The sequence below is a fragment of the Jatropha curcas genome, chromosome 9 (assembly GCF_041381405.1).
Source record: "Jatropha curcas cultivar XTBG-Jc1 chromosome 9, XTBG_Jcur_1.0, whole genome shotgun sequence".
NCBI classification, from domain to species: domain Eukaryota; kingdom Viridiplantae; phylum Streptophyta; class Magnoliopsida; order Malpighiales; family Euphorbiaceae; genus Jatropha; species Jatropha curcas.
This window is the reverse complement of record NC_143159.1, coordinates 5,407,801-5,547,313: the sequence shown is the minus strand read 5'-3', so window position 1 is coordinate 5,547,313 and position 139,513 is coordinate 5,407,801. Positions and strand designations below refer to the sequence as shown.

At 32.0% G+C, this 139,513-nt stretch overlaps 20 protein-coding genes across 27 annotated transcripts; 11 read left to right on the top strand and 9 right to left on the bottom strand.

Annotated features, from left to right (window-relative positions):
* The first annotated feature begins 390 nt into the window (after positions 1–390).
* LOC105630593 (nucleolar GTP-binding protein) lies at positions 391–1,989 on the top strand. The gene has a single exon (XM_012212454.4). It carries the CDS (start codon positions 649–651, stop codon positions 1,687–1,689), a length of 1,041 nt encoding a protein of 346 aa, XP_012067844.1. The 5' UTR covers positions 391–648; the 3' UTR covers positions 1,690–1,989.
* Positions 1,990–4,544: 2,555 nt separating this feature from the next.
* On the bottom strand, positions 4,545–8,131 carry TPR12 (Tetratricopeptide repeat (TPR)-like superfamily protein). Its single transcript, XM_012212458.4, has 7 exons — positions 7,066–8,131; positions 6,782–6,977; positions 6,454–6,626; positions 5,967–6,300; positions 5,694–5,898; positions 5,464–5,564; positions 4,545–5,017 (listed from the first exon to the last, which is right to left on the bottom strand). Exons 1-7 carry the CDS (start codon positions 7,860–7,862, stop codon positions 4,865–4,867), a joined length of 1,959 nt encoding a protein of 652 aa, XP_012067848.1. The 5' UTR covers positions 7,863–8,131; the 3' UTR covers positions 4,545–4,864.
* A 10,125-nt stretch (positions 8,132–18,256) lies between these two features.
* On the top strand, positions 18,257–20,663 carry LOC105630596 (uncharacterized). The gene has a single exon (XM_012212459.4). It carries the CDS (start codon positions 19,079–19,081, stop codon positions 20,300–20,302), a length of 1,224 nt encoding a protein of 407 aa, XP_012067849.1. The 5' UTR covers positions 18,257–19,078; the 3' UTR covers positions 20,303–20,663.
* An 11,181-nt stretch (positions 20,664–31,844) lies between these two features.
* UNE2 (Major facilitator superfamily protein) lies at positions 31,845–34,738 on the top strand. Of its 2 annotated transcripts, XM_089726057.1 has the most exons (4): positions 31,845–32,361; positions 33,110–33,431; positions 33,549–33,861; positions 33,961–34,738. In XM_089726057.1, exons 1-4 carry the CDS (start codon positions 32,074–32,076, stop codon positions 34,490–34,492), a joined length of 1,455 nt encoding a protein of 484 aa, XP_089582183.1. In that variant the 5' UTR covers positions 31,845–32,073; the 3' UTR covers positions 34,493–34,738. The 2 variants fall into 2 exon arrangements, with proteins under 2 accessions (XP_089582183.1, XP_012067851.1); XM_012212461.4 differs by having other exon boundaries at positions 31,846–32,361; positions 33,110–33,861.
* A 316-nt stretch (positions 34,739–35,054) lies between these two features.
* Positions 35,055–38,788, bottom strand: LOC105630597 (S-adenosyl-L-methionine-dependent methyltransferases superfamily protein). Its single transcript, XM_012212460.3, has 8 exons — positions 38,545–38,788; positions 38,345–38,448; positions 38,114–38,251; positions 37,206–37,287; positions 36,393–36,586; positions 36,107–36,218; positions 35,790–35,897; positions 35,055–35,432 (listed from the first exon to the last, which is right to left on the bottom strand). The coding sequence occupies exons 1-8, from the start codon at positions 38,716–38,718 to the stop codon at positions 35,292–35,294; spliced, it is 1,053 nt and encodes a 350-aa protein (XP_012067850.1). The 5' UTR covers positions 38,719–38,788; the 3' UTR covers positions 35,055–35,291.
* Positions 38,789–52,474: 13,686 nt separating this feature from the next.
* Positions 52,475–56,073, top strand: LOC105630599 (N-lysine methyltransferase). Of its 4 annotated transcripts, XM_012212465.4 has the most exons (7): positions 52,475–52,602; positions 52,712–52,736; positions 52,842–52,991; positions 53,068–53,141; positions 54,393–54,528; positions 54,655–54,966; positions 55,557–56,073. In XM_012212465.4, exons 3-7 carry the CDS (start codon positions 52,863–52,865, stop codon positions 55,818–55,820), a joined length of 915 nt encoding a protein of 304 aa, XP_012067855.1. In that variant the 5' UTR covers positions 52,475–52,602; positions 52,712–52,736; positions 52,842–52,862; the 3' UTR covers positions 55,821–56,073. The 4 variants fall into 4 exon arrangements, with proteins under 4 accessions (XP_012067855.1, XP_012067853.1, XP_012067856.1 ...); XM_012212463.4 differs by having other exon boundaries at positions 52,477–52,736; XM_012212466.4 differs by having other exon boundaries at positions 52,506–52,991; positions 54,655–54,939.
* Positions 56,074–57,245: 1,172 nt separating this feature from the next.
* Positions 57,246–62,738, top strand: PUM7 (pumilio 7). The gene is made up of 5 exons (XM_012212467.4): positions 57,246–59,518; positions 59,615–59,777; positions 60,874–61,037; positions 61,952–62,207; positions 62,283–62,738. The coding sequence occupies exons 1-5, from the start codon at positions 57,753–57,755 to the stop codon at positions 62,385–62,387; spliced, it is 2,454 nt and encodes an 817-aa protein (XP_012067857.1). The 5' UTR covers positions 57,246–57,752; the 3' UTR covers positions 62,388–62,738.
* Positions 62,739–63,156: 418 nt separating this feature from the next.
* LOC105630602 (annexin Gh1) lies at positions 63,157–65,419 on the bottom strand. Its single transcript, XM_012212468.4, has 5 exons — positions 65,262–65,419; positions 64,367–64,512; positions 64,053–64,271; positions 63,691–63,903; positions 63,157–63,609 (listed from the first exon to the last, which is right to left on the bottom strand). Exons 1-5 carry the CDS (start codon positions 65,335–65,337, stop codon positions 63,313–63,315), a joined length of 951 nt encoding a protein of 316 aa, XP_012067858.1. The 5' UTR covers positions 65,338–65,419; the 3' UTR covers positions 63,157–63,312.
* A 1,027-nt stretch (positions 65,420–66,446) lies between these two features.
* Positions 66,447–70,693, bottom strand: LOC149493513 (uncharacterized). The gene is made up of 2 exons (XM_089726191.1): positions 67,701–70,693; positions 66,447–67,000 (listed from the first exon to the last, which is right to left on the bottom strand). The coding sequence occupies exons 1-2, from the start codon at positions 70,507–70,509 to the stop codon at positions 66,696–66,698; spliced, it is 3,114 nt and encodes a 1,037-aa protein (XP_089582317.1). The 5' UTR covers positions 70,510–70,693; the 3' UTR covers positions 66,447–66,695.
* An 854-nt stretch (positions 70,694–71,547) lies between these two features.
* On the bottom strand, positions 71,548–74,860 carry LOC105630977 (uncharacterized). Its single transcript, XM_012212974.4, has 2 exons — positions 72,032–74,860; positions 71,548–71,958 (listed from the first exon to the last, which is right to left on the bottom strand). The coding sequence occupies exons 1-2, from the start codon at positions 74,850–74,852 to the stop codon at positions 71,648–71,650; spliced, it is 3,132 nt and encodes a 1,043-aa protein (XP_012068364.1). The 5' UTR covers positions 74,853–74,860; the 3' UTR covers positions 71,548–71,647.
* A 1,427-nt stretch (positions 74,861–76,287) lies between these two features.
* LOC105630604 (uncharacterized) lies at positions 76,288–79,943 on the bottom strand. Of its 2 annotated transcripts, none has more exons than XM_012212471.4 (2): positions 76,975–79,943; positions 76,288–76,762 (listed from the first exon to the last, which is right to left on the bottom strand). In XM_012212471.4, the coding sequence occupies exons 1-2, from the start codon at positions 79,781–79,783 to the stop codon at positions 76,437–76,439; spliced, it is 3,135 nt and encodes a 1,044-aa protein (XP_012067861.2). In that variant the 5' UTR covers positions 79,784–79,943; the 3' UTR covers positions 76,288–76,436. The 2 variants fall into 2 exon arrangements, with proteins under 2 accessions (XP_012067861.2, XP_012067862.2); XM_012212472.4 differs by having other exon boundaries at positions 76,999–79,829.
* A 6,720-nt stretch (positions 79,944–86,663) lies between these two features.
* On the top strand, positions 86,664–89,932 carry LOC105630605 (sugar transport protein 5). Its single transcript, XM_012212473.4, has 4 exons — positions 86,664–86,901; positions 88,165–88,484; positions 88,591–89,220; positions 89,375–89,932. The coding sequence occupies exons 1-4, from the start codon at positions 86,769–86,771 to the stop codon at positions 89,795–89,797; spliced, it is 1,506 nt and encodes a 501-aa protein (XP_012067863.1). The 5' UTR covers positions 86,664–86,768; the 3' UTR covers positions 89,798–89,932.
* A 1,801-nt stretch (positions 89,933–91,733) lies between these two features.
* LOC105630606 (sugar transport protein 5) lies at positions 91,734–95,786 on the top strand. Of its 2 annotated transcripts, XM_012212475.4 has the most exons (6): positions 91,734–91,847; positions 91,978–91,999; positions 93,538–93,784; positions 93,990–94,309; positions 94,393–95,022; positions 95,217–95,786. In XM_012212475.4, exons 3-6 carry the CDS (start codon positions 93,652–93,654, stop codon positions 95,637–95,639), a joined length of 1,506 nt encoding a protein of 501 aa, XP_012067865.1. In that variant the 5' UTR covers positions 91,734–91,847; positions 91,978–91,999; positions 93,538–93,651; the 3' UTR covers positions 95,640–95,786. The 2 variants fall into 2 exon arrangements, with proteins under 2 accessions (XP_012067865.1, XP_089582265.1); XM_089726139.1 differs by lacking the exon at positions 91,734–91,847 and having other exon boundaries at positions 91,855–91,999.
* Positions 95,787–104,441: 8,655 nt separating this feature from the next.
* On the top strand, positions 104,442–105,611 carry LOC105630607 (E3 ubiquitin-protein ligase). The gene is made up of 2 exons (XM_012212476.4): positions 104,442–104,794; positions 104,938–105,611. The coding sequence occupies exons 1-2, from the start codon at positions 104,540–104,542 to the stop codon at positions 105,433–105,435; spliced, it is 753 nt and encodes a 250-aa protein (XP_012067866.1). The 5' UTR covers positions 104,442–104,539; the 3' UTR covers positions 105,436–105,611.
* A 1,824-nt stretch (positions 105,612–107,435) lies between these two features.
* On the top strand, positions 107,436–108,351 carry LOC149493512 (uncharacterized). The gene is made up of 2 exons (XM_089726179.1): positions 107,436–107,684; positions 107,797–108,351. Exons 1-2 carry the CDS (start codon positions 107,577–107,579, stop codon positions 107,974–107,976), a joined length of 288 nt encoding a protein of 95 aa, XP_089582305.1. The 5' UTR covers positions 107,436–107,576; the 3' UTR covers positions 107,977–108,351.
* A 548-nt stretch (positions 108,352–108,899) lies between these two features.
* On the bottom strand, positions 108,900–118,290 carry LOC105630608 (synaptonemal complex protein 2). Its single transcript, XM_012212477.4, has 19 exons — positions 118,028–118,290; positions 117,892–117,941; positions 117,291–117,498; positions 117,079–117,204; positions 116,753–116,851; positions 114,843–115,519; positions 114,509–114,757; positions 114,302–114,430; positions 114,154–114,222; positions 113,970–114,080; positions 113,048–113,155; positions 112,862–112,972; positions 112,698–112,784; positions 112,165–112,230; positions 111,947–112,054; positions 111,389–111,475; positions 111,180–111,242; positions 109,944–110,047; positions 108,900–109,401 (listed from the first exon to the last, which is right to left on the bottom strand). Exons 1-18 carry the CDS (start codon positions 118,182–118,184, stop codon positions 109,946–109,948), a joined length of 2,607 nt encoding a protein of 868 aa, XP_012067867.1. The 5' UTR covers positions 118,185–118,290; the 3' UTR covers positions 108,900–109,401; positions 109,944–109,945.
* A 2,548-nt stretch (positions 118,291–120,838) lies between these two features.
* LOC105630610 (putative mitochondrial adenine nucleotide transporter BTL3) lies at positions 120,839–125,119 on the top strand. Its single transcript, XM_012212479.4, has 4 exons — positions 120,839–121,486; positions 122,189–122,492; positions 123,629–124,096; positions 124,877–125,119. Exons 1-4 carry the CDS (start codon positions 121,008–121,010, stop codon positions 124,943–124,945), a joined length of 1,320 nt encoding a protein of 439 aa, XP_012067869.1. The 5' UTR covers positions 120,839–121,007; the 3' UTR covers positions 124,946–125,119.
* A 2,408-nt stretch (positions 125,120–127,527) lies between these two features.
* Positions 127,528–131,991, top strand: LOC105630612 (uncharacterized). 2 transcript variants are annotated; one of them, XM_012212481.4, is made up of 8 exons: positions 127,685–128,034; positions 128,127–128,264; positions 128,394–128,621; positions 129,261–129,468; positions 130,250–130,386; positions 130,977–131,057; positions 131,416–131,482; positions 131,572–131,991. In XM_012212481.4, the coding sequence occupies exons 1-8, from the start codon at positions 127,712–127,714 to the stop codon at positions 131,869–131,871; spliced, it is 1,482 nt and encodes a 493-aa protein (XP_012067871.1). In that variant the 5' UTR covers positions 127,685–127,711; the 3' UTR covers positions 131,872–131,991. The 2 variants fall into 2 exon arrangements, 1 of the variants encoding a protein (XP_012067871.1); XR_016322658.1 differs by lacking the exons at positions 131,416–131,482; positions 131,572–131,991 and adding an exon at positions 130,758–130,833 and having other exon boundaries at positions 127,528–128,034; positions 130,977–131,097.
* A 139-nt stretch (positions 131,992–132,130) lies between these two features.
* On the bottom strand, positions 132,131–132,685 carry LOC105630611 (multifunctional methyltransferase subunit TRM112 homolog A). Its single transcript, XM_012212480.4, has one exon. It carries the CDS (start codon positions 132,610–132,612, stop codon positions 132,244–132,246), a length of 369 nt encoding a protein of 122 aa, XP_012067870.1. The 5' UTR covers positions 132,613–132,685; the 3' UTR covers positions 132,131–132,243.
* A 2,118-nt stretch (positions 132,686–134,803) lies between these two features.
* On the bottom strand, positions 134,804–135,515 carry LOC105630613 (peptidase). Its single transcript, XM_012212483.4, has 2 exons — positions 135,148–135,515; positions 134,804–135,048 (listed from the first exon to the last, which is right to left on the bottom strand). Exons 1-2 carry the CDS (start codon positions 135,384–135,386, stop codon positions 134,961–134,963), a joined length of 327 nt encoding a protein of 108 aa, XP_012067873.1. The 5' UTR covers positions 135,387–135,515; the 3' UTR covers positions 134,804–134,960.
* Positions 135,516–139,513: the final 3,998 nt, after the last annotated feature.

Here is a 139,513-nt window from a genome sequence, read left to right as displayed (position 1 = left end):
CCGATGATATTTTTGACCAAAAAAGAGATAAAATAGGAATAAATTTTTAAAAATTTCTATTTTTATTGGTTCGGTATGCCAATAACGGGTCTACACAAGTATTTTCCTACTTAAAAAAAAGGTAAAAAATTAAAAGTAAATAGCCGACTCAAATATTCTTCAACAGAGAATTTCAGATTCATGTCTACTCATTCGTTATCATAACGAGAGTTACAATAATAGTTATTTAACTGATCCAACAAATATTGCTTTATTAGAATCCTTTTCAAACTTTGAAGTTGGAATATAAGCCGAAACCAATTCTATTTTATTTTATTTTTTATTGGTGAACCAATAAAATAAAAGGAAAAAGGAAAGAAAAGCAAAGGCTAACATAGTGAGAAGCTCACTTCTTGTGACCCCATTTCAAAGGGCTCCAAAAAGGAGTGAGTGTGAGTTAGAAAAATTAACAAACAGATGGTAAAGAGAGAGAGACACCAATAAAAAAGGTTGATAAAGCAAATGAAAGCTGTCAATTATATCTCTTAGCTTAGCTTCCCTCCTTTCTTTTAAATATACTTTAATTCCTCAAAACCCAAAAAACCTGTAGTATCTAAGATCTGAAAATCAAGAACAACAAATTTTTCATTTCAGTTCAGACAACTCAAAATGAAAGGAAGAGAAACCAAAGCACCTCCTTCTACAGATCTTTTGGTATGTTTTCCTTCTAGAGCTCACTTAACTTTACTTCCTAAGCCCATTTGCAGTCCTGCTAGACCGTCGGAACACAGCAAGCGCCACCAAAGCCTCCGTCATAACCACCTCCACCGCCACCACCATTTAAAGAAATCTAGCACCAGAAGTGGTGGTGCTGGTGGCCAAGCTAGCCCTCTCTTATGGGCCAAAAACAAGCAAATGGGTTCAGAGATTTCAGAACCAACTTCACCGAAGGTCACCTGTGCTGGTCAGATCAAAGTCAGGCACAAAGCCACTGCATGCAAAAGTTGGCAATCAGTTATGGAAGAAATTGAAAGAATTCATAATAACCGGGAAAAAAAGAAGAGATCAGGTTGGATGGATTCTTTTGGATTCAAGAAAGATATAATGCAATTCTTGACTTGTTTAAGAAACATAAGATTCGATTTCCGATGCTTTGGGTCTATTCCGCGATCAGATATTACGACAGATGATGAAGAAGACGATGAAGACGATGAAGAATGTCAAGAAAATAATAATCGTGGTGGTGGTGAAGGAATTAGTGATGGTAGTGAAGCTTCAAGAACTATATTCTCAAAATGGTTTATGGTTTTACAAGAAAATCAAAACAACGAGTTTTGCAAAGAAAAGAAAAAAGACAAGTGTTTCAGTGATGAGTCTATTGCTACGTCCTCTGTTCCTCCTCCTAATGCACTGTTGCTTATGCGGTGTCGTTCTGCTCCTGCAAAGAGCTGGCTAGAAGAGAAAGAAGGAGAAGAAGAAGAAGAAGAAGAAGAAGAAGAAGAAGAGCAGCAAGAACAAGAAGAGAAAAAAGGAAAGAAGCTAAAAGCTTTAATAGAGGAAGAGAAAAGAAATAGTGCAAAAAAAGAGAGTTTGGTGGTGATGAGATATGACACAGATTTCTACAAACTTTCTAGTGATATTGCAAAAGAAACATGGGTTGTCGGTGGAATCAAAGATCCATTATCAAGAAGTCGAAGTTGGAAGAGATGAAGAGTCTGATGAAGCTATTTCCATTTCACAATGTAACTCAAAATAATTTTCCAACTTTAATTCTTCCCTGTTCAATAATTTTTCTGTTCTTCTTTCAGGAAACTTTAATTTTTTTAAAAAATTTTCTTTCTGGGTTCTTGTGTGGGAATAGGGAAATCCAATCCTAATCAGGATTTATAGCTTACTTTTTTTCTTTTGTTGTTTTATGATAAAACTTTGAGAAATTGCATTATATTTGTATATCTTTGTAAACTGGAAAGGATTTTGCTACCGTGAATAGCTTGAGTTGTTTCTTTTGTATTTGCCAATTATCTAATTACCCTTTACTTAAGAATTTTATATATACTAGCCTTTGTGTGCGTTGCATGTTGGCTATATATTTGTTATATGTTCATTCATTATATTCGTTAAATTTTTATTTATATAATATTAAATATATAAATTCTTATTTAGATTGAATGGTTAAATTATATTACAGTTTATATATATAATAAATATTTTTTAATTCTATGTTAATATACTGATTAATACAATTTTCATTTTCTTTTTTAAGGAAAAACCAAATTGATTTATAAAGATAATCTTATAGCTTCTATTATACTTTTTATAATTAATTTATATATTTTGTTAATAACTTTCACTGTAATCTTTTTTAGTAAATAAATATACATTAACAATAAAGTAAGAAAGCAATCTAATAAATTAAATTAAATACTTATAAATAATAATAATTTTTTTTTTAGCCAATCAAAATAATGAAAGCATTTTAAAAAATTATTAATAAAATTATATTCTTTAATAGAAATAGGATTTAAATTATATAAGATATCAATATAGCTAATTAAATTCGAGATATTTAAAAATAATATTTTTTATCTTATTTTTTAGCTAACTAAATTAGAGTGCAATTTGTAATTAAACAAATATAACTATAATCTTTATAAATCAAATCTGAATCATCTAGATATATTTATTTAAAATAAATTTAAAAAAAATACTCATTTACATATATTATTTAAAATAATAATGTTGAAGCTAAATTATAAATTAATAATAATAAATTGTTAAGAATTATTAAATTATTATTTATAATTTACATAATAATATAATGAAATAAAATGTAATTAGACACAATAAGATAATAATAGTAAAAATTTAAAATGCATAATTATCTATATTTATTTATCTATTACAAAAAAAGTAAAAAGAATACAATCAAATTATAGAAATATTATATATATTTTTAGGTTAAAATTTTTTTATTGGTATAGACTAAGATTATTTTAGAATATCTTAAATTTCATAAGGACAATATTGGTAATCTTATTGTTCCCCTCAGTCTCATTTCACAAGGACAATATCTTCTTATTTGAATTTTTACTATCTTGATTACACTCAGGGGTGGCCACGGTTCCGGAACAGCCGGTTTCGATTCCGAAATCGAACCAAAAATTAACGGTTTCGGTTACAATTTAGAACCGAACGGTTCTGGTTCTGATTTCGGTTCCTTAATGGTTTCAAAACTGACGGTTTCGACCGGTTCTCCGGCCGATTTTTCGACGATTTCAGTCGGTTTTAGACCAGTTCTGGACGGTTCCGTCCGGTTTCAAATGGAACTAGAACTGTCGGTTCCAACTGGAGCCGAAACCGCCGGTTCACGGTTCCAAAACTGATGGAACTGGAATTGAACCGGTTTGAACCGGTTTCGATTCCCACCAGTTCGGAACAATGGTTCTGGTTCCAAAAACTGGATTTTGGCCGCCCCTAATTACACTTTGGGCTAAATTTTCCAATTATGCATGTACGGATAATGTGTGCCATGCAATTTGACCTTGATTCTCTGACAGTTTCTACATATTTTTGTTGATTCTTGTGTCAGCAAAGCATGCTTTTGTGCATCTTGCTCTGGTTATTGGTAGAGAATTGAGAATCTTTACAGTTCCAGCAGATGAATCCAACAATTCGCCTGCAGATTTGAAGACTGCATATTGACGAGAGTTTGTATGAACTCGATTTACGAGAGTTTCTATATATTTTATTAGTTTGGTTCATAATCGGGCCATAAACTCGGTTTAAACAAGTCAATCTTGATTAAAAAAGTGAAATGTAAATGATGGTTAACCTTTTCATATCGTGCGTGAAGTTTTTTTAATATAATATAAATGAGAGTTAATGGAGGTCAAATATAATATTTATTAATCTCTATAATCTTTTTAATTTTTTTTTTTATGAATTGATTTGGTATATAATCGGACTTATAAACCATGTGTAACAAAGGCTTATTACTTTTCTTAATTAAATACTGATTCTTGGATTAGATACTGAAACATTAAGATCATAAAAAACTATACATAATTAACCTCTTGTTCCTTTTTATTATAAATTTGCACACATTATTATTATTATTATTATTATTATTATTATTGTCATTAAATATAAAATGATATTAAATTAATATTATTAAATCTAATATTTACTACTAGGTGTCTGTTCAACATGTCTAAATCACTCGATAGCTGTCTATAAATTTTAGCGTGAAGTGTTCTATAGGGAAGGGGATATAAAAACATAAAAGAATAAATAAAAGAAATTTCTATTAATCTATTCCTCTAAGTCTAATGTTAATAAATGGTACCAGACCTTCCATTTCTAACGGATGCAATAAAATGGGCTTTGTCACATTATAGGTTCCAGCTGAAAGAAATATGGTTGGAATGTATTCGCCCAACCTATGAATTTATTTATCATGTTTGGTTGCATGGTTGTAAATTTGTAAAATCATACAAATTACAAGAACTTTTATTTCTGTAATAATTGTAAGAAAATTAAGAAATATGAGATCAATCACCATGATATTCAAAGAATGCAGAACAGCAAGAACACAGTCATTAAGCATTATATAAGAAATCATAATAAATTACAAGAAACAAAAAATTATAATCAAGAAATAAAAAAGAACTCTCCAATTATCTCAATGCAGCCGGTATGATTCCTTCCTTAACCTTTTTCTACTTTATGTATGATGCTGGCAAAGTTGCAGACCAGATATTGCTGCTTTTTTTTGTAATCTTCAAACTCTTTTTTTTTTTTTTTCTTTTTAAAATGTGAATCTCTCTGTTTCGATATCCATATGCACAAATTTTATGATTTTTTTTTTTTGCTAATTAATTAATCTTCAACTGCTATACAATTTGACTGATTTTTCCAATAATTCGCAGTTATTTCCTGGAATTTCTTTCACTCTTGATCCGTTCTTGTATATCTTGAAGGATGGAAGAGATATTACATTCTCTGACTTTGCTAAGTAGGGATGGTCTTCTACCTCCACCTGCAATTATAATTACAATAACATACAGTTATACAGTTCTATCTAAAAAGCTGTTGCTGAAGGTAGCCTTAAAAGGGAAAATGTCGATGCAGTAACTGTTTTAAACTTTAACTGATATGCAAATGATTATCAGCTATAGATAGATCAAGACTGCTGAACTTTGGGAAGATAAAGGACCATAATTACCGGTTAATTGCTTCTTTTTACAAAAATTATATTCTTTGAATCATTGTGATTAATTATGATATGATATGTTATTCTCTTTTACTTGATTATGTAGAGGGAAAAGTTTCAAAATGGTTAAAAGCATTTCGATATATGACTGGTTGGTGTGATTAGACTGCTAAAAATTATTTCTATATGGGAATTTTAAAGTCTCTAAATTGATTTTAGGCATCTAATCATTCAGGTTTATAGTTTATTCAAATTCTTGAAGACAAACAAACCTTAAGAAAATTGACAGATGGGAATCTCTTGCAGACTTGCTCCATCAGCTGCAACACTTGCTTATGATTCTCTTTGTTACAAAAAAGCACCACAGACATTCCTGTAAAAAAATGTCAATTACACATAAAAGAAAAATTGATTTTCATCTTCAAATTAAAAAAAAAAAAAAAAAAAAAAAAAAAAAAAAAAAAAAAAAACTCTAAATAAATGCATGAAATGGAGAACTTACCAGGTGAAGTTACCAAGTATCTGAAAGTTTCATTGCTTGATATAAAAACCAAATTAGAACCAAATTTCAAGTCTTTAATATCTTCGCCGCGTTGCTTCTTTAACTGAATCTTAGCCTCGAACAAGGCTCTACCTATTTCCTCATCTGCTGGACTTTCTCTTATTAACATCTCATAATCTTGAATTGAAGCTTCCCATCTTTCCAACTATCAATAAAATACAATAATTAATCCAGAATAAAGAAAAAAAAAAAAAAAGAAATATAAGAATTTACCTTAGCATTGCAATGAGCCCTTCTTAGCCTAGCCTTGCTATAATTAGGCTGCAATGTAAGAGCAGCAGTGCAGTCTTCCACAGCTTTTTCAAATTGATGAAGCTTGGATCGACAAGCTGCTCGGTTGCATAGTAAAATTGAATTGTAAGGCTCATGGTCTAGCCCTTCACTATATGCAACACAAGCCTCAGAGAATTTTGAAGCATTGTATAACAAGTTCCCACTCAATCTTGCAGATGCTACTGCTCTAGCAACTTTTACTACTGTGTTCGCTTCTCTGCTGCTTGGATCAAGTCGAGCTGCTTGTTGAGCCACTTCTGTTGCATCATCAAACCTATGAATGCAAAATTAATTTTTAATAAATTTTATCATATTTATCTTATAATCATTTGCAAATATTATAACAACAAACGTTTTCCTTGTTCAAATAGTCCTGTTCTCTAATAATTGTTTAAAGGAATTAAAACAAAATTTCACATATACTAACCTGCCTGCACCCATGTACACCTGTGCCCCAATCATTAAGAGATGAGAGGTAGTGGCCAGGCCAAAGCACTTAGTACAAGAATCAATGCTAAAATTCGGTCCTCTTCGGTAGGCTCTGTAGGCCTCTTCATGTCTGTGTAGTCTCAATAAGGCCTCGGCTTGCATAGCATATACCTAAAGATTATAAAGAAAAACAATCTTGATTAAGAACCCATTTTGGATTGATGTTGAAACTGTTTTTTCTACAAAAGCAGCACTTGCTGTTTAGTTATTTTGAGGTTTTCTTTTTATTTAGAATATGTGAAATTCACATTAAAAGTTGTAATTACCTTTGGAGATGAATCAGCACCAGAGGAAATTGCACAGTCAGTCTCCTTTACTAAAACATTCCATTCTTTTAGTTTCCGAGCTTCGATGCATTTATTCAGGTGCTTCTGAAAGGCCTGAACCTGTGCAATGTCTTGAGAGTCAGCGCAGGAGCCTGATTGTTTATAATGATATAACGCTTTCTCTGCTTCTCCTAATCTGCATAACACAAAATCATACAAAAAATTACTTTTTGTCATTTCTTTTCAATTCACGAATTAAACATTCTTGACGGAGCATCTACTACCTGACATATAATTCTGCTAAACGGTGATGAGCTCTTTGATAAGAAGGATCAAGCCTAATAGCTTCTTTACACTCAACAACAGCGTCTGTAAGACGGCCTAATCCTATCAAAGCAGCACTTTTATTGCTTCGGTAAATTGCCTTACTCGAATCGAGGGAAATTGCTCTATCATAATACCCTAATGCCTCTTCATATCTCCCTTTCTTGTATTTCTCATTTCCCACATTCTTCAAAATCTCAGGATCCATTTTAATTTTTGACGGACTTTGACATTGTCGAAATTCACCACTGGACTGTCTCACAATGTTTCCCATAACACCATTCCCAAAGCTATTTCTTGCTCTAGGAGTAGTAGTATTAGAATTTGTTTCTTGAATATTCTTATGAATTAGCATTAAATTGCTAGAATTTGCTCGAACCAGAGCTTTACTATCTTTGGATTGCTGACAAGTATTAGTGATTATCATGCCAAGGTCTTTGGACTCACTTGATAATGCCTTCCTTAGTTTTACTTGGCTTGAACCTGTGGATGATGTTGAACTTCTTGCAATATCAATGGATTTTCTGTTGGGTTTTTTAGAGAGATTGGATGTTTCAAGAAAGGAAGAATCAGATTTTGTTTTTGAAATAGGAGGCTTTTCTTTCAAGATAACATTGTTGCTGCTGCTCTCTTTCTCTATTGTTGGCAGTGAATATACAGGTGTTTTCCGTCGCCAGAAACTCCGGCGAGGGAATATTCCGCCCATTAGACCACAACCCAGTTGGTGTTCCATTGGATAATTTGCTGTTTCCGCCATTATAATTCACTCCAAGTTTCTATTTGTCTGCTGGGAAAGACTTTATAAAAACAGAGGAATGAATTATTTCAAAAAATAGAGCAAGAAATGTTAAAAAAAGAGTGTTATTAGTGTAATAAGCATAATGTATACATACAACTCGAAAACCAACTTTGGTTTTAGAAATATATTAGAAGAAAGAATTGAAGGAATTACAAAAGAAATAAAGAAATGATCAATGGCTTGAACATGAAGGATTCAATGCAATAGGGCAACCTTAGAAGTTGTATATTAATGTATATATAAAGTCACAAGCTCTCAAGAGTGGCTTCCAAGAAACTAGCTTTTTTTTTTTTTTTTTTTTTTTTTCTTTTCTTTTCTTTTTTCTTTAGGGTCTAGTCTTGGAAAGAAGAAAAATTTGTGTATAAAAATGGGAACATTCTGTTCATAATACATATATAAAATGTCCAGTCAGTAGTCTCATTAAGGGCCACACGGTACAAAACAAACAAAAAGGAATAGTTGTATTCAAGAAATTGCAACTTAAATGCTAATGATGAATAATAGAGAAGAGACCTATTTAAGCAACCTCTTGGTTGGTCCCATGCATATATGTTAATATGGAAGGTTGCTTTGCTGCATTTAGCATGAAATTATCATGCCAATATGTTATTTTATAAGATCTTTTTTTTTTTTTTTAATAAAAATTATATATTTCCTTATAATATGGTAATTCGTAAGTGGCTTCTTTTTAAAGGACTAGATTTCTTTAATGCTATTCTATTATTGAACTTCTGCTTCACATATTTATTAGCACATGCTAAAGAATGTATATTTGGACCAGGTTAAGAGAATGTATTTTCCTCCTGAATCTCATAATTTCATATAAATACCTAGTTTTTTACTTATTAATTTAAAAATAATCTTAATATCAGTGACGGAGTCTAGATTTAGCGGTCGGAGGACTGATTTCTTTTTTCAAAACTTAGGAGGGCAAGATTTTAAAAGATAAATTCATAATTTCAAAAAGGAAATTTGGATTAGGTGGTGGGATTACTCCTGGCTCCCTCCTTCCACCTTTGCTTAAAACATAAAACATTATAGAAGAATGGAGTTGCAATAGACATTTTAAAATTATTAATTCACAAATAACAAAATGAAAAATGAAAAGTTTTGCTAGCAGATTAAAAAGATTGATGCTCTCTTGAGAAATTCAACTATATAAGGGTTAATTAGATTAAGTTGACTTGCAAGTCAAAAATGTATATACATACAATGCAAAAAGCATTAAAAAGAAGGAAATGAGAGGGCATACTTACAATTTTTTTTTTTCCATTTCTTTTTCATAATTAAAAGGAAGAATAAAGAAAAAAAGAACAAGATTGTCTTTGGATTAGTTGTCTCTTTTAACGTATGGTTGGGAATTTCACACATTTAGGTCTTAATTTCATTTTTCATCTGTATTCCAATTTCAACTTAAATCGGCTCATCATTTCAAATCTAATGGATTCAATTGGCCAAAATTAGTCACAATAACATCATAACATATAGTACATGAGAGAGCGACAGTGACCAAATTGCGTATATCAGACATGTTTTATACATGTAGCTGGTTACAACTTACAACTTCTCTTTGAAATATTATTTTTTGTCCTTTAATGGAAACCACAATCTTTAACTAACAAGTGAAATAATTTATAGCAACATCAAAACATCTTTTATTAACCAATAAGATGAGGATTATGATAATAAGCAACAACAATCCTCTGAAGAGTGAGAATATAAGTTAGATCCATTGAAATCACACTTTACAAGATGTTAAAAATATTTATTCTCTACATCTCAAGACGGATTACACCTCCTGATTATAAAAAAAAAAAATGAAAATTTTAATCACCTATCAAGTGGCCGTTGCACATTGAAATAATAAGGGTCAGTTGACTCTTTTTATGTAAATTTTTTTCAAATATTTTATATATATTTACTTCAGAAAATTTTTTTTTCCCTAAAATCGCCAAAGAAATTTTAATATTGAGTTGTCCATTTTCATAGAAATTTTCTGATAGGCAATTGGGGTTGCCAAGGAGTTAAATAAATATTTGGCATGGACCACATGACCAGCTGTGTTTGTTAATTGTTGGACCTGATCATTTTCCTATTCCTTTGCTTCTTTCTCTTTGTAGTCACTTTCACCTTTTGTTCTATTGGATCGGCCGCAGTTATTGGTTGTCGTTTTATGTGATAGAAATAGTCGTAAAAGGTATAATTATGGGATATTATTAATTCGAGAAATTCAAAGAAACGACAACCCTCAATCTAAAACATAGCAGTACCAATAGTCGGTGCTGTCTAATAACTAGTAATCGACTTGACAGTTATTAAGTACCACCAGCAATAACCTGCACCGTTTAGAGCACGGTAAAAAAGGTGAAAATTACTGTTAAAAATATAGTTGTTATTCAGAGTTTCATGTTCTAGATGTTGAGTGTAGTGAAAGAGTTGACAATGAGAAACTAAAAATTATTAGAATTTTTCAATGTCAACTTATGGTGTGATCCTAATAATGTGATTAAGGATTTTGTTAAACATAGTCAGTCACTTGCCTTTGATTAAGGTCATTTAATTAAAGTCAACTAAATCACAAAAATCTTAAATTGATTGTCCAATGATGGGTATTGGATTCTGCTGATTGTTTAATTCCCTTCCAAAGAATTTTGCATAGCTTATTATTGATAAACATTTAAACTTTTTTTTTTTGTTTTATATTGTTTTTTTTTTTTAATAAATAATCAATAAATACATAATATAAAAGAAAAACATATCATTTATCGTAAGTCCGTCTAGACTAATATAATTAGTAACTTTATAAATAAATATAGATTTACATAAATTCACTCCCACCCACTTTATTTGCCGACAAAAACGGAAATTTCCCTCCCTCAATTTACTGTTAAGAGCTGAAGAGTAGAGAAAGGGAGGGAAGTTGGAGGACAAAGTGAAAGCTGAGCGGCAGATAATACAAAATCCCCAAATCAAAATTTGAGCTGTCCTGTCCAAAATCGAATTATAAAAGATAGTCAAAGTTTACAACTATGTACAAATTGGAAAAAGACTTCTTCTCCTATCTACCTTGTTCTTGTCTCTACATATTTATTTAAGTATTGAACAGAAATTAAGTAGGCAAATTGCATATTAATTGCCTAATTCACAGATTAGACATGACATAATTTTAAAAGTATCGTCTTTAAACAAAAAATGAAATGACAGTAAGATTCGTAAGTAGTAGTTTTGGGCAAATGGATCTAAGTTTGGTTTTATTGTTTCTAATTGGGAATCTGGCCTAATCTTTCAATTCGAGTAAATTAATAAATCAATTTGTTTTGGCTCCCGATTAATTAGAGATTAGAAATTTAAATCTCAAAGGTAGAGAGTAATCACAAGATGACCCAATAGTGTAATCGTTGGCAGACAGACACAGAAATAATGACAGAAGATAATGTAAGAAAATAGCAAGAGATGAGCGAGGTAGACCCAACTTTTTTTTCTTTCTTTCCAAACATGGCTTTTCAGTCAATATTGAGCCATTAACATATCTATCATATGGGAATATTGTAGTGCCTCCAGTCGGCAATATACATATAAACAATATATATGCTTTAAGATGAAAGATTCACTGAACAAAAGGGAAATCTTAATGGAAAAAAAAGTGTTATGTTGTCCACTTTTTATTATATTTTTTTTTACAAAATCCCCACATTTGTACAAGACTAATTTTGTTATTAATGCTATATAGTTGTCAAATATATAATTATTAATGTATATGTCTGATTTGAAATAAACTTGAAATGGAGTGGGGTGAGCATGTTTGGATTCTAAGAACAAAATCAAGCTGAATCGATGCTATTCAGTTCAGTTTCAATTGGCTATTCAACAAAATTGTTAAATTCAGTTCATTGGCTTTGATTTTGGTTCGATTTTTTTTCAAAGAAAAATGAATTATAATTAATTTTTTTTTTTAAAAAAAAGCAAATTTTGATTCAAACTAGAAAAATGAATCAAAACACTCTTAATCGGTTTGATTTAGTTTTATATCAAAATTAATTTTTTTAATAAGTCGAAAATTATGGTTTCAGTTATTTTAATTCGGTCGAATTTTTGTTTCTAAAGTTTGATTTTTCAAATAGAGGTTACGGTTTCATTAAATTAAATGCTCCATCTTAAAATAGACTCCTTTCCAATAATGGAAAAAGGTAAAAAACAAAATGTAGCTCTTTTCACAATCAAGAATTAAAAATTGACCCTAAATATATTTGTTTTCTATGGCCAAAGGATAGGTCTGAGTGCATGTAGTAATTTCCATATATCTTTATCATTTGTTACTACAGCTAGCTCAATTGGACAATAATATATTACTTGATGGAGGTTCCTCCGCACGTTGAAAATCTTAAAAGTGAAGGCAGGATTGAATGGCACATGAGACTTACTTAACGTAGCAAAAAGCTTGGAAAAGGATGCGTAGAGGGAATGGAAAGGACTGCACGTGCATTTTAAGCGAAGGAAAACACGTGGTCACGTGATCCAATGCCACCTTGAACTACCCATGCTTGAGGACTAAGCTTTATCTCTTTGGTTTTTGCTTCACATAAGGATCAGCTCGTCTGCTCCTCAACAAGACATTCTGCTCATTTATATGATAAGAAACCACAACACATGCTCAACTCAACAATTTTAGCGGGGATTAAGCTCAACAATGTTATCTTTTCTAATGCGAGTCTGGAGTAGAATCATCTGAAAAAATTATTAAGTTATGATAATAGAAATTCGAACTCAACCTTAAAATTTTGATGTTAAAGTTAAAGAAGCTAATAAATTATAAGAAGACTTCAGATCTTTGCAAAGACCTTGGACAGAGACTGAATTTCTTTTTTTTTTTTTTTTTTTCTATTTTTAAGAATGTTTTTGCTGTTGGAACAGTTGCGAAAAGTTTTCATTCATAAGTAGTAGGTTAACATGCTTGAGTTTAATTCGCGAGAAAGTGAAAAAGATACCAACTTCAAAATTAAATTAGTTTAATACGCATATAAGGATAGTTGTAGGGAAAAAAAAAAAATTGTTCACATCAATAGCAGCTCTTAAAATCTCACAAAGCTTTTAACATAAAAAAGTTTGTAGCATCCTGAATTTTAAAATGACATTGTTGCACCTTCAACCTCTGTTTTTGTAATAATCTCATCATTTCTCATGTTAGAAACAATAAATTTTTAAAGTTTTTTAATTTTTATATGCAAAAAAATTGATTAGATATGTGGTTAATACAACTTTTGAAACAATAATTTTATATTTTTAATTATCCAATAAGTTTTTAACCGATTTAATTTTATAAATTGAAGTATTTAATAGGTATAATTTTATAAATTAAAGTGTTTATTGAGTCAAAGTAAAAATTGAGGATACTATATATAAAATTTTTCATAAAAATACAATATAAAAATTGAGAGTATCACAAAAGTTTTCGTAAAAGTATATCGGTAAATTTAGCAATGAGGCTAAAATTCATGGTTCATGGGGTGGATGGTAGTTATTTTTTTGTATATTTTTGGGCGTTCATGACCTGAAAAGTTGGGCCATTTTTAATAACCCAAAACACTAAATTTTATTTTATTTTATTTTTAATTTTTATAATTTGCATGAGGTGAATTTATTCTATTTTAAATTTCTGTTTAACACATTTCTTAAAAAGGAATACAGTGTAGTCTTTATAAATTAATAGTGTTAAAGATATATTAATTGACATGTGTATTTCCTAACTGTGACATATTTTAGTTAAAGCTGTTTAGTAAAGCAATTATACTTACAGCAATGATATTGATTGATAATCAATACCCAATAATCACCATACAATCAAAAAATAAAATAGCCTATCTAAATTTTTTTTTTTTTGAAAAATAAATATATTATAATTTCAATAATCAAATTTAAATTAATTCAAAGAAAAGAGAACCCTTTTTTTCCTGAAAATCAAATATAGAATAAATTCTTGTGACAAAAAATGGTCAATTTTATATCTTTATTCATTTTATATTCATAATAAAAAGTCAACTGATTTACCAAACATCATTAACGAGACAAAATGGGCAAGCAAACCAAAGCCTAACAAGCACCAACTTAAGGCTTGAACATGTAGTTTGGGCTATTGCCTATTGGTTAGGCCATTTAGAGCTAAGCCCAAACTAAATAAATCAGAAATGAAATATTTCAAACTCTCAACAAAATACTTACACAATTCAAAACAAAATACTTCCAAAATCAATAATCTTTTCATTCATCTAAATCTCAAAAAAAATTTTTCTTCCTGCAAAGGCTAGGAAATGCTTAGTCTAAACTTGAAGGTGTGTGAAGGTAAATATGACCGATATTAATAATATGTTAATCGGAATAATAAGTAATCTCACTATATATAAACGTTAGAATATAAATTTGATTCACGGGAAGCATATTTACTGAAACGGCTAAAAAGAAACACAATATGTTGAAGACTTTTGACCTAATCTTTAACCATTTATCCTTTTTTATATTTGCATTCAGTTTTAGCGCGTATAAGCTTTGCTACTACAATCAATATAGAGAAAAAAAAAAAAATCTTTGAGTAAAATCAGAAAAAAAAAAAAAATCTTTTGGATAACTTGTTCCATAAAATCAGATCTCTAATTAAAATAAGAATTTAATCCACTTTATAAACTGATTTAACATAAAAATTAAATTTTTATTGAATTGTCTAAGATTTCTCTCTCAACCAAATTCCCAAAAACAAAGTGGATAAAGAAGAAGATGTAAAAGTTTATCCATCCATTGAAGTGCAATAATGCATTCATCTCTATTGTCCATATCTCATAAAGTGGGAACACATTTGGAATGCTGCATATAGTGATAGTTTCTTTCTTATCCACAACTTCCATTTATAATCAATTAACTGCACAAACAATCATGAAATTTCTGTCCACTTACAATCTGCTACATCTTTATAGTTCCCCTCCTTCATATTTTATAGTAGGGACCCTTTCTGTTGGAAGTTCTAATGGAATTTTCAATCTTTCTAGATTTTATTCTCCAAAAAATTACAGATAAAATTGCAAATCTATTAGTAGAATTTCAATTTAATTAATGGAATTAGTCTAAGTGGAAAGAACTTAGCTCCTTTAAATAAAAGGTCGAACATATTAATTAAGCCACTTCTGAACTATTAGTCATGTGTTAAATCCAACTGGAAATTTGAGTTGATAAAGAATTTTTCCGTCTGAAACTGATGCTATTCTCATTTTCCACGCAAAGGTGTAGGCTGCTTTTTGTTCAACCACCATATCTTACAAGCCACGAGTTATGTCTTTGTTTTAATTCTAATTTATCGTAAATTTGAAAAAAAAAAAAAAAGTGAAAAATGAGAAAATATTCAAAAAAAAAAAAAAAAAAAAGTGGGGAATTGTAATAGGATGTCAATTAATGTAATGGCAATATGTGACTCAAACAATATCGTACTGTTTTAAGAATGAATTTACAGACACAATAAACGTTTGACGAAGAATTAGAGATTCATGAAGCTAATATATACTCCCTCTTGCTTATAATAATAGGCACACTTTTTCTTTTTTAACTTAGTTTCAAATTACAGTCTGTTTCTATTTTTAAAAAAGGATAATTTTTACAATTTACTGTCCTATTCTATTTAATGTGCATATTATCTATTTGTTTGGATACACGTCTCTCCTCATGTCAGTATGATATTAGGTAAAACTCCTTCAAAAGCGTACTAATTTAATGTGCATCTTTATTAACAAATATATTACTATTACTATTAATCAAATTCAAATTTGACCAACGAGTGTTAGAATAAATGGTTCGACACTCTTTTATTTTAAGTAAGGTCGAGCATTTGATCTTTATAGGTAAAGTAAATACTTAGTGAGAGTACTTTACTCCTTAGTAGGCCAAGCAAATTTGAAAATAAATAGAGTTGTTTTTGTTGCCTTCTATATCAGCAAGCTCCATGACTTTGATTGCCTTGTTAGATTATATTAATATAAGAGTTTATATTATGGGGTTTTTTTTTTTTTTAAAAAAAAATAATGGTCTAAGCATAATAATCATATTTTCTTAATTTGACTGAAAGTCATAATAGAGATAGCATAAGTGCCTTGAATCTGGTTGTGAATGAACAAAAACTGACCAGAAAAAATAACTTTGGTCAACAACATAAAAATTATAACCAGTTCTTAAAGTTGAGAATCGTTGCATTATCTGAATTTTCAGTTAATAACGTATCATATCATTAATCCAAATAATTATTTTGATGAAATTTAATAATTGGCTTTAGGACTCATGTCATAATTGGTGAATGCTTTGGACTAAAGTCAGTCATGTACAGGCTCTACAATATATGAACAACATTACACACACAGCCAATTAAATCCATTAATAAATGGATTAGCTATTATAAACTCATGCTTATCCGTTATTAAATTTCAAAATTATACTCCATAAACGAGAACTATTATTTATTTTAATAATATAATATAGTAACACCATCATCCTTAATAATCCTAAATACATTGGTGGATTATTGGAAAAATAAACATTATAAAGGCCATTGTAAAGAGAAAAAAAAAAAAAAAAATGTTCCAGCAATGGCACAATTAGTTTAACCACCGAGCAACTATAAACCCTTGTCTCCCAACAAGCTATGTGTGTGTTTGTGTGTGTGTCTATATATATTGTTTATATACATGTTATAGAGGTAGCTATCAGCAGATTGATACAACTGACTACTGAGACCTCAAATTTTAATATACGTTTCGTGTAGGCATAAAAGACATGAAGAGAATTCAATTTGGATCTTTAGGGCTGTATGATTTGGTTTATGTAGGGCACCCTTACAGAATGCCCATCGTTCGAAATGCAGAATAATATAACACGTAATTTGAAAATGACATTTTAGCTTCTTCATAATTGCATATTTAGTGATCACTTTATTATTATTAGCATAGCTATATATATAATCATGTGTGAATGAGAATTTTTGGACATAAAAGTGTCATAAATAAAGTATGATTAATTAATAAGTTACATTAACGACAATAAACTGCATTTTTAAATGACTGTATTTATAAAATTAGAGATTTAAAATATAAATTGACCATATTAAAAATTAAAATCTAAAATCAGCACCGTTAATGAATTTTATCTGAATATTTTTCCAATCTGACTATCAATTAGTTTTATATATACACAAGCAAATGGCGTAGACCAATAAAAGTACATTTAACTTTTTTTTTTTCAATTTGGATGGTTGCAGCGAACTTGGTTGTGGGTGAACCGACCTCTCCATCCAAATTATGCAAAAACCATAAAGTTCTTTTCTTTTTTCTTTCTTTTTTTTTTTTTTTTTTTTTTTTTTTTTTTTTTTTTGGGAAAAAGAATAGAATTAAGCATCCATGGCAATGACAAAAAGCAGATAAATGCAGTAGCTACTAGCAGGGTATCAAACATTATACGTAGATGCTTTCACATAGGGTGAAACTGAATCCATCTTGAGTTATTTTCAGACTCACTTTTATTTGATATATAAATGTACATCAAGAATCAAACTTGAAACATGAACCAAAGAATAATTTTATTATATGAAAAATTTTTTTATTTTACATGTTTTATTAATTAAAAAATAAGAAAAGAATATTTTAAAATTAATGGAAAAATTTATTAAGTTCTTTGAACATATAATTTCAGACGAGGAAGATGGTAAAAGATTCTCTGATGTTGCTCAATTATAACTTGGACTTTGTTTCCTTGTTTCTGAGCTTTGACTTGGTCAAAGGTTGATATCTGGTTCTAGAGTTGCTGATATATCATCATCAGATCACGCCTTAGCTACTACTACTATTAAAAAATTAATTTCATTTTACAGAAAACAAAAACAAAACCATCAATTAAAAAACTTGTGGAAAAATAACAAATAATTCAATTATTACACTACAAATTTATGTTTTCTACGAGAATCCATGAAATATTGGACGAAAAAAAAAAATCTAATTAATGAAAAAAAGTACTTATAAGAAAAGACAAGCATATTCAAAAAGAATAGGAATACTTGTAAGAAAAAATTATATATATTACTTTGGATAAACGAATATTTTTCATATTTAAATTTTAATTTATTCTATATGAATACATTATGAAGAAGTGCGAACCTAATATATAAAAGGGAAAAGAATTTATAATAGTGGATTTTCTGGCGGTGGGAATGTATGAAAGTGTTTAATTTCTTGTATTTGTTAATTAACTTTATACCCTTTTCTTTTTGAATTTTTGTATTTATTTAGCTTTTAATCTTTAATTTCACATCATTTTCTTGCTTTCACATTCATAACCCTATTAGCCAACCCAACCTTTCTCTCTCACATACACACACTCACTTTGAGTTTGACCCGTTGCCAGCCACCACCGGCAACTCTCTACTTCAATGGAGACCCCACTCTGCACTCTCTGGAGAGGATCTTCTTAGTGGAAATATTTGTTATTGAGTCTTCTCTACTCTTCTCTTTCTTTTTTTTTTTTTTTTAGAGCAAAAAGCTTAAATATAACATATCCTCTTCTTTCATTCCTCTTTTTCTTCTCCAAAAACCCTAATCTAAGCCATGCCCTGAAAGAGCAAGAAGAAGAAGAAGAAGAAGAAGAAGTGAAGAAAGGGAGGGGCTAGCTCATCTTGTATTCTTCTTAGCCTCTACTGTTGGAACCTCTCCTTTTGTTTGGTTTGGTTTTGTGCTTTTTTATTTTCCCTCTAGCCATTATAACAAAGATCTATAGGCAATTTTCCCTTTTTCTTTTCACAGAAACTTTTGTTAATAGTGCAAGACAAAGGAAGAGATTGCCTCCATTTCAGATCAGGCTTTAAAAGATATGGGAACTTTCTCTTTCTGATTTTCTCTCTTTCTCTAAGCTCTTTCAGAAGATTTATATGCCTAATTCTTCATTTAGTTGATAGGTTCTTTTGCAGCATATAAGTTTATAATTATATACCCATATACATATATATAATATAATTGCTATTTGTCTCTTTCTTTCAAAATTATTAATCTTTTTTGCTTGTTTATGCAACTTGGCAACTATCGCCATCTCCTTTTTCATAAAAACAATAGTTTTTGTTAATTTTTCCTTTTAATTTTGTTTTTAAATATATATATATAGTTATGGATTCTGGTAATAGTGGTAGTATGCAATCCTCAAGTGGTGATGAAGAATATGATTCAGCTTCAAGACCTCCTTTCTTAAATCCTTCAACCCACTTTGGTTCTTTATCTTCAACAAATCCACAAGCCCACCCTTCTCATCTTCTGCCTCATCACCATCAACCCACTTTTTTTGATCCTTCACCAAATCTTTTCCATTCTTTCTCTCAGTCTACAAACCCAATAAATCCCAACTCTTTGCTAAACCTTGATTTGGTTCGCTCTCGCAGCGCCGTAAGATCTAACCTACCCGAGTGCACCGAACTTGGAATAACCAATAACCACCTTCCACCATCCTCAAATTCTTCCTCCGCCACGGCAGCATCATCGAGCCAATCAATCTTGGGTAGTTCTTCATCAATGCAATTGCGTTCAGTACAAGAGAATGGGATCCGTTCTTCTTCTCCTTCCGATCAAACCGCTGTAGTAACTACTAGAAATCCCAAGAAAAGAACAAGAGCTTCGAGAAGAGCACCAACTACAGTTCTTACAACGGACACGTCAAATTTCCGAGCAATGGTACAAGAATTCACTGGAATTCCGGCTCCGCCATTTTCTGGCTCACCATATTCTAGAAGGCTCGATCTTTTTGGCTCAGTTGGATCAGGTTTAAGATCTACTCAATTAGAACCCATGGGCTCACTTTACCCTTTACGTCCTTCCCCTCAAAAAGCTCATCAACAAGCTCCGTTTCTATTCTCTTCTTCATCTTCTTCTCCATCTACTATTAATGTTGAAGCTACAACAACTACTACTACCAGCAATAGTAATAATAATAATACTGTAACCTTATCAATTCCTACCGCAAACGTTAGTAACTATCAACAACAACCTCAAAACATGCTAATCATGCAAAACCAAATGCTTTCATTTCAATCTTTTCTACAGCCTCCTCCTAATATCCTTCAATCTTCAGTTAATGTTTCTGGTTTGGGTGCAAAATCGAGTTTATCCTCGCTTGATGATTTGGGTATTGACGGCCATATTGGGATAACAAGTCAAGGAACAACAGAAGGCATGAGAGCAATGAGGAATAATTATCAAGATCACTTGAGGTCTTTTGATAGCTGTAAATTGAACTATACAGCTCCTTCTTCAGATTTTCATAATCATGAAAAAGGTTTAGAGAATGTTCCTTCAAGAGGGGAAGGTGCGGTTGATTCTTGGATTTGTCCTTCAGAATAGCAGAGAATAAATTATTATAAGTGAGGTCTAAAATGGGTTTATATAGTTGGATCATAGAACTCTTATTCTGGAATCAGGAGGGTTTTTCTGCAACAAGTTACTTAAATTCTCCACTATCATAAATCCAAAACGGTGCCGTCTTGCTGGTGATTATGATGATGAGGCCAAGATTATGTTTTTCATATCAGTCTCAAACTCTCTTTTGGGTTTAGATAAATTATTACAGTATCATTTCTTTTCCTTTCTTTTCTTTTCTTTTTCTTTTTAATAAATAAACAAGAATTTTAGGAGTAAATTAATTATGTGTAGATACTTATGCCCTTTTCTTTCTTTATAATTAGCATTCCACATCATTACTTCATCATCATACTCCATATTCATCAGTTTAACATTAGTTTAATTTCTGGTTTGCAACTGTTACTTTTGTCTAGTTCAAGTAACTCTTGTTGGATTTTAATGGTGTGGTTATTGTACTATTATATATTCAATATAACCTCAATTACTATATATGGCTAAGGTTTCTTTCTCGTACCTTAGCCGGCAGAGAAGAAAAAAGAAAGAGAGGTCGGTGCTGTGTTATTAAATATGCTGTCTGCTTTGAAAGATTTTGCTGCTGATTAATAGAGTGGTCCATTTCTTTGTTTTTCTTGAACATTTCTAATATATTGACCAAAAACTCTATTTATATTTATGGCTTATCTTTTTAGACCTTCTTCATTACTAATTCTTCTTTTTTTTCTTTGGAATATTAAGGAAGAAAAAAATACAAAAGATTTACATCAAACACCTTGTTTTCTAACTAATAACCCTATTAAATAGTAATATATTATTCTACGCACCGTAAGAGTTCATTTGGTTTAGTTGTTAATCGTAATAGCTTATTGTTATTAGTTTGTGGCTAATAGCTGTTAATTAATGAATTTGATATTTAATAAAATTATAGTAGTTGATGTCAAAATGTAAAACGACTATTAAAATACTTGCTTTTATATGTTATTGTCATTCATGTATGATGCTTTTTTTTTTTTTTAACATTTGAAGTGAATATGTTTTTTTTTATTTTAATTTCATATAGATAGAAATAATGATTAAAATTATTTAAAATAATGTATAATATAAAATATAAACAAAATCAAAAAAAAATATTAATTTTTTTATAATTATTTTATAAAGCTAGTAAAGTGTAAATATAATATAAATAGAAATTAACTACCACCGTGATAAAAAAATGTCTAAAAGATAACCGATAGAATTAGCTGTCATAAAAAACTTATATCAACTATCAGCTGCTAATTAAAATCTTTACCAAAAAAAAAAAAAATTATGAATTAACAGTCAGCTACATGAATCAAACAATAGATGTATTTAAATAAAATGAAAGCGTATTATATATATGTGTTTGTTTTTATTTCGTATTATGCTGTGGATGGTGATATTCTTTAATCAATTTTAGTTTTGTAGCAATAGGGAGATGTTGATAATAATAATAATAATAATAATAATAAGAGTGATTGGTGGCAAAGATTAAGGGAATCCTTACCTGCCGCAATCATAAACTACAAGTTAAAAAACGTCCCCACTATTGTTACCTTATCTTTGATTGTGATTCTTTAATTCTAATTTAATTTTCCCTCTTCTATTAATAGATGCCCACTAAGAAAGCAATGTGTATATTTGCAATTCAGTCTGGAGATTTTTTATTATTATTATATATATAAACAAACCCATCCAAAACATGTGCATAAGCTCTAATTTTCTGTTCACCCAGCTTGAGACCGTCGTATTATTGTAGAACGACAAGACCTTCGTTTTCCAATTTCGATGACCCACTTAAATTACGTTCCATGGCACACTCCATTGTTGCTCTGCAATTTAATATTCCAAAGTTGAAAATAAATAATTTATATAAGTACACAATCCCAAGAGAAAAAAGCCAAAGAAAGAAAGAAATAAAAAATTAATGTGCACTACAACTATTATTTAATGGAGTCGTTAAAATATGATGAACTCGTGATCCACACAGGCTAGTGATGATTTAGTTAAATTAATTAGATGCAAAAATAAACAATCGTTACGTGTGTCTCGTGTTAATTTGGTGAATATAGATTTATATTATTTAAATTTTTATATTTATAGTAAAAATCTTTGAGTTCTAGTATATAATTTTTCAACAATAACGATTTCATTCATGAAAAAAAATATTTATAAAAAAATACCCTTAAATTTTAAAACGAAATTAATGTTATATCCAAAGGTAACGCATGTATAAAGACAAATAAAAATGCTAATCCTTTATTTATTTAACATATTATTTTAGTGCTTAATATTTAACAAATTACAAATTCAAATCAAAATTAAAAACTGATTTAATAATATCCCTGACAGTATAAAATACAAAATAAAGTGAATTATATAAATTAATCATTTGTTTTTTTAACTGTTTTTTTTTAATGAAAATATTTTATAGAATTCGAAGCCAAATATCCTAGGGTATAAAAGGAGTACACGCTACCACTTAATCTAGTGCTAATCATATTAATTTGTTGAAGTTTAAATAATAATTAATCTAATAATGCCCGTGATCAAATTGATAATAATAGAATTAAATTAAGCAATCAATTGATGACAAAATAATGAGGTGATATTTACAAAAAGGTCAATGATCATTATTATTATTACATGCATTATTTTGATTGGTAGTCCTAGATTTCCTTCACATGGTATATCTTGGAGCCCAGATAAGAGATCATGGATTGGGAATATACAGTTGAAATGATAAAGTTGTATACATGATCATATAATTATAGACAAGAATATATATATTTATAAATATATATAATCTTTTTCTGAATCATTTTAGGGGAATCAAAATCATGATTAAGCATTCAGAATTATAGAAATCATCAGTGGTTTCCATCGGTTCAAATGGAAATTTTAAAAAAAAAAAAAAATTTGTAAAACTTAATGCAAATGCAAATTATATAAAGAGCGAATAAAGATCCTCTTAGTGGAATTACGGTTTTACTAGCGACCTAACGATCCAGGTTCAGTCCCCTTCCTTTCATTTTTCATTTACTTTATAGTTTCCATCCATAATAGGATATTGGAATATGGATTCAAGTTTAAAAATAAACCCTTCTCTAGTAATTAAAACAAAGATATTTTTCAAGAAATGAAGAAATTGGAAGATAAGGACATATTTGAGAGGCATGTGACACTTTCTGTTTTGGAATGATGGTGGCCCATGCCAGAGAATAATCTGGTTTTTAGCAATGATGATTGTTTCTATCGTCTCTACCTCTCACTTCTTTCAGTTGTCTCCAGAGAGACTGAAACTAGCTACTCTGTATCTCTATATACGTTTTTGAAGAGAAAAAGTTGAGTGCTCTCTCTCTCTCTCTCTCTGCCATATGATCCAAACCCTAAAAAGTTCTAAACCTTTTTCCTTCTTTACTATTCACTTCCTCCAAGAAAGCATATATTCATATGCTATATGGGAATTGGACAAATCAATGTTTATGTTGGGCATATGTTACAGGGTGCTGCTCTTTACCTCATCATATATAATTCTGGATCATGGAATTTAAATTGATTAATCTAATCTGAGGGATAAATAGATTGAAAACGGACTTATCTTTAGAGGGAAATGTACTCGTTAAATCATGTTAGAGCGTCATATTCTTATACTTGTCTCCAAGGTGTGGGATACAATCCCTCCTTGTTTGGTTTCATTTTATAATTCAACTTAATGAAATGATGTATATTTCTATTTAAAAAAATATATTCATACCAATGAATTTTTAAATAAATTTTAATATCACATGACATAATAATTTAACACATTCATGCAAGATTTAGAAACATAATAGATGAGGGTATTAATCCTCGTTCATTGTAATGCAATCCACACACATATACATATATATAGAGAGATTATTTTACACAGTTTAAACCCATAAATTTCAAGTCATATATTAAAATGGGTAACCCTTTTCAATTCATTTGGTGGAATTCTTTTTACCATTTTAAATTTATTTTATATTAATTTTGTAATTGTGAACGTAAGCAATGATGAAAATAAATTGCAATATGACGCAAGTGGGTTCTTTGAAGAATGAATCAATAGACTCTCAAAACCTTCAAGTCCTGCTTTAGACTTTGGCTGCAATTTTAGACCTTTAATTGCCTTTGGCTTCCCAAACAAATAACATGCTTTTGATTATATCTAATTCCCTTCACAATTCTTTAGTCTTTACTTTTGCCTTGTGGGCTAGCTAGCTGGTCTAATATAACCACAATGTTGGAATTAATTAATTGTACGTACTCTCTCTACATTAAAGAAGGTGTTGGTGGTATCCATCCTTTAGTCATGTCTCTATCCTAAGTGCAGTTAGGCAGCCCACTCGAGAAAAGTCTTTCCTTGGAAGGGAACACACTTTCACAAACTCCATTTCTTCATACATGCCAAATTTAAAAAGCAACACATGGTGTTGCCGCCTCTTCCAGCAAAATTAGCTGTTAGGTATTAAGATATTGACTGTTTTAATAGCAGTCAATAATTTGACTAGTTTTTTTATAAAGAGTTAAAAGTTAAACATTATAAAGAATTAATATTTTGATATTTGAATTCTTGATCACAATGAAAAGCATTTAGTAAATTTAGTGATCAGAAAAACTTTACGTTATGTTTTTTAATCGAAAACAGCTAATTTATTGAATTGTTCAAACAACTCACTTTAAATTCACCTTAAATAGCTTTTCTTTTATTTGATTTTCAAAAATTTTCCTTGTCTATGAGATCTAGAAGGGTTGAAATAGTCTAGTCTTGTTGATGAGAGATCTATATCTGGACAATCTTGTATATATCTGTAGTAGTCTAGTTCATTATTGCTTCCATATTCAACATTTCAAGTCCACAACAAAATTCTTAGCAATACTTTTTTCACCTGCTTCCAATATATCGATATGTGATTCCTTCCAAGCAGCATATATGATAGGTATTTTGACCCCACCCGTTCATGGAAATACTTCAATTTTCTCCCTCCCATGTTTTTTTCTCAGGATTCGTCATGTGCAGATGTGAGGGGTTTTGAAAAAAATAATGCTATTTCAAAACTATTTATTAATCTAATATTTATCCTGATATGGATAGATAGTGTTGCATTAAAACCATCAATTGAGTTGATGGTTTCAGTGCAATAGAAAAAGTAACCCGTACTGACAAGCAGTCAGCAAAAAGTAGTTATATAAATAAACAATAATTTTTATTTTATAGTGAGACCACCAATCCAATTGGTGGTTTCAATACAAAATGAAAATTTTAAGTTATCAATTTGTCTTTTCACTAAAAAACACAATTCATTTGATAGTTTTAGTGCAGTTACAGGTGTGACCACTAGTCAGCAAAAAGTACATGGAAAAATTAGTGCTTTGTTAGGAGTCCATCAGATTAATTAGTGGTTTCAATAAAAAAATATTTATTCTCTCAAAACATTTTTTCACCAAAACACATTTATAATCTGGTGATTTTGTTTCATAATTATTTCAAGTTAAGTAATAACAACATAAGTTTTCTTACACAGTTAAAAATTACCGAGAGTAATAAAGTGCTTCAAATTGAACTTGTATGATGTTAAAAATGTCTTGATAACTAATGCACAAAAAATTAATCATATTAATATCTACTCACATATCCTCCTGTACCACACTTTGGAGGTCTCCTATTATGACATGTATTTCGGCGTACTGCATGTTCTCTGATACCTTGATATTCTTCTCCATGCTCAATATTTATATCGACACTCATGCGAGGAGCTTGAATCACATTTACAAATGGTTGTTGTGGGCTAGGAAATATCAGATGAGTCTATTGCTTGAGTACCATTATCATCTTAAAGAAATCATTAATTGAGTGTTTAGCATGAGATATAGATCCATCACGTGTGCCGAAACACATTGCAGAAGTATTGAAAGCAGGTATTGTATATTGAAAAGGCGTTGCGTCACCTATTTAGGAGAAAAAAGTATGGGTTTGCTAGGTTGCCATCATCGAAGTGTAATAAATGTTCAATGACATTTCTGATGTTGCAGATGGTTCACTTCACATAGGTTGTGGTGTAGAAGATGATGTGCTGGGCATATTAGCGTGATAACCTTCATAATAGTTATATGTCATAATGGGAGGAACTTGAGGTATATCGTCTACTGGCGGGACTTTAACCCGAATATGTCTAAATGTCATTTCACGTCTCTTTCACCTCTGTAGTTTTTTTGGTATTTGAACACGAGAAAACTCTATAGATGGAGGGGCAGGTTGAAGCATAGGATGAGTTTCATTATGAATTTCTTCATTCATTGCACCGAATAGGGTAAATAATCTTCAACGGAATGATAGATTTGTATGTGTTGGTGATGTTGAACTGTGATATATATATTGGAGCCCATCTGTGTGTATTAAAAAAATATTATGAAAACAAGAGCAAATTTTATTATTCGATTACATTAAGAATTGATAAGATAAGATAAAAAGATATCAAATAATTACCACAACTGCAAATTCCGTACCTTGAAATGAAATCCAACGTCTAATTCGTTGCACATATCAAATATATTGCACAAAAACCACCAAATTATATGTGTTTTTGGTGAAAAAATATTTTGAGTGAATAAATATTCTTTTATTGAAAACAATTAATCTGGTAGACTTTTAACAAAACACTATTTTCTCATGTACTTTTTACTGACTGATGGTTACATTTAATAATTACACTAAAACCACCAAACGAATTGTGTGTTTTAGTGAAAAAGCAAATTGATAACTTGAAATTTTTAACAAAACACTATTTTTCCATGTACTTTTTGTTATAGCTCTGACCTGGTCAGTATTGTCCGCTTTAGGCTTTGCAACCCTCACGGATTTGTCCCTCAGGCAGGCTTTGCAACCCGCCCAAAAGCGCGCTAACCAAGTTAGAAGTTACCCCTCTTATGTATAGATCGTTTACCCCGTCCTTAACCGATGTGGGATTTGCCTAAGGTGTGCTGGCCTTGCCACATACACCCCCTTGGGGACTCAGCGTCCTCGCTGAGGTTTGCCCCACCACCGGCCAGAGGGCACAGGGCCGGCTCTGATACCAATTGTCATTCCTTATTATTTTTATTATTTTTATTAGCTAAGTCATATGCTTAGCTATTGGATTATATTTTTACTTATGTGGCAAGGCCAGCACACCTTAGGCAAATCCCACATCGGTTAAGGACGGGATAAACGATCTATACATAAGAGGGGTAGCTTCTAACTTGGTTAGCGCGCTTTTGGGCGGGTTGCAAAGCCTGCCTGAGGGACAAATCCGTGAGGGTTGCAAAGCCTAAAGCGGACAATACTGACCAGGTCAGGACTATGACACTTTTTACTGACCGATGGTTACATTTAATAATAACACTAAAACCACCAAATGAATTGTGTGTTTTAGTGAAAAAGCAAATTGATAACTTGAAATTTTTATTTTGTATGAAGCCATCAATTGGATTGGTGATCTCAATACAAAATAAAAATTATTGTTTATTCATATAATTACTTTTTGCTAATTACTTGTGAGTTACTTTTTCTATTGCACTAAAACCATCAACTCAATTGGTGGTTTTAATGCAACATTCTCTCACCATATCAAGATAAACATTAGATTGATAAATAATTTTGAAATTGTATTAGATTGCAAAATAGTTTTATAAAGAGCACTATTTTTGTCAAAAGGCCCACATGTGACGCCAGGAATTTATATTAAGGGGATAAAAATTTAATTTAAATAAATAACTTAAAGTTAAAGGAGTCAAATATTGAAAAAAGAGCTAAATTCTTTATGATACTTGCGTCCGGCAATAAGTTTTAATTTACATTTAGTATTTTGATTGAAGTTAGAGTTCTTCATTTATTATTTACAATATTCGATAGTACAACATTTATACTACTATTCAGAATTTAAAAATAGTAAATTATTATAAAACATCAGTAATGTTTTATAAGGATTTGGTTATGCAGTGTTTATCAAAATACTTAGAATTTGAGATACTGAATTATAAAAAAAACCACTAATATTAATAAAATGCTGTTAAAACAACTAATGGTTACTAAATTAGTTAATTTGACCGAATAAGTATTTAGTCTTCAGGATATTACTCTATGTGTTTCAAAATATAAATCGTTGAAGGTTTTTGTATAACGATTAATGAAGCAATTAACTTTCTTAGATTACAACAAAATCAAGTGTAATTTGACTAAATTATCATTCATCTCAAAATCAATAGTTATTCTTAAAAATATTTATTGTAGCTAATGTAAATAAGGATAACATTGAAAAAAATTATTTATTACTCATTAAAATACTCATTAAAGAGCTCAATAAAAACTTCATTTGAATCTTCTTTATGAACAAAAAAAAAAAAAAAAAGAATGAAAACTTTTATTTTATAAAATAATTATACGACTTGCTCTTATTGGTAATTTTAGAAGGACTTTACCCATAAAGAATAGAAAGATTTTGTGTATCATGCCTCTCTAGTTTCCAATGGACGCTTAAAATTTCAGAAATTTCATAAATGGTGACACTACGTTTGTCTCCCTCCACGGCTCGTTTGTGTTTTTCGTGATCCCCACATGTCTCCCACTACACAATTTTCTATTTTTTTACTATCTATTTAGGATTTACGTAGCTCGTAACACAGTATAAATTTCGAATATGTATTATCATCCTTTTAAATTTTTATTAGAGTAATAATTACAGTGAATAAATTTTAATTTTATATTTATAATCAGAGTTAATTGTTAATATCGTATTGTTAAAATTATAAATTCAATATGAGACTAATAGTTCAAAAAAATTAAATTTTGTATTGAATAATTTTTTTTGAATTTTTATTAAATTTGAAGTAAATATTAATAAAATTCAAAATTAGTATTTTACCAAAAAAAATAATTAAGGCAATGAGCTTTTAATATTAAGGCTAATTTGGTAATGAAAATATAATTTATCGAATTAAATTCATATAGCATGTAACTATTGTAAATAAAGCTTCAATGGAGGCTTATGAGGGTGAATGTTTGAATGGTTCCAAGAGCATAGAAGTGCCACTATCCTTTGTTTTTTCAGTATCACTTTTTCTTATTATTTGGTGATAAAATGTAATTATTGCACTGTTTAATAACACTAGAATTGTTCCTAAATTTAAACTTTCAAACATAATTAATTCTTTTTTTTTTTCAATAAAAGAGTTAAAGTTGCATCTATTGATTTTAACTCAGTTGACAATGCAGGCTGAGCATGTAGAATGAGCTCTCAGGTTTCATCACCAGAAAGAACACATGCAAGAATGAGTAAAGAGTCTTAATTATGAGTAAATCCCGAATCGAATTTAACCAGTCCTTGATAATATGATCCAGACATCAATTAGCTAATAAATATTTATGTTTAGTAAAATTTTGATAGCAATTTCTATTAAAACGTAAAATAATCATTGAAAACATAATTACTTTTATATATTATGTTATATGATTTATATTTTTTAATGCAAATATATTATTTTTCACTTTATTGTCTTATATAAATAAAAAATATTAATTAAATTTTAAATAATATTTAAATGAAATGTATTATTTTCAAATAATTATAAATAAAATATTAAAAATATTAATTTGAAAATATAATTTTATTCCGAAATATTTTACAAAATTAATAAAGTTAAATATAATATAAATACAAAATAAAAAAAAAAAAAAACCTCCAAAATATAACTTATGAAATCGAATTGATGAATGAAAAGACACCATTCACTAGCTTTAGATTGGGGGGAAGAAATTTTTTTTTATTTTTTATGTTTGCACGATGTATTTACCTGTTTTAAATGTATTCCGATCATATCAATTTTAACTTTCTACATATCTGATATATTCCCACTCGTCTTGGTGGTTTAATTCGAAAGGAATTTATATCATGAAAAATCGAATTTATGATTTAAGCCACGGAGATTAAAGTCAGTAATATAATAATAATATTTTTCATTAGCAACATATTATAAAATAATAGCATTTTTCGTTACGGTCAGTCGGTCATAAGCAAATGATGAAAACCAATATCAATGTCACTTCATAGTTTCAAAGAATAATTGCTCAATTTGTTCACAATTTTTTTAAAAAATAATTTATTTCACAATTATTATTTTAACTTTGTACCTAATAAAGAAAATCACAATGTTTACTAAACATAAAATGACATAATAATTTTCAATATTTTTAACTAATAAAATTTATTAGTCAAAAGCGTCAAATATTGTTTAGATGTTTTATTTTAAATTAAATAGTTTTTGTTAACTAAAAATATTTTTTTTTTGGATAAAAATTAAGCTTTTTAATTTTCATGTAAAATTAAAATGGTAACTATATATAAAAAATAACTTTTGAACAAAATATATATTACCTTCAAATTTAAATAAATTGAGGATATTTATAGTTTCAAACGAGGAGAGACATTAGGGTTGAATCGGCAAAAGAAAAGGAGAGAATGAAGCAAGAAGCAGACACGTGCACGGCGAAATGAGAATCCCATGTGGATGATAAAGACAGAGCATCTTCCATGCAAATATTGACCTTGTTAATTTATTTAATACATATAAAAAATTGAGAGTTAAAAATAAAATTTCTTTCTAACAGTATTATCTATTTAATCTGTGAGTCTGACGTTTAAAAAAAATATATATTATCTATCACACTCTTTATTTTTAGGAGATTTGTTAAATAATGTGATTCAGCTTTTTGATCCCTTTTTTCTTATTTTTTATTTTCTTTTATGTCTTCTCTATTATTTATGCTCGAATTTATTCTTGAGCTGAAATTGATTTATTCTTTATACATTGGACAACCATATTTAAAATTTAATATATATAAATATAGATTCAGCCATATCATTATCTATAATTTTTATTTATTAAAACACGTCGGCATAATCTATGCTCTAAGAAATTGTACATGTAGCGAGAGCGGGTCCAGTTAGCCGAGTGGGTCTCTGTGTTGTACAAAAATATAATGAGTGCAATTTGAAAAACAAGTACCTGTCTTTCATTCCATGCGAGTTGATTAACTAAAAATCTGGAGCAAGTGATACATGAGCAGAGGCTGGCCTTTCGGCCCATTTATATGGGCTCAAGAGGCTTTATCTCTGCCAAAATCACAACTGTGAATTATTTATCCTACATAAATAGGCAAATAGGTAAATGCCAATTCTTCTAATACAAATTTTGACATATCAATAAAAGATGACATATATCAATACATCATGTTAGACAAAAGAAAAGCCATACAATAATATTCAAAGCGTACATATGTTCTTATCATCTTCAGCCTCTACAAATAAAAAAATAATCAGTTTTCATTCTATTCAGAAAAATAAATAAGATAAATCTTTTTTTTTTTTTTTTTATTGAGAGAGGCTTATTTTGGGTAGTTTAAAATCAAGAAAGAGCAAACTCAAGCCTTCCTGGTGAAAGAAAAGCCCACCATCCCTTTTCCATTTTACACGTAGCCTAAGATAGTCACCTAATTAGCTAAACCCATCCCCTGAAACAAGCCCAGTCGTCAACTACAAGTTCAATCTTCCATCCATTCCATATACATAATATGACCTTTTATACCATATTCATATTACTACGTTCTTACAACGAAAGCAAGACAAAGCGGAGACTTGAGACGGAGAAGAAAAGAATCAAGAGGGGGGAAGAAAAAAGAAATGAAGAGAGAGACGTTGACATTGGTTTTGGTGAATCTAGCTGGGATTATGGAGAGAGCAGACGAATCTTTGCTTCCAGGAGTGTATAAAGAAGTAGGTGCTGCTTTGCACACAGATCCTACTGGACTTGGTTCTTTAACTTTGTTTAGGTCTATAGTACAGTCCTCTTGTTATCCTATAGCTGCTTATTTGGCTGTTAGGCATAACCGAGCCCATGTTATAGCTCTTGGTGCTCTTCTCTGGTCTGCTGCTACTTTCCTCGTTGCCTTCTCCTCCACTTTCTTTCAGGTAATTTGCACATAACCTTTTTATTTTGCGTGTCTGTGTGTTTGGTTGCTGGTAAAATGGAGGAAAATTGAGGAAATTGAACATTGAGGCGTTTTGATTGTAATCTTGTGTTTTTTCATTGTCTGGCTTACATAAATTAGAGAGTCAAGTTGACCAAGTCAAATTCTTCGAATTCGTTGAATCGGATTATGAACTTATGATCAAAGATTGGATCATTGTTAATGTTGATTCTTGTATTGTAATTGGGATAAGATTGCTGATTTTAGAGTTGAATGCTGGAAATTTTTATGTAAATTAATAATTAGCTGTCATAAATGGTACATAGGAATAGAATAAGATGAGAATATTCTTTCTTTATTGGTGACTGAGATCCATATGACAAAAACTTGGCTGCATGGTGTAAATTGTATGTTGGGCTCAAAGGAAAGGCTTTTGGGGGAAGTCGAAATTGCTCACATGGAATTTTAAAGATCAGTATCAGGAGTAATAAAATTTCTGGTTGCTTGAAATTTGAAAATCAAAGAATTGTCTGGTTAATTCTAATAGATTGTTCAAAGAATTGTCTGGTTAATTCTAATAGATTGTTCATGTAAATTTGAAATAATTGCTGCAATATATATGAGACTTTTATGTAACACTTTTTGACAAGAAATCATTAGACGTTCAAGAAAATACAATCTAAGTGCATAATCCTTAGCATACCAGGCTGATTTTATTGATTTCAAGTCAATCAGCTTTTATCGAACAGGTAGCTGTATCCAGAGCTTTGAATGGCATTGGACTTGCAATAGTTGCACCTGCAATCCAATCCCTTGTTGCTGATTCAACTGATGATAGCAACCGCGGCACAGCTTTTGGATGGCTACAACTAACAGCCAATCTTGGTTCAATTATTGGGGGACTTTGTTCAGTATTGATAGCTCCAATTACATTTATGGGAATCCCTGGATGGAGGCTTTCATTTCATCTTGTTGGAATTATTAGTGTCACAGTAGGCTTACTAGTCTACCTATTTGCCAATGATCCACACTTTTCAGATGATAGTATGAAAGCTAGAAATCAAGATTCAAGTAAGTCTTTTTTGTCAGAAGTGAAGGATCTGGTTCAAGAAGCCAAATCCGTCATAAAAATTCCATCCTTTCAAATAATTGTTGCTCAGGGCATTACTGGTTCATTCCCTTGGTCAGCTATGACATTTTCAGCAATGTGGTTAGAGCTTGTTGGTTTCTCCCATCAGAAAACTGCGTTTCTCGTATCATTGTTTGTCATTGCTGGTTCATTGGGTGGCTTGTTTGGTGGAAAAATGGGGGATATACTTTCGACGCGTCTCCCAAATTCTGGCAGAATAATTCTGGCACAAATAAGCTCTGCGTCAGCTATTCCTTTAGCAGCATTGCTTCTGCTGGGTTTACCTGATGATCCATCAACAGCATTTATGCACGGACTTGTCTTGGTTATCATGGGGTTATGCATCACTTGGAATGCTCCAGCTACAAACAAGTAAAGTATCTCAAACTTGCGTTCCATTTTTTTTTCTTCTTTTCTTATCAAATATTAAACAAAAATTCTTGGTGATGACAATTATTGTTGTCTTTGCAGTCCAATTTTTGCAGAAATTGTTCCGGAGAAATCCCGGACAAGTGTGTATGCATTGGATCGGTCTTTCGAGTCCATACTGTCATCATTCGCTCCCCCATTAGTAGGAATACTTGCTCAGCATGTATATGGTTATAAACCCCTTCCTAATGGATCCACTGAATCTGAAGAGATAGCTACAGATAGAAAAAATGCTGCTTCATTAGCCAAAGCTTTGTATACAGCAATAGGAGTTCCAATGGCCTTGTGTTGTTTCATCTACTCATTCCTATATGGTACTTATCCAAGAGACAGAGAGCGAGCACAGATGCAAGCATTGATAGAGTCAGAAATGCAACAGTTGATGCTAGATGATGAATCAACGACAAGTATAGAATACAGTCAAGTTCAGTTACTAGAAGCTGGAGAACTATATGTTAAGAACAGAAGTGTTATTGAAATGGAGTATGAAGGGGAGAATGTTGTTGATCTCGACGATGATGATGAGAAGATGATGCTTTATCGGCAGTTGACATTTTCTAACTTAGGTAAATAGCAGAATTTTGAGTTTGATAATGATGGTGATCGTAAGAAATTAATTAATATCCTTCGTCCCTTTTGGAGAATGTTGAAAGAAGCTGAAGTGAGTTTTAACTACAATGGCTCTTCATTTTGAGTTTTTAGTCGTGAGATAAACTTCAAGTTTCTTGGTCGGTCATTGCTGGGAAGTTCTTTTGAGGATTAGGTAGGAGTGTGAAGAATGAGAAAGATTGAAAGGTTTAAGCTTGCTGTGTTGGATTTATAGGTTTTCTTTTTTTCTTTACAAATTTGCATTTTTATATTTTTTTTTTTTTTTCATTAACACGTTTCATCAGCCCCTTAACAAGAAAGTATACCTATAAACATGATTATTTCAAGCCAAGTCCTTCTATGTGTTTTCAAGCCTCTATTTTTCTTGCTTTGTTCCTCCTAATTAAATAATTTCCTTTATTGAATGCTTTTAGATCTTCCATCTGCTATAAAAGTTTGGCCTCATTGCTATTTTTCTTATGCTTTCTTTCACATCAAACCCCTTCGTCCTTTAATAGAAACCCAAATTGAATTCTCAAAAACCTGGATTACAGAAGCCAAAATAGCATAAGGTGCAACTTCTGGCCCATTTCTCTCCTTTTTTCATAGCAGCTCATAAAAAGGTTTAATTTCATAGTTACATGATGCACACTCTTCTCTCTGTACAAACTAAACATCAAACATTATACAAGAGATACAAACTGCACAAAACATTATCAGATGTAAATATGGCTCACTAGACCAATTTATTGAGATGGGACGAAGAACACCAAGGAATTGAATGCTTAGCCAGGTTTTCTAGCAGAAAACATCACAAATTGCCTATTCCTTGTAGCTGTAAATCCAACAAGCCCACAGGCTCTGCATATATCTTCTAGTTCACGCTCACGAAGGAAGATTTGACTGCCTGATACTTGTGCAATATTCTACAATGTAATGCGTGATGGTTAGAGTCTAATACTTTCAAGCAAGGTTTATTGAATAAACTTGAAAACCTTGGGGAATATCATATTGAAATGAAGTCTGCTTAATAGTGAAAAAGGAAAATTAAAATTAAGTCCATAAGTTCCTATCATGAGACTACTCATGCAAACCAGAGGGATTAGCAAGCGAAATGGTGAATAGAAAATATAATGAGAGGAAAGAATTGATCTGCTTCTAGTTCTATCCCATTAACTAAAACTGTGTTGTTTTCCAGACCATATTTTCCAAACAATAATTTTAAATAGAAGTCTTTGAAGTACAGCCATTAAAGTTTCAAAACAAAAGAAATATACATGTACCTGGCGCAGTGGACCCAAAAGTGGGACAAAATTGAAAGGCCCATCAAGTATATAGGTGCTAGCAACAAGAACACCTCCAGGTCTCAGAACTCGGCTTATTTCAGCTACCTATAAAACCATAGTTAAAAAATCAAGAATCCTACACTGGCAGAAATAAGGGATTGGAATCATTGAAAGCACACTGACCAATAAGGCAGGAAAGAACCTAACATGCTTCTCAAAGAAATGGCACAAGTGCCTAGTTGCATACTGCTAATGAGGGAATTTCAACTAAGCAGAACAACTGGTGTAAAATGCCAGAGTAAAGAAAAGCTTACAGCCACTGATGGTGAAGGCCAGCAATGTATAGCAGCACCAGCATGGACAGCATCGACAGAACCAGAACGAAAAGGAAGTCTAGAGATATCAGCTCTGACCAATATTAAGTTCCTAAAGGAATAAAACTCGGTCAGAGGTGAAGTCTTATATCATAAAATTAAAGAAACCAAAAAGATATTCCTGCAGATACAATACCTAGTATATTTAGAAGTTCCAACCAATTGAAATGGGTTCATATCATCCAATAAATAAAGTGATGTTTAAATTAAAAGATATGATTCATACTCTTTGGGAAAGTTCTCCTCCTGCTTGATAAATTCATAGCATTGCCGTAGCATGTTTTCTGAGTAATCCAGTGCAACAACAAGAGAAAACAATCCACTCTTGGCAAAAAGTCTTGAAAATAACCCACTACCGCAACTAGCATCAATGATATTTTTGCCTAAAACTGGCTTCAGGTAATTTTTTATCAAATCAAACTGCAGTTCAAAATTGCTATTTTAGTGGCTTTACCACAGAAGGAAATAGATAAATTTAAGGACATGCATTAGCAAAATCTGTTTAACATGGCTCCTATTTATTGAATGACACAAATTATTGCGAAAGACAGATCTTGCATATGTTAGCATTTCAAACAGGATAATTTTGTATTAGGCAACAATAAAAATCAAAAGGAGTTTGTTTGCTTTTATGTGCTCCGACATTAACTAGGCCCTTTTACCAGACCACAAAATGAAACTTAAGATGAGTGATGAGCGCTTCATTATGCATTATGATGTTTTTCTTAAAATCAAAACCTTCAAATATGAAAAAAATGAGATGGAATATAGTTTTCAGAGACAATTCAAGTGAATATATCATAATTTAATATAATGAACTGCAAAAATTGATATTCATTCATCAACCTACAACTTCAACCTCTTAATAATTAGCAGTACACCAATTTATGTTTTACACTGTGTGATATGTGTGAGTATGCAAACCCAAACATGGGCTTGTGGGGTGGAGCAGAGGCGTAGAAGATAGCCATTGAGCGAACTCTGCAAACGAAAAAAAAATTTGCTGACAAAAGTTTCAACACAGAAACTGTTCTATTACCTCTTTCTCAGGGCCTGGGAAACCACCCCATATGAAACTTTGACGCCAACCTCTTTCATAGAGAAATGATATCAATGGAGTCCTGATTCAAGAAATTATTAAATTACATGAAAAGTTAGATGTAAAACAAAACTCCAATGTGGTACTTGATAGTTTCATACTGATTGGGCACCATAGCACCAAATGCATTAGCAGTGGCCTAAAGAAACCAAAAGGTTATATCCTTGCATCATAACACCAACACGAGTAGACAGTACAAGTCAGTGTTTTATCCACATAATAAAAGCTAAGGGAAATTACACTATTCATGTACAATTAAAAGCTGTATCTATGTTGCAAAATCCAAAACAAACAAGGTTGTCACACGAGACTATTGGGAAGATGTATCAATCACAAAAATAAGTACCTATACTTTACCCAAAGAAACTAGTTTATAGCAGCAATTAAAATTTCTTCTAGTTGCTTGTGTAGTTCAAATTGATTAACTACATGTATAATTAGTGACACAGTAGGTGCCAACTGCCTTAAAATGACAGTTACGATCTCCCCATTGGGCTGCTTTACATGGAGTTCAGATATCAAATTAATAAACAAGTTCACCCTTTTCTTACACCTGTAAAGTTAGAAACAGTTTGCAAAGACAGAAGCTATTAATTCCATGAATTGCTGATCTGAAACAAGAGGAAACAAGAGGAGATGTAGGAGTAGAAGTAGGAGTATAAAATATGACTTGCCCACTATAAGGCTACTAGAAGCCACTATAAAGTCTGTAATTGCTGAATTGCTGAAATCCAGATACCAATTCCAATTTATGAATCTATTCCCATCTAAATCCCAATGCAAATGTATTCGAACATTACCTTATAAAAAAAAAGGAATAAAATATAATAAGGATCGTATTTCCACACCTGAAAAATTCAGTAGCCAAGGGCTTAGTATCATCATATGTTCTAAGCCCACTCGCCACAGTCAATTCAATGTGTGTTTCCTTGCCAGAGTAACTCTTCTTACAACACCCGCATTGCAAAATAGACCCGGCAGTATCTCTGCAACAAAATTCAAACATTATTAAACCACAGAATCCAAACAAAATCATATTCATTTATTAAGGAAATAACATTTCCAGTGAAGTAACTTACACAGACAAGACGCTATCACCTATCAAAGATAAAGGCTCGTAACATATGGGACAGGCTAAAATGTTCTTGCCAGTATTCGCCTCTTTTTCTACCACAACAGGATCCTAATCAAAAACAAAGTCGCTTTGCCATTAATTTTGCAAAAATTGACTAGAACTGCAATCAACCAACCAAAACGATAAGTGAATAGAAAAGCAAACCGCTGGCTTGGTTTCGACGAAGGCTGTAGCAGAAGAAGCGCGAATTTTTGCCGCGAAATTGCGGTGTTTGAAGAGCGGCGTATGGCACCAGTTTAACAAACAGCGCCTCGAGTTGCATAGTTGACTCCCGATAAACACCGACGACGAGAGAGCAGTCGAAATTGCTGTAGCCATAGATTCTTTTTTTCTCTCTGATCAGAGAGAGCTCGATTAGTTTTTGAGTGAAGTTGTTTAAAATACTTGCAATATATAGAAAAGAAAGAAACGGCTAACGTGTCCTATTATTTGCCTGAAAATTAGAAGAAAAGAAAAGCATTGATATTGTGAGTGACAACATTGCCCTCTTATTTAATAAAATTTTAGTCTAGATTTATTTTAATTTTCAATAACTAATTCTATTATTTAAATAATAAAAATTACCTATATATTTTTAATATTCTCGTATATCAATATTAATATTATTTTTAAATAAAAAATCTAAATTACTTAAAATTTGAACCAAATGAAAAAAATGAAAGTAAACATATATTTAGAGGGAGAGAGTTATAATTTTCCGATTTCTTTTATTAATTTTCATAAATATTTTATATTTTTCTTACGTAACTTATTTTCTTATATATCTATATTCATATTTGTATTAGTATGGTCTATCTATTTACTGGATTATAGCGGCTAATGGTTCTCTCTTTTTTTGCTAGATTTACCACTAGCGACTGATGATTGTTGCTTGTTAGCTTATGGATATTTATCGTTTTGTAAAATTTTAATATCAGTTATATTAATATAAATTGATTATAGTTTTACTTCTATAACAATTTTTGATTTAGCTCCAGCGTTTTGAACAGGTTAAAACTTTATTTCTATTAATTATAATATATCTTCTTTTAGATGTTGATGAAATTTTTCATGAAACGATAAATACTCTTACATATAGTTTTTTTTTTTTTTTTTTTTTTGAGTAAAAGACATGAAGTTTTTTTACTTCTAACGCTTAGCTTTTAATTAAATTTTTTTGGACGATCAATACTCATTGATCTTCCTTCGAATTCAGCTAGCAGCTACTACAACATTTAACAATTACTAAAATAGTAATATATTGCTGAATATAAATACAAGTCTTATACTAAGATATAGTTTAGTAAAATTATCAAAAAATATATATATATATAGTATAGTAATAAGTTCATATACGATCTAACAATAAATTCAAGTTTAAATTCGCTTCTTCAATACCTAAATAAAAAGTACAAATACAAATCAACAATTAGTTAATAGGAAAACAATTTTAAAACTTTAGTTGATCGGAACTTTTATGCCATCTCAAACTTAAAATCTTTGACATAACATAATAATTAAATATAAATACCCAGTAAAATTGAAACAAAGAGAAAGTGGCTCTCTTTTTAGTTAGCGTTTTATTTAAAAAAAAAAAAAAATAGCAATCACAAGGTGCAAATGTGCAATTGCACATTTAAGTTGTTTTGACATTTGGCTCATTCTTAAATTGGTGGCCAACACTTTTTGTGCTCATTCTTAGATACTGACATTCGCTCCAAAACAAACTCAGCGCTGTAATGTTTTCTAGAAAAATATGTAATCGTCATCATTAATCACCTATATGTTATTTTTTTAAAAAAATTTTTTTTAGAGTTACATCTATTATTCAATTATATTTATTTTGCTTTGTTATAAATAATTTATTTTTTTTCAATTTTTTTAAGGATTAAATTAATTTAGTTTTTAAAATATTAAAGTATAGCACCGATAAATATTAAAGTTTAGATTTTGATGGTAGGTGGATTGAAAATTTTGCATAATAGAACTAAATAAAATTTATTTGCAATACGTAGCTGATTTGAGGGTATCATACTAATTTTGGAAGGATGTTGATCAACTTTAGTAAGTTAAAGAACATTAATTTTTTCCTGAATTGCAATATTTTAAAATAAAATAATTTATTGGCAGGCTTAACGAAATAATATGATGGGCTAGATAATAAGTAGTAGCCCTTTTCTTACTCACCAAAAGAATGAAAATTTTGTGGCGAAAGACTTCAAATTTGAGATTTCTCACTTCTCACATTAGTGAAAAAGCTAATCAAATATTTTAGAATATAAATATTATCTCTGTCAATAAATAAATAAAAATTCATACTGTTCATACATTTTAATGTTATCATGCCTTATATATACTTAAATAATGGTACCATGGAACTTAATATAATTAAATTAAGATGCATAATTAACTAAAGCATGGAATATGGTTTTGATTCACTTGCTATTATGATAAAAATAATGTGTTTTATAAAACTATATACCAAAACAATGTTGTTCTGAAACTAATTCTACAAATGTGTTCAACTTTTGGAGGATTTTAATTACACCTGATCTGTCAATTGAAAAAATAGATTCAGAATACAATGAAATAACAAAAGTTGCCCACCCTATGATAGCGTTTGGAAGGCAAATTGATTCCAACGTGAATTGATAGAGACGTCGAGAGTAGTTATGAAAGAAAAATAAGTAAATATCAAGTGTCTCGTCTGATTGGTCTTTCTATTTATGCAGAGAGCGTGAAGTCTTAAATTTGAGACCTTTTGATTAAAAAAATAAATAAATATTTATAAAATATATAATTTATTTATTTAATAAGAGTGCAATTTTGCGATCATAATTAGTGAAGAACTATCTCTTTAAAATTTTTTTTGGGCAATGTCAGCAGAAAAAAAAAAAAATTTTTTTTTCTTTTCTTGTTCAAAAGAATTGGGTCGTTTTGTTACATGTTAATTGGGCCCAATGCTAGACCATTTTAAATGCAACTCTAGCCCAAGTTATTCCTAGGTCCAAATTTTTATAACTGAAAATGTTATTTTTGAGTCTTCTTTTTTCAGTAATAACATAGTACAAGTAATTTACATCTCAAATTACCAAAAATTAAGGAGATAACTATCAAAAGTAAAAAAGAAAAAAGAAAAAAGAAAAGGAGGTAAATCTAAATATTGTTGGAAAAATCTTTTGTGAAAATAAATATCAAATAGATAGTGATGGGTCTAGGCATAACCCCTATCTAAATAATAGGTCTAGTTCTAAACTTCTAAGTTCTAACACCCAAACAACAAAGAATTCAGGAAAAGTAAACAGCTTTAATGTTGGTACTGGAAAAAGAAAGATGAGTTCAAACAATGAAAGCATCATCCAGTACAAAATCTCTCTCTCTCTCTCTCTATATATATATATATGTGTGTGTGTGTATGTGTGTGTGTTTTTAACATAATGTTAGAGAATTAATAGCATATTAAGTAACAATTTATATAACTTTTAATGACATGATTTAGTTACTTAATTCATAGATTTTAATTATTTCAGTAATTATTGTTTTATATTAATTTCAAAATAATTTATTTAAAATTAAATTGAATAATTATTTATTTATTAAATAAAAATTATGGTAAATGTAGTTGATTAATTATAACGTTAAAGAATTAATAACATGATAAAGTGATAATTTATACAAACTTTTAATTATTTAAATAAATTACTTATGGATTTTAATTATATAAGAAGTTATTTTTATATTAATTCTCAAATAAAACAAATTAATGAATTCTACCACTTTCATTTTACTTCTTTCTTTTTATTTATCTCTATAAATTTCAACCATTTCAATCTATACTTCTAAACACGTGTTTATCCACTAATTTTTACTCTCATAATTAAAAAATCACGACTATATTTTTTTTCACTATCAATCTATCTTTATTTATATTTTTTTAATAGTATAATAAAAAAAATTTTCACTCAAGAATCTATACATATTCTTTCAATTTAATTTTTTTGAAGTGTGCATAACACGAGAATATTGCAGTTATAGATATATAACACATTTTTTATAACATGTATTAAATATTTTTACAAGTACAGCACTTGATGAATGCATTTTTCCTCTTTCTATAAATAAATATTTTTAAAACAAATTTTGGAAGTGTCAGTTTGATATTCAATAAAGGATGGAGTTATTTTAAACCACTCTTAAGCGGTTCCAAAACTAATAGTTTTGATCCGGTTTCTATTTGAATACGAAATTAGATAGTAATTTTTTTTCCAATTCCTTTTTCAATTGTTTAAAATTTCTTTAGTTTTACACATGAATAATAATACATTATTATTACAAACTAAAATAGTTTAATAAAAAGTCATATAATTACTAAAAAATATTTGTGCTGCAGTTTGATTTATTAGAAAGTTACGAATATATAATTAAAAGTGAAACATTTCACAACAAGCCCGTCTGGCTTAGTCCGTAGAGTGTAAGGCTCTTAATCTTGTGGTTGTGGGTTTGGGCGAATGTATATTTTTTTAGTGTCAATTACCTCTTTTTTTTTTTTTTTTTTTGGGCAAATAATTTCTGATGTGATTCAATTCTAACTAAGTTGGTATCATTTTAATATGTTTTGATTGATTTCTTGACATTAAAAAACTTGTTTCTATTGTTAGAAGTGGTCCTCACCTCACCTTGAAAACATTTGATTAATCCTATGCTATTGTTCTATCAATTTACTTATGTTTTTTAATGTTACCCTCCTCAGCTGAACTGCACCAATCAATAGCAAAATTTGGTTATCTTTTCCCTGTTACGTCAACATCGTTCTCCGAACAACAAATCTCCCTGGCCCATCATCCCATTTTTCTCATTACCATTTACCAATTATAAAAAATAAAACAGTAATTAACTTATTGTTTTTGAGATAAAACTACATGTAACAACCAATATTATAATTTTATCCTATTAATTATATATTTTAAATTCACGTAAAAGTCAAATTAAATTTATTTTCATGCGATGAAGGCAGTTTTTTTTAAAATAAATAATCAATAATGAATACGATCTCCGTTGATTATATGTATAATATCATAATTCAAAATGAGCAATATTAATTGCATGTTTAAATTATAAAAACATATATAAAGTTTAATACTATTTAATTATTTTTTTTTTGTATATTTTTCATTTTAATTTATATTTATCATCGTACTACTTATTTAAACTTGAAAATAAAAAATTAGTGCAACAAGAGTGTTAATTAAAGTCAAACGCTCAACTACTTTGACAAAAAATGTTTCAATCTTTAGGGTTATGATGTTTGGGTCTCCCACAAAAGGAAAGCACGATAATGGCGTTGGTTAAGAAATTAAACTAGTTAGGTAATTTGATTAAAACTTATTAAATTTATGTAAGTATCATTATCAATTCTCCTGCCGACACATCTGTTTATTGGCTTTGCACGTACGGGGTTTCATATTTTATTTTATGAACCCATCAAATTGATAGTTGATGATATTGATGTTTTAGTCAAATGATAATGTTAAAACTAATTAAAATTAATAATTTTGATATCAACCATTTAATAGTAGTAATTTGGGTGATTAAATATACATCAAATTTACATTTCATCTTGAATGCATAAGATACATCTTTTAATTTCAGTTGACCTACAATATTTATATATTTTGCTTATAAAAGATAACCCTAATATTAGATTCAGCTTGTTTCTTTCTCAAATTATATAAATTTATCTTTGTCATTCTCGTAAATAAAAATAATTAAAAAAATTGTCGGTAAGAAAACTTATCATCATGCACGTCCATGTTTTCAATATTTTATCATATTTAAATAAAATTTGTTGGTTTATTAGATTCTCATCGTTGTTCATTATTTTTATTTTAAAGGTACAATCATATTGGAAAATATAAAAATAATTTTTTAAACTATGAGTTAAAATATGATTATGCGAGCCATGAATCCAGGGAATAATATTTTTTTTTTAAATAATTATTTAAAAAGCAATTTTGATTTTTGGAATTTTTTAATTTGGTAATGATGAAAGCATGCATGGACTTCTAAGCTAAACCAATTTCACTTTGACACATTCAATATGAAAAGAAAAGTTCTTAAGACTGGTTGATTATTTGAAAGAGTAGGTGTCTATGGTTGGATTACAACCTGGTTTTTTTATACAGTGTTACGCTTAGATCAGAATAACATCATGAGTTACAAAATCAATAGTAGAATTTGATTTTAATTAATATTCAAACACGTTTAGTAAAAACAATAAGTTTTTACATTTTTCAACCTATTCAATAGGTGTTTAGTCGATATAATTTTATAAATTAAAAAATTTAATAAAATAATTTTAAAAATTAAAGTGTTTAATATATGCAATTTTATAAGTTGGAGTATTTAATAGACAAAAAAAAAAAGATAGATTTTATTTGCAAAAACTACAAATGTGAATTTATACATTTGATTTTGCTTATAACGCCTTTATTGATTTTATTTCTTTTCAAAATCTTTTAAATTGGTTAGGCATATATATATATATATATATATATATAAAACTTATGTTTATGCCTTGGCTGCTTTGGGATTAGTGCTTCCTAAAGAGCTTGTAAAACATAATGTCTATCAGGCTTAAGGATTCGTTTGATTTAGCTATTCATATCGGCATATAGCTGCAGGTTAGCTAATAAATATTGAAAATTGAGGTGAGCTCTAAATGAGTATAGCATAGAAGTGCTATGGCTAAGTGATCTTTTATTTTTTTATTTTATTATGTGCATTACTTAGTGAATTTTAATTTTATTTTCTAATATCCAAATTTTATTTTATTTTATTTTAATTTATAATGTTAGAAAATAAAATTTTTTCTACTAATAACCTTGAGAAATTCGTATAATCACATGTTAAAATTAATTTTGTGCCCGTTACTAATTTCTCTCATTTAAAAGGAGCTTTCGGTAATTAAATGCAAATACAAATTTTAAAACGTTCAGAAATTTCCCTGTTGGGTGGCCGTATGCAACTTTTTGGTCTTTTAGCAGATTTCAATTTCTTTTCCTCCCAACGGATACCTTTATCATCACGTCAACTACCATATGAAATACACTTCCACAATGTGTATTACAAAATTACCCCTAATACTTTACGTTTATCCCCTTTTATTACAAAAAATATGTTGGTATGCTTTTTTTTTTTTGGTTTTTGGTTACATACGCTTTCTTTTTTTTTTGAGAGCAATGTTGGTATGCCTAATCATTTCACTCGTTGAACTTTTATCAAAATAGATAAAGTGACAATAAGTATAATATTTTTATTAATAGATTTTAGATTCGAAGTTGATTAAAATTTCAAAGAGAAAATAACTAGTGTTGAGATAGTGATTTGACATTTTTTCTCTTTTTAAATGAGATTAAAATTTTAATTTTTATGGATGGAATAAATATCTTTAGGGACGCTTTATCTTCTTAGTGAGGTAACTTGATAATAATAGGATTTAATACTAGCATATTGGGCTAGAGATAAAAAAAAATCATACTAGAAATTTTCATGGAAGAGAACTGGAATTCTTCATGTGGCTTATTTGATTGGTTAAAAAAAATTAACTCAATAGTAATCGAGTTATTTTCAAAACTGTGTGAATATCATTTTTTTTTTTTTAAACAGCCTCATTGGATATTTTACTTTTTGTTTAAGATAATGTCATATTATGATATTAATCAAATCATTTTCAAAATTGTGAGAAATTTCAAATTCAGACTGTATTCTCATTGGATATTGCACTTTTTGATTAAGATAATCAAATTTCAATTCCAAATTTATCATAGTTTATTTGCCCCTCATTTATATGAGATATAGAAAAATTAGTTGCCTAATACGGTATGTTGGCCCACCTATACTCAAAGTTAAAAATTAACTGTTATTTTGAAAATTTATTTTAATGAAAAGACATCCACATCCTCATTTATTCAATGTATTTTTTTTAAATTGATTCGGTATATGAATAGACTAAACACTAAGCATGGGTAAGTACATTTTTTTTAGAAAAAAATGTGAATAAATATCAATTATGGTTGCGTATGGAAAAAATTTACCTAAAGAAGAAAGATATAGAAGACTAAAAGAGTAGTTAATAGTAAGATTAATGTGATACCATTGATTCACGCAGTGGGGTTGGGTTGCCAATTGCCTTGGCTTCCCTTGTCTACTTCACCGCCACACGTGAAACTTGGCATGGGCCCCCACCAAATGATTCGATCTCAAGTGGTGCGAATGGAAAATTTTTGATTGCTCACATCACATGGGATGTGTTGTGGAGAAAGCGAAATATGATGCATTTCTTAGAAGAAAAGGTGAAAATTTATTCCTTCACAAATATAATCAATTAATCTGAACCAAATAGCTCAATGACAAAGAGTAATTGTAAAGTTGATAACTACGATTTAGATCATGGATTTAATCATCTAGCAAAACAAACTTTCTAAGCCAGTCTTTTTACATCCAAGAAAAGGCAGAGATTAATTGGTTTTACCATATATCGTAAAACGGACACGGATTTAAACAGTTGATGGAAATATAAAAAAAAAAGAAAAAATATGATCAAATTGCATATGACTTCAATCTTCCAAACCTGAAAAAGAAATAAAAAAAAAAAAAGGAGTGGATGTGCTTTACGGGCTTTTGACTATTTCTTCATTAAGATTTAAAGTTATAATGGAAATTATGTATGGAAGATAGTAAGCTAGCTTGGGAAAGAATATAGAAGCTACTTGAAACCATTTTGCCTAATATGGTCACGAGCTACCAAAAATATTACTTACATTTCCGGTCAGAAGGTTCTTGGAATTTCTGTGGATATTTTCATACATGTAGGGCAGGTTTATGAACTGTCGGTTTTCTAATTAATTGATTTTGAAGTGGTTTTAATTTATACATAGTTCTAACTAGTTTTAGCAGGTTCTGAGCTTTTTATGGAGCTTTATTTCACAGCAATTGATTGTTGTGGCCATAAAGGGGCATACACAAAATTGCAAGCATGTCAATTCATTTCTAAAAGCTACGGAATCAATAACTTGAGCCAGAAATCAAAGATCAGGGGTTAAAAAAATTTTTTTAACGGTTAAGGAGGATAATTTTTTTTAAAAAAATATTGTTTAAAAGGGTGAAATTAGAAATTTTCATTATTTTATAAGGTAAAATTATAAAAAAGTTTTGGATTAGGGACCACCTTTGGCATCCTCCCTCCGTATAGGTAATGTTGTTCTTTAAAATGTTATTCGCTATCTACAAAATTATTGTACAACGGTGGCATAAATACTATATCAGCAATGACATAAATAATAATAGTGTTTTGGCCTTAATCAAATACTAAGCACTATCTTAAAACTGTTTTCAATGGGACCTGAATAGACAATTAACTAGAATATGAATATTTTTATATTAAAAAGTTACAAGACTATATAGAAAAAACTAAGTAAAATTTATGGTTTAGCCATTTAATTATTCATTATATTTTTTAATTTACAAAAAAATAAAATTAGATTTATTTTTATGGGACAAAGTAACTAAACTTTACAGAATTTCGTGATAAGTAAAAATTCATTAATCTTAAAAATTGCATATTTAAAATTAAATAAGACTATTTCTTTTGAAATGAAAATTTGATGTATCTAACTTTTTTATTTCTAATAAATGCCAATAGACAGGCTTTCAGTAAATACTGTTCCACATTATCAGTAGCTAATTGCCTCACATTACCATTAGCAAATTGTCACGAGTTCATATGCCATTAGCAAATTGTCTCGAGTCATGCTGCTTTTGTCTCAAATTTAATATTTATTTGACTTTGCGATGAAAATTAGAAAAATTATTTTTAGTTAATTTATTGATTTTGCTCAAAATTTATTTATATAGAATCATTATTTTTAGTTAATATTTATTATTGTGGATGGAAATTAATAGAGGATAACATAAACAACCAAAAACTGTAAATATTTATAAGATGGGTCCCGATGATAAAGAAGTTGAGTAGGAGAAGAATAATCAAGATTCGTGCTCGGAATAATGTTCAAAAAATAAGTAGCCATTTGTAAAGCATGATGCCAAAAAGAAGGTGGCATGGATGAATAAGAAAGAAGGATTAGAATCATGTTGTTTATGGTTCGTATTTATCGTTCGGCCTTTCCATTTTGTGAAGAAGTGTGGGGACATAAAAAACGAACAACATGCCATTTTTATGACAAAATAGCTTGAAGGACTAATTATGAAATTCCTTGCCATTATCACATTGAAAACATTTAATGTTTCTCTCAAACTGTGTTTTGACGAGAGCACTACAGGAAAGGAAAATGTTATACGCCTGTGACTTTTTGCCAAGTGGAAAGGTTCATAAAAAATTAGTGCAATCATCCAAGAACAAAGCATAATATTTATGTCCAGCCGAACTCAAAACAGGAGAGGTCCATAAATCACTATGTATTATATTAAATGGCATTAGAGTGCAAGAAGAAGAAGCAGAAAAAGGCAGCTTAACATGTTTCCCAAAAACACAGGAATTACAAACTGAAGAACAAGAAGAAAGTTTACGATCAATAAACTTGTTTTTGCTAAGAGAATTTAAAATAGATGTTCCTGGGTGTCCCAATCTATGATGCCATAAAGCAGAAGATAAAGCAGCAAAAGGAGATAGAGAATGAACTGGAGAACTTGATATAGGATAAAGGTCCCCAATGCTATTACACCTCATTAGTGGCATCCCCGTCCATAACTCCTTCACAGAAAACCCAAAAGGATCAAACTCAACAGAAACTCTATTATCAATAGCAAAACGACGCACTGAAATCAAGTTTTTAATGAGTTCGGGTGCATGGAGAACATTGGTTAAATGTAATGGTGGGTGTGGTGGGGTGAGAGATATGTGTCCCTAACCACGAATTGGAATTTCCTGTCCATTGCCAATAATTATATTATTATTATTGCTCACATTAAAATAAGACGAGAGAGTACTTGGAGATGATGTCATATGCGAAGTGGCTCTTGTGTCCATGTACCAAGTCTTTTGAGGAGGATTAAGAGACATGGTTTGCATTGCAGCATCAATATCAGTAGGTTCATAGCTAGAAGGAGACGCTTGTGCAGCATCTGCTTGTTATGGACGAGATCCTAGAATTCTGGACTATCGTGCAGGTGGACGTGTCCAAAGAGTTGTTGGATATGGACATAGTGGTGCAGTCCAAGCTTGCTGAACCTATGAGTGCCATAGTGGATAGGCAGACCACAAATAAAATGGTGGTTGCTGCTGCCAAAAATGCTATTGCCCCCCTATTGATGTCCATTACTATTGTTATTGCCACCACAATCTCTACAACGACCGCCATTGCCTTTTCCTTTATTATTGTTTCAAGGCTGACCTCGTATCTGTCCGTTATGGCTATGGTTGTACTGATTACTTGAGCCACGATTTGAGCCACGACTGGAGACAGAATTGTCATCCGAACTACCAGTAGTAAGAAGAGTAGTTCCAGCAGCGTTAGAGGCTGTGGCTGTTTGCTTAGCTTTGCGGGTTTCCTCAAGGATAAGCCTTAAACGTGCCTCATAAAATGCAAGCAATGGATCACTCTGTTGAATGAAAGTAGCGACACCATCGTAATTCTCATTCAATCCCGCAATTAATTGGAGAACTAACCTTTGATTTGAGACTAGTGCACCAACATTTGAAAGTTGATCAGCAAGCATCTTAAGTTCCTGATAATAAGCAGAAATGTTTGAAAAATCATCAAGATGAACATGAGTGAATTGATTTTCCAGATAAACAGCATGAGAATTTTTGTTATCTCGAAAAATATTTTTCAAACGTTCCCATGCTTTGTGTGCAGTTTTATTCGACTCTAGGATGGTGCTAAGAAGATCATTAGAAATCGTGCCATAAATCCATTGAAGAAGTATGGCGTCTAATCGTGACCATAACTCAGGATCGACTTCAGCTGCTTGTTCTTTGCCTTTTTCAGACGGCTTTGGTGGAATGAGATAGTCAATCGCCTTATATGCACGACAATGGATTTTAAAAAGTTCAGCCCATGAGGAATACTGTCCTTTTTCCATCTCAAGAGTAATGGGCATGAAATTTTTGACATTGATAACAGCAAGGGCTGGGTGAAAATCAGTTTTGCCGGCCATCTAGGAGAAAAGAAGAGAAGAGAAGAGAAGAGAAGGAAGAGAAATAGGATTGGAAAAAAAAAAAAGGCTCTGATACCACGAAGGAAATCATCCGTGTTATTTTAAATAACTTGTATTCCTTATATACTAATATGTAACCCTATAATCTCGGTAACTAACTATAGCTATACAATTGAACTATTTAAAATAATAAGATAAACATCAATCTATTTACATACTTTCACTGTCACGAGTTCATATACTATTAGCAAATTGTCTCGAGTCATGCTGCTTTTGTTTCAAATTTAATATTTATTTGACTTTGCGATGAAAATTAGAAAAATTCTTTTTAGTTAATTTATTGATTTTGCTCAAAATTTATTTTAATAGAAAAGTGCCATAAAATTCAACGAGTCTTTTTAAATGGTACTTATTTTTCTCGAATGTACATTATATGTTATTTATACTTGTTGATTTTTAAACGTTGCATTATATATATAATAAAAATATATGAAGTTTTGTATTACTAAAATAGTAAAAAAAAAGTTACAAAATAAAAAAAATGAAATTAAGTAATTAAATAATTTGTCAAGAAAATAACATATTTCTAATAAAATATTATTATAATTTGACAATTAAATTTCTATGAAAATAAAATTATTTACCAATCAATTTAAATTCTCTTAAAACAATATAATATATATATATATATATATATATATATATATATATATATATATATAAAATAAAAATATATGAAGTTTTGTATTACTAAAATAGTAAAAAAAAAGTTACAAAATAAAAAAAATGAAATTAAGTAATTAAATAATTTGTCAAGAAAATAACATATTTCTAATAAAATATTATTATAATTTGACAATTAAATTTCTATGAAAATAAAATTATTTACCAATCAATTTAAATTCTCTTAAAACAATATATAATATAATTTCTCATTTTATCTAATATAATTTAGTTTAAATATAAAATTAATATAATCAAAATTAAATTACTTTTATTATTTCAATCAATAAAAATTAAAATCAAGATATTATATTATTACCAAATACATTTTATATAGTATATAATATTTTTTTTATCCAACGAAATTTATATTTAAAGAAAATTAATACCACCAATCAAAATTAAATCATCTTTATTTTTCAACCTAACAAATTAAAATTTTTAATAATATTTTTATCAATCTATAAATTTAGTAGGAGTATTTCTAATAATCTCAATGTTCCTCCACTAATTTTTATTTTCATATATAGATAGATTATAGATTATTAAAAAATAAAATCTTTAATTTGTCGACATTCAGTTATCAGTTTATAGAAAAATATACTACCTCCGTCCCAAAAATATTCAGTTATCGGTTATCACATTCTATTTTCATACAGATTAAGAAATATAGTTAAAAGACAATTTTATTTATATAATTTTCATATTATGTTCATTTTAAATAATACATAAGTATTGAAATAATAATTAAAAATTAATGAGGGTTATTAAAACTAAAGTAATTTAATAAAGATATAATAAACAATTTAAGAATTAATTATAATGTAAAAAAAAAAGTGAATTATATTTTATAACAAATAAAAAAAGAAAGATGGACGACGGGAAGGTACTATTTTCAAAATTTTAAAACAAAAACTTATGAAAATTAAATAATTATTGGTTTTCAAGAGGGTAGCATGGTAAACTCAGTTTTAAAGTGGCATTTTGGTAAATGCAAAATACACCGACCTGCTAAGCAAGTCAATGCTGGGAAAAACCGTCACCTGGCAGTGGCACAAGCGCACATGGTAGGCATAGAAGAGCTCAAAGTTGCAGAGAGAGAGAGAGAGGGCGGTACGAGATTCAAATTCATTTTAGACAGTTGGAGGAGAGAGAAAGTCCCATTGCTTGTATAAATATTCATTTCCATCTCATTTCTTTGCTTTTAAAATAAAACATAACAAGAGAAGTAGAGAAGTAGCTACTACTCCTCTCTCAAAAGCAACCCAAACAACAGAAGCTTCCAGATCAGAACTCAATCACACAGTCCAAGCAAAGGATATACTTGTAATTTCTTGCAGATCCGTCCATTCATCTTCTCTCTGTTTTCACAGACAGAGAGGAAAAAGCATTGCAGAAGCTAACTCACTCACTGTGCTTTTTATGACACTTGTAGGGGAGGAGAGGAGGAGAAGAAGAAGGCAATACACCTTTTTTTCTCTCTGCTCTTTGTAACTTTATTTATATATATCTATAGTTATTTTCCAAATCAAAGTGCATTTCCTTCCCTTGCTTGCTAAAATTAGGAAGGTTGATTAAAGAAAATAATGGAGAGGAGCACTCCGGTTAGGAAACCACACACTTCTACTGCAGATCTGCTCACGTGGTCGGAGATTCCGCCGCCTGATTCCCCCGCCGTTGGCTCGGCTCCTCGCTCCGCCGCTCGCTCTCACCAGGTAACTTCATTCTGATTTTTTTTTTTTAAATAAATTCTCAGACAATTAGTAGCTGATGTGAGTGGTAATTTTTTAGCCGTCTGATGGGATCAGTAAGGTAGTATTTGGAGGTCAAGTTACGGATGAGGAGTCCGAGAGCTTAAACAAAAGGTAAGATCTGCATCTGCTTCTGTGTTTTTTCTTTTTTCTTTTTGTGTTTTATTTTGGTGGTAATAAATGCAGAGACAAACTGACATGTTAACTGAATTTGTTTTCTTGTGGCCGTTTTTTTCCATCTTATTTTTTGTCTGTAGCTTTTCTTCACGCTTTTCACTACTTGTTTGTGCTCCTTATTCTCTGTCCCTCGTTTGTTACAGCTTCAGATATTTTCGGCTTATTTACTTACATGTGACTTGAAATCAAAATCGCTCTCTGTGCATACATTTTGGAATTAATTTCTAACTTCATATTCCCCTCTTTCTAGTTTGATCTCCTTGTACACGCAAATAGATCCCAATATTTAATTTGTAGATTTGGGCAAATATTAATCCCTCTTCCTCTCAATTATTCACTTTCAGTGTTTGGATCTTATCTTGGTTGTTACACATTTGGTCTCCAGCATTTTCTGTGAATATTTATATATGGATATCTTAGACAAGGTTTTGGTATCTATGCCTGCAGTCATATCCTAAACAATTTGATCTTTGGCTATTTCAAGTAGTAATATTCATTTATCAGGATAGTAAAATTAGAACAGTAGCAGTATGCTATTATAGTTCATGTCATCATTTTGCACTAAGCGGCTTTACTGTAGAAAAATTTTGGTTTCCTTATGTAATAGCAATTTCAGCTGTCAAATAAAGTACAAATTCTCATTTTATCCTATGTTTTGACGTTTATATTACTTGTGCCTATTCTAATTAAGTACAAGTAAATGGTTTCTTTGAACCGTATATGTGAATATGATCTGTTAGTTGTTTAAACTGTGTAAAGAGTTTGTCATGGTTTATAACCCTAGAATTGTAGGTTTTCTATCTACCATCCATGCCTGCAGTGCAGGATTGAATTCTGGTTTTTGTTTTCATTTTCAATTTTATCTTTTGGAAACAACAAGATATCAAACTTCATTGTCTTCCTCCTTTTCACCCCCTATTATCTCCATCTCCCTAAAGAGTACGCCCAACAGGTTGGAGCCAGTTGATTTAGTTGCAGTGCCAAAATGCTTCTTTTATGTACTAATACTTCCAAAGATTGAAAAAAAGGTGATAACTAAGTTGTTGAAATAGGTTGATGTGAGTGTTATTGTATTTACATACATTAGTTAAACTGTCTCACTTTGCTGCATCTTGTTGAAAATCAAGGTTTTGAGGTCGTGTTTCTTAAGTGTAAGGCTTCTGAATATGTCACCTTTGCTATTTTCAGGAAACCTTGTTCAGGGTATAAAATGAAGGAGATGACTGGTAGTGGCATTTTTGGAGCCAATGGAGAAGACGATACATCTGAATCTGGCACTGCTAATTCCACACCTAATAGCAAAACAGGACTACGCATGTACCAGGTAACTGTTTACATTGTTTCAGAATTAAATTGATTGCTGCAAGCCAAATAAATGAAATTTGGCGTGATGAATTACTGAGTATAAAATAGCTGATTTGTCTGTACTTTTGTGGTCGGAATTTGTCAGCAAACGCTTTCTGGGATCAGTCATATTTCCTTCGGAGAAGAAGAGAGTCTTTCACCCAAAAAACCTGCTACTTTGCCTGAGGTAGCAAAGCAAAGAGAACTGAGTGGTACCTTGGAAAATGATGCAGAGGCCAAGTTGCAGAAGCAGGTTTCTGATGCCAAGTGCAAGGAGCTCAGTGGACATGACATCTTTGCGCCCCCTCCAGAAATTTTACCACGGCCAACAACTGTGCGTGCTTTGGCATTGAAAGAAAGCATTGAATTGGGAGAACCTACCCCACGCAATGTACGCACATCTGTCAAAGTTTCTAACGTGAGTTTTTGTGGATGTATAAACAAATTGTTTTGCTGCTCTTCCACCCTCCCGAAAATAAAGCTGTGCTTTAGACTACAGTCTTTCACTTACACTGGTTGGGAGTGGTTGCAGTTTTTTCATTTTCCTAAGCAAAAGATTATCTGCTGATTGGTACTTCTTGAGTTACACATGCTTTCTGGTTCTGAATGGTTCACATTGTGATCCTAAAGGTTCAAGTAGTGGATAAGATGATGCTACAAATGAAAATGGACTTTGTTTTCGCAAGAACGTGGTAGTTAGCAGTAAGAAAGAACAATACTACAATGCATAATATGGATAGCTAGTCAATAAGAAAATCCTATAAACGGATGCACATTGTTTTCTTTGGTGAAACATCCATTAATCAGAAAAATGTGTTATGCTGGGATATTGTTTGGAGCACTAATTGCACTACTCATTACTGGTGAAAGCTCATAATTTTCTTCATTGTAAGATAGCTTTATATGTGTACACACGTATTAATATGCTGCTGTCTATTGTTCTGTTTTTTCTCTCTTCCTATGAATTCAATGGTCTAATTGGTTTTATAATTTTCTTAAACTTGATAGCCTGCTGGAGGTCAGATGTCTAGTGAGGAAGCTTCGGTCAAGACAGCAAAGAAAATTTATAACCAAAAGTTCAATGAGCTTTCAGGGAATGACATATTCAAGGGAGATGTCCCTCCCTCGTCCGCTGAGAAATCTCTAAGTGTGGCAAAATTGCGAGAGATGAGCGGCAATGACATATTTGCGGATGGGAAGGCAGAACATCGAGATTACCTAGGTGGTGTACGAAAACCCCCAGGTGGCGAGAGCAGCATTGCCTTGGTTTAACTTATTAGGTCTAACTCTGTTATCTCATCCCAGTGCCTGGTTTTGTTCTATTCTTAGTGGAGATGTGTTATATTATATTATTTGACCTTATTTTGTGGGTTTGGGAATTATGTTTAGGCCTTAACATGTCATTCAGTATTGTGAACTGTTCTAATTGGATCGTATGTCCATATTCTTGCGTTTCTTAGTGCTTGTTTAACAAAGTACATTGGGCATACGATAATATATTATTGTTCCAATCCATTTCTAGCCATTCTGCTTGCATAGTTTTACCTCAGTTGCTCTACTTGTGGTTATGACCAGCACTTGAATTACCAGTCTATTGGTATTTTATTATCCTAGTTTCAAGAGTCCTGAGCTTCTATTTTTGCTGTATGGTTTATTGTATTTTAGGATTTTGTGGAAATTCCTTTGCGGGCTTCCGATGGTTAGTGATAAGCTGTAATTTTGTGTTTTCGTTATTATTCTTAATCCAATGTTAATTACTTTTAATATTCGAGTCTATGTGCTTGCATATATTGGTGATTGAGATTTTGATTATTGCAGTAGAATTGTGTTTTTCTTTAGGTTTGATGCTGTGGTGAATTAGAGAGATCCTGTCTTTTGAGGGTGTATAAGAAGATAAAACGGCAGATTATTAGTTATAATTATTCATTAATGAGGCAAATTTGTAATTTTAAGTGCTAATGGCAGTTGGCGAGAATTTGTAACTACAAAGAATTTGATGTGGCAAGTGCGGCTTATAGCCGCTATCTTTCTACAATTTTCTTTTTTTTTTTTAACTTTAACTGCCCTACTGTTTGCCCCAATGTGCTGCTGAAATTTCTTCAATGCCACCTCTGATTCAGTTAATAAATTGCAGGATTCTCAATCCTCCAACCAGAAAGAAGAGAATTACAGAAGTAATAGGAATTGAGGAGGCATAAAAGTTGACAAATGAGCAATAAAAACTTAAAAAATTAATACAAAAAGGCCCAATTTTCACCCGACTCAGTTACAATGTGACAAAATAGAGAGCTAGTGGTGAGGTGGCACTTGGCTTGGGCCTTGTACAACAAGAAACATCGGTGTTGGTCAGTGTTAACAAATTTATTTTTTTTTCATAATTAATAAACGCTGGTGAATTATCGATTCTTTTATAAAATAAAAGATGCAATCTTATGAATAAAAAATTTTTATTAAAAAAATTTATTAAAATACTCAAAGAATATTTCATATTAAAAAAAAAAAATAAAGCTAATCAATTCTTTCTTTTTTTTTATTTTAATTTCAAAAAGAGAGAACTTCAGAAGGAAGGAGATTGTGAACTAAGTCAATATTGAGTGAGAAAATCTTGGTATTCTGTTTTAACTAAAGATTCTGATAACTAACAGATAAAAAAGGTTTACTTAAATATAATCAAATTTATATCTAATCCAATAAGATGCTTTTTTTTTCTAAAAGAAAAAGCTTTTAGTCATCTTTCTATTTCTATTTTGCCTTTTTGTTTTGGTTTTATTTTTTGTTTTGCAATTGTGTGTTGTGCAGTGCCGAATCAGCTTCATTGTAATGGCGTGAGCGTAAACGAGCGTGAACAGTCAGTAACAGACCGTACGGCGTCTCCACCGCCTCACTCCAAAATAAAACTGAAATAAAATTACGAACCCGACCTTACTTACCCACCTATACAAATTCCATTTTTGTTTCTGTTTTCCATTTACATTTTTATCTCACAAGACCCAAATCTCACAAAATGCTTTCTCAAATTCCTTTTGCCACCTCTAATGGCATCATCATGGAAAAGGGAAAAGTTTTATATCTTTTTTAGCTTCTACAATTCGATTTCTGACGTGGGTTTTTGGGTTTTTCGAAAAGGGTTTCGTTGTTTTCTTTAATATTTCTCTGTAACATATTATAACTTGTATTTCTGTATATATTCTAACGTTTCTTTTGATGATGGGGAAGCTGGGTGAGCGAGACAAGAGGATTGTAGAGGATATGGTGAGGGATGGAAACTTGTTTAATGACGTTTCTTATGTGCCATATTATAGTAGTCTTCTTCGTCAGCAGAGGAAGCCGCCTTTTCTGAGTAGCAGAGTCTCTCTACAATCACCAGAGCACTCTTCTGCTTCAAGTTCATTCTCAAATGGGTTTTGTTCACCTGAAGGTGACTCACCATATGCTGAAAGAGAAAATTCGATTATGGATAATAGAAAGAATGATGATGAGTCTTTTAATGATGCCTCAAATGTGTCATATTTAAGTCTTCTTCGTCAGCAAAAGCTTCTCTTGAGTAGTTCTCAAGCGAATAATGTATCTTTGCAATCGCCAGAGCGCTCTTCTTCTTCGTGTCTATTGTCAAACGGGTTTTGCTCAACCGACGATGGTTCACTGTATACAACTCCTTTACCGGAGGACGCTAAGTATCAAACACCTGGTTCTCAATACTGGAATGGACTTTGTTTGGATTCTAAATCACCTCATGATTCTTACAAGGTCAATGGAAGGTTGGAGGATGAAATGGGTTTATCTCAAATTCTGCGAGGAATGAGTGTTAGAGAGGACCAAAATGGTGGTGCTAAAATGAAGGGATTTGAGATGCACTCTGATGGACTTAATGGGATTGGATTGGATGAGGTCTGTTTGGGTGGAAATGTACAATATGATGCCAAAAAATATGGCCCTTTGTGGGGTTTCAACACTGGGGATTTTGATATTGAAGATTTTCAATCCTCTCCTTATACTGGAGTTCCTTTGAATACAAATGATGATATAAACCGTACATTCAACAGTTTGCATGGTGGATTTGGAAAGGACACTTATAATTCAGTGGGGGCTTCTCTTGCTCGTAATCGGTCCAATGATTTGTGTCCTGGCTCTGTTTGGACTAATAACCAAAGTGATTATTTAGTGGAGAGAAGAAAGGAACATAAAGAGCGAGAAACTTGGAATGATTGGGAGATTCAATCGCAACATTCATATGTTACTAGGCCTCACCTTGATGAGCCTTATGGTTTCTGTCAGCAATATAAAATGGATTATAATAGACGCAGGGATGTTATGGATTATGCATTGGGTGCTTCTCAGTCACTGAATCCCAAGTCAGATTTGAATGTTTATGATCCATTGTATAGAGGTTTGATGTTAAAAGAAAAGATCAGAGCACTAAAAAACAATGGGTTTGCTCACTCTCTTACGTCTATGAAAGGTGCAGGGGATATGGAAGCCTTTAACTGTGAGGGTAGTTTCATAATTCAAGGAAAAGGTTTGAATCGTGTAAGCAGCAAGGGAGACAAAAAGAATTCCTTTAGTGAGTTGTCTGTGCAAAACTTGCGTGGGAAAAATATTAATCTAGGCAGTTCTACTTTTCATGGAGGAAGTTGGGAACCTGATCAAAGGCTAGGTAGTTGTAGTCCATTGCCAATGATTCCGGGTATTGACTCCTTGAGTGAGTTACAGGGTAATGTATTATTACTGGCACAGGATCAGAATGGTTGCAGGTGGTTACAAAGAATTTTTGATGAGGGAGCTAGCCGAGATATTCAAATAATATTCAATGAAATTATTAATCATGTTGTTGAACTTATGTTGAAGCCTTTTGGCAATTATGTCATACAGAAGTTCTTGGATGTGTGCAGTGAAGAACAAAGATTGCAGATTGTTTACATGGTGACTCAAAAACCAGGACAGCTTGTTGGGATTTGCTTAAACACATATGGGTATGTCCTTTCTTCTTGATGCTTACTCTTCAATTTTTATAGTTTTGGCACTGAATTACATATCTTTGAACACCTTTTTTGGTATTTTGATACCAGCACTCGGGCGGCACAGAAGTTGATTGAGACTCTAAAAACCAGGCAGCAGATTTCATTAGTGATATCAGGCCTGAAACCTGGTTTTCTTGCTCTTGTCAAGGATCAAAATGGAAATCATGTGATACAGCGTTGCTTGCAATGCCTTAGCAATGAAGACAACAAGGTCCAACTTTCCTCCTCTTTTTATTACCTTGATGTCTTTTAAACTAAGTTATTACATGCTGAATTTATATTTTTATGAAGGTTTTAATTCATGTTGTATCGTTGAGTTAAGTTTAGATGCAACTGGGAACTTGAGAATAGTGATATTTTTAAGGTTCAAAGCTTGTCGTAGATTAACTGTCTAGCAACCAAAATCCTGCTTGACAAGCTAGGCCTTTGTTTTTGTACTTGAAATAAACATCTTCCCTCTAAATAGCAATTTTACTTTCAAGTCAATCGTACTCATTTTCTATCACTGTTTGTAAATTTAAACTATATACAGAGAATGCAATTTATTTTGTGATCTTCATGATGGTGCTTTATATAATTCTACTATAGTAACCTTGGTAGCTAGCAAACCTGACATTGGAAGATAAAATCTACCATACGGATATACATAAGTACTAAGCAAGATGAATTTTAAGGTTTAGTTTGGAGTGTTGTTATAATCACAAGTATAATGATCCAGATGTAAGTAGCCTTTGCATCACAACAAACAGGCATAATATGGTTTTCAATAGTAATATAAATTTTTCTGGATTAGGCCATGAGATAGAACTGCACTTGTGTGTCTAATAATTACCTAAGATTAGTCTATTAGATCATCAAGGAAGAGAAGGTGCATAGAATGCTTGCTGCAATCAGAAAGGTAATTTCATAACATTAACTTTAGATTTGGCAGGTTGGAAATTTTGCAGTATTCAAACTTAGGATCAGGTGTTTCCCACTAGAAGCAATCTGAAGTCATCATGTTTATTACAACTTCAGATCAATAACGGCAGGATGAAATGCATATTTAATCTGACGGGTCAAGTTGTTGATAAATTACTTGCAAAATAATGCATTGCATCTAATGCAGGATGAAATAGCATGTATGAGATGTTTAATAGTGGGCAAAACTTTATAGAGATATGCCCTTTTGAATTGCCTTTCTACAATCTTTGAACTCTTAAAGACCAAACCTTATTTGTTGTTTAGTTGTATGATTTACATAGGTCTCTGGATACATTTGTCTTGAAAGATTCTAAGTTTATGTTTCTGTTATTCATGTTTTGCAGTTCATTTTTGATGCAGCTGCCAAGTTTTGTGTTGAGATTGCAACTCATCAACATGGATGCTGTGTTATGCAGCGATGCATTACACATTCCTCTGGGAAACATCGAGACAAATTAATAAATGAAATTTCAAAAAACTCACTTCTCCTTGCTCAAGATCCTTTTGGGTATAGCATTAAAAGTGCTTTAATCATACGAAGTTTTTTGATTTACTTTTACCTGCACCTCCAATACAATATGGTTGGTGGTTCCAGATAGTTTTCAGATGCCTTTTTCCGTTTTTAGATGTTCTGGTTGCTTCAATCATAATATGTTCATTAACCCAACTCTGTGGAAGTGTTTTATTTGCAAAATAAAATTTTACTTTTGCTACCAGATCATTGCCATATAGGGGAAGTCTAATTCTACATAGATTCAATGATTGAATATAATTTGAACTTTTGCTCTGCTTATACTACTTTTTTCATTTGTTGTTTATGTGAAGATTGACAATGAGCAGTCTTGGTACTGGGGATTGGTGCTTCAATTGTTTTCTTAGACATATATCACTAGTCTTTTTTGCTGTCCTTAAGATCTTTAGATTCACTTTGCTGTTGTGAAAGAATTAGTCAGTTTGCTGTTTGCTACCATGCTCACTAATTGTTCTGAACATTTATGGATACATGATATTGGAATGAGATTAATTTGTTAAGTTGTCAAGTTTCTCAAGCTTTTAGATATTTTTGTTTGGTTCTACAAATAATTTAATGTCAGAATAGGGTCAACTTTTGCAGATTTGAACCAATTTTGATGATTGAACTGATCATTGTTTACTGGAATTTTTCTGTTTTACAACTCTTCTCTTGCTCTTCTGTTTTCCCCACCTGTATGTTCTGTGTTTAACTAAACGTCCCTTCTCATGATAAGGGTCGTGTCTCATATTGGCTGAGGTTTTATTCATCCACTTATCTGTTTACATCACTACATTATTATTTAAGTTCTCTATATGAACAACAATTTGGCACCGTAAATGCTTTCATTTTGTCCTTATACAGGACATGGATTTGTTAAGCTAATCTTGTTTGCTTTGTATATGTGGCAGAAATTATGTTGTTCAATATATCATAGAGCTTAAGAGGCCATCTTCAGTTGTCAATTTGCTTTCTCAGTTCAAGAAGAACTATGTACACCTCTCCATGCAGAAATTTAGCAGTCATGTGGTTGAGAAGTGCCTTAAGCATTTGGAAGAAAGCCGTGAACAAATTATTCATGAATTGACCTCAGTGTCACGCTTTGATCATCTATTGCAAGATCCATTTGCCAACTATGTCATTCAATCTGCTCTGGCAGTTACTAAGGTTTGGAAATTGAAACTGCTTGGTTCATGATGATATTATTACTGCATACAAAATAACCTCCTGATTTTCTTCCAGGGTCCTCTTCGTTCCTTGCTGGTTGAAACAATCCGACCCCTTGTGTATTTACGTACTAACCCATACAGTAAGAGGATTTTCTCGAGGAATGTCCTGAAGAAATGATGTAATACTGGTTTCTGCTAAGAAGTGTTGTTGTGCTGTCAGAGTTACAACCTTGTTCACTACTCTAATAAATAGTCTATCCAGGGTGAGGCACTAGATGTAGAAATGTTATCAGAATTCGCTGCTGGTTGGATGGGAGGAAATGGAAGTCGAAGTTTTCTTCCAATTGTTTATGATGCAGATACAAACTTTGTATTATTCTGTTGTTTTGTTTATCTAAACTTGAGGTGTAATATATTTTTGCACTGTTACAGAACCTTGTTTGAAAGTTTTTTAGTTTTCTTGTAATGTTTTTTATGCCAAGATGTTTTGTGTAATAATATCTCTGTCTGAACATTTAGCATACACAAACTGGTAGCTTTTGGATTGGATAACAGGCTGTTAAATTTGATGGTTTTCTCAACAAAAAAAAGGCTGGTAATATTTGGAAGATTAAACGCAAAGTAGTTAAGAGAGATAAATATTGAAATCAGTGAACTTCAAATTTTAATCAAAAACCTAAGAACAGCCTAAAATATGTGCACCATCATTAATATCTTCAAATTTGATGATAACTGAATGATTTTTTTTTTTTTTTGAGCATATTTTGGGTATTGTCCTTATAACATTGCCTGTTCTTTAATCTTTGATAATAGATAACAATAGCAGAATTATTGTTTCCAGTAATCAACAGTTGTGATGAATCTGATAATTTAAGTTCAGGTGCCAAGTAACTAATATTCAGGCAATTTTTTCTTAAACAGTCAAGCAAAAGTGCATCACAAAATCCTTTGAACAGGGAAAACATAGTCATATATTTTATTAAGCGAATGAAAGGTAGGTCAAGTTTTCTTAGACAAAACCATACAACTGAAAATAAAACACATCAAACGACATGTGCCAAGGTGAAACCATAGCCATCATTATTTTGAAACGGACTCACAGCTCAATCCTCCTTATATCCGACAAGTGCCAGCAGCATTTTTTCATAGTCCCCATGGGTATCCTTGATAATGGCCCGATCAAGAGGAACACTGTTCCTTTGCTGGTACTCATCTTTTATAACCTTCAAATCTACCTCTGCTCTTGTAGAAACAACTCTTGTCAGAGCTCCTTCATCTGTTCCTGTTCTGTTGATAGCCAGACGAAGAACCTTCTCAAAATACTTCTCTGGGCGTGTCAAGCACTTCACTGTCGCCCTTACAAGTTGGAGGAATTCGTCCTTGGGGTCGGCTTTCAAGTCCTTCATTCACCATTGCCATTCAAGTATCTCACTTAAATAATTAACACAAATACCAAACTAAAAATATTGGTTCTACCATACCTTGTTGATATCCTTGCCAAAGTCATTTTTGTAGTGATTAAGAGTAGCATTAATCTGTGCTTTGCTCCTTGTAGCCAAAATCCTTATGAAATCATCATCACTGTAAGCCTTCTTTGATATCTTCTCATGGATTAGCTTAGCCTCTGTTTTTGCAAGGCTCATGTCTACATCATCCCCCTCATATCGGTATGAGCACACGAGAGGAAACAATAGCTGGCCAACACAAAAATTATGTGAAAATCCATATATGAATTTACCAAAAACACAGACAAAAAGGATGAAATTGACAAAGGCAAAGAAGGAAAAGTCTAGGATTGCATATTTGGAACTCCCAATTAGTGTTACCGGTCAGGAAGTTATACCTTGCGGAAATCTCCAGTTGTGTGATATGCAACATCCTCTTCAAGAGACTTCTTGTAACGAGCATGATAAGCCTGCCTTGCATGAAACAGGTCATTTGCAGACCTTGTACAGGCAATTTCCATGAGAATCTGATTGCTTGAAGTCCATTTCTTTATTGCCTCATTTGCTAAAACTGCATCACGTTCAGCAGGACCAAGTATCCAAAGCAGCACCAGCCTCTGATCATATAAAAATTTAGAAAAGCATATGAAATCATCAGCCTGATTGTATTTTCATCGATTAAAGCAAATATGTAAGACATTCAAAATCTGACCTCAAAGTCACTCGTGAGTTCCTTCTCCAATGTCTTCAGGAGATCGTCTCCATACATCTCATAATACGTCTCCCGTATTTGCTTGCGTTGAGCAGCATTCCTGTGACCCAATATGGATATGATCAAATCCTCATTTGTCCCCCAACCTGCAATGATATTACTCAAAATTAAACCAAAAATATCGAAGCATCCGAGCCTAGAAGCAATAAGATGCGCAAATACCCATATATGTATTATCCACAGTGTTATGGTCTGATTAGCATATGACATTGATTATTTTTTTTCTAACCATCTTTAGAATGAAATATCTTTCAAACTCTGACACAAAGTGGTTTTTTTGTGAGCCCCAAAAGTTCAATATGCTAATTCATAACGAATGGTCCAAATCAAGCATTTCGTATTCCCGTTCTTTATATTTTATAATCAACGGATTCCTAAAGTAAAAGAAGCTAACTTTTCTATTCCATTTAAAATGACGAGATACTAATACAGACTAAAAATTATTTCCCTCTTAATTAGCTATTTTTTTTAAACAATTAAACATAAGATATGGAACCTCTGTTTAGTTCCGATCATCAGTGTTTTACTTGAATCCAAGCACTCAAATTCCACAATAAATCACAATTCAACACTGATATCAATCACACATAGCAAAAGCCTAAATTTATAAAAGAACTACGGATCAAATGTTCTTAAAAACATTACAGATCGACTATCATTCCAATTTTCAATGACCGATCATCACCAGACCTGATAGAATAATAATATACTTAAAAAAAAAAAGATCCGATCATCAAAAGAAAGAATTAAACCATAAAAACAAGGACGATCAAAACAAGATGAGAACAGTAACGTAAGGATCATAGAAGGAAAACAAAAAATGAAAAATGAAAACCTTCAAAGGCCTTCTTAAGCTGTTCACAGTCATCGGAAACTGGCGGAACTGGTAGAGGAACGTTAAGTGTGGACATTGTTGAGTTGTTATGGATCTCTTTTCTCTCTGCTAACTATCTATGTGTAATGTGCAAACTCGAAAACGAGAATGGGAAGCGGCAGATTATATGGCGTGATATAAATAATTTAATAATACGGGATACGATGGTCCTTTACGTATTTGGCCATATAGTATTCTACTTACGTTACACACGGAGGGTTTTCCATTTATGGCATGGATGCTGCGACTACTTACTGGAGACACGTGGCAGATTAGTAGTAACTGAAAGCTTAATAATACAACGAGTGATCACTTTAGCCTTTCAACGAGTATATGGGAAGCAGAAGTAACAACTTTAATAATTAAAGCACAAAATTATGGGATTGGATTGTAGCTTTTGCGATTGAACATTGAACAGCTAATGATGTTTCCTAAATTTCGTTTCCAGCTATTGGGTTTGCTTTGAAACAATCATCAAATCAAATTTAAAGTCACAGTTTGAAAAAATTGAAATCAAATTATTAAAAAATATAAATTAAATTAGCTAGGATCCTCATGTATTCATGACTAAAAGGTCATTGTTCAATTCCTTCTGGATATTCCTTAACTTGTAATTCCAACTGTAATTTATGCTCATAATTAGGCCATCCATCATGAGTTTTCATGTAATTTATCAATAAAATTATAATTGTACAAGTATGCTTCATTTACAGATTTTAATATATTCTTTATATATAATATCTAATGAAAAAAATATATATACAGTATAGTGAACAAAAATGAAACAAATAATAGGAATAAAAAAAGGCAGTGATCAGACATTTCTTATTGCTATGGATTGGATTGTGACATTTCTTACATACATCTAGAGGCTAATCATTGTGCAGATTAACTTGCTAATCTGGCAAAACATTATCCATTCAAATTGTATGTTCTTCATCATCAGCCAGCCCTTGCTTGGGGTTGCATATCCCAAGGACTGTATTTAGTTTCTCTTTCAACTTTTATTCTCCTTCTTTGCCAAAAAAAAAAAAAAAAAAAAAAAAGAAAATTAAAAATATATATGTATGAATTTTTTATATATTGCAACATTTAATTCTGTGACACGTTTGAGTACCGGTTCTTATTTACCCAAACACACGCACAAAGAAGAAAAAGAAGAAATCCTATATGTAGAAGTCTTTATTACACACTTTTTTACACGTTCAGGTCCATAGTTGTAGTCCTGTAGCCAAAATGTGAGTATGGATTTTTTATTTATTTAATCTATAGATTACAGGATGGGGGGAGGAGAAGAGGAAAGGAGAGGAGTGGGAGTGGTTGGAACCCAATTCAACCATATAAGTGCATAGAAATATATTGTCAGGCTAAAGTTTGATTTCCGTGAATATGAATCTAGAGAAGTGGGATTTGAGCATCTAATATTTCAGAAATCATATGCATTGTAGGCCGAGATTGTGGATTCGTGCACAAGCATGCACTTGCAATTTTAGCGATTTTCATCAGTTCTTCCTCAATTTCAGGTGAAGGAGTTGGAAGTCGTTTGTCTATAACATCTTCTAGTTGTATATTGGCTGCTGAAGGAGACGATACAGAGAAGATGATTTCACCTGGGTGCTTTCCTTTCACCACTTCTAAGGCTAAAACTCCAAAACTATATACATCACATTTCTCTGTCACCTTCATTGTGTATGCAAGCTCTGCCACATAAATTCAATAAAAATAAGATTTAGGTTCTTTGTTCCATGTCTGAAAAATATTTTTTAATGTTCGAGAAGCCTAGAGAAATCAATGGACCGAAAATATTTTTTTCATTCAGGAAAAATGATTTGGATGATAATTTTATCAAATTTGCTGGGGGAATCGATCGGATTTTACAAATTTGAATAGTCAATAAATAAATTTGGGATAGATTCAGGTAGTGATTTTAGTATTTAAATTGAGCTTGGATTCAAGGACTTGAATATTGGCTATCTCTTACCCATTTAATTAATATTTTTAGAATATTAAAAATAATTATTTTTTAAAAAAATTTTTATTTTCATTGGTTTGTTCTATGGGTGGGCCATGAACTTGGTCTAGGCACCTCTCTAATTATGATTAGTATTATAATTATACTTATTAACGATATTATATTTTTTTTGTCAAGTCGAAATAGAATTTTATGATTTATATTTTTTTATCAAGTCAAAACAGAACTTTTTGATTTTTATTTTTTTGTTTTCAAAAATAAAAAATAAAATAATTTTTTTAGTGTTAAATGAATGTTTAAATGAAAAAATAAATATATGGAATTAATTGAGCAAATGACTTTTCTTTTTATGAATTTATATGTCAAGCAAAACATGCCAAGGTTTAGCATCTTGTTCCTAATAGTAATACAAAAGGTCAGACTATTACCTGGTGCAATATATCCATATGTGCCAGCCATTGCAGTCCAATGCGATGAATCAAGATAGAGAAGCTTGGCAGTGCCAAAATCAGATACATGAGCCTCATAATCAGAATCAAGCAAAATATTTTTGCTTTTTACGTCTCTGTGAACAATTGGAGGTGAGCAATTGTGATGCATATAAGACAATGCATTAGCAACTCCTTTAACAATATTCACCCTCTTGCCCCAATCCAATTCTTTAGCTTCTTTATCATTGTCCAACACTGTCGCCAAGCTACCACCTTCAAGATACTCGTAAACCAGAAAAGAGTGCCTTGAATAGGAGCAAAAACCGTAAAGCTTTATAATGTTTCTATGCCTTATTTCAGTTAATGCCCTTATCTCGTTCAACAACTCTTTTTGGTATTTCCTTTCGCCATCACCAACTGGGTTTAGCCTCTTTACCGCTACTGTGCTTCCTGATGGCAAATTTGCTTTGTACACAGTTCCAAATCCTCCTTTACCAATAGAATATACAGAATCAAAACTATTAGTACTTTTTATTATCTCATCGTGCAGAATTCTTCCATCAGAACTGGAAATGAAAAATGGTTCATCTTCTTGTTCATCGCCTTCTTCTGCTTCTGGATCTGGTTTTCTTTTTCTTAAAAAGAAATAAACTCCTAAGAAAGAAAGGAGAGAAAGAACTCCAAAAACAGGAAAGAAAATTATCAGAAACAACTTTCTCCTGTGCTTTTTTGAGGTGTGATTATGTGTAGAAGGTGAATTGCAGGGAGGCAATCCTTTGACATTTCCACACAATCCTTTATTTCCTTGAAAGGCATCAATTGAAGCATTTTGAAATGCTTTGTTGTTTGGAATGGGACCTTCTAATTCATTGTATGATATGTTAACGGTCACCAAACCAAGCATGTTATCAAGACCATCTGGTATAAAACCAGAAATATTATTGTAAGAGATGTTCAAAGTCTCTAAGCTCTGCATACCACTTAATTGCGATGGAATCTCTCCCTTGAAAAAATTACGGCTTAAATCCAACACTGATAACTGAAATAACTTTCCTAACCCAATTGGAATTTCTTGGCTAAATTCATTGATGCTCAAATTCAAGTAAATAATTTTAGCCAATTTTCCAATGTTTTCAGGAATTGCACTCAACCTGTTTGATGAAAGGTCTAGGAACTGGAGATCGGTCAACCATGCCAGTTCTGAAGGAATAGCGGCAGAGAACCGATTGTTTGCTAGATTTAGCTTCACTAAAGAAGTCAATCTCACCAAATCCTTAGGAATTGTTCCGGATAATTGATTTGAAGAAAGATCAAGTGCTTGTAGCCGATTTGCATTTCCAAGCTCTGCTGGTACGGAACCAGTAATATTGTTATCTGCGATCAGTAAAGTGGCCAGTTGCGGACATTTTGCCCAGTTGGGTGATATTTCTCCTTGGAGTTTGTTTTGGCTTAGATCTAGGAACTGAAGCTGAGGATAGACACCAAAATCTTCAGATATATTTCCAGTGAATTGATTTCCCTCCAAACGAACTCTCATGAAGCTCACACAATCTCTAAAGCTTTTGGGGATTGGGCCTTGAAGAAAATTATTATTGACGGTGAAGTTTGCAAGCACTTTAGTTTGGCAAATGGTTTGGGGCAAAGAACCAGTGAACTGGTTGTGGTCTAGTTGAAGTACAGATAGTTTTGGTAGACTTGCTATCTCTTCAGGTATTGATCCAGAAAGGTTATTATCGCGGAGATACAAAGATTCGACCTCGCTTAAATTGCCAAAGGAAAGAGGAATTGGACCAGTAAGTCTATTCTCACTCAACTCTAGATCAATAATAGACTTTAAGTTGCCCAATTCTTCTGGAATGGAGCCGGAGAGCTGGTTTCCATAGAGATGAAGAGTGGTAAGACTAGTCAGACCACCTAATGATGCTGGAATTTGGCCAGAAAGATTGTTTGCATAAAGACTAAGCTTCTGGAGAGATTTCAAATTTCCGATTTCTTGAGGAATTGTACCGGAGAGTTTATTCTTGAACATAAGCAATACAGTTAGGTTTTTCAAGTTCCCAAAAGTGGAAGGAATTGGACCTGATAGACTATTTGTATCCATAAAAATTTCTCGCAAATTGGTGAGATTTCCCATTTCGGGAGGAATTGAACCGGAAAGTTGATTTTCATAGAGATATAAACTAACCATCTTGGTTAAATTACCCAAAGAAGCAGGAATAGGACCTTCTAGATTATTGGTATACAAGGCAAGCTCAGTAAGGGAACTCAAGTTCCCTATTTCTCGAGGAATCGAGCCATTAAAGTGATTAGCAGCAAGATGCAGGGTATCAAGATTTGTTAACAAGCCAATTTCAGGAGGAATATTTCCGTACAAGAAGTTATATGACAAATCAAGATAAATGAGTTTTGAAAGCTGAGTCAGGCCAAGCGGAATTGTACCAGAGAGTTCATTGATACTAAGATCAATATATGAAAGATCAGGAAAAGAAGAGAAAGAAAGATCATTCAGTGCACCATTTAGACCTGCATTCGTCAGATTCAACCTAACTACTCTGCCTCCATTGTTGCAAGAAATTCCAAGCCAATTGCAAGGTGTCGTTCTTGAATTTGAATTGGAGGTATTTTGAGAAAGAAGAGGCCATGAAGAAATATTTGACTGTTTCAGGTTATTGAGACTGGCTGCCCATTTGAGAAGAGCATTTGCTTCTTCAACAGAGTCTGAAGCAACAAAAAGTGAAGAAGGTAACAGAAAAAGTAAAAGAATGGAAATAAGAGAGGGAAAACTGTACAAGGTGAAAGTTGCCATGGATGTTTTCGCCTTGTTGTTTCCAGACTTTGGAATTTTGCTCTTAATGTATACGTAGCTAGTTTGAGCCCTGTAGTTAGTCCGTAGACCAAGACTTAGTTAGTCCTCCACTGTAACAGGTGGGCCTATTCTCCATTTTCATTGAGTTGATCTATCATGGAAGACTTTGAATTCCATTGAGTTGTTTAGTTTACTTTTGGCGAATTATTTTTGGATTGTGGAAAAATGCAGGATAGGTTTTTTTTGGACCGGAGATAAAATAGACAGCGACATTGTTGTTAGCTGAAATGGACTAATTATGTTTTATTAATATTGACTAATGCAATAAATTCAAAGTCGTCGCCTGAAGCATGCAACAACTGAGCTCAGAAAGTGGTGCATTATTTTTTCTTTGGTCGTGTTTTTGACTTTTCTGCCATTGCCGTAAGGTAGGGTTGGAGCTAATAACTATCGAGTCCCAAAAACCAAGTAAACACCTCTTTTAGTAATAATAGCTTTTTCCTTTTGGAAAAAAATATCCAAAGACCAGAAGTTCGGCCTCGTATTTCAACCATTTTAATGACTTCTACACCTTTGTTTGGGAACAAAAACATATTTTGAAAAAATAACTATTTTTTCTTCTTTGTGTGTGGATGTGGGGCTTAAATATTTTAAACTTAGGTAGAAAATTTTGGATGGAAATCTTTTGAAAAAATAATTATTTTTTCTTCTACACCTTTCTTATTTTTCCTCCTTTTCTCAAGTAAGGAAATAACATTTTGTTATTGTTTATTTTAGTTATTTTATTTCTTTCCAAACTTTACCTCTATTCAAACAGAGCCTTAGAATTTGACAACCTTTACTTATTACCAAGCTTCACACAAGAATGAAGCTGCAAAGGACATTAGACGTTTTGATAATGCCCAAAACTCTGCCATTTACAACAATTCAGTTATTTCTGTTTTAACCGATTTTCCTTCATAGATAACCGAACTAAAACCGATAAACCAACTCAAAATATAATTAAAATTGAATTACTTTACCAACAAAAATTGAAAGTTTAATGATCATATGCATAATAAGTTCAACGACTTTATATGAGTGAGGTTACATTGGAAGCAGAGTATTCAATGCTTTCTAATGAAATTAAGCTTCTTTTCTAGGATGAAAATGACAAAAAATGATTGAAAACACTCTCCATGTCCGGTCTAGACTGTGGATTAACATTTAAGCATGAAACTGCAAGACTGATGATGAATGCCAATTTCTCTTCTTCTTCAGGTGAGGGAGCTGACAATCTCTGATCCATCACATCCTGTAATTCTATCTCTATATTATTATTACCAGAATCTGCTGATAATAATGTAGAGATTATATCGCCGGGATGCTTTCCTTTGATGACTTCTATTGCTAAAACTCCAAAACTATACACATCACATTTTTCGGTCACTTTCATTGTGTAAGCAAGCTCTGCAAGAACACAGAAAGACAAATGAATGAAATTTTTAACAGCAGCAATATCAAAGTATACAATTATCTTTACCTGGTGCTACATATCCATATGTTCCTGCAAGCATTGTCCGATTAGACGAGTCTAGCTTGAGAAGCTTAGCCGTGCCAAAATCAGAAACATGAGCTTCATATTCTGAATCCAACAAGACATTCTTGCTTGATATGTCTCGATGAATAATTGGTGGAGAACAGTCATGGTGTATATAGGAGAGGGCGCGAGCCACGCCTGAAATAACTTTCAACCTTTTATCCCAGTCCAATTCTCTTGCAGCTTCAGGATTGTTCAGGATTGAGGCAAGGCTACCCCTCTGTAAGTACTCATAGACTAAGAATGTATGTCGAGAATGTGAACAAAAACCATAGAGTTTGACAATATTTCGATGCCTTATCTCTGTTAATACACTAATCTCGTTCAGAAATTCTTTCTGATTAGCCATCTCATCCTGATGAAAGGAATGGAATTTCTTTACAGCTACAGTATTTCCTGATGCCAAGTCTGCTTTGTAGACACGTCCAAATCCACCCTCTCCAATGCAGTGCATTTCATCGAAAATGTTAGTTGCTTGTAGAATATCTTCAAACATTATTTTTCCATCAAAAATTGATATGAAATGCAACTCTTCATTATTCATACTGCTTCGAGTGTCAGAGCTTCTCTGCTTCCTAGTTCGAAAACTTAAGATCAGGATGATTAAAGCACATAAGAGAAAAATAGCACCAAAAATAGGAAATACAACCGTTAGAAAAAATTTCATGACCCTAGCGGTTGTGCATGGTTTAAGACTGCTATTTTTCCCGCAGAGTTGTTTGTTTCCTTCCAATGCAGCTTCTTGAAATGCTTTGCAGTCAGGGATTGGACCCCGTAGATCATTTTCTGATAGATCAACTGATTTCAAATACGGTAGCTCGGCAAAAGTTGCTGGAATGACACCAGTGAGTTTATTATGAGAGAGATTCAATATTTCCAAGCTTCTTAGACTTGAAAATTGTTCTGGTATTTCTCCATGGAGCATGTTATGGCTAAGATCAAGCTGGGAAAGGCCTTTCAAATTCTCGAAAGATGCTGGAATTATACCAGTGAGGTAATTGCCTGAGAGATTCATTTTCTCCAATGTCTCAAACCTGCTAAACTCTAACGGTATTTCTCCAGAGAGAAAATTATTACTTAGATCAAACTTAGACAGGTGAACTAAGTTGCTCATCTGAACCGGAATCTTTCCACTGAACCTGTTCTTGCTCAAGTTCAAGTCAATCAAACTCAACAAGTCCCCTAAATTACTTGTAATTGCTCTGCTCAATCTGTTTGCGGACAAGTCAAGATACTGAAGTCGGGAGAGTGATGAGAGTTCAATAGGAATATTACCAAACAGTTGGTTATCATTCAATTCTAACACTCCTAAAGAAACCAGTTTTCCAATTTCCTTTGGAATTTCTCCAGCTAAATTATTTGCAGACAGATCAAGCTCTTCCAGTGTTGTCAAATTTCCAAGTTCTGGTGGTATTTTACCAGAAATATTGTTCCCTGCAATATATAGGGCGGTTAATTGAGAACATTTCCCCCAAGTAGACGACATTTCTCCATAGAAATTATTTTGGCTCAGATTTATAAATAGCAGGTTTGGATAGACACCAAAATCTTCAAATACATTACCAAAAAACTGGTTGCCGTCAAATCTGGCTCTAATTAATGTTGAGCAATTTCTCAAACTTTTGGGTATTGGACCTGTGAGTTGATTGTCATTTACAATCAATCTAAGAAGAAATCCGCCAGCGCAAATATTCTGGGGCAAGGATCCTGTAAACTGGTTCGAGTCTAGATGCAGTTGGGATAGTTTGGTGAGATGTCCAATTTCTTGAGGAATTGAACCGGAAAGTTGATTGTCTCTAAGGTATAGCCGGTCTAAGTTGCTTAAATTACCAAATGAAGCAGGAATTGAACCATTCAGTTGATTTTCACTCAACTCTAGATCAACAAGGTACTTTAAGTTCCCTAGCTCAGCAGGAATTGGACCAGAAAGTTGATTTTGGAAGAGCTGAAGAATTTTAATATTGCTTGGATTGCCCAATGATGCTGGAATGGGACCAGAAAGTTTATTTCTTTTAAGGCTCAGTTTCTCCAGAGATTTCAAATTTCCAATTTCTTCAGGGATGTAACCTGTTAAGCTGTTGGTATCAAGGAAAAGTGCAACCAAATTGGAGAGATTTCCAATTTCTTGAGGAATAGAACCAGAAAGTGAATTGTTGTAAAGATACAAGTAACGCAGGTTGGATAAATTTCCAAAACAAGAAGGAATTGAATCAACTAGATGGTTGTTGTACAATGCAAGCTCTTTAAGCAAACTGAGATGACACATCTGTTGTGGAATTGAACCATTTAATTGAGTTTCGACAAGGTGCAGCGTCTTAAGGTTAGTTAAAAGGCCAATTTCAGGTGGGATTTTACCAGATAATAGGTTAATGGATAAATCTAGATAGACGAGTTTCGATAATTGTCCTATTTGAGACGGGATGTTGCCATAGAATTGATTTACACTGAGATCAATGTATGCAAGTTTAGGAAGAGATGAAAATGGAAAATTTTGAAGTGTACCTTCTACACCCGAATTGGTTAGGTTTAAACGGTGGACTCTACCAGCACGGTTACAAATAATACCGAACCAATCACAAGGACTAAAAATATTGGTGCCGTTTGCAGGATAAAGAGACCATTTAGGCAGGAATGGATTGGTCTGGTTAAGGCTAGCTTTCCATTTGACAAGGGAAAGAGCTTCATCTATAGAACCAGAAGAAACTTTAAGTGAAGAATGTGAAATAATAAGCAGGATAAAGGGAAGAACAAGTGAGAGACCCATAGTTTATGAGCAAGGCAAGTAAAGATCTGGGTGCCTCTTCTTGTGAAAGTGCAATATATTTACCCATGGAGGTCACCATCTTCGTTCCCTCGTTAATCAGTAACGTAAATTACTTATTGTGGATGTCACTGTTTAAGTGATGAAAAATATTTGTCCATATTTTAATACTTGGAATGTTTTCATTTTGGAAGACTTTGCAGAATCAATATACCTTTCTGTTAGTGTTATAAGCGTTAGAAATAAATTGATTTTTCCAGGATCTAAAATTCAAGCCATGTGCTTCCATAATTGAAGACTCGGTAAAACTTCTAGTTATATCATTTTCAACTGAAGAGTTGCCCCTAAAATCTTCCTAAGACAAGTCTTGCACTTGTCTCCACAAGCTAGAAAAAATCATTTCAATACACGCCGTAACCGGCGGTGACAGTTAAATGGAACATGTCATCCACCAGTATTAGTACCCTGATCTGCAAGACTGCAACTTCCAAGTTTTCTCTGTTTTATCACTTGTAAATGCAATAGAAAATTAATTGCAGAGAGAGAGAGAGAGGGGTGTATTCTTCTTGAAAAATCGTTAGTGCTTAGTAATAGACAGCAACAACTTATGCTGCACTTTCTTGCAATTAAAACTATTCAAGGCCAACATAGATGAACAATAAGAAAATCAATTCACCATATATAAATCCACAACAAAATATCTCACTCACTAATTTTTTTTTTTTTAAAAAAAGAGCTAATAAATCCAATCCAAGTAAAAGAAGATATGTCACTCCTTAATTTTTTTAATTTCAAAAGATAATAAAATTAACTCTGATTAATGTGTTCACACTAAAGTATAGCTTAGTGGTAAATGCATATAAAACAAGTATTCACTTGTTAAGTTCATTTTTTCCCCCTAAAACAAAGAATATTTTAAGGTGAATTTAATTAAAAAAAATCTTAAATGGGTCTTTTTTTTTTTTCTAACCACGTCATGAATAAATGTGGCCAAGGTATTAATAGATTGTTAGTAATATTTTTTTATCAGCATGCATACAGACCCAATGGAAAGTTTTAATTGCAAACAAATAAAAGGAAAATGCAAAGACTTGCAATCTATCATGTGAGTTTGGAACCTGTTCTGTTTCAGCAGCAGAACTTTGGGCGTTGCTCCAGGGATTAAAGCTAGCCAGGTCCTTGGGGATAAGTCCAATTCACCTGGAGTGTGATAATTTGGTGGTTGTGAATATGATTAAACGAGAAATGATACCGCTTTGATCATGTGGACCATAAAGCCAATTTATGTGCAGATTGGTTAGCTACTTTAGCAGAAAGTATCCCTTTAGGAGTCTATGTCCTTAATATTGTTCCTCCAAGTTTAGAGGATTGGTTACTCCAAGATATTTGTGGAATAACCTATTCTAGGTTTTGTTGCTAAGAGGTTTACCCTCTCTCATTTGTAACAAAAAAGAAATGTTGTGTACATTTCCTGCACAAATTTAAATATTATCGCATCACAACATTTATTTCTCTTATATTTAATATGATTGATGATTCCTATATCCAATAAAAAAAAATGTAAAAAGTAAAATAAATAAAAGAGTCCTAGATGTGTGTATAAATCTCTAGAGATTGTGGAATTTGATCATCTAATATTTCAGAAATCATATGCATTGTAGGCCGAGACTCTGGATTGCCGCACAAGCATGCATTTGCAATTTTCACGATTGTCATCAATTCTTCTTTAATTTCAGGCGCAGGACTTGGAAGCCGTTCGTCTATAACATCTTCAAGTTGTATGTTGGTTGATGAAGGAGACGACACAGAGAAGATGATTTCACCTGGATGCTTTCCGTTGATCACTTCTAGAGCCAACACTCCGAAACTATATACATCACATTTTTCCGTCATCTTCATCGTGTATGCAAACTCTGCCATCAAAAGTTCATTTAAAGAAAATGCAAAATTAAATACAAGATAATAACATTTCAGTTGGAAAAAATCAAAAAAAATAAAAAAAAGTGCAGATACTGGACCAATTATGTTAGTACTTTTAGAACCAAATGAATCATTAAGATTGGTTTATTGCTTAGTACAATTCAACTTGGTCAAGACTAAATAGAAAATAATGCTAAAATTTTACCTGGACCAATATATCCATACGTACCAGCCATTACACTCCAATGGGAAGAATCAAGATAGAGAAGCTTTGCGGTGCCGAAGTCAGATACGTGAGCTTCAAAATCAGAATCGAGCAAAATATTTTTGCTTGTTATGTCTCTATGAACAATTGGGGGTGAGCAATTGTGATGCATATAAGACAATGCATTAGCAACTCCTTTAACAATCTTTACTCTCTTACCCCAGTCCAATTCTTTAGCTTCTTCGTCGTTGTCCAGCACTGTAGCCAAGCTACCACCTCCAAGATACTCATAAACCAAAAGAATGTGCTTTGAATCGGAGCAAAAACCGTAAAGCTTTGTCATGTTTTTATGCCTTATTTCTGTTAATGCCCTTATCTCGTTCAAGAACTCTTGTCGATATTTCCGTTCACCATCACCAAATTCAACTGGGTCTAGCTTCTTTACCGCTACTATGATTCCTGATGGCAGATTTGCTTTGTACACAGTTCCAAATCCTCCTTTACCAATACAATATACAGAATCAAAATTATCAGTGCATTTTATTATCTCATCATGCATAATTCTTCCATTAGAAGTCGGAGCAAGAAATGGTTCATCTCGTTGTTCATCGCCTTTTTCCGCTTCTAAATCTGCTTTTCTTTTTTGCAAAAAGATATAAACTCCTAAAAGAAGCGAAAGAACTCCAAAAACAGGAAGGAAAATTGTTAGATACAACATTTTCCGGTTCTTTTTTGAAGTAAGGATTTTTGTAGAAGATGAACTGCAGGGCGGCAATCCTTTGACAATTCCACACAACCCTTTATTCCCTTGAAGTGCTTCAATTGTAGCATTTTGAAATGCTTTGTTGTTTGGAATCGGACCTTCTAATTCATTGTAAGATATGTCAACGGTAACCAAACCAAGCATATTACTAAAACCATGTGGAATAAAGCCGGAAATATTATTGTAAGAGATGTTCAAAATCTCCAAGCTCTGCATACCACTTAATTGCGATGGAATCTCTCCCTTGAAAAAATTACGGCTTAAATCCAGCACTGATAACTGAAATAACTTTCCTAACCCAATTGGAATTTCTTGGCTAAATTCATTGATGCTCAAATTCAAGTAAATAATATTAGCCAAGTTTCCAATGTTTTCAGGAATTGCGCTCAACCTGTTTGATGAAAGGTCTAGGAACTGGAGATCGGTCAACGATTCCAATTCTAAAGGAATGGCGTCGGAGAACCAATTGTCAGCTAAAATTAACATATATAAAGAAGTCAATTTCCCCAACTCCTTAGGAATTCTTCCAGATAATTGATTTGAAGAAAGATCAAGTGCTTGTAGCCGATTTGCATTTCCAAGCTCTGCTGGTACGGAACCAGTAATATTGTTATCTGCGATCAGTAAAGCGGCCAGTTGCGGACATTTTCCCCAGTTAGATGATATTTCTCCTTGGAGTTTGTTTTGGCTTAGATCTAGGAAATGAAGCTGAGGATAGACACCAAAATCTTCAGATATATTTCCAGTGAATTGGTTTCCCTCCAAACGAACTCTCTTGAAGCTCACACAATCTCTAAAGCTTTTGGGGATTGGGCCTCGAAGAAAATTATTATTGACGGTGAAGTTTGCAAGCACTTTAGTTTGGCAAATGGTTTGGGGCAAAGAACCAGTGAACTGGTTGTTGTCTAGTTGAAGTGTAGATAGTTTTGGTAGACTTGCTATCTCTTCAGGTATTGATCCAGAAAGGTTATTATCGCGGAGATACAAAGATTCGACCTCGCTTAAATTGCCAAAGGAAAGAGGGATTGGACCAGTAAGTCTATTCTCACTTAACTCTAGATCAATAATAGACTTTAAGTTGCCCAATTCTTCTGGAATGGAGCCGGAGAGCTGGTTTCCATAGAGATGAAGAATGATAAGACTAGTCAGACCACCTAGTGATGCTGGAATTTGGCCACAAAGATTGTTTGTATGAAGACTAAGCTTCTGGAGAGACTTCAAATTTCCGATTTCTTGAGGAATTGTACCGGAGAGTTTATTCTTGAACATAAGCAATACAGTTAGGTTTTTCAAGTTCCCAAAAGTGGAAGGAATTGGACCTGATAGACTATTTGTATCAATAAAAATTTCTCGCAAATTGGTGAGATTTCCCATTTCGGGAGGAATTGAACCGGAAAGTTGATTTTCATAGAGATATAATCTAACCATCTTGGTTAAATTACCCAAAGAAGCAGGAATAGGACCTTCTAGATTATTGGTATACAAGGCAAGCTCAGTAAGGGAACTCAAGTTCCCTATTTCTCGAGGAATCGAGCCATTAAAGTCATTAGCAGCAAGATGCAGGGTATCAAGTTTTGTTAACAAGCCAATTTCAGGAGGAATGTTTCCGTACAAGGAGTTATATGACAAATCAAGATAAATGAGTTTTGAGAGCTGAGTCAGGCCAAGCGGAATTGTACCAGAGAGTTCATTGATACTAAGATCAATATATGAAAGATCAGGAAAAGAAGAGAAAGAAAGATCATTCAGTGCACCATTTAGACCTGCATTCGTCAGATTCAACCTAACTACTCTGCCTCCATTGTTGCAAGAAATTCCAAGCCAATTGCAATGTGTCGTTCTTGAATTTGAATTGGAGGTGTTTTGAGAAAGAAGAGGCCATGAAGAAATATTTGACAGTTTCAGGTTATTGAGACTGGCTGCCCATTTGAGAAGAGCATTTGCTTCTTCAACAGAGTCTGAAGCAGCATAAAGCGAAGAAGGTAACAAAAAAAGTAAAAGAAAGGAAATAAGAGAGGGAAAATTGTACAAGGTGAAAGTTGCCATTAGGTGTTGTTTTTGCCTTGTTTCTTCAAATTATATATTTTCTTTTCTCCATTTATGTTATAGCTAGCTAGCTTGGGCGCTTTAACAAGTCTGTGGAAGTGGACCAAGACTCAATTAGTAATCAGTCATTTCTTTACTGTAAAAGGTGGGGCCAAAATTCATTGTTCACTTGGTTGACCTATCATGGAAGACTTTGACTTCCAATCAGGCGTTTAGTTTACGGTTTGGCAAAATTATGTTTTTTTAATTTAGCTTGCGATGATATCACCAATGATAATAATAATAACGATAATAATTACAATAACAGTAATTGTTTTCAAAAAAAAAAAAATAATAATAATAGTAATATCAACGAGTTAATCTGGGCGAAAATAACTCAAATTCTAAAAGCAAAATGTCCCGAGTTTACCGGAGACTGCTTTCCCTAATGAGACGCGAGTAGAAATAAGCTTATTACAACGGTTTAGAGGCACCTATGGTATAAATAAAAAATGACCATAAAATAATAATAGTAAAAAAAAAATTGCTTAGACTCATGTCATGAATAGCAAATTTCTCATTCTATTGTCGAAAAGATGTTATTTATAACCTACTTGAATTGATAATTTTGTGATTAATATTTATCTGGAGAATAATCCTTAACTAGAAAGAAGCAACACAGAGAAAGTGGTGCATTGTTAGTTCGTCTTCTCTCCTTTGCCGTAAGGAAGGGTTCCTGACTATGACCGTGTAAACATGCTGTGCGCCTATGTTTTTATCCATTATAGCATTCTTCCTTATGAGAAAAGATCTCCAGACCCAGCCACATTTTCTCAATCCAATTTAATGATTTTCAGAATTTGACAGTCTGTAGTTGTTAGCGAACTGAAAGTTTTTGTGCTCTTAGTTCAATAACTAAGACAACAGTTATTTTCAAAAACAAAAAAACTAAGACAACAGTTAAGCTTTTCCTGTAGCTATTAGTCAAGCAAGGCGGAGAAATAGATACTTTTCTTATGTCAAATTGATGCTGGAATTTGAGCCCATCAACCTGATCCAAATCCATTTGCTTAACTATATATACCTGTGTTCGATTCGATCTTTACCTTATTAATTTTATTTTAGGGAATCGTTGCCAAAATATTCAAATTAGAGTATAGTTATTACAACTCGCAAAAAATAGGGAATAAATGTGCATTAAGCTTAATTTGGTGGTTTAACCATGACTTGTATAGAATAGCTCACTTTAGAATATATATGTAATCTCTATAGTATAACTCTCCATTTTTACCAATATATATATATATATATATATATATATATATATATATATATATATATATTTATCCACAACAAATATGTTTTTAAAATTGTATTGATCGATGGTCTAATCATGGCACTATAGCCAGTTTTGTGAGTTCAATTGCTTAAAAACACAAAGCTTTTAATCTAATTTACTTCATTCAAATACTATATTAAATAAATGACTTCACTGAAAAGTATTTCAGCTCCGCCACTACCAATGGGGCAATCATGAGTGACAATTTATGGTTTAATTTTTCCAATCATGAGTGACCAACCGCCTTTCTTCTTTCTTTTTTTTCTCTCTCTTCTTCTTCTTCGGCGCGGCGACCTCACTGCCTCTCCTCCTCTCGTTTTTCCGACCACCAGAACCAGCGCCACCTCGCCGTCGCGTCACCGCCGCAGATGCTCAAGCCTCCTCCTCCTCTCTGGCGAGCGCAGCGATGGCAGAAGTCGCAGTTCTGCTCCACCGCCAGATCGCGTCTCCTGCTCGATTTCCGGCGACCTCATCGTTTTTCGGCGATCCCCCGTTAGTAAGGTGAGTCCAAAATGCCTTCTTGTTATCTTTAGATAAATAATTAATGGACAAACTGAATTTGAATGAGCCATTTGAGATGATTGAAGATTTGGGTTTTGTCAATTGATAAAATTTGGGGTTTTAGTAATTAATTGCCATATTTTGTAGATATTGATCTCAAAATCGAACTTTACAGGAAGCATTCTTTATTTTCAGTATACTATTGTTTGATCTCGGGCCTGCTGGCCGTCCGGCCACCGTGGCCTGTGGCGATGGTGGATGTTTCCGGTGACCGGAAAGTGCTAAATAGGCAGAATTTTGCACTCAACCCGTAGAGTATGACTATATTATTAGATTTGCAATCTGACATTGATTGATATTCAAACTATTGTTTGACTTGAATTTATAATTAGGCTTAGAAAGTATAAGACTGCAGAAAATTGGTAAATTAAGGATATTATGCCTTAACATTAGTTAATCAAGGATATTAGCTAAATAATTACATGAATAATACCTAAGAATGAATTAGTTATACAAAAGTAATGCTTAATTCTATTAGAAAATGGCTTAAGTCAATTTGATTTGGGTCTGAATTTAATTGTGATTATTTGTCTTGTTTGAATTTTATAGCTTTATATGGATTTTTAATGTTTTCTAAGCATGGAAATTGACATGAATTGGGATAAGAGGAGTTTTAATTTTATGTTGAAAATAGGAGTGACCGATTAGGCCTAGTTAAAATTATTATGATTCTTGTTAGAGAACCTTGATAGGTAAATACATTTAATTTTGAACTTATGAATGCGAAATATTCAGAATGATTGTTATGAATCCAAACGCGAAAGATAAATTGAAATATTTGAAATAGTAGGTTTAATTCTTGCTAGGAATAGTTAATCGGTATATTTTAAGTTGTAAGTTAGATCTCTTAGTAGATGTATTCTTTAGATTTTAATTTAATAGAAGCATTTGTTCGTAATGGCTAATATAAAATTTAACAAAGGGTATAAATATGTGGTTATTATCTTTAAGCAAGAATGAAGAAATGAAAGCTCGATAAAGAGTACTATAATAGTTAGACACTACGAAACTATTAAGTGAAAGTAATTGAAATTAACTTAATGATATAAGTTTTATTCGATTATATATATATTAAAGCTTTCATTTGTTTGGTAATTAGCTATAGAAGCTAGTTATAATTATATGAAGTAAATAGTGATCGTCATTATCATTGGAACATGATTATTGTAAATTAATGGTTGAGTGTTGACATTGTTGTTTTGGAAGGAGGATGGGGTTTTAAATTGATTGATTGCCCGACGGATGGGCTGTGTGTATTGATTGATAAATATAGATAATGTTATTGTGACATTTAAACAGATAGATAATCCTATTTTTAGGGGAGATGTTGTCGAAATTTCGATAGAACCTAGATCAGTTTTAATTAATAACATAATAAATAAGCTTGTTTAGACAAATTCTATAATTTGATACATAATAAATAAAGTGCTCTAATTATTTATTTTCGTTATTATTGTTTATTATTATTATTATTTATTTTATTGTTGTTGTTTATTGTTAATATTATTATTTATTTATTCATTTATTTGCATTTGAGAATGGATGTCTAATTGTGCATCGCATTACGACGTGCAACTGATCAATATGTCTGCATTTGATTGCAATGTTTGATTAATTGTGTTGTGATAATGTTATGCTTTGTTTGTGTGGAATTGGGATGAAGTGGACCACCGTGGGTTTGTGAGGACGGTCTGTGATATGGATCCTGAATATGATATGATATTTGACCATCGGCCGGGAAAATGGGAGATCGGCGCCCCCGTGTGCACCTGATGATATGGATTATGTGGAAAACCACAGGATGACTTCTTGTTGTTGCGCACCTGATAATCTAGATTTGATTGTAGCCCACAGGGTGGCCTCCTGTTGTGAGCACTTGATGATCTAGATTGGATGGAGACCACCGGGTTGCCTCCTGTTGGTATGGAAAAGAAAAGAGAGAATGGAAAAACAATGAGAGGACTGGTTAGTGAGGATTAGACCAGTTGGCTGTATAGGGGATCGGCTCCCTGGTGCACATGTATGAGAGGGCGAGCCATGTGTGACGACGGCTCGTTGGGGTTTCAGGTGGCGCCACTGACTAATTTCCACGTGATGTAATTATATGAAGATGTTTATGATTGTGAGTGCTGGTGATATGCCATTTGTGTGACTGGTTGCGTGAGCATATAACTAGTCGGATGACTAGATTAATATGTGTACACATTTGTGTGACTGCGTGTGTTGTGCAATAATTATTACTCCTCAGAAAACTCACATGTCTTGTTTAAATTTTTCAGGAAGTAAGTTTTTCTTTAATTCGGTTTAAGCTATGTTTGTTCACCGCAGGGTTATTAAGAAGTTTTCCTAGTTCCATAATTATTTTGCTATGTAATTATATGTATAAGAAACTATGTATAACAAACAGTTAGTAACTCCGCAGTTGTAGAATTTACATACATCTAGTCGTGTAGTAATACAGATGAAGTAATTCTGTTAGCCCATATTAAAAATGTATTGTATTGTAAATGGGGCTCGAACTGTGAAATGTTGAAGATGATAAATTAGGCCGAGATATAATAAAATTTTGAGGTATATTTTTCATATTAATATAGGCTGAATGGTTGAAATATATATTGAGATAATAGATTTTAGTGATTCAGGCTTACTACGGGCCTCGAGGGCTTTAAGCTTACCTGAGCCCTAGTGCCGGTCCGGCCCATGGAAACGGGTCGTGACATTAAGGCATAGCCTTGTAATAATTGACATATATGACCTATATTAAATTCAGGTTCGAATCACCCTTTCCAACTAAAAATTTCAAAGAATTTTATTTGCAAATACTTCACATGTCAGATTTATGATGTGTTAATTTTTTTTTAAGATATCTAAGTAAATCTGCCTGTATCACCAGACGGATTAATTAAGTGGTCACTCAATTTGTCTAGTGGTACAGGCGGATTCAATTTAACTAATTAAATGAATTTTACTTTTTGATACGCACAATCTTTATATTTATGTCACTGATTTTTTTTAACCCTAAACAGATTTCACATTTTATGAAATTAATTCAATTACATAAATTTATTAGGTCAATGAACAGAATTTTCTCAAAATTTTCTAGCAAAAAGTTACATTATTCTTATCAATTAGTATAAAGCAACCCTTTAAATTAAGGTATAATTAGGTAAATTTTTAAAATAAGATAAAATTGTGGAAAAAAAAATCGTAAATTGAAACATATTAACCTAAGCCCCCCTATGAACGTAAGGTACACTTACTACTTTGTGCACGTTTATCATGATCCGCTACCTACCATACCATACCATTTATCATGTGCTTAGTTGATGATATATATAATCCAAAATAGTAGGTCAAACCAAATAATCATATTAAACAATTTTCAATTAATTGATTGTCATTTGTCACCAATAACTTAATCAAGGGAATTATCACACTACTAAGGCAGTATAACACTACTAGGGCAATATAAGCCACGAGGGACAATATACAATTATAAAGTACTAATTGGTGAGAAGATCAATTGAACCCTTGACCAAAACAGACCAAAACAAAGGTAATAACCCTATAACATATGCAACTAAAGTACAAACTATTTATATCCCATGATTTGATATTTAAATATGTTAAGAATTGAACAAAATTATTTGACTAATAATCAAATGACTTTATCGAAATAATTACAAATTTAGACAACATTATCTTTATATAATTGTGATGTTTCAAAAAAAAAAAAAAAATGCATGGTAACATACAAAGTGGCATTAATAAGGCATATTTGAGTTCAATAGATGATTTTTACAAAATTGAAGGTTTGATCATGAAAGAAAAAAACATTATAATAAGGAATAGTCGTAAACCCTAAAATGAGAGTACGGATACTATTTAGAAAATCAATAGCTCTCCAACTCTGCTTATTTCTATTTTGGCTCCTCTAATAACAAGGAAAAAAAAAGACTATTAAGTAGTAATTAACATCTTATGTATTATAATGTTAGTGTATGATTAGAAATACTATCATTTGAATCAAAATATTATTTATAATTGGTTTGGTGTATATGTGGTGTAGAAAAGACTTATTTACTCGGTTCATGGTCTATCTATTTATAAACTAAACCAAGTAAATACAATATATATATATATATATATATATATATATATATATATATATACTATATCAGTAAATACAGAACAAATATATATACACCAATTAACATATTTGATCAAACCAAGTAAATACAATGTATATATACACCAAACAGAATCGAGTCCTATCAAGTCTCTATAATATTTACTAATTGTATAAAAAACTGATAAAAATATTTTCAATAATATACAACAGATTAAAAACATAAATCAACATATTTTATGAATCAAATACGAAATTATGGAATAACACCAATAATGAGAAGAAAAATAATTAAAAGAGAAAAAATGATAAGAAAATAATGAACGACAGTGAAAGGAGAAATAACAATAAGAAAATAATGAGAGCTAAACAAAAAAATTGGCAGCAGAAAAATATTAACATATTGAAAAAAAGGAAACGACGATGAAAATAAGAAATTAATATAAAAGGAAACACCAACATATTAAAACACTAAAATATTAATAAACTAATACCCACTACTAAAAAATGCACAATAATAAAAATATATTATAAATGGCAATAATTTAAATCCCAATATTAAACTGACATTTTTTAAAATTAAGTTTTAAAAATTAACAATTAGTACAATTTTCTGAAGAAAATATATTTTTTGTTGTAACGATAATATTAATATTTCTAATAGTTGATTAGAAAAAAAAGATACAATAGTAATAAATTTTAATAAAATTTTTCATTAATTGATTTGATGCACGGATGGTTAACATGCGCAAGTTTTTTTCGTGTAACAACAATATATAAGCTTTTCACGTTATGTGACTTATCGACCAAAAAAGCGTACATGCATTGGAAAGCACTGAATAATTCCTCAGTACACATATTAAGGAACTTGGCTATAAAATGTGTTTTTCCAAGCTAGCTACGACTAAGTAGCTCTGCTTTATTTCCTCTGTTTTAACTGGAGCAAAAGCCGGAGACCCTGTTCGGATTTGAAGGAAATGGCTGTCGGAGGTTTTGCCGTTGACGGGCCTGTCGGTGGCTTTAACGGCAAGATAACTATATCAGTTGTGATTACTTGCATCGTAGCTGCATCTAGCGGCCTCATTTTCGGCTATGACATTGGAATTTCAGGTATTTTCACTTTATTTTCATTATTATCTTCAAATCAATTCTTTGAAGTGCATATAGTACGGAGAAGAACTGTTTTGCTTTTGTTTTTTCCCCATGAAAGGGAATATCTCGTCAGTTAATTGGTTTGATCTTGTGTAATCACCTTCCTAGCTGTTAAATTTTGGAAGTACAGAAAGGTGTAATCTTTGAAAGGTAAAGAAACTGCAGTGTTCAAACCTCACAATTTATTGCCAATTTAATGAAAATTATAAAAACGTAAAGCTTATTATTTTTAGGGCTGTTGATATCTTTATGAACTAAAAGGAGTAAATTTGAGCATTTGAAACGTAAATGTCTTTATCATGCAATGATATTTAATTTTAATCAATAAGATTTACTTATTTATTGAAAATTGAAGTTGGCCTTAAACTTAAAACATCCATTAATTTCCTCAATAAAATAAAATAAAATATCCATTAACATTTTCATTTTTATTCCAAGTGAACCAAACAAGCCCCAGGAGAGAAGTTTAGTTATTAATTATTCAAGAAATTAAAATAATAGAGTGAAATGAAAACGATAGCTTAAGCTCACTGTATAACATTTGTCAGAGTTTTGTTGGACTCATACTGGTAGTTGAAGTTTGGTTGGGACCTCAAAATTTCTTTGATGTGCCAAAATTTGATAGTTGAAGAACTGTTTTTTATTTTATTTTATTTTTAGTTCTACTGAGGAAAAATAATGTTAGAATCATTGACTGGTAGACCAATTACTCCAGCTATTGGTCTTCAAAAAGTAAGAGAATCCTTCTTTTTTTTTTTTTTTTTTGTGGTCACCATGAGGTGTAATGAATAAGAAGGAATAAGACAAAATTAAATTTCATTTTCCTACTTCTTTTTTTATTTTTTAGCACACATATCTCCATGTTCGGGTTAAAAATAGTATTCCATTTCTCTACTTTTGTTCGTAATTCATTTTTTTGGTCCATATGGGGCGGAAGCAACTAGGCCTAAAGGGGCAATAGCTCCCAATATAAAAAAAAAATCAATTTATAGTGTTAAAAAAATTGGAAAAAAAAAAAATAGTTTGGCCCCACTTAATCAAAATTAATGTTTAACCTCTCTCTAGTTAGGTAAGTAAATCCCAACGAAATGAGGAAAATCTTTTCTGAATATATACAAATTAACTCATCTCACAATTTTGTAACCAATAATAAAAATAAAATAAATTCATTTTAATTATTAATTATTTCTTAACATAAATATATCAATTTCTGAATTACAGGAGGTGTAACAACGATGGCGCCATTTCTCAAGAAATTCTTTCCATCAGTATTGAGGAAGGCATCGGAGGCCAAAACAAACATGTACTGCGCATATGATAGCCAGGTTTTAACAGCATTCACATCATCGTTATATATAGCTGGGTTATTTTCTTCCCTCGTGGCTAGCCGTCTTACTACCAAATTAGGCCGCAAGAATACCATGGTGCTAGGTGGCTGCACTTTCCTTGCCGGCGCTGCCATGAATGGTGGTGCTGCCAACATTGCCATGCTCATCCTAGGCCGTATCTTGCTTGGTTTTGGAGTTGGCTTCACTAACCAGGTTAATCAACACATTTGTTAAATTAATTAATGCTATTAAATCCAATATTTGGTATATAATATGAGAATATTTAATTACTAACAACGTGAGACGGGTTAAAATGAAGGCAACTCCTGTTTATCTATCGGAGGTAGCACCACCAAAATGGCGAGGCGCATTCAACACAGGGTTCCAATTTTTCATAGGCATTGGTGTAGTATCGGCTAATGTTATAAATTATGCTACAGCTAAGCATAGTTGGGGCTGGCGTCTCTCCCTTGGCCTTGCCATAGTACCTGCAGCTATAATGACAATCGGAGCACTGCTTATTTCAGACACTCCTAGTAGCCTGGTAGAACGTGGAAAGCTTGAGCAAGCTCGAAAATCTCTAATCAAAGTTCGAGGAATCGATACTAATGTGGATGCTGAGCTTGCTGAGCTTATCAAGTCTAGTGAAGTAGCCAAAGCTGCTCAAGAAGAACCTTTTGTGACTATTTTTGAAAAGCAGTACAGGCCTCATTTAGTAATGTCAATTGCTATACCATTTTTTCAACAAGTAACTGGGATTAACATAATTGCATTTTACGCCCCTGTTCTTTTTCAATCAGTTGGCTTTGGAAGCAATTCATCTTTAATAGCTGCTATAATACTTGGATTAGTTAATCTTGCTTCAATTTTGGTGTCTACGGGTGTGGTTGATCGTTATGGTCGAAGATTTTTGTTCATATTTGGAGGGACTCAAATGTTCATTTGTCAGGTATGCTTTTAATTGATCATTGGAACTGATGTTAATTATCTAATCATCGAGTTTTTATGCAGTAATACTATATTAAAGCATCTTCAAGATTATGAGATTTAATGTTTAAATCCCAATTTGAATTATATTTAACTCAGCGACATTTCATGTATAGGTAGCAGTAGCTTGTGTGCTAGCAGCGACAACAGGCGTTTCAGGCACGAAGCACATCTCCAAAGGCTACGCCATAGTAGTACTGGTTTTAATGTGTATATATGCTGCTGGTTTTGGTTGGTCATGGGGTCCTCTAAGCTGGCTAATCCCAAGTGAAATATTTCCTATGAAAATTAGACCTGCAGGTCAAAGTTTAAGTGTGGCTGTAAATTTCGCAACCACATTTGTTCTATCACAGACGTTCCTGACCATGCTATGTCACTTCAAATATGGGACGTTCTTATTCTATGCTGGTTGGATAGCCCTGATGACATTTTTTGTTGTATTTTTCTTGCCAGAGACGCGAGGAATTCCTCTGGATTCAATGTATCAAGTGTGGGAGAAGCACTGGTACTGGCGTCGGTTTGTTCAAGGGAAATTGTAGGCAAAAGTTTGCTTTACAATTATGGTTTTAATCTGGTTACAGCCTTTATGGGAATAACATTTTGTTAAGACAGTGTTAGAGAGCTTAATTATATTTTATACAGTATAAATGACACAAAAAATTCAACATTCTATATGTATAATTGTCTTATTTTATTTCTATTTTTGGTCCCTCCAAACGTTAAAATCTACATCCATCTAAGAATGGAAGGTGTGCATAATTTAAGCTACGAACCCCACAAACATCATAATTTGGGGCAATTATTATTTAATCCTCCCACAAGATAGCAACCAAAGTTGGTTCAGTTCCCGTTCCATCTTATGCGACGAATCATAAGCCAAACCTTATATCAATATATGAACCCTAGTTCTTTGTAATAATTTCATAACTTCGCTGTGTCGTAATAGCCGGTGGATGTTTTGCTGTTAACGCCCCTGCTAATGGCTTCAATGACAAAATAACAATATCAACAGTAACATTTAAAAAAAAAAAAAAAAAAAAAACATTTTTTCATTTGATTGGTGCATGGGTGGTCCGCTAAACCAGGTCTAAGCAAAAAATTTCTAAATAATAACATCCCTGATACTCCTTTTGAGTATAAGTGTTTTCACTAATTTGATAAATTTAATAGAGGGTTATTCATGTTGCTCTTGTTTTCACTAATTTGGAATATATGGTTACATTATTTCTATTACAAGTACAGTGTAATTAATTTCTTCTATCTTTTTTGAATTGCCCAACTTTTCATAAGAAAAAAATAAAGATGAAAATGGATAAACAATGGTAATAGTTTACTTATATACTTAGTCTTATGCCGCATGTGCGGGGTTAATATTTATAAATAATTGATATAAATTAAATTTGATTGAAAAATATAAATAAATTAATATGACGGAAAAAAATAATAATTTTCATTCACTCTTTTTTTTTTATTTTTTTGTGACTATAATAATAAAAACTACTAATCCAATTTTTTCTATAAATTTGAAAATGATAAAGAAATTCTACACTAATAAATTAAAAACAATAAACTCACTTTCTTACCTAAACTAAAAATAATAAACATAAAAATTGCATTTGCAAATTAAAATAATTACTCAAACCATAAAATTACCTGAATGTAAAAGAAAAGAAACTTTAGGAATCGTTAATCATATATGTCTTTTCTCGAGATATAAATTTTTATTACTATCTAAAAATATGTTAAACATAAAAAAGAAAATAAGAATTTGTAAGATAAATATAAGAGATGTAGTACTTCTATACATAGTACTCAAAAGGGAATTAAAAAATAGGATAATTAAATTATAAAATAGTAAAATATTACATCAATTTATAGTTTGGTTATTAATTATTGGAAAAACTAATTAGTATTCTATTATTAGTACACAAAATCTATTATTTATATTATTAATCATTGCAACAGAAAAAAAAAGCTTTTATTATTGAAATAAATTTATTATATGGTTATTAATTATTGAATAAAGAAAATAAAAAGTTTATAATTTGATTTCTTCAAATTAGATAATTAAATAAAAATTTTAAAAATAATAAATTTCACATCATTAATTAGGTTTCATAATATCATGCTATGTAAGCAAATTTAATTGAGTTTTTATATATTTATATAGATAAATATATGCTAAAAGCTAATATAGCAGTACTTCTATTTGGAAAAAAAAAAAAAACAAACAAACAAACACAAAAATAACGTTGAGAGTAATATTATTTGGGGGTGTATGACCAAAATAATGTGTTTGTAAAACTATTTATAGAAATAATATGATTTTAATCATTATAATTTTTTATTGAGGAATTTCAAAAAATTTCAAGAAACATGAAAATGTATATGGTACGTGAGATTCAGTATGACTAAAAAACGATTCATTATAACAGAATCCGATTTTCTTTATTCCCTAATTTCTCTATTTTAATCAAACATGCTCTCTCTCACTCTGAGACGGCGAAACCCACCAATGCTACTGTTTTACCTCCCCTCCAATGCTAAAACGCTTCATCAAGAAGGCTTGGGAGTCCCAATCCTCTTTAGGTAAACCTATCTCTCTTTCTCTTCCTTCTTAGATATTAAAATTTCAAATTTGTCTTCTCTCTTCAAAAACATTTTCTCTTTCTTTCTTTCTCCCTGTTGACGACCTCTCTCTCCGATCTATTTTGTGCAGTACCTTTTAGAGAGAGCAAAGGGTACACATCTCATGTACATCTCTTTTATTTGCTTAATTTTATATTATGTGCATGAGAACTCTGAGTTATGAATCTCTTGATTTGCTTTTGTCTTACTAAATTAAGATCATTGCATGTGCTCATCTATTGATTTTGACCCATCTGATGAATTGAAAGAATTGAAACTGAAAAGCAAGTCAAAACTCTGATGGTGGTGATGATTTGGTAAGTGGTTGATTTGTCAAGAGATAAAGCCTCGCAAAAGTGCTTATTTTGCCAAAAAATATATATATATATGTTTAAAAAGCCTTCTTTTCCATTGTCTTTTTGGATACTGTAGAAAAGATGAGAATCCTTTATGATTTTGACCATCGTGAAGCTTTTTCAGCTTCTTTCTCAAATGGGTATCCAATAATTTTTTTATATTATTATCTTTTTCTTTATGGAAAATAAGATGATATGGCTTGGCTGCTTCCATAAATAAAATAAAATTGCCAAACATGCAATCGTGAACTGCCATATGTTGAGTAAGGGAACGTGCTTCTAATAAGTCTTTTATATTGTGCCTAATCCCAGAGTTAGTTCGATTGATTAAAATTTTAATCTATCAATTTTATTTTATTTATGGAAGCAGTACGCAAATTAATTAAGGAATGGATCTTTTTTTTTTTTTTATTGAATTCAATTTTCTATGTCCACTCAGCTTGACAAATCATCAATTGCCACATAAGTTGAAGACACTTAATTAAAAGCTTTTAGGAGATTAAACACCTGCTAATATTTTCGCTGAGACACCAAAATGAAAAATTTTGATAAGTTTAGACACTAAACTTATTTGTTTCTACTTTCTAGGAATTTCTTGTATATATATTCTTGTCAAAAAAAAAACTGTAATTATATCAAAAAATTTTTTTTTGGTAAATAATATCAAGAATTGTAGAACAAAATTTTTCAATTAATAATCAAATGATAGAGCCTCAATTTAGTGCAGAATCTCAATAATTCAGATTTGTACAACCTTCTCTTTTTAAAATTGTGATGTTTTAAAAAACAATTGCATGCAAAACTTAATAACCTAAGAAAAATACAAATTTAATCAAAAGATGACGCTTATCGGCCCCCACCAGTTCTGCTTATTTGTATTTTGACCTCTCCAATGTTTAAATTTTAACTCCATATTTCTTTTTTATTTTTTTTTTCATTTATCGGAAAGTTTAATGGGTCGATTAATGCCTGGAAATAAATATTGTGAGCTGTAGAAAACCGCTGCCTCCTTATCTCACCAATTAACTAATTAAATAAGAATATTTATAGTGAAGAAGACTCAAACAGAGGTAATTTTCTTATCACTTCAATAATGATAAAAAGAATGAGATGAAGGGATAACAAGACCAAGGGAGTATTATCGTGGTATAAATGTTGTAACAAATTAAAAATAATGCATGAAAAAAAAAAACAATAATGCATGAGCTTTTCATATCTCTGTGACTGTTTTACCAATAAAACAAGTGCATATACAAGAGAAAGCACCGAGTAATTCCTCCGTCCACCCTTTTCAGGAAACTTGGCTATAAAATGCATTTTTCAACCTCGTTAGCTATAGCTAGGTGCATCTTTTTTTGTTGCTCTGTTTTAACTTCAACAAAAGCTGGACCCTGTTCGGATTGAAGGAAATGGCTGTCGGAGGTTTTGCTGTTGACGGGCCTGCCAATGGCTTTAACGGCAAGATAACAGTATCAGTTGTGATTACTTGCATTGTAGCTGCATCTAGCGGCCTCATCTTTGGCTATGACATTGGAATTTCAGGTATTTTTGTTTTTGTTCATTAACATCTTCAAATTAATCCGCTACTGTTTTGTTTTTTTTTTCCCCCTTTAAAGGGAATATATCAACAGTTAATTGGTTTGATCTTGTGTATTCACTTCCGTAGCTGTCAGATTTTGAAAGTTTGAACCTAGGAAATGGCGAAAATAACTAAAAAGGTATAGTCTTTGAAATTTTTGCATTACAGGAGGTGTAACAACAATGAAGCCATTTCTCAAGAAATTCTTCCCATCAGTATTGAGGAAGGCATCGGAGGCCAAAACAAACATGTACTGCGTATATGATAGCCAGGTGTTGACAGCATTCACATCATCTTTATATATAGCTGGGTTAATTTCTTCCCTTGTAGCTAGCCGTCTCGCTGCCACAATAGGCCGCAAGAATACCATGGTGCTAGGTGGCTGCACTTTCCTTGCCGGCGCTGCCATGAATGGTGGAGCTGCCAACATTGCCATGCTCATCCTAGGACGCGTCTTGCTTGGTTTTGGAGTTGGCTTCACGAACCAGGTTAATTAATGCTATAAATTTCATACTTTGGTATAATATGAGAACATTTAATTACTAACAACGTGAAACGGGTTAAAATGAAGGCAAGTCCTATTTACCTATCAGAGGTGGCACCACCAAAATGGCGAGGCGCATTCAACACAGGATTCCAATTTTTCATCGGCATTGGTGTAGCATCGGCTAATGTTATAAATTATGCTACATCTAAGCATAGTTGGGGCTGGCGTCTCTCCCTTGGCCTTGCCGTAGTACCTGCAGCTCTAATGACAATCGGTGCACACCTTATTTCAGACACTCCTAGTAGCCTGGTAGAACGTGGAAAACTTGAGCAAGCTCGAAAATCTCTAATCCAAGTTCGAGGAATCAATACTAATGTGGACGCTGAGCTTGCGGAGCTTATTAGGTCAAGTGAAGTAGCCAAAGCTGCTCAAGAAGAACCTTTTGTGACTATTTTTGAAAGGCAGCATAGGCCTCACTTAGTAATGTCAATTGCTATACCATTTTTTATGCAAGTAACTGGGATTAACATAACTGCATTTTATGCCCCTGTTCTTTTTCAATCAGTTGGCTTTGGAAGTAATTCAGCTTTAATAGCTGCCATAATAATCGGATTAGTTACTCTTGCTTCAGTTATGGTGTCTGCGGGTGTGGTTGATCGGTTTGGTCGAAGATTTTTGTTCATATTTGGAGGAACTCAAATGTTCATTTGTCAGGTATGCTTCTCATTAACTGTTTAAACTAATGTCCATTAACTAATCAATGAGCTTCAATCCTATAATACTATACTGGAGCGTTTTCAGGATTATGAGATTCGAAGTTTAAATCCCAATTAAAAAATAAAAGAACATTAACATATTGTTATCTATTGGTTGACTATGTATTTTACACGTGGCATTCTTATGTATAGGTAGCCGTAGCTTGTGTGCTAGCAGTAATAGAAGGTGTTTCAGGCACCAAGCACATCTCCAAAGGCTGTGCGATATTAGTACTGGTTTTTATGTGCATATATAACGCTGGGTTTGGTTGGTCATGGGGTCCTCTAAGCTGGCTAATTCCAAGTGAAATATTTCCGATGAAGATTAGACCTGCAGGACAAAGCATAAGCGTGGCTGTAAACTTTGCAACCACATTTGTTCTGTCGCAGACATTCCTAACCATGTTATGTCACTTCAAATATGGGATATTCATATTCTATGGAGGTTGGCTAGCCCTGATGACAATATTTATCGTACTTTTGTTGCCGGAGACAAAAGGAATTCCTTTGGATTCAATGTATCAAGTGTGGGAGAAGCACTGGTACTGGCGTCGGTTCGTTCAAGGAAAATTGTAGCTTTACAATTAATTATGGTTTTAATCTGGTTATAGTCTTTATGTGAATAAAATTACGAAGTGAAGTGTAATAGAAATAGTCTAAGGCAGCGTTCGGAGAGCTTATTATATCTTTGATATTCACCAATAAAAATAGAGAGTACACTTTCCCTGCAAGATAATGCTTCTTTTTAAAAAAAAAAAGTCCATATACTTACATTATTTTAAATTTATTCTATTATTTTTTTAATTTTTGACCATGTAATTATTAACTTTATGTGCGGTGCCCACTCAAGTGGGACCCACAATAAATTTGAGAGAAAAAAAAAAAACACACGTTTGTTTTTTCTTTTCAAAGGTTTGCAGCCAGCTATTCAAAGGTTGGCATGCCATTTGACAAAACAGAGTGCCGTGCATTGGTAATGCACGGCGCTCTCTAATTCTCTCATTCCCTCTCCTATAAATAGTAGAGGATGTTCCTCAGTTTAATGCACACAGCAGAAATACAAAGAAAAAATATAGAGAGTTAGTTATTTAGTTTTAGGAAGGGTATCTTAAAATTCGGAGAGAGAAAAATAGTGAGGAGATTATTTTGGGGTGTTTTTGGGAAACACTTTTGTGTGCCACTATTTTTGTATTACTCTTTCTGTGTATCTACTATTTTTAATAGTGGAAGAATGATTCGGATTTTTATCCCGTGGACGTAGCCCCAAACAGTTAAAGGGTGAACCACGTACATATCTGTGTATCACAAGGTTACTTTTCCGCTGCGTTAATTTTCTCTTAATTAGTTGAAAGGGCCCAACGAGTGGTATCAGAGCTAATACCCAACAACTGGTATCAGAGCTGATTCCTAGCAAGTGGTGTTAAAGCTGATCCCTAACAAGTGGTATCAGAGCCGAAGGTTTCAACAGGTCTAGCCGGTCAGATAGCGGTACCGGATCCATGGATATATTTTGAAAATAAATATACCACGACGAAGAGAAAATTACAACGAGTCCATTGGTGTTGTCCGCTCGGAAAGACGTTGCAGAATCGACTTAGTGATGAATAGTAAAATAGTAACTCGCGGTTGATGGTGAATAGTTACTATTGGCGTTACTATTGCTGAGCCCGTCACTGATAAGCCCTTTTACGTATAGTACTATTCACAAATACAGTACTATTCACGTATAGTACTATTTTCGTGCACAGTTACTATTCGAGTAGACTGTTACTATTCATGGTCACTATTGACGTATACTACTGTTCACGTATACGTTTATGTTGGTGATGATATTCAGCACAAGTCAAAATGGACAAGCAAAATGATCAGTCTAAATGGTGGGAATTACCATATATGGAGAAATGAGAGATCTCCTTATGGTAATCAGAATGCATTTGCCCGTGTTTAGTTGAACTAAACCGGAAGACAAGACTGATAAGGAATGAGTTTTCGAGCATGCGTCCAAATCTTGGTTGGCAGATTTGATGATGAAGGTTTCTGGAGCACCTTCAGAAATAGTCAATGGAAGCTCACAAAAGGTTCATTTGTGGTAGTTAAAGACCGGAAAAAGATCTACAGGCGGTGTCTTGTGTCGAAAGTCTTCCCGACAAGAGGAGGTCGGGCGGCGTGTCCCGCAAAGTTGTAGCGGCGGTACAAGATGGTTGGCAGATCTAATAGATTATCGTTGGAAAGGAATATTGGACTGCAGTGAAATGGATTTTCAAGATATCCAATCACATTTGCAGGGGGAGCTGTGTCGTGGCAGTCAAGATTACTGAAGCGTGCAAAGAGTTGCTGTGTAACAACAGAACCAAGACCGGAAAAAGATCTGCAGGTGGTGCCTTGTGTCGAAAGTCTTCCCGACAAAAGGAGGTCGGGCGGCGTGTCCCGCAAAGTTGTAGCGACAATACAAGATAGTGGGCAGATCTAATAGATTATAGCTGCAGGGATGATGATGGCTAACGTTCCCACTTGAGTGTGCAGGGGGAGATTTGTTGTGCGGTACCCACTCAAGTGGGACCCACAATAAATTTGAAAAGAAAAAAAAAAATAAACACACGTTTTTTTTTTCTTTTCAAAGGTTGGCAGCCAACTATTCAAAGGTTGGCATGCCATTTGACAAAACAGAGTGTCGTGCATCTCTCTAATTCTCCCATTCTCTCTTACGAAGAAAAAAATGTAGAGAGTTAGTTATCTAGCTTTAAGAAGGGTTTCCTAAAACTAGGAGAGAGAAAAATAGTGAGGAAATTATTTTGGGGTGTTTTTAGAAAACACTTTTGTGTGCCACTATTTTTGTATTACTCTCTTTGTGTACCTACTATTTTTAATAGTGGAAGAATGATTCGAATTTTTGTCCCGTGGACGTAGCCCTAAACAGTTAAAGGGTGAACCACGTAAATATCTGTGTGTAATATTTCTATTTTTCCGCTGTGTTATTATTATTCTCGTAATTTTATTGCCGGGACCTTAACACTTTATATATTATCCCCACTAGCTAGATTTTCTAGATCCACCATCCTGTGTACACTTGCCATTTGCAAGTCAAAATATTGATTCCCAGAGCTTATATTCATCTTCCGCTTCCTGTCTCATTGTGGACAGAAAAGATTTCGTGTAACAGGAAAAGGATTTACTTACGGGAGGAAAAATTTCCTCGTCTCGTGCACGTGTCGCACGAATTTGCAAAAACCATTGGTAATTGGTTTCTCAGCCTCTTAACAACCTTTTAAATTAGCATAGTCCATGAGTTGTCATGATGGGCTTGAGTTTGTAGTGTTTAAGAAGGTTATTAAGCTGGGCTTCAATGTTCAATTAAAACTACCTGACAGATATGAATTTAATTGACATTGTAAAACAAATCCACTCAAGCATTTTAAAAAAAATTAAAAATTAAAAAAAAAATCAGACTCTAATGGTATAGAATAATTTTTCCAATTTCAAATAAGATTGTCAATTTACATTATAATTTGTCAAACCCTACCAATTAACCTAATAATAGGGATTAAAATAATTATCTTGTGCTTACTAATCATTAATCACCATTAACTGAACTATAATGAATGCAATAGCATTAGAAAAATGATGCAATTCTAATGAAAATAAATAAAAAATAAAAAAAAGAAAAGAAAACATGTGTTTCATTATTATTTGAAAAGTCTAAATAAATTATACAGTTGAATCAAAAAGTAGATGTTCTGGTCAGATTAATGTGCTAATAGTTTCTAAGATGTTGATGTCTTACATTTAATAACATGGTAGGCTAAATCAAGTTGGACTGTTATTATTATTATTATTATTATTATTATTATCATCATCATCATCAAAGAAAGTGGAGACAAAAAGCTTAAATTGATGGTGGTGGCGATGAGGATGATAGTTACCGAAAACCATAAAAATTGCCATGGAAAAGTTTAAGTTGCAGGAAAAATTAAGCCCAACCAGTTTACACCTAACTTGGGCCAATCTCAATTTTATTTTTCTTTTTCAGTTTTTTTAGGGTCCATCATTATAATGATTTGTTCCCTAAATTGGTTGGTGTTAGATGAGATGAAAGTAGCTCTCAAATCAATTCACTTTCCCTCTTAAACCCTAAAAAATACACTAATGATGACAATTTGGTTACCAGTTGTTAGTTCATTTTACTATTATGATCACGTGGCATGTTATTGTTAGAGCATTTTCATAATTTAATTTTGAGTAGTTTGAAATTTAATGCTTTGTCAAGCTTTTTTCTTCTAAAACCATAAAAGGTTATGGCTCCCTAAGCTCAATCTTGTTTGTTTCCATTTTTGTATATGCCTAACACTCTTGTTTTCTGCATTGAAATCATTTGAATTTCAAGTAGTTCAAGAAAAATTATATTGATCCCAAGTAAAATTAACCTTTTCTTTTGTTAATTTCTTAACCAAGCAATATTGATCAATTAATAGTTATTCAAAGGATGTAATTTAGAGCATGTTTGATTTAGTTCTTTTATATGGATTCTTTGGCTAGTTGTTTGTCACAGTTAAAAATATAATTATTTTCATAGATGATATATTTTTACTTTTTTTAATGTGAATATATTATTTTCTATTTTAAAGTGGTATATAAATAGAAACATTAATTAAATATTTTTATAATAACATTTAATAGTTACATGTTATTTCAATAATTATATTAAAAATAATTCCATAAAACTATTAAAATATCAAAAAATTATTAATAATACTTAAGATAGTTTGATATAATAGTTCAATCGCAATAGATTCCACCCTAATGATCATAGGATCGAGTTATCAAGTTAGCATCTTGAAAATGGTTTTTTCTGCTTATAAAACTAAAGTTGTGAAATAATTTTTTCTATATTTTAATAAATTATTAGAAAATAAATCACTCTTGCTGCATATATAAATAAAACTATTAGACATAAAATTAAATAAATTGCAAGGGTTTGAAGCTTGAACTATCAGAGTCATGGAATGGAGAAACTGATAGAAATATGCAGTAGAAATGGTGAAAGTAATGTGGACCCACATAATAGATTTTGTACACCTAAAAAAGGGTCCCATCCAACATAACTGCTTGATGAAAAAAATTAATGTATGGTTGCAGTGAATTGGTTGATAGTCTAATGAATGAATAAATTTCCATACAAAGGAAGAAATTGTACTTTGGAAAGGATAGTTTTGCCCATTCTCTTTTCTTCTGTTGGCATCACATTTAAGTCACACTCCTAACTGAATTCTCCTTTTTTTTTTTTTTTTTTTGAAAGAAGAATTCCTAATTTCTAAACAATACTGGACACCCTAATTATTATATTTAGCTAAATATGGAACAATTATATTGGATTAATCACCTCCTATTGCCTTTTTGAACAAGGAATATTGAAAATTACATATAATAAAAGCTTAATTTGCATTATCTACATATAAATGTGTGGAAAATTACAAGATTAATGTTTTTTTAATTATAATTAAATGGCATAATGGATTTATTATTATCATTGTGGAGAAAAGGGAATTGAATCAAGAAATTTATATAGGCTCTATTTGGAAAAATTATATATAAGAATTCAATTGGATTTAATTGCATTGATAGAATTGGAAATTGCATTGAATTCTTGAGTGAGAATCGTTTTAAAAATCGTACAAATGACTTGAATTTAATTTATTGTCTTAATTATGCTTGTTTCTTTAAAAATAATTGATAATATCATAACTTTAAGTGACTATATTATACTTTATAATTACGTGATTTGATTAAGAGCCTAATCTAATTAATTTGCATTCTCCAAAAAAAAAAATATATATATCTACGTAAAATAAAATTTTGTAACATCAAATTTAAAAAATGATGTGATTTCAAATATTCAAAATTGATTATAAAACCAATCTGATTGAATTATTTATTTTCAAGAAATATCACATTCCTAAATATAAAAAGTTAATAGAATAGGACTTATTTGAAGTAAATACTTTTGGAATTCTCTCGAGGAATTATTGGAGAAAAGCCTAAAGTTTGCTCGAGTTCGAATTCTCTCGATCACAATTGGTTTCACCAATTGAGTGAGCCAATGAGAGGATTACCCATGTTGGATAATCCACAATATTATTTCGGGCTATAAAAGTCTCCAATAAATTAAAAAAAAAGCCTAAATTTTACACTCAATGGTCTCTTAAACCTAGAAATTGTTCTTCAACCTCAATCAACCAATTTTGTGACATATGAAAAATGGGGAACTATATATATATTTAAAATCATTAATTTGCCTTTTACGTTATTATCTTACTTATTTTCAGTTTCCATATATAGATATAAATGTTGTATGTATAGTCATAAACTAATATTAAAAGAAGGCCGGTATGACTAACCCGATTGTCGGTCCAAAACATAATTTTAATTCCTAGCACCTAATTTAATTTAATTTGATGTTAACAACACCAGTAGAACCTTTCAAAATTGATCAATTTAAGAAAGAAATTTAAAGGGAATTTAATTACGGGATGATGATGCAGAGTAGATTCTGACAATTATTATTCTTATAAGTCACGAAAGAGAAATAAAAAAATAAAAAAATAAATATCTGATGGAAAAAATAAAAGAGATATAAACATAAATGAAGGGAAGAAGAGGTGGGTTGAGAGCATTTAACAGAAGAAGGAAGTTGAAGAAAGCAAGGTGTGTTGGTGTTTCAATTGAATGGTGACCTTTGAATTCTGCATTTAAGTGGATTGAAGATGAGTTAATGAAGGCAGGTAGAGTTTTCTTGAACCCTTAGCTTCTTTTCTCTATCCATGCTTTTAATACATTTGGTCCATTTTTTTTTAATTATTTGATTTTTAATTTCTGCTAATAATATTTTTTTTAAATGAAATTTTCTACTTTGAATTCATTAATTAAGGTAGGTTTTATACCCAAAATACCATTTTAAGTGTCCTCCTTTGACTACTAGCAATGAAATAGGGTTGGAATTTATTTAATCTTGCTGTGAGGTCTATTTTAGGGTCCAGCCAATTTATATTTGGTTGGTGAAATTTGGTTAAGGACACAACTTATAACTCTATAAGGATAACCACTAAATGCCTCTGCTCCATCTTTTTCTCATGCTAAGTTAACCTAATTACCGGGTCGAAATATAATTATATAATTAAATCATTAAAACCATATATATTTTTTAATCAAAGGTGTATAGTATAATAATTTAAATTCCCAATTTGGGTGAAATTTGAAAATGGTTGTTGAATTGAAATGCATATCAAAATATAAAATTATTTAAATGAACAATCACATGAGATCTATGGCATATGTTTGCATTATTATGAGATATAATTTAGTTGATAAGTAGATTTATTTATTTTATTTTATTTGATGTGCACGTGTATATATGTTTTCATGCTCAAGTTAGAAGTGGTAGATCTACGTAAAGCCTCTTAACAATAACGAGGCTATATCTTAAATTTTTAACGTAAAGTTCACATGAGATATAGTCTATAAATTGTCTATTTTATCAAAAATTAATACAATAAGTAGAATTTGAGATTAAAAAAAAAAAAAAAATCATACAAGCATATTTAAAATGCGTTTCAATGCATAAATTTGAACTATCTGAATCAAAATCAAATTTTAGAAAGTGACAAATGCAAATAACAGTCGACATTTCAAGAGCATGCTTGTGTTTGTGTGGTGGTGACGAGTTTGAAATTTTATACATATTAATTAAGAACCATGAAATAAGACCTAGGTAGAAAGTCATGTTTATTTATTTGAATTATGACTTATACCAATATGTTTATTTATTGTTGGTCAAGGCAGATTTAATTTAACAAGAAAAGAAAAAGGATTTTGGTGCGAGAAAATTCAACCGAAGGGATGAAAAAGAAAAAGAGGATATCCTAATGGGTGAGATGAGATAACAAGGATTCATTTTTTAGTTGAAACCCTGAAAATGAAGGCTATTTGATGCAAATGCGCAAATCCGAACGTTATTTATTTAAGTTTTGGTAGTTAAATTTATAGCTGAGGGTGTTGAGAGCTTTAAAAGCTTTTGGAGAGGAGTGATTAATTGATGCAGTTCATGGGATCTGGTTTTTGTTTTAATAGAGAGAGAGAGAGAGAGAGAGGAAGGAAGGGGAAGGTGTTGAAAGCTTTAAAAGGTGTAGTTCTTTTGAGTGACCCAAATGTGGAAGTTGGAGTTGTGATCTTTTAAAGCATTCAAAACCTTCTTCAACTGTATACAATATACAGTCTCTTTTCATTTAATGACACCTCTCCCTCTCTCTGTCTCACCGCCTCTAATTAAGTTAGTAGAAAAAAACATTTCTGCTTACATTCAATGTATATTCATTTTTCGTAAATTCGATTAATAGTTGATTGTTATTTAAATACGAGTAAATACCTTTAGTTTATTTTTTTTAGTAAAAAAAAATTCAAATATTTCACTTTATTATTATTATTAAATTTGTTAGGCATGTAAAGAAGAAATACTACCATATATTTGGCTTCTACTTAATTTTTTTTTTGGAAAAAAAAACATTATTTTGATAATTAAGGATCTATATATTTTCCAAGTTGAAAACTGTTTTTATAGGGAAATTCTATTTAGATAGTATTACCTTTGTCAAAAACTTCTATTCCTTATCAATTCGATTAACCATGTCAAACATTAACAACAAATTTTTAGCAACCTTTACTAATATTTTAATATATGAATAGTTTCTGACTTCTAACAATTAATAATAGAAAGTTAACGAAAAACTAAGAAAAAAGAGATTAATAAAACGGCTGTTTACACGTGATATTATTTTATTTAATATAATTATCTATTTTAATTTTTCGACTAAAAAGTTTTGGTCAAAAATACATGGAATTGAAAGAAAATATATCCATTCAGACATTTAATTGATAAAAAATTTAGACAATAAAATATTAAAAAATTCAGAAAATAACTATAAAAAATTTTTCCGAAGGATTTTTACAATATTTTCTGATTAATTATTTTTGTCTCCGAATTAATCTTATCCTTTTTCTTAATAGAAACGTAAAGAACAATGAAATAGCAGGTTTTGAATATCTGGTTGCGTGATGGGTAATTTTTGGTGCGAATGTGATCAGGTGTGTATGCATAGTTGCCACCAAAGAGTTTTGGTTAGGCACTCAAGCTTGCATTTTCTTGGTCTTGAGGATTAATTAGATTGGAGCTGTACACTGTAGAAAAATTGAAGACCCAACTTGGATTTATCCCACGTCATGCATATATAACTAGCTAGGGTAGGTCCCTTCAATTTGCCTTCAAAATTGCCCTATAAGATTCTGCTTTGCAGTTATTTGCCTGACCCTTCAGTCCCATCTAACCCTATATATATATATAACCCTCAATGACACTTCATTTGATCTTATAAATTCAATTACCTAGAGAGAGAGAGAGAGAGAGAGAGAGAGAGATTTACTATAGAGCTATGGTTTCTCTTCATAAAGCACCTGCCTCTTCCTCTCCAAATGGAACCAAAACAAGCCCTACTGGTCATCAGTTTGATTATTCATCAAAGAAAAGAAAGTGGGATGATGATCATGATCATGATAAGTCACAAACTGAAGGGAGTTTCCATAGAAGATCATCAAAACCACTTGAAACTATAAAATCTTTGTTTGAAATAGAGCTTCAACTCGAGACTCCTTTGCCTTTGGAGTGGCAACGATGTCTAGATATTCAGGTATTACTGTTTTATTTTCCTTTTTCGTTTTCTATATTACAAAACAAGGACTCGACCACTGAATTATTATTCTAAATATGAATTATTTGATCACATAGAACATATAATAAATAAGAAAAGAAAATTCTTGTCTTTGCATGCAGTCGGGGGAGATACACTTCTACAATACAAGAACTCAAAAGAGAACAACTAGGGATCCAAGGAGAAGCCCAGAGCCAGAGCCAGCAAGTCCTCCTAGTAGCCATATGAGCTTAGAGCTTGAGCTAAATCTTCCATGTGACCAGTCTCAAAGGAAAAACATTAGTCAAAACGACAATAGTGCAAAGCAGAACAATAATTTTACTAGCTCCATAGAAGATGCAGCAGGTTTGGGCGATTTGTTCATGGATTCAAGAAAAGATCATAATAGTAAGAACGCACAAGGACAAATCATGAAGCGGTGTCCGTCTTGGTTAGCATTTGAAGAAGATAAAGTAGAAGAAGAGATGGTAGCTGCAGTTTGCACCAAGTGTTATATGTTAGTGATGCTTTGCAAGTCTTCTCCTTCTTGCCCTAACTGCAAATTTATGCACCCACAACCAGACCAGAACCATCTATCCTCTAATAAGCTATTCAAGCAAAGGCTTAGTCTCTTGTGCTGATTAAGAGTTAAGAATGATCATATTTATGTTTAATTAATTAGGATTAATAGCATATCTATTACAAAACACAAGATTAGAGTTGGCTAGCTAGCTATTCTAGATCTTGGTCCAAATTTAATTTATAATTTAGCCTGTATTCCGTCTTTCAATTGAAAAGCAACTGGTTGTGATGTTAAGATGAGAGAGAGAGAGAGAGAGAGAGAGAGAGAGAGAGAGAGAGAGGGAGACTGACTTGTATCATGTACTAACTTGAGAGAATATACAAGTGTTATTCCAATATTGTTGGCTAGTACTACCATACAAAAACATTATATTGTTTTATTAAAGTGGGATTGACTTGCTTAGAAGAGTATATATATATATCTAAAGACTAAACTAATAAAAATAAAATTTTTTATTAAAATAAATGTATTTTCAATTAATCATACACGCAAATAAAAAATAAAGTTATAATATTTTTAAAACTATCCATATTTTTATTGGCCCATTCATGGGCCCGATATAGGTAAATATTTTCTAAAGAAATTCAAATTTTAGATTAATTATCCAATAACTCATTTAAGTAAAATATAATAATTAAATAAATTTAAAATTTATTCTAATTTTATCATATAATTATTAAAATGCAACTGGGAAATATAAAAGTGCAACTGAAGCAAGTGCCCATGTACGTGGCTTAGGCTGAGATACAGTAGCACTATGATTAGATTGGGGAACAAAAGGTGAGTGAGGTACATAAATACATCACTTATTTGTGAAACTTTTTTTAGTCTGATGTGGTGAATGATAGCAGAATGAGAGTTAGTATCTATCTTTAGCTAGACTCTTTTGCAAACTTTTCGGGCTTAATACATTGTTTCTTAACTTTTTACTATATAGCAATTTTACTATATTTTGACTTTTATATCAATTTAACTCTGAATTTTCATCTTCTATTACAATAGTACTTTAAATTATAATTAAAATTTAAATTGCAAATAAAAAGTACATCAATGTGGAATCCACTTTTGATCTTGGATTAACTTAATCCAAATTTTCTTACATAAATTTGTTAAATTTGTTAATTTTAATCGTTGTCTTGTGCGAATAATATTTTTTCGTTCTATAATTATAAATTATAATTTATCATAATTATATCTTATATTCTATTTTGATAAAGAAAATCATTTACAATTTCTAGTTAATAAGTCAAATAATTTCATATAGCTTTGTTTTTTAGATTTTATAGTTGTTTCAATATTTACATTAAAAATCAAACAACAACAGTAATTAGTTCATCGTTTAAGTATTCTATTTTATTTTTTAAAAAAAAAAACAAGGTTTCTATATATCAAATAGTGCATTTTTATTTATTACTTATTAACAATTAAATAAATAATTAAAAATATTAGAAAATAATAATAGAGATTTTTACCAAAGCTCCCTCGCTCACATAGTAAAGTATATATTAATTTAATCCAAGTCTAAAGTCAAGAGTGATTTCCATTAGTTATATATTTTTAATTTTCAATTTAAATCTTAATTATAATTTAGGGTGTAAAAGGTTAACGGTGAAATTGATATAAATATCAAATTGAAGTGAAATTGCAACAAAACGCAGAATTCAGAGTAAATCAATATATTATCCAACCTTTCAACGAGCACGAAGAACGGTAACTATTTAATTAAAATGTAATACAAAATGCATGTCCTATTTAACATCTATATATTAATTTGCATTGGTTTAGAATGATAAAATTAGAATATCATTTATCGTTCTTTAAAATACTCAAAAATTATTATATTTACAAGTGTAAAATTGAAAAAAAAAGTTATTTAATCCTTAATATTTTCAAAACAACTTACGTTTAGGCATAAAAATTATTCTTAAACAAATTATTTTAAAACTATTTACATTCGTAAAGGGTTAGTAAAACGAGGAAAAAAACAGGAATATTCCATTACTTTAAGGTTTTAGTGTTTTAGTGCTGTTAAAATTTTGAAAGAAGGAAAAACGATCAGTCAAAGAAATTTCAATCGACTTAAAGTCAAGCGGTCCTCTCTCATCCGGTTCCCTCGCAATTTTCAAAAATCCAAAACCACACAGAAAGCTTTACCTCGCTTCTGACAATTCATTTCAAAACTCAAAGATCGATAACAGAATGGAGGGAGCCAAAGCAATTCGCTGTGCCAAAGCCGCTTTTCTCCTTTACTCGCTGAAAACGTCCTCAAAACGCTATTTCAAGACCCCAGTCAACGATCAGGACGAGGTTAAATTTACTCTCCTCTCTGTCTCTCTCTCTCTCTCTCTCTCTCTCTCTCTCAATTGAATCGATTCTTTTGCTTTTCTCTAAATTCTACTTTGTGCCTCAAATCTACTAGCTGGAGAAGGATCTGATGCTGACAGAAATTGAGGATCTGAAGATGAAATTGGCGAGGGAGCGAATTAAGAATAAGAAGATTAAGCTCTGTGGTCTAATAGAAGTGATTCTTCAAGTCATGGTGGTTTTGTCCTGTTCTACTGTCCTTTTGATGCTTGCTTTCAAGTCTTCTTCAAATTAATGAGAATCTGCCTTTTGTGTTGTGTCTGTTATTCTAGTAGAAATTAAAAAACTCTGCAAGTGCTAGATATTGTGCCTTCAAGGGTTATTATATCGGAAGGAAGGATAAAGCTTGAACTAGTGTACTATGAGAAATTTCGCTTAAGACGCATTACTGTGAAAAGTAGTGAAACGGCAAGGTGTTTTCTTCTCGACATTTAGCTCCAATGTCTGCAAATGGGCTTGCATCCAGGCATGTGTTGTTAAATTGAATATACTCAAACATTGCTTTATTCTGTGATTATGTTTGCCAGTTGGCAACTTGGCGAGTTCAAGGTGTTTGGTTGCACGATAAAAAACACTTTGGTATAAGCTCTCTTCTATCTTACCATTTTCACTTTTGTGAGTTTAACAGTTCATCCAATTTTTGTTCTTTTTGAGTAAAAACTCACCAAGTTTTGTCATTTGTGAAGATGTAAAATAAACCAATACTGCTGAAGTAAAAGGGCTGCCAATGCCACTTTTCTGCTAACCTTGTGAATGATAATTAGATGATTACATTTTAAAGAGAAACCCGATTTTAAAAATCTTCTAACTTGCCACTCAATTTTGGGCTTGATAACACGACATAAACCCAAAATAACATCGTTCTGTCAAGATAACATCTTAAATTTATCGTATTCATGTCATTATCCTGTCAACCCAATTTTGACACAAAAATAATCATTTTGTGTAATGTTGCAGGTTGACCCATTAATCCATTAATGACTTCAAGTTGGTTCTAAACAGATGAAAAGAGTCTTATCTCCTCTATAAAGAAAGAAAATTATCGTTCTTTTATATGTATGGAACTTCGAACCCATCTTATCTTCTGAAACCATTAACTGAATCTGGGCTAAGACCTGGTTGGTACCACTGATGAGTCCATATAGTTAACTTCCATACTCTACGGTCTAAATTATTTTAAGTATTAAGGAAAAAAAAAAAAAAAAAAGAAAACAGATGAAGCTGAAGCATGAAAATTAGGCTTTTAATTAAATCACATAGATGAGATGGAGAAATAGAGTTCACTGCTTCAGCCATACGTATTTCCTCCTTTGTCATTAAAGCAAATATAGCGTCATATTCTCCAAAATAAAACGTTTATTTACAAGCAGTCTGATATATGTCCTACCCCAGCAGAGATAATATTATTGGACAGAAGCTGTGCTGGAAAACAGCAACAAACCTCAAATATTTCCTCTCGCATGATTGTCGCACGAATTAGGCAGTTTTGGAGGGTCTCCTAGGCGGACAGTAAGCAGGCGAGCCTTACTCTCAACAGCAAAATTCAGAAGAAAGCTGTACTTTTCTGACCTGAAGGAACCGAACAACAATATGCTGCAAGACTGATCTCTTCATGTATGGATCCATTTGTTACTTCAAATTCAAAATCTTCAAAGCATCTCTGCAGAATGTCAATTCAATCCAACTTGAGACTTCTATGTACCTTAGTTTGATTTGGCATAGTGAGAGATATACACAATCACGCATATATTACAATAATAACAGCCAAATTCTTGCTAAATCTTACAATAGTTTGTGCTGATGTCAGCAAAAGCCATCTAAAAACTGTTTGCAAGAGCAACTCGAGATAGTAAATAACAGGTAGAAACCATATCAATATCTAGTTTCCAATAAATATTAAAAGACACGATAAAAGACTCCTCAACCTACCATTTATAATAGTTTGAGAAAAATAATAAGAGGGAAAATGGTATTATTGTTGTATAGAAGGCCTAATTTTGGATAAAACATGGTTATTATGTATAAAATCTGAAGTATCTAGATACCACACGAATAACCATGCTGAGATGCACAATTAACAATTCTAGGATACAAGGGTAAAATATTTGCCGTTATTCTGAAAGGCTTAGTGAGGATTGAAGTTAATTTTCTCCATTGTACTTAAGAACCAAGTATATAACTAGAATAACTAATTTCAAGTACCTCTAGTCAAATGCATAAGGATCATCTGCATATGGATTCAGTGACCCTTCTGAAAACAGATCGCCAATGTTTGAAGGATTTGAACGACCTGCTCCCTTAATTTCCTGCATAAGGAACATGCACTCAGAATTTCAAAGCTGCAGAATTAGGCAAGCATGTTAGCCAAACAATCAACAGATGCTTCTATAATGTCCCACTTACCAATACCTTATAGTTTGCTTTATTTATTCTGTTAGCCCCTTTTTTCTTCTTCCTCAAAAAATCCTACTCTCTATATTCACGCTTTCCAAGTTGACTATTTTATATATATAACTTGCATCATTCTGATATAAAGTGGCATCTTATGATGCAAAAAATCCATTTATAACCATCTAATGATGTATAACTAGGGGTGGCCAAAATCCGGTTTTTGGAACCAGAACCGTTGGTTCCGAACTGATGGGAACCGGAACCGGAATCGGTTCGAACCGGTTCGGTTCCGGTTCCACCAATTTTGGAACTGTGAGCCGGCGGTTCCCAAAATCAGTCGGAACCAATGTTGCAGTTCCAGTTGGAACCGGTCGAAAACCGTCCGGAACCGGTTGGAAAATCGGTTGGAACCGTTAGTTTTGGAACTATTGAGGAACCAAAACCGGAACCGAAACTGTTCGGTTCCAAACCATAACCGGAATGGTTAATTTCCGGTTCGGTTCCGGTTCTAAATTTCCAATTCTAAAAAATTTAGAACCGGAACCAGCGGTTCCGGAACCGTGGCCACGTTTATGTACAACTGCTTGTATTCCATATCATTTTGAGAGCAATCAGCATTTCCTAAGTATGAAAGATCATATACTAGGAAACTTTATGGATGGATGGAAATGCTTCCTCCAACCAGCAATATTCATGCCTTTAGAAGCAACTTAAATGAAAAAAAGGGAAATAATTGACAAAAATGTACTTTTGTAGGCTGTAAGTAATGATATGTGGGCGCTAGATAGTAATAATTCTACTGATTCATCAAATAATAGTTCAAGAATTGTTTTTTTTTTTTTAATTATTTTTTTGGAGAATGTTAGTTCAGCCAATTTCGTAAAAAATTTGTTGTGCCAACTGGAGAGTGAAAAGCAAAGTGCAAGGAGTTATGCTAAAAAAACCAGGGTGCCAAATGCTTCTGAAGGAGTTAAACTATGCATCAATAAAACCAAAATGAATAAATTACCAATTTAGGAAGTAGAAAAGAGTCTAGCTTTGTATTACCTTAACAACACTTCTTGGAGTTCTGGTCCTTGGTGTATTCATCTTCTTATGTTTCCTCGGGTCCTGATGTGCATGGAAAAAGAAATCTGGAATTAGAAGCGGTAAGCTGTAAAAGTAAAGGTCCTTCAATAGTACAAAACAGACTGTTTTATGCAGGAACTTCACATATTATGTACATGTAGGGTCAGTAGGGCTGCTAGAGTGCATACCTCAAACATGACTGTACTTTTTGTCTTTTTTCGTTTTGTAATTGTTCTTCCATTAGTAGTTTCAACTTCATATTCATGGTGAGTTACCTAGCATGCCATAAAGTCAAATGAGAGGCAAGGTATAAATAACAATATAATGCAGGATACCCCAAAATTTTTTTCGACTTATACTTTGCTTTGCATTGATATTATGATCAGAGCGGATATTTGAAACAAAGGATTAATATAGCTGACCCAACTAGTTTGGGATTAAGACTTAGCTGTTGTTATTTTAGCATGGTGAGTTACCTAGCATGCCATAAAGTCAAATGAGAGGCAAGGTATAAATAACAATATACTGCAGGATACCCCAAAATTTTTTTCGACTTATACTTTGCTTTGCATTGATATTATTTTGATCAGAGCGGATATTTGAAACAAAAGATTCATATAGCTGACCCAACTAGTATGGGATTAAGACTTAGCTGTTGTTATTTTAGCTTACCCCAAAAGATGATGATAAAAAGAAAAAAGAAAAATTAGTCAACGAAAATTCCAAGTAAACATAAAGTGTTTCACCTTCTTGTGATGCTTAGGAATGCTCCTTACACTTCCTGTGTTAGCATTCTCTGCTCTCTTCAATATTTTTGACACTGGTGTTTGTGTTTCCTCCAGGAAAGGCAAATCCTAAAAAGCACCAAGAAAAAAAGGAACTTTGCTAGTGTTTCAATTATTATAAAAATACAGGCAAAATGATTATTGATCTTTGTCACCTTTACTATGTTCTCCAACCTTACCGGCACACGTTGACTTCTTTTTCCACCACCAGGGTCTATCATCTTGATTGACGAAATGGAGTAATTCTGAGCATGATGGAAATTAAAATACATTAATAGTTTTTTTTTTTTTTTTCAAAAAATAAACCCATCTTCTCAGATTGAAAGAAAATTTTATATGATATGCTTATCCACTGGACATATAGACCTTGAGCAGTATTTTATGCCCCTTACAAGATAAATTTAGCAGATAATGCAGCAGAACAACTGAACAGTGATTCATGGTCAAAAAACAAACTTATATGCATAGAAAAAATTTCTTCGTGAAAGCACATGAATAGCACTCTGTGTCAACACTTCAAGACAGAGAAGCTCAGGCCTCCACATATTTACTCAACACTTGTCCGATATTTGCACATTTTTATTGACATACGGGGCATCAGTGGGACTTTTAAAGTGACACAAGTTCGCATATTTATATCCCCCACTTGTGTTTATGTGTGTAAGAGAAAGGGAAGGAGGGAGAGATAAATATTTGAAACGGGCAAGCCAACCTTTTTTGAAGTCACTTCCTGGTCATCTTGTGGCTTATCACTCATCACTTTCCACTGCAACTGCAGCAAGGCCTTTTGCCTTTCTTCCTGCAAGCTACTATGATCAAACTAAACCCAAGGCTCAGATAATGCAATTTGACATAGCACTTGACAGAAACTCATGCCTTGGATTTCTGAAGATCCAATTCTTCTTGCAGCCTCCTGCACTCATCTTCATTCTGACACCTCTGAGCTTTCATCTGAACTTCATGTTCATTTCTGAGTTGCATTGTTTTCTGTGCAAAATTTGAGAAAATATGGCAATTGAATCCATTAACTGCATGTTTACAGAATTTTAATATATTATATACCTCTCTCAATTCATTTTCAGCTTGAAGTTGGGCACGCTTTAGCTCTTCAATATGATCAGCTTTCAAACTCATTTCCTTCCTATCGTGCTCCTGCTTGATGCGCAAGACCTGCACAAGCAGGATGACAATTAACCAGCCATGAGACTGATGAAACAAGATTATCAAGTCTGTGACAAAAGAAGTAGATCAACACTGTAACTTTCATATAAAGATTAAATTGCGGTAAGAAGTGGGCAAAAAATCACTCCAAAAATCAGTAGTTGCCAACAATAATCTAAGAAGCCATAACATAAATAGTAGCACACTGTGACATCCCAACCCGGCAAAGCGATCCTAAGGATGGCAAGCTAGCTAGGGTAGTGGAATGCGGGACACAGGAATGAATCGAATCACATATCAAAAAAGGGGAAACTAATCATTAGAGGCGCCTTTGGGTGGAATAGCTGAGAGTTGGAAGAACTCCAAGGTTAAGTGTGCTCGCTTAACGGAAATCCTAGGATGGGTGACCTCCTGGGAAGTTTCCCATTTCACCTGCGGGACAAAACCGTGAGGGCTGGTGTATGTATTGGCCGGATTAGGCCAGGGCACAACCCCGTGGCTAAAGTGGACAATTCCTCTGGTGATTAGAGTCGGGGTGTGACATTATTCTTAACTTTCAAACACTAATTAATTTCATGCCTTCTCAGGAAATGCAAACAAGTATATGATATTAGTTAGTTAACAGTCTTCGAGACTAATGGTGACATGAAGATATAAAATGCGTCATGGAAGCACTAATGCGACTTTGTGAACCTACAAAAAGGTTCCCAGAGCAGATAGAATATTTGTCTTCTTTCTGTATTATTTTAAGATAGAACACTCTTCATTTAAAGCAGCAAAGAACAATGAAAACTAAGTTTGCAATGATGTCAGAGGTGCTTACCAGAGCAGCATGCTCCTCCTGAATGCACACCAACTGCTGCCTTGACTCTTCCTTGCATTCTGCAAGTTTCTGATCACATTTTCTTTCCGTTTCCAGCACAATTTGGTCTGCCTGGAAGGTCCAACCTATGAGGAACACGATTCACAGCTAAGCTTATCAGAACAGGCATTAAGTATGGGCAAACCTTCTCTTTTTCCATTTTAATGATCTCTAGCTTCTCGAACTCATATTTCTTCCTGATGTCATTAACTGCCTGTAGAAAGTGATTTGTGTTAATATGAAAATGCATGTCATTTGAGAATTCATATAAGGTAAATGATAAATGGTAACACCTGATCATTCCTCTGAGATATTTCTTTCAAATGCCTTGACAGTTCCAGTTGTTTGCACTCTAGCATCAAATCATATTGACTCTTTGCTTCAGCAAGCTTGCTTTCAGCAGCCGACAAAGATGCCTGACTCTGCAACAATTTACAGAAACTCATTAGTACTAGAAAGATGTCAAAATCCCCACGTAGTTAAATAATCCATTAGAAAACCTCAGTGATTTGATCTTCCAACTTCTTTACTCCATCCTTGTATTGCAGAAGTAGTTGCTCCTTCTCCTCTAAGATGCTATGTAGCTGAGCAACTTGCTTCTCCAGTGAATCTACATGTTGCTCTTGTTTCTCACTCTGCTTTTGCCAAGTACCTACATCTTCTGCTTTCTTCCTTACTTCTGCATTTAATTTCTCAGCAATATCTTTGTTTTCTATTTCCAATGTTGAAATTTTCAATAACAAATCTTGCTGCATGAAAGAAAAAAATTGGGTAAGAATATGAACAAATCATGCTCGGACTTAGCTCACAGGAACAAAAACAACTAGTGCAGACCATTTTATTCTCAGATGACCTAGAACTTTCTGATAAAGCTTCAATTGTCTCCTCAAATTCGGAAACCAACATCTCTGTTTCATTTTTCTCGGACAGCAGTGTTTTAGCTTCAGACTCTAATCTTTGAATTCTCTCTCCTGCTAAACGGCATTCCTCAGAAAGTTGTGCCATAATATGCTCTTGGGCTTTCTGAAGTTCAATGATCTTATCGTTCAACTCCTGGTTAACCAATAGCAGTGCATCTTTTTCTGACTTAACGCACAAGAACTTATCATGCAGCCGATCATACCGTTTTTTAGCATGCTTAGCAGAAAGGTCTCTCTCCTGTTGGACCAACTTAAAGCAAGTGTCACATAGAGAGTTTAGCTGATCAAACTTCTTGATGAAAGAAAATTCTTGTTTGTCCAGTTCAACCAATTGTTCAGCCAATATATGAAAAAAACCTTGCAAATTTTTTATATCCTGAAGTGAGACAGCCAATTTAGTAGCAAAGTCATTTCTGCTAAATTGGAGGTCACTCTTTTCTTTCTCCAAGTTGTCCTGAGTAATAATCAAATGTTTGATTTCATCTTTCTTCTGTCCCAACTCAAGGTGCATTTCTTCTAGTTTAGAATTCAAGCTCTCTGTTGTCAATTTATTAGCTGCCACTGCTGCCTCAAATTGCTTTAGCATAGCATCTGCATAATAAATATGTAAATAAATAATCCAGAAAATACTGCTATAATTCCTAGAAATGAAAATCAATCAAATAACTTAACAGTGAGACACTGTTTTTAGAAGAGCAGCAATTGACATAAGCCTGATGGATTGTGCCTTAGCCCTTTAACCAACATAATCAACTCGATAATAGTTCGTATACTCTCTCTAACTGAAATGTCTATTTCATAAAAAATTGTCTTGGTAAGCATTTCCTTTGGCCGTCCTACAAATTTTATGAAAGATAAAGTTCCAGGAAATTATTGTGACATGTATAAATCATAAATCAAGAGCTTACTGATGCCAAAGGCCTGAAGATGTTATTCCAGTGTTTTATCCTTTATTTTTTATTTTCTTTTTTTTGTTTCCTTCTTTCTAACTATCAGGCTAGATGGAATCTGCAATACTTGGAACAGAAAGCTCAAATACTAGTACCACTCAAGTGACCTCAGAAAGTGGGTCAATATACCTCCAGGGGAAGCAAATATTGCAAGTAAATAGGTAGCAAATGTGACCCACATGCCAACAAACTAATACATTATAAATAGGACATAAGTCAAGAAAAGTGAAGACGGGTTGCCACTGCTCAAAACTGAGAATTTCTGGAGAGATGGGATTCAGAAGAAATGAACTAAACTTGGTGTTGAAGGTTAATAAGCACTGGCAATTAAATTATAAAACCCGCTAAGAAAGCATTATGCCAAACTGAAACCTAAGTTACTTCAAAGTGAAAAGATAGACATGCTTGTGCAGAAATGAGGGCAATATCTGAAATGCATTTTTTTTAAGCAATAGGATAAAATTAGATAAACAAAGAACAACAATAATTCATATTCAGTTTAAGCCAGAAATAGTAACTCCCACATTTTATGTTAAATTAATAACAAATAACGACACTAGTCCATATTCTATTTAAGTGACTCAACCAAATGACAACATCTTGTCCATGTCATGCTTAATGATGATGATGGTTTTCTAATTTTTTACGAGTGGCTAGCATCCACAAACATAAATGATAATATAGGTTACATGGCCAACATGAAGCCTCTTTTTCATTTGAAAGCATAGATTGAAACATATCATATGCGATCGAAGTTTATTAGAAGTTCTTTTGGGGGCTGAAATTACTATTAATAAAGTTCTTAGGCACAGTATAATCTACTAATCTACTAATGAGCAAGCTGAATATTTAGCTTTCTGATAGTGTCATTTACCTTTTTCATCTATGAGGTAAGCAATTCTGTGCTGTTCCTCTGTGTAGATCTTATTTCTTTCCTCTTTTTCAATTTTAAGCTCTTCCAGTTCCTGCTCATCTGCATTCAAAATTCAAATACATTAACAGATGGCTAATACAAATCCCATACAAACACAATCCTGTGTCTCTTTCTCTCTCATCACTCTCTCATTTTTTTTTTCCCTTACAAACAATCTTGTGACACTCGCTAGTAATTTAATACTCAGATCTTGTTTTTTAATCGTAGAGAAAGCTCACTTCAGAAATTGAATAGCATTTTGCAGAAAGCAAACACAAATGGCTTACGAGTTCTAATGGTTTCCTCTGCAGAGTCTAACTTCAGAGACAATCCATTCAGCCGTTGGTTCAAATCATCAATGGCAGTTGAGCTTGCTGATAGTTTGCTTTCAAAAAACTCCTTATCTTTTTCAGCTGTGCGAATAATTTTTAAGCACTTATAACTGTCAATTGTGAGTAGAATATATAATTTCGATACCACAACTGAAAATATTACATACCATCATGAACCTGACAAGCTAAGAGCTGTAAAGTTTCAGTCAGTTGATCACACAGAGTCTTAGTTGAAGAGAACTTGGATTCCAATCCTTTCCATAGCTTCTCATCCTCCTTTTGCTTTACTTTAAGCTTAGCATTTTCATTTAAGGCATTTTGCAACTTTTCCTCTAACGCACTAATAAGCTCCATCGATTTCTTCAGCTTCGAGTTCTAAACTAATCAAAAAAATTTCAATCAAATCACCATTCAATTTTATGCTATTAATAAATTCTGGTACCTTCTCCCTAAAAACGGAAGTCCTAAATATCATGGAAATTATTACAAAACAATTCAACCTAATGCTCATGAAGTAGCACAGATTAAAAGAAGATGGAGACAGAATAATGTTTTTTTTTTTTCATTGCTTCAGGACGCATCAATTACTAAATGTTTATACATACACAATGACTAGGAGATACTATATACAGAGTATACACCAGATATAAACAATAACTATATAAACACAAACAATCTTTCAAACATGATCAATAAGCATATTTCGCCAACAGGCACGTACATTCTTGTATTGAGAATGAGAGAGATAGAGAGAGTCATTCATGTTACCGCTATTTCCAGGTCAGTTTTAACGGAAGCTTGGTCTTTGATCAACTTTTCTGCAAACAAATGGATCAACGATATTAGTTGGTTTGAGAGTTCAAATTTCACTGAGAATAAGTAACTTAAAATCGTCGAAGAAAACCTGCAGTGAGCTTCAAATTGACGAAACTCCCTGATGAAATGGAGTCCGAAGATGGCCGTGAAGAAAATGAAAGGTTTTTCGCTGATCCCGATATGGATCCTGATAGCGATTTGAACTGATCGAAGCTCTTCATGATTGGAAACCCTAACTTTTGCATCTTGAAATTGAAGATCGAGATGAAAAACCTAGAAAATTTCTGCTTGAAAGTTGAATATCCTTGTCTCCTCGCACTCAATCGAGCTCTCTTTCTCTCGAGCGTTCAAGTTTCCAAGCAAGCAGTGGAAATAATTTAGGCGCCAAAAGATGTGGTATTTATAGAGGATGGAATTCTTTTGAAATTAATTCGCAGTAAAAAATTATTCGACGTCGTATTATGTTTACCATTTGCGCTAAAGACAGTACGCATCGTTTTGCTGCCGCTACTTGGTGGTGGACGTTTTGGCTCTTTCCAATCTCATGGTATGCACAGCCACGCACGTGACTAAGGGGGGCCTGGTCGTGCCAGATTCAAGCTGGGAACCATTTGAAACTGGACCAAATTAATTTCTGGTTCAAAACCAGATTTATCGGTGAATATAATGAAAATTTTAACTCACAGTTTCTTCTTACTTGTGAACAATTCATTTTAGTATTATAAAAAAATTCTTATTCTGATATTAACAGTATGAAAATAACGCTATTTTTATTTATTATTATAAATTAAAAATATTAAAATAAATATTTCAAAACATAACTTAGTGATAAATGCATATACAAATCGATAATTAATGCTATTTAAATAATTTTTTTACCTTCTAATTATATAAAATAAACGATTCGTTTAATATAAATAACTTCACTGGAAAAAGAAGTGAATCTATCTATCTTTCTAGAATATAGAAAAACATAAGGAAATATTCTTTGACAATTTTTTAGTCAAACAACATTTTAAAAAAATTATCATATCATAAATGATAATTTCTTTCTATTTACTAATTTTTTATAATATTTAAGCATGCATAAATCATATATACTTGTATGCGTATTTAATTAGATTAAAAAAAGCATAAATACATAAAAAATTCATATATATTTTTATGTAAATAAAATTGTGGCACTTTTAATTTTTAGTTTGATCCATTAAATATTTTAACTTGAAAAATTACATCTATAAAATATTTCAATTTGTAAAAATTTTTTTATTGAATATTCCACATTGAATATTTTAAAAATGTTAAAATTTATTGTTTCAAAAGTTATAATAATCACACGTTAAATTATATTTTACATGTAAAATTAAAAAAATAACAAAAATAACTATTATTACCAATATGAAAAGATCTATAATGTTACTAAAATAAATAAATTTTAAAAATACAATAGATCTCTGTAAAATTTGAGGATTCTATAAATTTCTTTTTTTTATAAAGCACGTAAATAAATTTATATATTTCACCATTGAAAATGTGAATCTAATACAATCTCAAACTTAATCCACGCATTAAAATCAATAAAGAATAAATAATCAAAATTAATAAATTCTCATAAACCATATAAATGTATATTTTTCAATGGCATAAACAATTATGTCCAAAGCTCTTATCATTATATCTATACTTAAAATTATTGACACCATATTTACATTTTTTATAAAAAGTAAGGTAAGAATAAGAGGATAAAAAAAATTTATTTAAAGCGGAGTTAATTTAATGGACATCAATTGGAGAAAATCAAGGAATAAATAGGTTAATCATGATTAAAGTGTGCAATATGTACTATTTCAGAAGTGGATGCTCCACACGATCTTCCAAGAGAAGTTATTAAAAAAAAGAAGCAGATACAGAAAAGGCAAAAAATGACAGAACACAATAAATGAATCCTCAACCAACACCATGTTTGGAAGAAGAGAAAATAAATTTAGAGAGGTAAAAAGATATTGAAGGAAAATAAAGAGGGAAAAATATAAAAAAGATTTCCTCTTAACGTTTGGATGGGTGAGAAGAAAACAATGAGGAAAAGTAATTTTATAAATATTGGAATTATAAATTTGTTCATTTACTTTTTATTGATGAAAGTATAAAAAAAATAAGCATATTATTGAAGAGAAAATGGTACGTGGGAGCCCAAAAAATTATTTTCCTTTATATATATTTTTTTTCTTTTCTTCCTTTCCAAACAAGTGAAGGAAGAAATTTTTTTTTTTTATTTATTTTTTTACAATTTTCATTCCTTTCATATTTTCCATCAATTCAAATAAAAGCAGCAAAATTTTATAATCTTAAATTTAATTGAAATTAAAAGAACAAATTCCACAAGAAAAGTACAAATTAACGGAATTATTATTCATCTATCATCATTATTTTCTTTGTACTTTTCATTTTTAATTATATTTATGTATATACTTTCAAATATATAATTCTATTTCATGATAAACTATTATATTTATATTAAAAATTTTAAATAATGAACTAATATAAATTTTATTTTATCTTTCAAAAAAATATAAATTTTATTTTAAGAAAACAAAATAAATGTAATTATTAACAAATAAAATATTCGTTATTTTTTTAAATTGCAAAAACACCCTCTTATTACGGAGTCAATGCCATTAAATAGGGGGATCATATTCATGGTACGCAGTGGTTTGTGCAGCGAATCAAAACTCAAGGGGGAAAAAAGATAAAGAAAATAAAATAAAAAGGAAATAAGCAAAACTTAAAAAAAAAAAAAAAAAAAAAAAAAAAAAAAAAAGAAATTGGAAAACAATATCAACAAACAAAACCGAATCAATTCACTCGAAGACGGGATTTCTACTTGGTGCGGCGATGGAAGCAAAGCCAGAGCCAAAGCCGAATACACCGTTACCATTTCCCTTCTCTTTCTCTTGTTATCGGTTTTCTTTGTATTCCTCTCCATTTTTGTTCGAATTTCACTTTTCTAAAATTCCAATCTCATTAAACATTTAAAATCTCCCGAAAGGCTTCAATTCCCTTGTTTCATTATGCCAGGGTTTGAACTTTGGTCGAGGAATTTACTCTCCAATGACCCATCTCAGAGTAGTTCTACCTCATTCATTTATGGTGGCATATTTCTCGAGCCCACCATTTCCATTTCTTCTTCTTTTGTTAGTCTTATTTCTTCGAGAAATAGTTCAATTAGCGTTTCGAATTTGGTTTCTTGTTCTGAACATAAGATTTTTAGGGGATTTTGGAGAGAAAGGAGTAGCAGCAGTCAAGTGGCAGTCAGTGGTTTGTTCTTGTCGGTGAGCTTGAGAAACGATGGGCATCAGCTCGTGGAGGAAAAGATCTGTTTGGTGCAAAATGGAGATGCCAAGAGCGCCATTGAGGAGGAGAAGGTGCTTGATGGAGGTAATGCGGTTCGGGAAGAAAGAAGGAAACGGAAGGTTACCATAGGAGGAAGTAAAGCAATGAATACCACTAAACATTTATGGGCTGGAGCTATTGCAGCTATGGTTTCAAGGTCCGTGTTCTTTGTTTTTATTGGTCTTCAGTTTATTGGGCTTCGCTATTGCTTTCATTTTCCTTCCTGTTCTTTTTATTTTCTTATATGCAGTTCCTGGAGCTGGAATCGTGATCTTTTTCTTTTTTTCTTAGGTTATTGCAAAGTTGGATTTGTTTACTTAACGTTTATGCTCCTATCTTTTGGATATGAAAATGAGACCACAACAATGAAAACAAAGGGGTATCTTTTTCATAGGCATGTTTGATTTGCCTTGAAAATGGAATGAATTTGTAGTTATGTTTTCTAGAATCTTATTTTCATGTCATGTTTGAAATGACCAGACAGAATTTAATCTTAACAATCATACATGCAAATTTAATTCCATTTGCATTTAATTTGAGTTGTTCAAATATAAAATATCCTAAAAGAAAAAAAAGAAAATTGGATTCTTTGTGAATGAAACAAGAAAATGGAATCTTATGCCAAAAATTGCATTCCTCTTTACTTTTCAAAGCAAACGAAATGTGGACTGGTTTCACTTCCAACATTATTTTAATCAGTTACGAGTTATAAAATGCATTTTCTTTTCTGCATTTTGATACAACAATGACAACTATACACTGTTTGTTTATCACCGTGGTGTAAATTATAGTAGGACAATGAGTTCCATATTGTTTTATATTGCCTTCCTTGTTTATAAGTTAAAAGTTGTTGTACCAGAACTTTTGTTGCCCCACTCGAGAGATTAAAGCTGGAATACATGGTTCGTGGTGAGCAAAAGCATATAATTGACCTCATTAAAACAATTGCTACTACTCAAGGTGTGAAAGGCTTTTGGAAGGGTAACCTTGTCAACATTCTCCGAACTGCTCCATTTAAAGCTGTCAATTTCTGTGCATATGATACGTATAGGAAACAGCTGCTCAGATTCTCTGGGAATGAGGAAACCACAAATTTTGAGAGGTTCATTGCTGGTGCCGCCGCTGGCATTACTGCGACCATTCTCTGTTTACCACTTGACACTGTATGTTAAAACTTCAGATTTTGCTCCTTATATTATTTCTGTGCGCTTGAACATGCTCTTTATTGTATGAATAATACTATAATGCACTCTTGTGCTCTGCAACATGATCTACTGACAACTTGATTATACATCATAGTCGTTTGTAATCTGCTGCTTATATTATAGATGCTAGATGGAATCGGTATTTGGTTGTCTATAGTTCTGAATAATTTTGCATTTCAAACTGTTTGTGAGAGTGAGCAAACTTATTTTCTACTTATTTTTCTCTTGTATTAAAGACAGTTCTGTATGCATGTAGGACATAATATGGTGTGCAAATATCTATAAAGCAAATATATCATCTGTGCCTTTGCAACAGGGTATAATGAATCAGGATGCTGTACATGTTTTAATTTTTTTGACTTGCTAATTTATTTGTGTGGATTTCAGGAACTCATTACATTCTAATATCTTTAGATGTAAGTACTTACATGGCTTGATGTCTTAAATGAACACAACTACAATGGGAAATCACAATGATCTGTATATTATGGATTATGTGACTGAACAGTTAGATTTTATTGGGTTGTGTGGACCTTTAACAGTATACAGCAGATTGCGTGCTTGTTAAAGTATCCTATCGATTGGTTTGTTGTATGTTCCATATATTATATCATAAGCTTAAGTTAAATTTTACATTTTCTGCTAAGTATTTGTGCTTTGAATTGGAAATTTTTTTTATACTATGGGTTATGTTTTTGGAAAAGGTACAATAAATAATATTAAAACCAATTATTTTGGCGTTGTAAAAAGAATATTTCCCAATATATCACAATTTGGAAATGGTGTTCCAATGCATAAAGAAAACCCATGTAATTAAACATTTTCATTAAACTTTTATTTTTAACTGAAGCAGTCGTTTTGGTTCAGTATCACACCAGAAAGCAGTAATTTTGGCCCTAAGCATGATATAGTAGCCAGGATCCATGTGCCACCCCTAACTGGTTTGGAAACTTGGCTTAATTGATTTATCTAGAAGTTAATTGGAGGTGCATTTGGGGAATCAGCTGGTTCAGAGTATTTTTTACTCCGTGCATTGATTTTGCCCGTGTTTATTCCTGAATTGTTGATCACAATTCTATTGATGTATCTTTCAGATCCGGACCAAGATTGTTGCACCTGGTGGGGAGGCATTGGGTGGGGTTATTGGTGCTTTTCACCACATGATTGGAACTGAAGGTTTCTTTTCCCTTTACAAGGGCTTGGTGCCTTCTATAATAAGCATGGCACCTTCTGGGGCGGTTTTCTATGGTGTGTACGATATATTGAAGACTGCTTATCTGCGTTCGCCTGATGGCAGGAAAAGAATAGAGAATATGAATCAACATGGACAGGAATTGAGTGCTTTGGACCAGCTAGAACTGGGACCAATCAGGACATTGCTATATGGAGCAATTGCTGGCGCTTGTGCAGAGGCTGCTACTTACCCATTTGAAGTTGTAAGGAGACAACTTCAACTGCAAGTTCGGGCTACTAAGATGAGTGCACTGGCAACCTTTGTCAAGATTGTTGAGCAAGGTGGAATTCCTGCTCTGTATGCAGGACTCATTCCCAGTTTACTGCAGGTATTTACACATGAAATCTCAAACATATAATGAACTTGCTTTTGATGTGTTAAATGGGAGCTTTCAGATTGCAAGACTTTGTTGAGCATTGTTTATGAATCTAATTGATTGTTTTGGGGTTAGTTCGAGTGGCTAGGAAGTGGGAGTTTGAATACAGATCATAGGTTTAAGCTGTAGTACTCTTCTTTTGTTCCCAACCACCAAAAAAAAATAAAATAAAATAAAAAAGGATTTGAAACTTCCGTAGCTACATACATCAACGCAATTCTACAGATGCTTGGCTGAGATACTCTGCATATTTAACTCATCTGTCATATTGTATCAAGTATTATTGTTGGAATGCTATTCATTAAGCTTCTGCCATATATGCAGCTTTTTCCTCTGGAGGCAAGAGCTGTGAACCCCTTACAGGAACTAATGTTCAAATTATCTGGAATTTTGATGCTTAGCTGTCAATATTAGTTCCATTTTGAAGTTTACAAAGGTTTTGCATGTTCAGTGGCAAAAACAGAAAATATTTAGGGGGTTAAAAAATTTCAAATTAAGGGGGGTGGGGGGGTGGGGGGGAATTGGAAAAAAAATTACTATTTTATAGATAAAATGTAAAATTTTTTATATTTTTTAAGGTAAATTTTAGAAAAATTTTAAAACTAGGAGGGTGGAGGCCACTGGCCCAATGCTGGCCACCCCCTAGTTTTGTCATTCTGCATATTCCTTCCAGAATTTTGGATATAAGGTTCCACAATCACTTTTCTGACGGGTTGATATTTGCATCTTCAGGTACTTCCTTCAGCATCAGTAAGTTACTTCGTCTACGAGTGTATGAAGATTGTCCTCAAAGTAGAATGAATATTGATTATGAATCCTTTAGAAAATAACCAGTAGGATGCTGTACAGTGGCCCAAAGGTGAGCAAAGGACATAAATCAAAATGGTGGAATCTCATTTACACTAAAATTATCATTGATTTTGTCAACATATTCTTGTATTTTAAACTGAGGAAATAAAGTACCTTTCTCAAAAATCTACGATCTCCTTTGCTATAATTTTCATTTTCTGCGGAACTCCAAGAATGGGTTGTCGTATAATTTATTATGTATGACACTCGTATGTATTTTTGTATAGCATATAGTCGTTATTGAATTGGGCCCTCAACCCACAGGATGAATAATCTCTACAGCATTAGGCTTACTACCGGGGATTCTAAATTGACCCAATTCTTAGTACTATTTACTAGTTAGGTCTAGAAAGACTGGTCATAACAGTAATTGACTTAAAAATTTTAAATAATATATTTTATTATTAAATAATCGTTTTACTAGTTAAAAGAGACCGCATATTTTGGTTGGAGGACCTATTTTGTTAACAAAAACAAATGTAAAATACATAGGTGAAATCCATACTTTACGCGTTTGAACATGTGATACCTTCAAGTTATTGTCTCCGAACTTGTATATTTACATAGCAACTTTGCACCTGGCTACGCTGGAATGAGGGAGCGTGTATTTCAGCGAGAGCGTGTTTACACGCGAAAAAGAAAGAGGGTGAGGAACGAAAAAAATTCAAAGTGAGTAATAAAAGTACTACTACTATTGACCGGTAGGTTTTAAAAACATAATCGGAACCGTGAAGACATACTGAGAGTCTAAGAGAGAGTTCTCCTGAAAGTCTAAGAACGATTTATTCCTGAGAGTCTAAGAGAGAGTTATCCATTGGGGATTGAATAGCAGATGGCGCAAAAAAAAAAAAAAAAAAAAAAAAAAGGGAAAGAAAGAAAATTGCACTTTATTGTAAATAAAATAAGGGACAAGTTACTATTTAGTCTCGTCTTTTATAACGAATTAATACATCAATGAGGACTCATATTTTTAAAAAATTAACTAATTAACCCTCAATTATTTAAACTACTCTCTATTATTACAAATGCATATCCAAACTCAATTTTCAATTTTATTTTCTTATTTCACTCTAACTAAGAAAAAAATTATAAATTTAAAAATCATCTCTCTCAATATAAGTCATAAGACTGACTAGATTATATATAATTAGTGATCAATTATCTTCTTAATTGAAATTGCTTAAGTCAAAACGATGCTAATTAAAAGTTAAACTATATAAGTAAACCTCTTTAATAGCATGTTCTTTCCTTTTCAACAATAGAGCATTTAACAATTGGGTAAGAGGAGTGTAATCATGTAACATGGTACAAATAAACTAGTGAAATAGGAGCATATAAGTAAATACAGATCACATAAGTTTATATTGATTCGTTTTCAAGCTATTAAGCAACGATTGTTCCATCTATTAAGAATGATGCCACCAGTATGTTTGAGATACTTAAATTTTTCAAAAGTCCATAGACATATAGAAAATAAAATTTTCAAAACTCTGTAGGCATGCAAAAGATAGCACCATAGATGACCAAAAAACAAAAAAAGGAAAGAAAAAAAAAAATCTAATCTCAAAATATATTTAATTATTATAGAAAATCCATTTTTCATTGATAACAAAAAGTAAAAAAAAAAAAAAAACATTAAGAATTAATATTGCAAATATAAATCTTCTACATCCGAACTCATAATTTTCTCAATTACAATTATAGAAATATATAAAAAAAGACATATAGATATTAATAGAAAAAAAAGACAGCGTTTAAGTTTTTATTAGATTAGGACTTCCCACGAGAGCGAAAGATAATTTTAAAAGGAAAAAAATTACTTTTATTGAATAAATTGACCAAATTTCTGTTGATTAACAGAAAAATTGATGTAACAGCTGCCCAACAATAATAAAATCGAGGGACCAATAAATTAATTTTAAAAACAGAAATCTTAATCTGAATAGAAGTTAATGTAGGCTAGTAGTATTAAGATAAATAATTATTTGGCCACTTATATTTGGTCATAGTTACAACATCATCCCCTTATTTACATTGATTAGTTTCAAAAATTTTAATAAAATTAACCTATTCAGTATCATTTGATTATATATAAATAATACTTTTAGATGAAATGATTAAATGATTTAATAGAATTATTTAAAAAGGAAGTTCAATAGAATTAAATTTCAAGAAGTAATCATTATATTATCGAATATAAATATAATGATTAAAAAAGTAATCATAGTTACAACTTTATCCCCTTATTTACATTGATTAGCTTAAAAAATTTTGATAAAATTAACCTATTCAATCTCATTTGATAATATATAAATAGTACTTTTAGAAGAAATGATTAAATGATTTAATGGAATTATTTAAAAAAGAAGTTCAATAGAATTAAATTTCAAGAATTAATCATTACATTGATCGAATAAAAGGATGAAATTGTAATTGTAATTGTAATTATAATTAAATTAGAAGCATTAAATGATAAGTTACCCATACTGGCATTCATTATCATTCCAAAAGAAGTCAGGCCAGACTTGAAAAAGTACCTTACACATGTGTGATTCTTACACTCGTGTTTCGATATATTCAAAGCCCATACTTCTTTTTTTCTCGATTTCCACAATTTTTTTCTTTCAAAACACAATTCCCACCAAGTTTTCTCTACGCCACGAATCCTTCTCCCATCTACACTTGGCGTCTTCTTTAAACAACCTTGCTTCTCAATCCATGTGGTCGCCGCCGTCTGGCGACGGGGCCGCCACCTGCTCTTCATGCTTTTCCGGAGACAATGCTGCCTTTCATGGTGACGAGAACAAATCCTGTCTTGGTGTTCGCTGTATGCAATGCTTGAAATCCGATTCTCCTTCTTGCTCTTCACGTTCTTCTTGGTTGGGGTTTGATTCGATTCCATCTGAGGATTCGGAGAAGTTATGGAGAATAATTACTGCTTCGGCTAAAGGATTCTCGATTGGTGCTGGACTTAAAGGAGGTCTCTCTCTGTTTTCAATTATTGCTAGGCTGCGTCGCACAAGATTATCCTCTTCCTCGAGGTGAAAAATTGACTTTTATGCTTAGATATATTTTCTTCAACTTTGGTTCCACTTCGTTAGTTTGGATCTTAACTTTGGCTTTCTCGTTGTAGGAAAGTTGCGTTTTCGAATAGTGAAGCTATTGCATTAGCTATCAAAGAAACGCTAAGATATGGTCTATTCATTGGGACTTTTGCTGGTACATTTGCTTCTGTTGATGAAATTATTGCTTCTGTTGGAGGCCACCGAAGGTAAGCAATTAATCGTTCTTCGTGCTCTTCAATTTTCCCCATTTTCCATTTCTTTAACTTTCAATTTGGTATTGCTTGTTCGGAATTAATTTTTGAATTTGAATTTAATCGGTCTAAGGCTAATTTCAGAACTGCGAAATGGAGAGCTTTATTAGCTGGATTGATTGCTGGGCCCTCCATGCTTCTTACAGGACCAAACACGCAGCATACAAGCTTGGCCATATACATACTTATGCGGGCTGCTGTTTTGGCGTCACGTTGCGGGGTTAAAAGCAAACGGTTTGGGAAATATTGTAAACCACTAACTTGGAAGCACGGTGACATATTTCTCATGTGTCTTTCTTCTTCCCAAATTTTGTATGCACCCTCTTTGCTCAACCGAATTAACAAGTTTTACTTATTGCACTTTATGAGTATATCATTGGAAAACTTCTGATATCTTATTAATTGTATTTTATTAAATTTCTTGTCTGATAAATAAAATCTGGCACTAGCATTATCTGATTGTACTCTGGGAAGCCATCCACGGGGGAAATGATGATTATAAATCTGTAGGCTGTCGTATGAATTGGATAGTAGACTTAATACATATGCAATGCAACTGTACAAGCCGCATAACAATCTACATTGTCGACGATTGCTGTTGGCTTAGATCTCAGTTGTGTTCAAGAATAATTCATTTGTATTGATAACGCTTAACTGTTTCAGCATAAAAGATTTTGAGACTTAAATAGCTTAAAATTCATATTCCTAATTGTTCAACCAAGTCATTCATCAAAACCTTGTTATATGCTGTTGCAACAACACAAAAATAAAGGTAGAATAGAAAACACTTTGTTTTTACCATGAGTTAGTTCAAAAGTTTTTTTGAAATTCAGTTACACCAGGTTCCACAGCTGCATCAAAATTTGATTGCTTTAGCCTTTGATTCTTTAACATAGTGCAAGTGTAATCTTTTCCCCATGTATTGTTTAACTAGAATCACACTCTTTCCAGGTCAGCTTACATATTAAAGCAAGAGAGTTTGCCTCCCTCATATAAGTCCTTTCTCAATAAACATGGTGGAAAGGATCTTGTTATCTTGCAAGGAGTGAAGGAGATTGCAAGTGGCTTGCCTTTTTCAAATTTAGATTTAATAGAGAAATATTACAACTCCACAGGTGTTGACATTAAACTAGATCCAGAAATGAAAATCCCCTGCTCGGTATGATCTCAGTTTTTTACATATTTTGTTTTAAGGTATTGTTAAACATTCTTGGTACATGGTGTTCTAGTTCCCTTTGTGTTATTTTTTCTGGTCGCCTTCCATAACTGGTGCTCCATATTTTATTGAAATATTTTAGGTATGTATGATTGTTTGTCATTTTCTAAAGTTAATTTTGTTAAATATATGCATTATGATATGTTCTGTTTCCTTACTCGTTCTGCTCAATCCACTTATTTTGGAGGTTTGTGAATGTGAAATTTCTGAGGTTTCCAATTCATAGTGATAGAATTTTAATTAGTGGATCTTCATGATTTTGGACCGTATGATAAATGAATATGAACATCACAGCTACGATAGATCATGCAGGTTGATGTCGGCCGTTGGGCCTGCTAGTACTTCTCAAGTTTGCATTTACATTTGGGCAATTTGTGGGCCAAAAAATGTAAAGTGTTTAATGTATAAAGACACATCATCAGTTATTTCTATACATAATGATGTAGATCAATGTGTAAGATCAAACTTAGGTAAAAAATAATTGCTAATGTCATGTTGCTTAAATTGTATGTATGATAATTACGTGTTTCTGCTGATTGTATTAAGGAGTTTCATGTATAAAGCTTACCATTGGTTGTTTCTGTACATAATGATATAGATAAATGTTCAAGATCAAACTCAGGTTGTTACAAAAATTAAAGCTCATTTTTTGTTGCTTAAATTGTGTATGACAATTTTAAGCTTTTGCCAATTGATTGTAATTACAACTCTGAATATTATGCAGATCATACATGGAAATCAATCATGCAGCAGTCATGTTATATCTTTTCTTCTTCAAGCGTATGCAAGAGCAGTCCCAGTATATCTTCCTGTATACTTGATACCTGCATTAATAGTTCATCGTCAAGGGCTCTCAAAAAGGTAAAACAGGCCATCATTCTGTTTATACTTGAAGGCATAGTATGTTTAACTGTCTGCTTGGAATTGCTTATGAATTTTTATTCAGAAAATTGGTGTTCAGATTAGATTTAGTGAAATGAGTGAATATGGTGTTTAGGAGGCTCCAGTTTCATTGTATGTCAAGCATTTCAAAAGGTATTTCATGAATAGAGATGGCCATATCAGAATAGCTTAAATTTTCAAAAGGCTTATATGACAATATCAGTTTTTGCATGTTTAGACAGAAATATATACGTAGCTTGGTAGCTGGGCTGGTGATATCATTTCTTACCCTGCACTTGTTTTAGTCCTTTCTTGCGTGCCCTTTTTGAGCTCTAGTTGCTTCTCATCAGGTAGTCCGACGAACAGGAATTTAGTTGAATGTGGTTGCTTTATTGCATTCTCAGCCTTCTTTTTTCATGGTGCTAGGTTTGTAATAACCATGTGCATCTTCCTAACAACTTGAGCTTTTATGACAAATTTTATTTTTGTCAGTAAACCATCGTTCCTTATCTCACTACTTATGGATGCCTCTTACAAATGATTGTCTTATATTGTTTGTCCTTTTGCAGGCCATACAGCATATTAGGGAAGAGTCTCCTTGGTATTGCAAGATCAAGTTTGTTTCTGTCTGTATATTGCTCGTCTGCTTGGTTAGTTATTTGATCCTTGAGCATATTAAATTTTGCCCTTAGCAATGAGCTTTGACTCAGTTATGCTAGGGTGCTGTAAGGTCACTTTTCTGAATCCCAATAATTGGAGCCTGGCAATGGAATCTAGTTCTTGTTTCCTTTCAAAAAGGTCTATTAGTTATCTTTCTCTAGCTCATGATGATTCCTTTTACCTTTGGTGAAATATCTCTCTTCTGGTGTGATATATGTTGTGTATTTTATGACTGTTAGGGTGCATTACAACACACATGCACTAACTTGATGCGCATATAAGAAATTAATGAAATTGTTTGCTGAGCGTACGACATGTGTGACAAAAGGCCCCTTTGTTGTTGATCAGGATGTGGACATGCATACTTTTTAGAATTTTTAGAAGATGCAACATTCCAATGGTGGCAATGGGGACGGTATAGTAACTTCAACTATTCATATATTCATTCGTGTAGAGAGAAACAATATATGCTTTATATTTTGAAATACTACTTGTGCCGTGCAGTTTCCCACTGGCCTAGCCCTAGCAATCGAGAAGAAAAGCAGGCGGATTGAGATATCACTATATTGCCTTGCACGAGCCATTGAGAGCTTCTTTACATGTATGGCTGACGTTGGATATTTGCCGCAGTCAAATTCTTTTAAGAGAGCCGATGTGGTTATTTTTAGCATCTCAACAGCTATAATCATGCATTGCTATGCACAGGAAAGGGAAGTGTTTCGCTCCAAGTACCTTAATGTTCTCGATTGGGTGTTTGGGGTGCCGCCTCCTGCTGATGAAACACCACGCAACAAAAAGAATTGAAAGCTTACAATTTCCTCCAATTTTTTGAATTTTAATTTTCTCAAACAACTACAGCAATTTGTTGTACCATATAACAGTATCAGATTGATTGATAGAAATTTTTGGAGTCATTTTATCTCATTGAGTGTCTGTTGAAACAAAGAAATATATGCATTTTAGTGATTTTCAGGCTCCTTACATACGTTTCAACATGCATATGGTAGCTTTAAATGTAAAGCAGAAGCAAATGCCAAAATCAACTAAACTAAGCAGCAAATCCTTCAAAAACAATTTTAAAACTCTTTGTTCAAGAAGGCAGTCTAGAGTTCGAAAATAAAATCGCTAATTGCATTACAACCCGAAACCCAAACTTGAATTAAAACCGCAACCATCTCAAACCTCATCTTCGAGGAGAAGCATATTAGGGATTCCCTTATTAACAGGAAACTTGCGACCCGTCTCAGGACAAACCAGAGCCCCTTCTTCTAGGTGAAGCTCCAAAAGAGCGTGATGAAATTTTCTAAGAAACTCATCAGAATCAAGCATCGATAGCTCAACCTCCTCAGGAAGCTCGTTGTAACCCATGGTTCTGCCGGCGTCGACCAAAGCTTTCCACTCGATCTTGGGAAACATGTGTCTGAGGAAATCGGGATTGAAATCGACTTCCTTTTCAGTTACTTTCTCAACTTCGATACGCAGGGGAAAGCCATTCGTCACGCCCTTTATGTTGGATGAAAGCATATTGTGAGTGAGCAGTCTCATATCTCTGCAAGTCTGCAACGAAGCTCTGCAAGCTGGTATTTCTGTTAACCGGTAATGTCCTTTAATTCCTCTTCTGCTTTATAAATCAGCCCTATGCCTTCTTGAAGGTCAATTTGGGCCACAAAATTAAGATAGGACTACTATTGTGGCCCATTTTCGTTCCTTCGTCTGGGCTTTTCAGTTAAATATTTTCTTCAGTCTTCGCACTTCATAACATTGGGTTGGCCGTCTGCTAAAAATCACGGACAACCTGAAAAATTAATAAGGGAAAAAATTTTAATGCTAAAAAAATTAATTAAACCAGTGGACGACTCCATACGTACATATACTATTTTTATTTCAGAAAGCCAAAAATTAAGCAAATGGAATAAAAAAATGCACAAAAATATTGAAAATATAGCTCCATTAAAATAAGGGTCCCCCTTGGTTCTATATGCGTTAAGTTTTTCAGTTTAATTTACTCTGTTGTTTTTTCAACTTCCCACTTGTCCGTATTAAATATCAATGTATCTAAATTTCAATTTTAAATATAAAATATATTGAATGTCAGTTTGCATAAAAATTAAAATTCTTGTATTAAATTTTTTAAAAATTAATACAGATGACACATAAATTTAAAGCGAAAAAAAAAAAACAAGTATATATGGTCATGTCATAAATTTTTCTCTCAATTCTTAGCAGTGATTTATTTTTTCTCTCCCTATTTATTTTCTTTTAACCAAATATATATGTCTTTATTTAGGTATATCTATTGGAAATATTAAGAAACAAATTTGATATATGTCTTAATTTATTTAGGTATATATGTCTTAAATTCACATGTCATCTTTTCATCATCAAAATTTGTAAAATTTGATATTGGAATTTCTTTTCATGTATAAAATGATATTGAATATGATTTATTTTATAAATTGGTATTTAATATGAGTTATTTAATAAATTGAAATTTAGACGTATGTGTTTTAATTTTAATTATTAAATTCCAAATTTACTAAAAAATTGTTATGATATTATATATTTTATTTGAAATAAATAGCTTTATAATTTGTAATATTTAAGTTTAATTTACTAAATATAGTTAAATATTTTGTAAAATTTTAACTATGATATTAAGCTATTTTTTATTTTAAGTGATAACAACAATTACAATAATTAGTTGCAATCAATATTATGATAAAAATAATTATTATATTATCTCAAAGTATATATATATGCTTTATAACAAAAATTTCACATTTCTATGGAAAATATGCTTTCATATATATATATATATGTGTGTGTGTATGATGATGTCGTTTGCCTTTCAGTAAATTGGTTTTATTGTCACTTTTCTTTTCCATATTAATTTGGAACCTCAATGCTTATTGCTACTACTGTGAATGAGCTCGAGCTTAATTCGTTTAAAAATAGTCAAATTCGAGTTTAAAATTTATGAAATCAAAACAATGTGATTCTAATGTAGGTTTATTTAATTTTGATTTCTTAAATTAGTTTGCGAAGTTGACTTTAATTAGTTTGATAAAACTGGCTCACGAGCTAATGAATTGAATTTGAGTTTTGATCATTTATTAAATTAACGAGCTAAATAATTCTATTTGATAAATTTATTAAACGAGTAAAAACAAATTTTTATTGATTCAAGTCTCAAGAATTAACCAACCTTATGTATTGCACATAAAAATTTAAGTTTGCTTCCAAACATACCTATGAATTAATTCAAAAATGACTCTTAATTGAAAATGAAACTCATCTATAAATTATGTTAGAGAATGATTCGATTGCATACAATTCACATACACATATATAGTTTTCCCACAATTAATATATTGCACGTTCTTTTTATCGGCCTCTATTTAACGCTTTAAATTTTCAATAGAATTTTTCTCTTTTGTAATTATTGTCGTATAATTATTATTTTCAATTAATTATTATAAAAACAGATACCTTGAGAAAATGAAACAACTAATTTTAACATAAAATAAAATAACTAATTTTAACATAATATGAATTGTGGTTAACAATTGTTATCATTTAAAGTAAAAAAAAAAAAAAAAGTTAATATCATAATTACAATTTACAAAATATTTAAATATTTTACTAAATTAAACTTAAATATTCCAAAATTTAAAGTTATTTATCTACAAATTTACTATATGTATATTAGAAAATAATTTTAATAAAATGTGAAATATTTACATTTAAATTATGAAAGGATTAATATTCATAAAAATTGTGATTACCACAATCCAATATCTCCAATACACATATTATATATAATTAAATCCTTAAAAAAAAAAGACCCAGAAATCCACAATTACAGTAACTCATAATTTTTTATCCAAAATCCTTCAACTTGATATGTATATCCACCACTTATATAAAGCATACCCATAAACACCACTGTAAACAATTAACCTGAGAGGAGAGACCTTATTCCTGCAAACACAAATTCAATTCATATAACTTTGGCTACAAGAAAGTGAAATAAAAAAATTATAAGAAAAGAAGAAGAAATTAAGGAAAAGAAAAACCAACCGCAATCCAGATCTTTGAGCAAGAGCCGCCTTCTCTTCTTCAGTAATCGGAGAGCACCACCGCGAAAAATCTCTATCAAAGTAATCCCAATCAGGTAAAAGCAAACCAGCAATTCCAACTATACCTATTATATAAGTTACAGCCATTTTCTTCAAAGATTGAGTCCAAATTCCTACAACGACCATAACTGCAGCCAACCAGACCAGAGATGCCCTAAGAGCTGCGTCATTATTAGCCATGTGAGGGTGCAAAGAATAAGAAAGAGGACGGTGTATAATTCTACAGGTCAAGATAAGATTATCAAAGCCTTGTCTAATGATTATTGAGTTTTGTTTGAGTTGTGCAGGAAAAAGATATAGAAGTGGTTGGGAAACTTGATGTATAATTGCGACCGGCATTAATGCACTTTCAGCGATGACACATCCTGCAACAGTGTCAATAGCTGAGTTGAGAAAATGACATATGGATGCTATCGCCGTTAATGCAATTTCTATTTTTGTATTTTTTAGGTATTATTTGGTGGCCAAAAATATAAATTCATCCAGGATTATTAACATAAAAATTATAATTATTATTTATAATTTTTTGACTTTTATTTTATTCAAGAGGGGAAAATATGTATTTATTTGTAATTATTTGCTAAAAGTATTATTATTATTATTATTTACTATGATATTTTTACTTTAATAAATTTTATTAATTTCAACTCACAAAAAATATATATATTTTTTGAAAAGAATCGTTTGCAACATCATACTGTATTTAATCAGGATGATTTCGAGTTCAGTAATTATTTTATATAATATTTAAATTAAATACCAGTTTGATTCTAAAATCATTAATCCGCTATTTTTACCAGGTCTATTAATAGGCTGCCTCTGAAAACATTAGTTTATACACGTTGATTTTTTATCTTCTTTATCAACGCAAATTCACGATATATTGTGAATTATTTTAAAATAATCTCTGAATATTTTTTATTAAAATCGAATTGTAATTTATAAAAAAGAAGAAAAGACCCGTATTTATCAATTGAATTATCGAATAAGATTCAATTTATGAAAAGAAAATAAATAATAAAAATTGTTCATCCGGTTAAAAAGACCAATCTCAAATCCTTTTGAATAAGAAAAGGAAGTCAAGACAAGACGTGCTCCAACGTCACTTTCAATGATTCCCGTGACTTCCTAATCCTTGGTGAACATGTTTGGCGAATTTAACCATTCCTATTCTCTGAGAAAAAAAAAAAAAAAAAGCCAATTTGAATCCTGTTAAGCCCTTCAATTAAGAAGATGAAAGGATGAAGCAAAGTGCAGACTGAAGCTCTCAAACAAAAGTTGGATGTGATTTTCCGGTAGGACCTAACCTATGAGAATAGAATTATTACTGTTAATTTTAATACCGATTTGGCAGTTGAATTCTGATTAGGTGTTTTACATGCATTCAATGCATAAGATTGAATAGATATCCGATACAAATGTAACAACTCCCTTTCTTCTTGTTTCTCACTAGCCAAACACACTGGTCAGGTTCGGATTATATAGTTAATTGATTTAATTTTAGTTTATAGATTTTAATAATTTCGATTTCAGTTTTTGGTTTAGCTATTAAAAAAAAAAAAAGAGTTAATTTTGAGAAAAAAGACTTTAACCAATAATTGATTCAGTTCGACTCGTATGCCGTGAAAAAGAAACGAAAAGAAAAATGTAGTTTTCGGTTTGAAACCGAATCAACCAGTTACACAACCCTTGTTTAGATCGTACTTTGTATTTTTGAAATCGGTAATCAAATCGTCCCGCGTTTCTTTCATGTTGTTCGATGCAGCGGCACACTTGGAAATTGAAAGTATTAAACGAACGACATTGTCTTCCGCTTTTTTTTTTTTGAACGTCACACTTGGTCGTTCGACGACGGTCCAAAACGACGTTGTGAATGAGTATTTTTATTTTTCTCTTTCAGCGCTTCTTGACTTGGCAGAATGTTGGAAACTAAAGCAGCTTGCATTTGAAACAACAAAAACGAGGCGGCAAAGAGAAATTACGGGTTTTAGGTTTGGACTTCTCCAAGCTGGAACTAGAAGTAGATTTCATCATCTTCTTACTTCTGGTATGGCTGCCTCTGAAGCTCCATCGATGGCATCATCGATATGCAATGCAAGCAAGGTACACTGATCTTTGTAACAATTCTTTTCCTCTAACTGGATATCTTCAATACCGCTACATATGCGTCAAACAATACATTTTTTTATTGTGATTGATGTGATGCATAATTCGAATAATTGTTGATCAATGTTCTTACTTGCCTGATCATCAGTTTTCACTCTCTTGAAATGTTGACGATCACCTCTGTCTTCCTCCATTTGAATTGATGTTATCATGGACGATTCGCTTGACGATTCGCTTGATTTTTTTTTTTTTCAAATGTTTGTAAGGAGTCCTTATATTTGAGATAATCCAAATTAAAAGAAAAACAAAGATTAATATTTGCTAATTTTGCTTGGATTGGTCTTTTGTATAGTTAGATCCGAGAGTTCAACATTTGAGAGTTATTTTTATGATTTTGGATCCGGCAAAACTTATTAGCGGCTGATATTTGTTTGTTAATCTGGAAAGTTTATGGTTCTACAACCATTTTGCTTTCCTCCATGTCTTTAACATCTTATTTGGTGGAATAGGAATAACTGCTTGTTTTTAACATTTGATGAGGATTGGAGAAATGGTTTGCAAATATAAATTCATGTCAATTTCATTGTCTTCATTACAATACCAAACTAATCAAACTACTTTTGTTGCTATTAAGATGCTGTAGACATGAAATTGAAGTTCTCAATTTCATAGTCATTATTCCAATACCAAACTATTGTTGCCATTAGGATGTTGTAGACATCAAATTGAAGTTCTCATTTACTTCTTCTTAGTTTCATGGTACTGAAAGGTTAAAGTATGGAGTTTCAAGCTTTAAACTCCTTGAAAATGGCATGGTTGTGACATTTGGTTTTCACTGTCAAATTGTAAAAGAACAGAGGCAAAAACATAAACTTTAAAATATGACCAATTGTTTCAAGCTTTCAACTTAACTCTCTTCTTTTAGCTTTGTTCTCATGTCTAAAGATATGGATTGGAAATCAAATTTGATGCTTCTTTGTGCTGAATATGCTTTCTGTAACCCAAGTTATTGGACTGTATTAGTAGAGCGCATATCTCTTCCCAAATCCACCTTCACATTGAGCCCTCAAATCCCGCTTCTTGGTAGACTCAAACAAGGCCCAAAAGCTAATGCTTTTAATTGTTACTCTTTCTAGGAGATAATGAAAAAAGTTGAGTTGTAGGCTTACTTAATATATTTGCAGAACTTCGAAAAACCGCTCTCATTTCTCTGTGACTGAATTACATTGTGTGGAGATTGTAAGAATGAACTAGCCGCTTTAAAATTGTATGGGCCAAAACATACTGTTATCTAATTTTTTTAGCAGTTCATTAATATTGGCTAATGTCTGGAGCTGATTTAGCTGTTCGTTTTAGATCTTTTTTGGATCCAGATAAATAGCAAAAAGTGCATAAATAGGTAACTTTGGGATTCCCTCCCCCTGCTATCTCATCTATTCATGGTGACATTTCCAGAGTTATTTTTGCCACAGTTTAGGGCTTGTTCTTTTGTTTGTTTTGTTGTTTCTTCATCTTGATTTACCCAAAACAAAAAGAAAGATAAATGGTAATAAACCTATATCGACTTCTCAGTGGTGCAGTCTTATATTTTTTGTATCAGTAGTTGGAAAAATAAAAAGCATGTCGGTACACCTAGTATCCACCACTTGAATTGATAGCCAACTACTTTTGTTTCTTATTAATCAATGTTTATTTTTTATTTTTTGAACTTTTTTCATTGCTGATTCCGTTAATAGTTGATAGTATGCATTATGGTTCTCAAATAACTGAGTATAAAAGTGTGTTGTATGGTAACTGTTGTCAAATTTCTCAATCAATTAAACAAGTGGGTGTACTTGTTAATTGTTTGAATGTTGTGATCAATTCACTGGTCCTTTCAAAATATATACAAAAAAATAATAATAAATATTTTGAAAACTAATTATATGACTATTTAGATTATATCTATTGCGACGTAAGAGCACAATGATCTAGCAGAATGAGCCGAGGTCTAAACCTGTGCAAATAAAAAGTTTTATCTTCATCATGAATGAAATGGATTTGTTTTGATTTCTCAGGTAATTTAAGTAAGTAAGGAACCTATAGGGTGTGCGCTGAGAGAAGCATTTGAAACTCAAATTAAAACTTGAATCTGTTCAGGATAGAAGACAACTAGCCAAAATTTCATACTGGAAATGTTCAAATTAAACTGGAAAACCTTT

Excerpts from the sequence above, each read along its gene's own strand:
- LOC105630608 (XM_012212477.4), bottom strand. The coding sequence starts at position 118,184 with ATGCAAAAGTTAGGGTTTCCAATCATGAAGAGCTTCGATCAGTTCAAA. Across the intron at positions 116,852-117,078 it reads AGAGGAAACCATTAGAACTC|ATGAGCAGGAACTGGAAGAG; the intron begins GTAAGCCATTTG and ends TTTTGAATGCAG. Across the intron at positions 112,055-112,164 it reads AAAGAAGTCAACGTGTGCCG|GATTTGCCTTTCCTGGAGGA; the intron begins GTAAGGTTGGAG and ends GGTGCTTTTTAG.
- LOC105630605 (XM_012212473.4), top strand. The coding sequence starts at position 86,769 with ATGGCTGTCGGAGGTTTTGCCGTTGACGGGCCTGTCGGTGGCTTTAAC. Across the intron at positions 86,902-88,164 it reads CTATGACATTGGAATTTCAG|GAGGTGTAACAACGATGGCG; the intron begins GTATTTTCACTT and ends TCTGAATTACAG. Across the intron at positions 89,221-89,374 it reads CTCAAATGTTCATTTGTCAG|GTAGCAGTAGCTTGTGTGCT; the intron begins GTATGCTTTTAA and ends TTTCATGTATAG.
- LOC105630597 (XM_012212460.3), bottom strand. The coding sequence starts at position 38,718 with ATGGCTACAGCAATTTCGACTGCTCTCTCGTCGTCGGTGTTTATCGGG. Across the intron at positions 38,449-38,544 it reads TCGTCGAAACCAAGCCAGCG|GATCCTGTTGTGGTAGAAAA; the intron begins GTTTGCTTTTCT and ends GTTTTTGATTAG. Across the intron at positions 36,219-36,392 it reads GAGGAGAACTTTCCCAAAGA|GAACTTAATATTGGTCAGAG; the intron begins GTATGAATCATA and ends TTATTCCTTTAG.
- LOC105630611 (XM_012212480.4), bottom strand. The coding sequence starts at position 132,612 with ATGAGACTGCTCACTCACAATATGCTTTCATCCAACATAAAGGGCGTG.
- LOC105630612 (XM_012212481.4), top strand. The coding sequence starts at position 127,712 with ATGTGGTCGCCGCCGTCTGGCGACGGGGCCGCCACCTGCTCTTCATGC. Across the intron at positions 128,265-128,393 it reads TCTGTTGGAGGCCACCGAAG|AACTGCGAAATGGAGAGCTT; the intron begins GTAAGCAATTAA and ends GGCTAATTTCAG. Across the intron at positions 128,622-129,260 it reads CTTTCTTCTTCCCAAATTTT|GTCAGCTTACATATTAAAGC; the intron begins GTATGCACCCTC and ends CACTCTTTCCAG.
- LOC105630604 (XM_012212471.4), bottom strand. The coding sequence starts at position 79,783 with ATGGCAACTTTCACCTTGTACAATTTTCCCTCTCTTATTTCCTTTCTT. Across the intron at positions 76,763-76,974 it reads GTATGGATATATTGGTCCAG|AGTTTGCATACACGATGAAG; the intron begins GTAAAATTTTAG and ends TTTTGATGGCAG.
- LOC105630977 (XM_012212974.4), bottom strand. The coding sequence starts at position 74,852 with ATGGGTCTCTCACTTGTTCTTCCCTTTATCCTGCTTATTATTTCACAT. Across the intron at positions 71,959-72,031 it reads ATATGGATATGTAGCACCAG|AGCTTGCTTACACAATGAAA; the intron begins GTAAAGATAATT and ends GTGTTCTTGCAG.
- UNE2 (XM_012212461.4), top strand. The coding sequence starts at position 32,074 with ATGAAGAGAGAGACGTTGACATTGGTTTTGGTGAATCTAGCTGGGATT. Across the intron at positions 32,362-33,109 it reads TCTCCTCCACTTTCTTTCAG|GTAGCTGTATCCAGAGCTTT; the intron begins GTAATTTGCACA and ends TTTATCGAACAG. Across the intron at positions 33,862-33,960 it reads AATGCTCCAGCTACAAACAA|TCCAATTTTTGCAGAAATTG; the intron begins GTAAAGTATCTC and ends TTGTCTTTGCAG.
- LOC105630613 (XM_012212483.4), bottom strand. The coding sequence starts at position 135,386 with ATGGCTAATAATGACGCAGCTCTTAGGGCATCTCTGGTCTGGTTGGCT. Across the intron at positions 135,049-135,147 it reads GCTCAAAGATCTGGATTGCG|GAATAAGGTCTCTCCTCTCA; the intron begins GTTGGTTTTTCT and ends TTGTGTTTGCAG.
- LOC105630599 (XM_012212465.4), top strand. The coding sequence starts at position 52,863 with ATGGAGAGGAGCACTCCGGTTAGGAAACCACACACTTCTACTGCAGAT. Across the intron at positions 53,142-54,392 it reads TCCGAGAGCTTAAACAAAAG|GAAACCTTGTTCAGGGTATA; the intron begins GTAAGATCTGCA and ends TGCTATTTTCAG. Across the intron at positions 54,529-54,654 it reads CAGGACTACGCATGTACCAG|CAAACGCTTTCTGGGATCAG; the intron begins GTAACTGTTTAC and ends GGAATTTGTCAG.
- LOC105630607 (XM_012212476.4), top strand. The coding sequence starts at position 104,540 with ATGGTTTCTCTTCATAAAGCACCTGCCTCTTCCTCTCCAAATGGAACC. Across the intron at positions 104,795-104,937 it reads AACGATGTCTAGATATTCAG|TCGGGGGAGATACACTTCTA; the intron begins GTATTACTGTTT and ends CTTTGCATGCAG.
- TPR12 (XM_012212458.4), bottom strand. The coding sequence starts at position 7,862 with ATGGCGGAAACAGCAAATTATCCAATGGAACACCAACTGGGTTGTGGT. Across the intron at positions 6,978-7,065 it reads TTAGCAGAATTATATGTCAG|ATTAGGAGAAGCAGAGAAAG; the intron begins GTAGTAGATGCT and ends TGTGTTATGCAG. Across the intron at positions 5,899-5,966 it reads GGGCTCATTGCAATGCTAAG|TTGGAAAGATGGGAAGCTTC; the intron begins GTAAATTCTTAT and ends TTTTATTGATAG.
- LOC105630593 (XM_012212454.4), top strand. The coding sequence starts at position 649 with ATGAAAGGAAGAGAAACCAAAGCACCTCCTTCTACAGATCTTTTGGTA.
- LOC149493512 (XM_089726179.1), top strand. The coding sequence starts at position 107,577 with ATGGAGGGAGCCAAAGCAATTCGCTGTGCCAAAGCCGCTTTTCTCCTT. Across the intron at positions 107,685-107,796 it reads CAGTCAACGATCAGGACGAG|CTGGAGAAGGATCTGATGCT; the intron begins GTTAAATTTACT and ends CAAATCTACTAG.
- LOC149493513 (XM_089726191.1), bottom strand. The coding sequence starts at position 70,509 with ATGGCAACTTTCACCTTGTACAGTTTTCCCTCTCTTATTTCCATTCTT. Across the intron at positions 67,001-67,700 it reads ATATGGATATATTGCACCAG|AGCTTGCATACACAATGAAG; the intron begins GTAATAGTCTGA and ends TTTATGTGGCAG.
- LOC105630610 (XM_012212479.4), top strand. The coding sequence starts at position 121,008 with ATGCCAGGGTTTGAACTTTGGTCGAGGAATTTACTCTCCAATGACCCA. Across the intron at positions 121,487-122,188 it reads ATTGCAGCTATGGTTTCAAG|AACTTTTGTTGCCCCACTCG; the intron begins GTCCGTGTTCTT and ends TTGTTGTACCAG. Across the intron at positions 122,493-123,628 it reads TCTGTTTACCACTTGACACT|ATCCGGACCAAGATTGTTGC; the intron begins GTATGTTAAAAC and ends TGTATCTTTCAG.
- LOC105630596 (XM_012212459.4), top strand. The coding sequence starts at position 19,079 with ATGGATTCTGGTAATAGTGGTAGTATGCAATCCTCAAGTGGTGATGAA.
- LOC105630606 (XM_012212475.4), top strand. The coding sequence starts at position 93,652 with ATGGCTGTCGGAGGTTTTGCTGTTGACGGGCCTGCCAATGGCTTTAAC. Across the intron at positions 93,785-93,989 it reads CTATGACATTGGAATTTCAG|GAGGTGTAACAACAATGAAG; the intron begins GTATTTTTGTTT and ends TTTGCATTACAG. Across the intron at positions 94,310-94,392 it reads GAGTTGGCTTCACGAACCAG|GCAAGTCCTATTTACCTATC; the intron begins GTTAATTAATGC and ends GTTAAAATGAAG.
- PUM7 (XM_012212467.4), top strand. The coding sequence starts at position 57,753 with ATGATGGGGAAGCTGGGTGAGCGAGACAAGAGGATTGTAGAGGATATG. Across the intron at positions 61,038-61,951 it reads CTTGCTCAAGATCCTTTTGG|AAATTATGTTGTTCAATATA; the intron begins GTATAGCATTAA and ends TATATGTGGCAG. Across the intron at positions 62,208-62,282 it reads CTGCTCTGGCAGTTACTAAG|GGTCCTCTTCGTTCCTTGCT; the intron begins GTTTGGAAATTG and ends ATTTTCTTCCAG.
- LOC105630602 (XM_012212468.4), bottom strand. The coding sequence starts at position 65,337 with ATGTCCACACTTAACGTTCCTCTACCAGTTCCGCCAGTTTCCGATGAC. Across the intron at positions 64,272-64,366 it reads AACTCACGAGTGACTTTGAG|AGGCTGGTGCTGCTTTGGAT; the intron begins GTCAGATTTTGA and ends TTATATGATCAG. Across the intron at positions 63,610-63,690 it reads TTGGCAAGGATATCAACAAG|GACTTGAAAGCCGACCCCAA; the intron begins GTATGGTAGAAC and ends TGGTGAATGAAG.